The following is a 137,953-nucleotide window of genomic DNA, read 5'->3' on the forward strand; positions in this document are numbered from 1 at the left end:
TAGTTCCTGTGAGCAGGTCACTGTTTATTTTAAAGGGACAGTTCACCCGAAAATGAATCAGCTGTTAATTTACTCAGCCTCAGGCCATCCAAGATGTAGGTGACTTTTTTCTTTAGTAGAACAGTAAAGAAGATTTTTAGCTGAAATCGTGGTCCTAGGTGATTCATGCAATGCAAGACAGCAGCTGCTTGTTTTTAAGAGTTAAAAAAGCAAATAGAAGCAACACAAAATGAATACTTGTGGCTGTCTTATGAAGCGAAACGATCAGAAACTGAACATTATTTACATTATTACCTGTAATCCAGAGCCTCGGGCAAACGGTCTGGAGTGAAATCCGGTTCATGAACGAATCATTCTCTTGAACCGGTTATGCACCTAATGGTTAAACACCCAATAATGACGTGAAATGTGGATGTTTTACATGTCTAAAGCATATAAATTGAATAACTAGTCTTCAGCAGCTCAACTTCTTGCATAAACCATGAGATCGGTTCATGTATGCACATATCAGCTATATATCGAACTGTTTCTTCAGTTCAGTGGCTGTTGGAGGAACTGAAGCACTGAATTAGTTCATTCATCACAGGATCAAATGCACCACTATTTTGGCTCATTTTGCGAGTCAGAGTGACTGTTGGGTGTCTGAAAGTGAGTTGGATTGAGTAACTTGTAGATCTGAGCCGTGAACTGTTTCAGATGATTCAGTTTGATTCAGTGAAGTGGTTCATCTAGTTCGCAAAAAGAACCGGTTCAAAAGAATGATTCGTTCATGAATTGGACATGACTCCGGACCACTTGCCTGAGGCTATGGATGAAAGATAATAATGTTGTAAATAATGTTCAGTTTCTTGCACAGACCGATTGTTTCATTTCATAAGATCTCAATATATCAGCCACGGGTATTAATTTTGTTTTGCCTGTATTTGCTTTTATTGACTTGCGTTTTATGAATCACCAAGGAGCACAGTTTCAGCTAAAAATCTTCTTTACTGTTCTATTGGAGAAAAAAGTCACCTACATATTGGATGAACAGCTAATTTTCATTTTTGGGTGAACTATCCCTTTAAGATTTTTCCATTTCAATCTCCTGTTTTGCCTTTGACCAATTAAAAGAACTATAAATGCAAAAAGGTGATTAATATGTAGATAGACAGACAGACAGACAGACAGACAGACAGATAGACAGATAGACAGATAGACAGATAGACAGATAGATAGATAGACAGATAGACAGATAGATAGATAGATAGATAGATAGATAGATAGATAGATAGATAGATAGATGCCTCTCTCAGTCTGTGTAAATGAACAGGCCTCTGGAAGAGCTACAATTAAATATTTATCACCAATAGCTATATTTATCATAAATATTCATAAGATACAGCTGTTATTTTTCAGCGTGTGGAACATAACATTCAGCAATTATGCTGAGGTGGAGATGTAGGTGGGTATGAGATCTTTAGCGTGAATGTGTTCTCCATCTCCTTTAGTGTGGATGAGAGATGCTGCTGCTGTAATGTGAAGGTGACAGAGTGTACGCTTGATTCATCACTGATGGAGAGATACTGTTATTCCAAGGCTGGATAATAAAACACAGAATGCACAACCTGGAGATCGTTCTACTCTTTTCTACACACAGACACACACAACACTGGGTTCAAAGTGTAGTCACGTACACACATAAACAGTCTTTCTTAATGTTGCTAATTAGTCTCAATTGCACTTTTTAACACTCTGAATGCAAATATTCCCAATGCACCACACACTGAAGCTTCAAGTGAACACGCGATCAAAAATTCACCCTAATAACACCTACTTTTAACTTGCACTTTTAATAGCAAGTAGCAAATCATAATTCACAACTGTAAATTAAAATGTAAATTAGACAGAAAAGTGCACTCTCTTCTTCTTTCAGAATAAATCATTTCTGTGGGTAATGCTATCTGCAAAATATTTTAAATACATAATTTTACAGGATTTGTGTGTGTGTGTGTGTGTGTGATTAAATCCTGAAATTCATTTGTCAGATACATATGAATGAATATATATCTATATGCATGTTGACTTCCACTGTTTTATCTGCTGCTCATTTTCTCTCTCTGATTACAGACTCTCTCTCACAATTATTCAGATCATCTGAAGACTCTGACATTTACTTATTTACCACATCAACAGCACTTCACACTGATGAGATGATACACTATAGATGAATCACTTTCACCATCACATTCACCACAAGCTGAAGAACATCTCAGCTTTCCTCTTATATAAGGCGCTCTGGACATAAACACGGAACGTATGTGCATATAAACCCCATGAAGAGCTGGATCTGGTGGAGGATAATGGTGTGCGTTGGCACAGCTGTGTGTAACAGCCCCACCAGCGCTCCTCTCTTTTATCTCCTTCTGTAATGTGCACAGGTGCTGCTTAATTCAATTGGAAAACGTTGCCATGGTTTTACATTAATATGTTTCTATGTTGCCGGCGCATTGGTTGTCATGGAGATGATGGGACTTATTTAAGCTGAAACCTCAGCTTTGGTTGGAAGGAAAGGGAAAAAAAACACAAGAGAAAAGGAGAGAGAGAAGTCTGTGTTTTCATCTCATTAGATTTAGATTTGTTTTTTAACCCACAGTCAAAAAAAAAGGCTACAAAACGGATCCGTGCCACGCAAGTCTTATTGTGTTTCATTAGAGAAAGTGAAACAAGCTTTCAGTCTAATTAAATGACTTGCAGAGAGCAGCATATCCTTTCATAACCCGTGATTGCTCTCCTGAGCTCTCTGCAAAACCACACTGCGAGCTCTTTCTGCACCGTGTTGTGAGCGTTTATTGTGTTTTGGTGAGAGTTTTGGGCAGGTTTCTATTTGCGCGGTTCATCCGAGCACGCACTTTAATTGTCTCACAATGAAATAAGCAATAGCCGGTTAGAAGAACTCAATAACCTCAAGTGGATGCGAGTGAGGGTCTGTTAAAGGTAACATGAAACGGCATCGACATCAGTGAATCGATTTTATGTTGACTTCAAAGCAATATTTCACCCAAAAATTTAAATTGGCTGAAAATGTCCTCACATTCAGGTCATCCAAGACGTAGATCAGTTTATTTCTTAATCAGATTTGGAGAAATGTGTCTCTGCATCAGTGTCTCAGCAATGGATGCTCTGCAGTGAATGGGTGCCGTCAGAATGAGTCCAAACAGCTGATAAAAACATCACAATAATCCACACCACTCCAGTCCATCAGATAATATCTGGAGAAGACAAAAGCTGAAACAAATCCATCATTAAGACCTTTTTAAATAAAATCAGGGTCTATAATCGATAATAACACTTCCTCCAGTGAAAAGTGCATCCCCTGTTGTCTGTCACATCAAAATCCAGCCACATATTTATTTAGAGCTGTTTTGGCTTGTAAACGCTGCTTAATCTGTGCAGATTTCTCTCCTGATTCAGACCAGAACACTCTTTCACTGGAGGAAGTGCTATTAAGGATCATGGACAGCTTTTGTCTTCTCCAGATGTTAACTGATCGACTGGAGTGGTGTGGATTATTGTGATGTTTTTATCAGCTGTTTGGACTCTCATTCTGACGGCACCCATTCACTGCAGAGCATCCATTGCTGAGACACTGATGCAGAGACACATTTATACAAACCTGATGAAGAAACAAACTCATCTACATCTCGGATGGCCTGAGGGTGAGCACATTTTCAGCAAATGCTGCTTTTGGGGTGAACCTTTCAGAACTGTCAGGTGTATTTGCATTGCAAAAGTGTGGCTGTACAATCTTCTGTAATGCTCACCATTGAAAAGTGAGATTACTAAAGAAAACGTGAATGCTGCCTTTACACAGTTTGACTATTTGTGTAGATTTACTTGAATAAATGTCCATCAGTGAGTTAATTAAAAAGAAACAGATGGTGGGTTAAATTTTCTCATTTATTATTGAAATAGTTCACCCAAAAATGAGAATTAATTTACTCACCATCAAAGGACATGTTGCACCCAATTTGGCACCAGTCATATGAAAGGCCGGAGAGAACCGATCACGAAGGCCACTGGTCACAATATGCTTGCCTTGAATGCAAAAGAGCATCGTAAACACTGTTCTCCGTTTCACTGAAGAAAGAAAGTCATGAGCATGCGTCATCTCATATAGATGCTGGGTTTCAGCTGCTTCTGACAGATACAAAATGAACTTGATTTTCATTCTCCCAAATGTGATGAAATTGGAAAAGAGTTCAATATTAAACATAAAGTGGGATTATTGTATTGCACTCTGAAGCGTATGAAATAAGAATCAAATGAAGTTATCATTTTTCAGCTATTTATGAGTTGTATTAGAGTGTAAAGTAATCCTTCTGCTATAGTATCTCTGCATAATGATTATCAGGCATACAAAAGCAGAAAATCAACTCACAGACATCTTTCTTTAGAGGGAAGACAATCTCATCGGTGATGCTAGACAAACAGACAGATACAAATAGACAGATAGATACACAGACAGAAAGACAGATACAGAGAGATGATTGACAGACAGACATAGACAGATAGACACATACAGATACATACAGAGAAAGACAAATATAGACAGACAGACAGACAGACAGACACAGACACAGACCAACAAACACAGACAGACAGACAAACATAGACAGACAGACAGACAGACACATACAAATAGACAGATAGATACACAGACAGAAAGACAGATACAGAGAGATGAATGACAGACAGACATAGACAGACAGATAGACACATACAGACAGACAGACAGACAGACAGACACATACAGAGAAAGACAAATATAGACAGACAGATACATGCAGACACAGACAGACAGACAGACAAACATACATACAGACTAGACAGACAGACAGACAGACAGATACAGACAGATAGAGACAGACAGACAGACAGACAGATACAGAAAGATAGGCACAGACCGACAAACACAGACCGACAGACAGACTGAGACAGACAGAAAGACACAGACCGACAAACACAGACAGACAGACAGACAGAAAGATAGACACAGACCGACAAACACAGACCGACAGACAAACTGAGACAGACAGAAAGACACAGACCGACAAACACAGACAGACAGAAAGATAGACACAGACCGACAAACACAGACCGACAGACAAACTGAGAAAGACAGACAGATACAGACAGAGACAGACAGACAGACGGCCTTGAGGATCTCGTTATAGTGATGATTTGTTGTGAATGAACAAGTCTGAAAAACTACTGAACAAGTACTCGACCATGTGCCAGATCTGATTACTAATAAAAAATTAGCCCTGAGTGTTTATTTGAACTGGTTCACTTACAACAGTCACAAAATGCACCATGAATCTGTTTAATTCACGGTTTTAATAATAATTTCTCAAATTTTATTTAAAGTTGTAAATCAAAAATGCGTTGTGTTTCCTCCTAGCTAGATTTATTCTGTAAATATACCAGAATAAAAAAACAATAATAATGCAACTCAGTGTATATACAATCCATATACTGTAGATTGCAGTGTTTAATTAAACTGGTTTATTAATAACATTTAATTTACAAAATGTGCAATGAATCTGTTTTATTTACTGTTTATTGATCAATTTAATTTAAAGTTGTAAATGTTTTCTTGCTAATAAAAAAAGCTCAAATCTATCTATCTATCTATCTATCTATCTATCTATCTATCGTTAATAGTACATAATAATATTTATTACAGTATATATAGTTTTGATGCACTGTCAAATGACATATTACTATACTACTTTTCCCAGTATGTAATTAACTGAAGACGACACTAGCTGTAATAAACCATGGTGGGTCAGGAGACTAGGGAGCCAGGGCGGAAAACAGGAGACTTAGGGCGGAGCAGGGAGCTTGGACGGCCACGGCAGAGTCGCGGACTCGGGAGGCCATGGTGGATGAGCCATAGTGGCCCTGACCAACGTCCCGAGCATGGCCACTATAACTACTAGGACCACGGGTATATAGCCCCCCTCAAAATCTTTTTGGTGAAATTGGGAACCTTCATCCTCTGGAAGGAATCTGGTGGGCACTCAGGAAAAGCGGACGCTTGAGGGTGCTCTGGAAGCGCGGACTCTGGAGGAACTGGCCCTGGAGATGCGGGCACTGGAGGGACTGGCCCTGGAGAAGCGGGCACTGAAGGGACTGGCCCTGGAGAAGCGGGCACTGAAGGGCGCTGATGAGGAGTGGGCACAGGAGGGCGTTGTCGAGGAGCGGGCACAGGAGGGCGCTGACGAGGAGCAGGCTCTGGAATCCACGACATCCCCTCATATACCACCAATAAACCTAAAGGCACGTGAGCATCCGTCAGCGGGCTTACCATACTCTCTACCTTCAGGATTGCCATACTCTCTGCAGACGGGCTTGCCATACTCTCTGCAGGTGGGCTTGCTTTGGCCGCGAACGGCGGCTGGCTTGCATTGGCCTCGAACGGCGGTGTGCCTGTGGTGGCTGCGGACGGCGGTGGGCAAGAGGGAGCCGTGGACGGTGGCATGAATTTCCCCGCAGACGGCGGAATTAGGAGAGCCGCAGACATGACTTCGGAGCCGCGGACTGCGGCGGACATGACCTAGGAGCCCCAGATGGCGGCTGGCTTGGGGGAGACGGGCATGGGTGAATCATGAAGGTGGAGGGCTTGAATGTGGCGGGCTTGAGTGAGGAGCGGTTGATGGGCGGGAATCTGGAGCTGGCGCCTCCTCCATTTTGCCTACTTGAAATGATGATCCTGCAATCCATAAGGCGAAAACGCAGGTATTGAGCCAAAGACCAGCCTGGTTCTCCTGAGGGCATCATCATCCGGATCTCCTCGTCCAGCCCAACTCAGAAACCCTCCATTAGTGTGAGGTCACTGCAGATGGCTTGGTAACTGGTAGTTATAAATTCCTCCACATAATCCTCCACACATCTGCTGTTCTGAAAAATGAACACAATACCTCCTTCAGAGAGTTCATCCTCCTTCCTGGGACACACATTAATGGAAGCCCACTCCAGCCTCATGTTCGGTATTGGTCCGGTCTTCTGTAATGGAAGTGGCGTGACACAGATGGTAAACACAGAACACTAAGGAGGAACGCAGGAGGTTAGTCACACAGGTAAGTCATACAGAATGCTGAACTAAGTCAGAGAGTCCTCTTCGTAGGTTTGAGACCGGACCATGATGGTGACTGAGGAGTGTGCTTATGTACTAGCTGATGATGAGGTGATTGGATGCGTGACAGGTGCAGGTGATCAGAGCACAGGTGATAGTGATCGTAGTGTTTGGGTGGAGGTGGACCCTGGCCGTTCTGTGACAACTGTCTACATTTTTTAAATAATATACAGCACATGGTAAATGTACAGTATTCCATTCCAAACCATTGCTACTGTACAGTAATGTCACATTAACAGTTTGCTGCCAGAATGTGGCATTGCTGTGCATTCAGTTGTGACGTCCAGGATACGTGAAGAACACATCGATATACAGATAATGTGCACACATAAAGATTAAACGGCAGTAAATCTACAGCTTGAGATCTTGAAAAAGCTCACATCTACTTTACACACCGGCGTCTCATCATGCGCTCCATCATCTCCAGCATTACTGAGAGCAAGCCTTACATAAACCTGACGTGACAAGATGCTTACTTTCTCTCCACTGTGACAGTTAATTCTGTACGAGGAAAAATGTCAAAAATATTTAGCCACACTTGACTGGAGTTAATTACGGACCCCGCGGCAGCAGCGACCGACCACTAATGGCATCCACTTCCAGATAAAAATCCATTTACAAAAATGTTTTTAGCTAGCTATCTAATTTACTTAATATCAAATATTTATGCAGCCACAATTAGATTAACAATGTTTACATTCCTAAAAATACAGACCTGATGTGTGTCCATGTTTTAGCTTGATCCTAGAAATCCATCCGTTTGCCAAAATGCCACACTAAACACAACCATGGCATACAGTATGTAAACAATTCACAAAGAAACCATATAGAGGATCGTGTGTCATAAACATTTATGATTTAATTATGTTTTACATGGCTTATATTGCAAGTGTTTCTTCAAATGGAAATGGAATGGAATTTTGACCCTCTGGTGCTCTTCAGTTATTTCTGATAGATTTTTTTTCCTTACTTCTAAGTGAAGTGACCTACTGCCAAGTAGCATTGCATTTAACCCATCCAACGTGCACACACACAGCAGTGAACACACACATACCGTGAACACACACCCGGAGCAGTGGGCAGTCATTTATGCTGCGGCGCCCGGGGAACAGTTGGGGGTTCAGTGCCTTGCTCAAGGGCACCTCAGTCGTGGTATTGAGGGAGGAGAGAGTGTTGGTTATTCACTCCCCCCACCTACAATCCCTGCCGGCCTGAGACTCGAACCCACAACCTTTGGATTACGAGTCCGACTCTCTAACCATTAGGCCACGACTGCCCCACGAGGAAGATGGGGCAGTCTAAATGGGAAAATGGGGCAAATACTAGAAAATGGGGCAAATACTTCATTGGAATGGTATGAAACTTGGTAAAGACTTGCAATGTGAAACCACACACACACACACACACACACACAAATAGTGATTTCAAGTACTAAAATAATGACATCTAAAATTAATAAAAACTATAAAACAATGCTACTATGAATTCAAAAGATATTCACAAGCTCTTAAATCTGAGTAGAATGGCTTAAATTACTGTGAAAACAAAATAATAATATTAAGATCATGTGGGTAATGTGTCAAATTCAGTCATTTCTGACCAAAAATAAATGATTGACCTTTTGAGGGAAAAAAGGAAACCAGGGAAATCTTACTGAAAGCTCATTTTTTGCAATATCAACCTCAGATTTTAGACAGCCCTAAAGTAAAACATACAAAATATATATTTTATAGGAAATGTTTAAATTGTATTTTTGTGCATTTTTCATAAAAACAAACTTTTATAATTTTTTTTAGTTTCACTTTTTTTTTCTCACTTTATTTTTCTTTTTTGTCTTTATCAATAATTTGCCAAGTGTCTTCTTTAAAAAGAGACCAAACTTGAGTCTGTGCTCCAAAGCATTCAAGATTCACAACCAGTTGGACAGTTCATTTTCTAGTCTATGCTTATAAAGTAGTAATAAATGGATAATAAATATTCCATAACTATAACTTAGTACATGAAATCCCCCCAAAATACAAAATATTAAATAAAAATATATTAAAATATATTATATATATATTAAAAAATATAAAGAACTAAAACTAATGAAAATAATGAAAACTATATAGAGACATATTTTAAAAAATGAAATAAAAAAATCACTAAAATTAAAATATAAAAAAACTATATAATAATATAATATATAATATACAAGAATTTACAAAAGCACAGAACAAAATTACAAAAAAGTCTAAAACAACTAAAACTAAAATGAAAATGGAAAAAAAATAAAAAAGCAATATTTAAAATGAGTATTATTACTATTATTGTACTAATACTACGTTTTTACTGTTTTAATGAATATTTGTTTAATATATTTTATTATTATTACTTAATATTATATATTTATTGAATATTAATTAATTGAATATTTAATATTATTGTAGGTATACACAAACATACATAGCATGTGAGCAGCACCAGAGGGTTTAGAAAAATCTGAGAGAAAACTGAAATGTAAATGAAACATAAGTGAAGTGACCTGAGCTCTGAAAGAGCAATACGATTTTCCTCTGGGTTCTGAAAGAGGAAGTGATGTGACCACAATAATATAATGGCACGGGTCCAGTGAGGATCTCACGCTCGCTCTCTTTCTGATCGCTTCTCTCTCTTTTTCTCTCTGTTGATGTGCAGGTGGTTTGGGACGAAAATGTCACAGAATCAAGAAGCAACTGTCAAAAACACTTCAAAGTCTTCTGGTTAACTGAGAGCTATTTAAAGCAGCGACATTCAGCGAATGAGAACGACATCGAGATGGACAAGTGTGATTTTCAAGAACATTTGCAAAAACAAAGTTGTTCCAGTGAAGTCAAGAGCACATTAAATCTAATTCCTCAGAAAAACTGAAAAAAGGCAACTGAGCAACAGTATTCATGTGCATAGCGTAAATGTGTGCATTGCATAAGAATGGAAAGCATACATTTTATAGAAATGGAAATATATGTATATCCCGTACATTTAATTGCATGCATTTAATAAAAAATGTGTGAACTGATAAGTGGAATTACTATAGCACCACTTTAAATTAGGGTTATTATTGTTAACTAAAACTAAAACTACAACTACAATCATTTAAATAAAAAGTTGAATAAATAAATAATAAAAAAAACATATTTCATTTCATTTAGTTTAACTTGAAGTACAAAAATAAAATAAAATCTCAATTAAAATATAAAAATAAAATACAAAAACAAAACGTAATTCAAAAGTATATAACAAAACTCACAAAACTGTTAAAACATAATAGAAATGGCATTAATTACAGAGACAATAAACGTTAATATTAAGACTGGGTAAAGTGTGGAGAAAAACACGCAACAAAATTAATAAAACTTTAACTAAAATTAGAAATATAAAATCAATGTATTTAATATGATTAATAATATTATTTTTAAAACTAATAATACTTTAAAAAAATATTTAATATTATTGTTTACATTATTATTGAATATAAAAACTATTTATTTTTTAAATATTTAATATTAACCATTTATCTTATTGTTTTATTAAATATCAACTGATCTAATTAAATATTATTGGGTATATATAGCCCACACACATGAAAACTTAATATTTAATATTTATACTATGCTCTATATATATCTATCAATCTATATCCTATATCTCTAATATGTATGAACATATATACTGTATGTATGTATATATATATATATATATTGTGTGTGATATATATATTAATTTCTGTTCAGTATACATATTTATTTTGAGCCGTGTGGTTTGCTGGAGTCTATAGCGCTGCACAGAGATGAGTTTTGACAGCGTATTCCTGTGCATCTCTGGCTCTCCTCGCTCGCTCTCATTCTCTCTGTGAGCTATAAGCAATGGAGGCAATTTAGGCAGAACTCCTGTGTATTGATCAAAGCCTAGTGAAATAAATAAGCTGCCAGACTCGTGCCAATCACAGCTGACAGCGAATGAGGAGCTGGACCTGCTCGCCATCGCACAGCAATAAAGAAGAACAGAAAAACACGCTCTGCTGCTTTCAATCTCCAAGAAAACGTGTGGATACAGCGATGAGACTCATCCTTCACTGACCGCATCAAACATACGCAAGATCTGCTGATGCTGGAGTTAATTGATATGACATCTTAATCTAGATAGTCTAGTTATTGTAGTGCATTTCCAGAACAATATTTCACTAGTTGTGTTTTGTAGCTCAGGAGATTTACAGCTGTCAGATTCAACTTCGTCTCAGATGTTTCTCCTGAAGGTCCTAAGACAGAAATAAAGAGACAGATCAGTCAATAATTGACATACAGAACAAACTATAGAAACTGCTAAGACTCGCAACATTGATATCTTGGCAAATCTGAGTTTGAGACATTCTTCAGAAACATCTGTGAAGCAGGAGACTTTAGCAAACACCTAACACTGTAAAACAATGAACATTTGTATATAAAGATCAGATCAGATCAGGGTTATTATGCTTATCTTAAAGTAAAAAACAAACTAATAAAACATATTATATACCATAAAAATGCTGTTGCCTAAAATAAAATAAAACCAAATATAAAATCCTTTTTATTTCAGATAGTTGTCAAGGCAGCATTTCTTATTTACATTTAGTTTAAATTAACTAAAACTGAAATAAAGATGAATAAAAACTATATACACACACACACATTTTCTTTAAATGGCAAAAACAAAAATTACTAAAACTGTAAAATTAAAAAGAAAATAATTATTTAATATTATTATTTAATATCATTATCATTCTACTAATATGAATTTAATGTTATTTTATATTATTCAATATTAATTTAAAATATAATATATATATTATAATTTAATCTTATTTTTATTGCATATTGTTTTATATTTAATATTATTTTTATATTACTGAATATCAATTTTATTCATATTTAATATTATTATTTTATATTATTTTTTCATTAAATAGTAATTTAATATTATTATTTAATAATATTGTTTTATTGAATATAATTTTAAAAATATTGCCATTTAACATTATTGATCAAAACGATATAATTTAATATTATTGTTCTATTGCATAAAATTTTTTTTTTAAATATTGCTATTTAAAATATTGATAAAACCTATTCAAATACTAATACAATCTATAACAGTATCCCTATGATACAAAAAAAACCTGGATCAGACTAACAGTGCCGAGACACAATTGAGATATTAAAGAGATCTAATGATTTCAGTTCTTAACAGATTTTGTGATATTTCTTCACGTTTTTCCTCCTGTAACAAAATCTCACCCTAATGGCAATACAATGATCATCTAAGAATTCTTGGAGGACAAACTGATCAATTTCAAAAGCAACTGGTCACAGCTCTGTATTTGAGCTCAGGACATCTTCTGCCTCCTCTTCCTCTCTTTCTGCATTTGTTGTGGTTGGTGTTCATTCGTCACTGAGCGTTTCTCTCTATTGACGTGCCAGTTCCCTGTGTGAATGCTGTCATTCCCACGCGCCGCACCACAAAGACGCATGGGCATTAGTATTATGATGAAAACGCCGGGATTCCATCGCCCTCCACCCTTGACTAATTCTTTATTTGTATCAAAAAGAGGAGAAAAGAAAAAAACATGGCAAATTCCCCGGAGCAGTAACAAGCTTCACGTCTCATTTGACTATGCTAATTATCTTTTGCATGATTAATTGGACCAATTAGAATTAGTGGTGGAAGAAAACGATTCTTGGCAAGGTGCAAACTATTAATTAGTCATGAAAACATTATTAATGCAGGGCTTTAATCTGAGTGAATAAGACAGAATTACAGAAATAAGGCTGATTAAGACTTTTCTTTTGGATGCGATTAATCATTTGACAGCACTAATATATATATATATTTATTTATATATATGCATACACACACACACACACACACACATATAATATTATTTTATTTAACATTATTTGTAGTTTTTTAAATATATATTTTGAACATTAAAATATTTATTTTAATTGATTTAGTGTTATTATTAATTATTCAAATTATTGTACTGATATGCATTTATTTAATATAATTGTTTAATTTCATATTATGGTTGTATTTAATGTCACTTTGTTTAAAAGTAATATTTAATCCTGTTGTTTTGTTGAATATTAATTTAATATTTAACATTATTATATTGAATATTAACTTGTTTAACATACATTTTTACATTTATTATTTTTGAATATTATTATTTAATATCAATTATATAATATTATTGTTTTATTGAACATCAGTTGAACATCATTGCATTATTTTTACAGTTTTATAAATATAAATATTGAATATTAACAATTTATTTTAATTTATTTAACATTAATATTTACTATTATTCATATTATTGTACTGATATGCATTTATTTAACAATTCGTATGAATGTTTTATTTCATATTTAAAGTTTTATAAAAAATCTTTATAAAAAGATTGAATATTTTATTTCATATTTTGAGGTTTTATACCTATAAATATATTACAAATACTGAATATTAAAATATGTATTTTTAATAATAATAATTTAAGATTTTATGTCATTTAATATTATTTATAAAGTTTTATCATTATAAATATATATTATTAATATTAAATATTTTAAAAATGCTGCATTATCTCTGTGACTAATCAAATTTAAGTAAAAAATGATAATTGATCATGTGACTTTCTCCAGTGCTGCTGTGATTAAAGCAAAACAGACACAAACCAAACTCATACTTCCTCTATGTACAGTTTCGGCTCTATCTCAGCAGTTCATCAGACTTTTGAAGTGCTTCTGACGGTTGATTCTCGATTGTGAAAGAGTTTCAGTCTAACGTAAATCACAATTTAGACACAAAAATGATTGAGTCAGTGTTTGAAAACAGAGAGAAAGGCTTTGAGAAAAGCAGCGGTAGTGATTCTCAATGAATGCGCTGCCGTTAAATCCACTCCCACAGAGAGAAACTTAACACAATTAAACACAGTTAATGCAGCTCAGCTCGTCAGAAAGCAGCAGCGGTTCTGGACATTTCTGCTCAGTGAGAATCTGGATCCGGTTTGGTTTTAATCGGGTCTAAACGCTGTGATCTGCCGACATTTTGAGATGTCTTGTCGGTTTTTGCAGAGGCGTGTTTTTTCACTTCATGTCCGACGCCACACGGCAATCTGAAACTCTTAATAGTTTCATTTCTTTGCATTTGTGACCCAAAAAACTAACCTCCTACTGACCCCAAAATCTCATTTCTAGCGTTTGAAGCTATAACTCGACCGCTCTTTCCATTCAAGGCCACGTCAAGCGCTTTATCACAGAGAAAACATTATGAAACGATGGTCTGTGCTCCTCAGGAAGAACCAGTGTTTTAGATCCTGGATTTCCTCTCCTTGTTATTGCCATACAACTATAATGAAGTATAAAGACTCGTTTGAGAGCCGCGGTATTGTAACACATAAGTACATGTTTAATCATATGTGAGCTTTATAAATCAGTGTCAGGCCGTCGTGACAGGCAGTGATTGATCAACGCTGCATATTCATGATCTGTGATGATTTATGGGGCTTTTGTGTGATGCAATTAGCCAAAGAAATGAAACAAGCTACATGTGATGAGCTACAACCCAACAGAAACCTTCAAACCTGTTACAACTTCATTATTTAAATACTAACTCTGTTCTAAAACTTAGTGAGCCGCCTACCTAGGGGTTATCATTAATAGGGCCTTTGCAAAATTCAGATTTAAAGAATTGGCCTCCTTTCAATTTATGAGTGCATTTCAACTGAATTCGCCACACAGGAAGTTGAATTGGAATGACAGGAAGAGGAATTCACTGAACTGTATTTCAAAGAAATGCAAAACAAGTAATGCATTCTTGGAAATTAAGCATTCTTCCACTCTGATCCACAAAAGTTGATTTATTAATTATGATATCCATACATCTATACTATCTATATGTCTCTATGTCTATAAGGACATTGAACCTTCAAGGCTTTTTAGTAAAAGTTTATTAAAACTTTGCTTTTCTTATAGGAATTCCTATGTTAAGTACAATTTGTTTATTACGTTTATTGAATTTTAAATAAAATCAACACAGTAATGCATTTTACAAACTATAGTTTACAATAATAATAAAAATATTTAAAATAAATAAAGTGATAAAATAATGAAAAGTTTTATATAAAACAATAAATAAAAGTTTTAATTTGTTATAGGATATCCACTGAATTTTAATTAAGTTCAACACAATAATGCATTTTGCAAAAGTTAATGTAATAAATAAATATATTTTCGTTTTAATTTATTAGGAAACACAATTTTGCAAAAGTGAATGTATTAAATATAACAAAAAAAAAATAAGAATAAAATATATACATTAAATGTAATTTAAAAAACAAACAATCTATATATCTGAGTTGACAATGCTGCTGTTTTTGTTAATTCTATTCCATTTATTTATTTCCACCTGTACATACAATGTATTTAGTTTTTTGTTTATTAATGCATACGTATGCATATTTTTATTCTCATCTTATTTTTTACTATCTGTATGTTGTTGTCTCTGTGCACTGGAAGCTTGTGACACTAAAACAAATTCCTTATGCGCAGACATACTTGGCAATAAAGCTCTTTCTGACTTCTGACTTAACATTAGTTACAGGGATTTCTTTGAACTTCAATTCTGCATCCTTTGTGCCACTTCGATGCAAATATAATTCATATTCAGGAATTGGATTAGAATGTAAAAGTCCTTCTCAAGTTAGTTCAACGCTGCTGTTAACACAGATGGTTTGAATCTTGTATTTGAGAGACTTGTTTGATAAATGGCACATGATCTTGAAGACTTTCACATGTAAGCATTTATTTGAGTTTGTGTACACGTGTCGAGCAGAGCTGATTGCTGTCATGTTTACAGTGTGGCGGATTTTCAATCGCTCTGTTCCATTAAGAAAAGACTATTTGGAATTATACGGCCAAATTACGGCGAAAAACACGATTTCCAAACGATTCATTCAACCGAACCGACAGGCCTAATTCATCAAGTCAAGTGCATTTACATGCATCACATCTGAGGTCGAATTTGGTCGTTTCTCAGCTGACAACTTTCATTTTCACATCGATTTAGCAGAAGAAAATTCCAGTGCGACTGTTTGTCCAAAGCAATGCTTAAAAAGCTAAAAGAGAAGAGCCTTAAACGTCAAACACAGGCACGGAAACGCGAGCATCACCTCATCTGGCTTCCAATCTGTTTCCCTTCACATCCAATGTCTTTTATGAGAAATCTCTGAAACAGAAATGATCTGGGGGAGCAATAATGTCCAGCACTAATTTAATACCTTATTACCATAAGCCTAGTGCGATGCATGCATAATAAATTTGTTGTATCGCACAAGGCTCAGGCATACGCTTGGAACAGGATTGCAGGTCCTGAGACAGCAAGCCCCATTTGCATGATATGATGTGAGAGTTGAATGAATTGGAGGATTATGGGAAACACTGCCTCCCTGCCCAGGCTCATTGTACTGAAGAGAAGTATCACATACCCACAGATGGTTCGCAATTTGGAACAAACCAAAGAGAAAAGCATGGAAAAGAGAGGGAGAAAATGTGCATGCTTTAAAAAAAGAGGAAGGAGAGGGGAAAACATCAAAGACTGCATTTTTAATTTCATTTTCAAGCGCAGGGGCACTATCTACCGGATTTTCTTTTTAATTCAAGAGGAAATGTAGTTTTACTTAAAGCGCAGCTTCTTAAAGTAGACTCAACATCTTTAGCTACGTTAGTTCTGCCCGAGACGTTTAAGGAAAGGCTTATTTAGACGGATATGCCGTCAAAAAGTCCGATGGTATAAATATATAGAGAGGAATCGCTTTTTTCAAGCATTTTATCTTCCAGTTTATATGAATGCATAAGGAAATGTTTATATTTTACAGGGTTTCTGCAGGTTTTATGAAGGTTCATTTAAGACTTTTTTAGGGCCAAGTAAAGAAAATGTAAGGAATAAATCTATAAGGGAAAACAATACATCAATATAGTTTCTAAATGTCAATGTCTAAAAGTCTAAAAACTCACAAATCTGCTGAAGCTGGTTTCCTTAAACTTTTTAAGTTTGCTCAACTCAGTGCTGTAAAAAATCAAAAAGTTGAGCAAACTTACAAGGTATAAATTCTTGTTTTCTGAGAAACTGAACAAAGTTATGGTGGCTTGCGGTATGAAAATTTAATGACACCATTGGTTAATATTATTAATTTTTTTTTAATAAATATAAACTTTTTTAGGAAAACAAAACGTCCTACCCAAGTTAAAAAAAATAAAAAATAAATTAAAAAAAGTTGAGCAACCTTAAAATTTTAAGGCAACCAGCTTCAGCAGATTTTTGAGTTTTTTCAACTTGTTGTTTTACGTTTATGCAACAAAAAGTTGAGAAAACTTTTAAGGCCAGTTGCCTTAAAATTTTAAGGTTGCTCAACTTTTTTTTTTTTTTTTTTTTTTACTTGGGTAGGAAGTTTGGTTTTCCTAAAAAAAAAAAAAAAAAAAAAATAGACTTTATATTTATAAAAAAAATAATAATAATATTAACCAATGGTGTCATTAAGTTTTCATACCACATGCCACCATAATTTTGTTCAGTTTCTCAGAAAACAAGAATTTATAGCTTAACTCAAGTAAATGTATCTTGATGTAAGCAGGTTTAGATATTTTTCCTGGAAAATAAGACAAAAAATAACGAGGAACATATTTATTTTTGCAGTGCATGCAACATTTAATGCCATGACTTTCAGGCCTTCATTTAAGGCCTTCATTTGTGGAAGGGCATATTGAGAGTTTTTAAGACCCACAGAAACATTCAAAAATGTATAAATGTTCACGCAATTTAACAATGAAAACCTTTTCACAAAACTTGCACACATAAATATGAAGAAAGTGGCATAAAGTGCTGTTTTAGACGGAGTTTAGCAAAGCTATTGTTGTTTCTGTTGATGCTGCGGTGTTAACTGAGCTCTGAGTTCATAATGAAAGTTTCTATTTGTGAACCACACCTTGAGCAGGTCTTACAGACATTAAAAGCAGAGGTGATGATATTTCTTGCATCATTTAGTTCACACCTCAGTGCAGTTCGGGCCTAAAAAAGAAATCACATGCCTGTTTGGTTTTCACACCTGACATATTTTGACAAGCTCATCGTCTGCTAATTTCAGTTTCAGGTGTCAGGACTGTTGCATGACAAAAACAAGATGTTGGCATATTTTGATTTGATAAAGCTTAACATTTGTTTGTTGCATATTAAACATTAAAACAAACGTAAATAGAGTCATGCTGTACAGTGTCAGAAATCTACTTTTGTCCCTTTTTTAAATTTTGTACTACTTAGTGTCAAAACTTCAATTAATTAATTGAAAATGTACAAAACCAAGATGCTGGCATATTTTGATTTGTTAAAACTTTGTGTACAGAGCAAATAGACCTTGTTTTACAAGGTCAGAAATTACTTTTAGCCCCTTAGGATGCATTTGAATATATTTTATATCATACAATAAACAGGCAGTTTAGAAAAAAATAAAAATCAATTGATCGATTAGATATTAATCAAAACGTTTTTGACAATATACAATATGAAAACTATGAAAATTATCTATAAAATAATATAAACAAATGCAAAAGTAGCTTTAAATAATGCACAAGTTCAAAATACAATAGACTAAATTAAATACAAAATTCGGTCCCACTTTATATTAACGTACTTACATTTAAATTAATCATTTGGTACAATGCACTTATTGTGTACATACATCTTTTTACATTGTACTTATATTTTTAAAAAGACCTTTATGTAATTACAGAAATGAATTACATTTATAATTACACTGTTGACCCATCCCTTAAACCTCCCCATACCACCAAACCTGTCCCTAACCTACCCGTATCCCTCCTCAATAGCAGCAGACGTGTACAATATGATCACAATAAGCACATTGTACTTATTTTGTGATGTAAGTACATAGTAGAAACCGGTTCATTTGCTGATCTGTAAAATAACAGCACAACACTGATACAGCATTTATCATAATTTAATCATAAAACTAGATGTTAAAACCAGCAAAAGGTCACTGATCCCACGTGCCACGAATACACAAAACTTTCACAGCAAAAAAGAGAGCCTAGCACACAGTAAGTATCAAAATGAGGTTAAACGGCTGTCGAAAAACTGCTTTGTTAGCTCATTTGTGAAGTGAAACATGCTAATTGAACTCGACAGTTGTTTTAACCTTTCTCCAGAGTTGCCATACCTTCGACATGTCCAAGAGCACGTGAAGAATGGGGTTTTTCCACCGCGAGGGGTTATTAGCATGATGCTAGAGCTGATTTACTGTGAAGTACAGAAGTTAAGCTTGATAGATTTCAGCACAACTCAGGCGTTTCTTAAAGGTCATTATGGCTTTTGAACAACCACCAGTTGAGTTTCAGTCTGACACATAAATGCTAAATATGTCGTTGAAAAACCAAGACCACCTTTAGCTAGTCGCGTTTCCTTTTCAGAGTACCGACAAACGTTTGATTGCTTGTTATTTTTTGTGTTTCATAAGATCACCTGTGGTTTAATCCTTGCATTTGTAATACTTATAGCTGGTCTCATATCATATTGTGATATCTTTCTTTGAGGCCGAGTGGCTTCGGCTGAAAACTAACAAAAGAGGAAGCTGTTTTCTGATGCATTGCACAGTTATCACTCTCTATCATCATAATTACCATATGTATACAGTACAATTAAGCCTCTTTCAAGTTTTTCCCACAGTAATCATCCAAACATGTGGCTTCATTTTCTGCAGAAAATTCAAACATTTGCTCCATTATGCCGCATTGTTCCAGAGGACAAAAACAATGCATGCATTAGCATCGCAATTTGCCTCTTTATTAGGGCTCTATTTGGCCTCGCTCGTACCTTTTCATGAAAGAAGAAATGAAAGAAAGGAATGAAAATAATAAAGTCTAGAATTGCTCGACTGCCTTTCAAAGTGGCATTGACATGCATGCATACTATAAGAAACATAAACGCTCATGAAGTAAGTTTAAGTACCAAATATAGTATCTGCTCAGATTATATGCATTTTTTGGACACTAAAAGTAGACTTTTGTGTATTATGAACAAAAAGTGCATGGGGTTTCCCACACGGAAATGTCATATATGTACATATAATATATTTACATGTATAAAATATATTGTCATCTGAAGTAAAACACATAAAACCTGAACAAAAAGTGTGCAAATGTAAGAAAATGTAATATTTGTGCATTTCATAAATCTACATGAAAATATAGCCTACTGTCATCTGAAGTAAAAACATATGAAACCTGAACAAAAAGTCCATGGTGTTTCCCATATGCACAAATAAAAAATTTCCATATATGACATATATTGTCATCTGAAGTAAAAACATATATGAAACCTATAAGAAATTGAAACAAATTCATATATTAAGTCTATGCAAGTATGTAGGTGTTAACATAACATTTTTGGACATATCGTGTACGTGTATAAGCATCCTAAAACCTGTCAATACATGTTAATATTATATATTTAAATATAAAAGATGGACATTAGACATGCATTCAAATAAATAATAATACAAAAACATACAGATTTTTTATATACAGATTTTATTATGTTTTAATAAAGTTGCATATATAAATAAAATATATTGTTGACACGCATGGTTGCTACATTTATCATATTAAAAATCATAATACAGATTTTAGTAATATATAAATTTGACTATAGGGATAAACGTATATCTTCATCTACCGAATGTGCGGATTTAATATATATTGTCCCATTGGTAAGATATGGTAATATCACTCTTGTTATTGGGCAATTATGTCATATATTACATTTCCATATTGCATGCACATGGCTTGAGTTTCTCCTAAAACAATTGTTTTTTCTTGCTCATTTTTGCATCTTGAAAGCAAAACTGCTGTTATAATAACACAACATGTTCTGGACAAAAGTTAAATACTTATTGTTTGTGATTTGATCACTAAACCTTACTGTAAGCATACCAGTGACACTTGTAAATGATCTTACGTTAATTCCAGATTGAATGCATGTTGCAAAGATGCCGTGAAGTCAAAGCCCATACCATCACAATCCAGCTCCCGTCATTTCATGTCATATTTATCTAATTGTCTGTTTCAAGGCCAATCAAGTTCGCAGCACAGCAGCTAAATTTAGATGAGGATGACTCACATCTGAAATCATCTAAAGGTTACCTGATTCTGAAGAGCTGTAATTGCACTTGAAAGCCTATTAGCTGCTCAGAAAAAGGAAATTGTCATGTTGTTCCATGTGCCGTTATGCTCAGGCACAATGCACACCAGTGACACAAGCAGGCGTTCACACCAGACGCGAATGAAGCACTTTAGCCTGACTACTGATAAAGTTATGGGATCCGGCATAAAGGAACAGTTAGTTAGACTTCTAGTAACAGAAGGGATACTCATCATGGAATCAGTTAACTTAAACAGATGAACTAACTGGATAAATAAGGTACAGACTGGCTGATATTCAAAAATATTTAAATACTCAGGTTTTGATTCTGGTTGATGGCATAAAACAACAGCAAGATTCCTGGAATTAACACTTATTTGACATATTATTTAGTCACAATTCCTTAATCATTTACAATAAGGTTCAATTTATTATTATATCAAATGTATATATATGTTCTCTGAACGATCATAACATCCAGTTTTTTTAAATGCTGTAAAACCTTTTTTTGGGGGGGGGGGGGCATTCCATGCATTCCATTTGATAATTTAGCAAACGTTATGGAAACGTTACTTTTGAATGTTCTCTAAACATTCTAAAACAAGTTGCAACATTTAAAAAATGTTAGGTGATTGTCCAACTAAAATGTTTCAGAAAAAAGTTCCAAGAACAATACATAAATCATGTTTTTGTGCTAACGTTTAAAAAAGTTTTATTAACGTTACTGAAATAATGTTTATACACTGCGATTATTGTAAATAAATAAGAAAAACAATGTATACAAAACAGAAAATTGGGTAATAATTTACAATAAGGCTTAATTAACTTTAATCCTTGAACTGAATTATTGTTATTTTACTTACTTATTTGCTTATATTATATTATTATTATTATTACAGCATTTCTTAATCTAGGTTAACATTCATTTAAAAATACTATTGATTTTAATTCATGTGGTTCATAATGCATTAGCCTACCTGAAGTTATTTTATACAACTTTAACTTAACTATACAATAAAGTGCATTAATAAATCTATAAATTAACCTGGATTAATAAATGCTGTAAAAGTAATGTTCAAATGTTGGATAGGAAAGATTATAAAACTCAAAATGATCATATTTGTTGCAATTCCAACAAATAGGCTAAATAAGAAAAACAACAGGCTGCAGTTCAACAGATCATCAGCGTTTGCTCAGCTGAACATCATTCACTCTTCTCCAGCACCAGAACACAACACACAAGTCAAAAGTCAGCATTTGTATTTGGAAGTATATCTCCAAAAAGCCAGTTCCATCATATCAAACTTCCATTTTATGATGCGCAAATCCCATTCCCTACAACAGCAGCACCGCTCCTTATCGGAGACGCAGGAGATATCAGGAGCAATCGTGTTTTTCATCAGTCTCAGCCCGCGCTAGCTTTTATTGTCACAGAAAATGAGAAGCTCGCTGTGGCGCTGGGGGGGAGGAGGGAAGAAAAGTACGGCGATGCATAATGCAAAAGCTGCGCGTGTTTATACGTGCTGATGATTCGCTCAAAACGCTCTTTATCACCACACTCCTGCTACTAACATCACAGATCTGCTGTTTGTTTGTGTGAGAGCAGAAGAGAGCTATGCACTTAACAACACCTCAGATAAGCTTAGCAAAGCTAACGCGGGCATCAGTGTGACTAGTGCTCATGTACTGCACTAAACGATCAGACGCAGCATGCTCACCTGCTGGAGCAGTACAGGAACCTGAGTGACAGCTGGATATTTACAATGTCATATAGCATAGCAATGCCCTAGCAACCATCATGTGCAACCTAGCAACCTCTTAGAAACTTTGTTTAAATGCCCTAGCAACCTCCCACAGCACCCTAGCAACTAGAACACCTTAGAAACTTTATAGAAATGCCCTAGCAACCACCCACAGCACCCTAGCAACTAGAGCACCTTAGAAACTTTATAGGACTGCCCTAGCAACCACCCACAGCACCCTAGCAACTAGAACACCTTAGAAACTTTATAGAAATCCCCTAGCAACCACCAACAGCACCCTAGCAACTAGAACACTTTACAAACTTTATAGAAATACCCTAGCAACTGCCCACAGCACCCTAGCAATCACCTAACAACAAGAACATCTTAGAAACTTTGTTGAAATGCCCTAGCAACCTCCCACAGCACCCTAGCAACTAGAACACATTAGCAATTGTATAGAAATGCCCTAGCAACTGCCCACAGCAACCTAGCAACCTCCTAGCAACTAGAACACCTTTGAAACTTTGTATGAATGCCCTAGTAACCACCTACAGCACCCTAGCAACTTATAAACTTGGTAGAAATGCCCTAACAACCACCTACAGCACCCTAGCAACCTCCTAGCGACTAGAACATCTTGGAAACTTTGTTGAAATGTTCTAGCAACAACCCACAGCACCGTAGCAACTAGAAGACCTTAGAAACTTTGTAGAAAGGCCCTAGCAACCTCACACAGCACCCTAGCAACTAGAACACCTTAGAAACTTTGTAGAAATGCCCTAGTAATCACCTAACAACAAGAGCACCTTAGAAACTTTGTTGAAATGTTCTAGCAACCTCACACAGCACCCTAGCAACTAGAAGACCTTAGAAACTTTGTAGAAAGGCCCTAGCAACCTCACACATAGCATCCTAGCAACTAGAATACCTTGGAAACTTTGTAGAAAGGCCCTAGCAACAACCCACAGCACCCTAGCAACTACAACACCTTTGAAACTTTGTAGAAAGGCCCGAGCAACCTCACACAGCACCCTAGCAACTAGAACACTTTAGAAACTTTGTAGAAAAGCCCTAGCAACTGCCCACAGCATCAAAGTAGTCAAGCATCACATTTTTTTCACAAATGTAAAAATGTGCTTCCTGCACTGTAAAAAGTGATAAGTTGACTTAACTTATAAAAATTGAGAAAACCCCTTGCCTTAAAATTATCAAGTAAATAGTAATTAAAAATTGGTTCACTTAACTTATTTTTTTAAATTATTATTTACTTGATAATTTTAAGGCAACGGGTTTCCTCAATTTTTTTAAGTTAAGTCAACTTATCACTTTTTACAGTGTGTAAAGAGTCTGTACATCTGCATAGTTCATGAAAAACCTTCATGTTGTCGCTGAGCCATCAACTACAATGCCTTATGTAAAGGTTAGTTTCATTTATAAAGAACAGAGAGCTATGAGTGCTCGGACCGTCCATCAGCGCCATACGTGTGAAGGAAGAATTAGTTTTTCCACAACCACTATGACATTTACAAGAGACTCGAGAGAGAGATGGTCTATTTTAAAGAGAAAAAGTGGTAGAGACATTCAGAAAGTTGGTGTTTGGTGAGAAATGAGAGTGGGGGGGATCCCCAGGTGAGAGTGAGTGAGTAAGAGCGAGAGAGATAGAGAATATGATGGTGTGAGAGAGAAGCTGCGGTTTCATAATGCTGGCGATCTGCAGGTCGTGCACGACTATGTTAAAGGGGACTTATATCATACATTTTTATCGTATCACTTAAAGTCAGTGAATGTTTCCTGCACCAAAAACAGTCATAATTTAGTTTAGTCACTTTTCTACTTTTTTCCCTCAGCACCCTTAAGACTTACACGTAAACGCCCTGTTTTCTTTGCAGGTTTGCTGTCGGTTCGATATACTGCGGTTTCAAACTGCTCCATCCTTCAATAACAGCCTCTGTGTAAAGCACAAAAGCAATCTACATTCAATGTGCTGCTTAAATTGTTGTAGTGTATTCTGGTCAAAAAATTACTCTAATGGCATGCAAAATTGTTGGGTAAATCTGAAATAGTTAATACATGATGTAGAAAATTCTCACAATATATAAAATATATATTCAAAATATATCTCTGAATACAGAAATAATGCATGAGAAATAAGTGACACTGTGTGTACAGTTTGTGATCAGAACTTTTGTCTGTTCTCGGTTAATTCATTAACAATAATGCAAAACAGAACTTCCACCTAATTTTTAACATACAAAAACAGTCTTGATGTTGCAAACTAGTATTTGTTATCATATTGTTTTAATTTATTAGTGCAATCATAAACACATTGGCTTGTAGTGCAAATAATTTCATCATTTACAGCAAGTTTTTTAACCAATGATTGCTAATGAATCCGAAGTCTTGAAATACTTTACTTCTGCGTTGAAAAATAAGGTGGATGCTGTTCTTCTAGATATCTGGTTTTCTAAGTGTCTCAAACAAAACCTCCCCTAACATGGTAAACTTTGGCAAATCAATCAGTTGTTTCTCATTAAACATAAAATCAAGCCTCAATTTGTGACCTGGCTGACTAACAATGACTGACTTATGGAAATTTTCCATTTTTGTGTGGAATATGCATCAGATGAGCAGTAAACACACTTTGGGTGTCATAGTTAAATGCCCAATTTCTCTGGTGTTTGGAAATAATAGTATCTTATGCTTCAGCCATTTTTGCTGCATGCCGTCTAATACTTTGTGTTCATTGTGACGTTAAAATGTACATGCCGTGCACTCTTTGAATAATGAAATTGGTTGGTAAAAGCAGTCAGGGCCTGTATGACTTATTCAAAAGCACATTAGCAAGCAGCAAAACCAGCAAGTTAGTGACTTATGGAGGAAAGTGTTTACAAAGAACCCCTAATGAAGTCTTAATTATGTTTAATCACGTTGCCTACCTCATTGTTGTTTTGATATGGAATAGTGACTGAACAGAATATGCAAATGTTTAGCGAGCTAATGGTTGACATGCAGCTGCGAACGCAGTCGTTTCTTAACTCATTCCACATGATGACCTTTTAAGTGGAGCAAAAAGAGCGAAAGTGACAATACTGATGAATAATGGATGATTAAAAAGGCTTTCGAAAAGCTTAATGGTGGAATTAAATTTACTATAATAACAGATTTGCATGGGGCCCGTCATTCTGCTAATATTTAAAGTGGAAGTTTAAATATAGCTTTATGGCATGGCATTGAGAGATATGATAAAACACATTGTATGCATAATGCACAGATTTCTACATCCTGCTGTACTCGAGGAGAACGGCTTTTCATTGTATAATTCAAGGTCAGCTGCACCTCATGCACTGTACAGTTTATGCTTCGTATTCAGAAACATCAAAACCTAAACATGCAATTTGCACACAAGAATATGCATTTTAGTGATATACAACACTATCAAATTAAAAGCATTTGCAAAGTTATAAATAGATCTTTGATCCCCAAGTTTAACATTTACACTGGAAAACAAGACAAATGTAAGAAATAATTTTTTGCAATGTAAATATCTACATAGTTTTTACATCAAGATACATTTACTTAAGATGCAAAATGACTTCAGATAGGAAGTTGTTTTCTAAAACAAACAAACACATAAATAACGAAAAAATCAAAATAAATAAATATAAACATAAATAATAAATATAATACAAAAATATAATTAAATTTAAAATCTCAAACCAGTTTAAACAAGTTTATACTTAAAACAAGATTTTAAAAAGCTAACAATGGGATAATAAATATTAATTTTAGAAAATAAGTTGATTTGTCTGACCCCATTGGCAGATATTTGTTCTTGTTTTATCTTGTTCTTGTATCTTGATTTAAGATTGTTTAGATATTTTACTGAAGAAAATACAAAAATACTGAGTAAGAATATCCTTTTTGCAGTGTACAGTGTTCATATTAATAACTTTAATGTAACAGTGATGCATGGCTTAGAGAACACCACAATCTTAAACAGAAAAAGCAAGTAACTCTCCTTTCTGTCCTTCAGTGTTTTGTTGCATTTGTATTCCTTTGGCCGTGTCTCTAAACGAGTGTTATTGTATTATTCATCTTCCCCAGAGCTATGACTATCTCAGTCCTCGGTAAGAGTCGTACTCGCCGTCCTGCCGCTGCCAAGACAACAGCAACGGATTTAAAACAACACAGGCATTAATGAAGAACGAGTGGCGTTCTGCAGTTTTTTAAGAGCGATTGAAAAGCTTTCAGTGGCCTTGGATGTGGAGTGTCGGTGTGGGCCGCTGGAGTCGCTCCTCTGTCTGTACTCGAGTGTTTCTCTGCTCAGAGCTGATATGGAGTTGATTTAGGCGCCGGATATTTAACCTCTCTTGCCGATGGCTGTCATTATGAGTCAAAATGCTAAAAAAATATACTCCAGCCCTTAAAAGGTGAAGTTTTTTTAAAACAAAATCCTACAATACTTTCTCCCATCCTGACTTCAAGTCAATATGAAATGCTGCTTATATTGCATATTACTTAAAAATGCAAAATGTAAAACAAAATTAGAAAGAATTTCAAGAAAATGTGAACAACATATGTTTGGTTTTATTCAATTTGTTTCACTTTGAAACAAACCTCAATCCTGAATATTAATACATTGGACCACAAAACCAGTCATAAGGGTCAATTTTTCAAAATTGAGATTTATGCATCATCTGAAGCTGAATAAATAATCTTTCCATTGATGTATGGTTTGTTAGGATCGGACAATATTTGGCTGAGATACAACTATTTAAAAAAATCTGGAATCTGATGGTGCAGAAAAATCTAAATATTGAGAAAATCTCCTTTAAAGTTGTTCAAATGAAGTTCTTAGTAATGCATATTACTAATAAAAAATTAAGTTTTAATATATTTACAGTAGGAAATTTACAAAATATATTCATGGAACATGATCTTTACTTAATATCCTAATGATTTTTGGCAAGAAAGAAAAATCAATCATTTTGACCCATACAATGTATTTTTCTCTATTGCTACAAATATACCCCAGCGACTTAAGACTGGTTTTGTGCTCCAGGGTCACATATAGGCATGTAACTTGTTCTGCTGATGCAAAATATCCCAGAAACAACATAGCAACTTCTTGGTAAACACCTAAAATTAGAATCATGGTAGTGAATTTCTTCAGGAAATGTCAAATCTAGCCTAAGTCATTTTTGCCATTACATTTGATGGTGCTTCTGCCACAGAAATAACACACTTTACCTTTAATAAACAGGAATGAATCTCTCTTCCCTGCCGCCCTCTCCAGACCCATAAACAAAGTCAAACATTAATATCAAATATAAACATTCAGCAGTCTGCATTCAAAGTGAGTCTATATCAGTTTTTGTGTTTCTCGTACACGTTCCTCCCAACTAACAAGGAAAGTTCTCAGAACGTTGGCTAATTTTCTCTCAGAGTTATGCAAACGTTCATCCAGTAATGTTAATAGAATGTTTGTTCAACGTTATCTGATCTTTAGTGAGGTTCTCTGAACATAAGCATAGCAATGTTATTTATAAATCATTCACGGAACATTCATGTAACATTTTATAAATGTTTCAGAACATTTAGGCAACATTCAAAAATAACTTTTTCATAATGTTTGCAAAACGATAAAATGGAATTAACATTCTTATAACCAAGAAAAATGTTTTTTAGAGAAAAAACTAAAAGAACTGGACATTAGAGGAGCACAATTCTGGATAAATTGAGAATCACTTTTTTTTTTTTTGTCTCAAATAGAGATCACGATTCTCCCACGATTCTGAACTAAACTAAATAATGTGACAAAATATTATTGCTGCAGTCTATTTAAAAGTGTTACATTTTTACTATACATGTATTTAAAATATAATATATTTAGTATACCAATTGTTTATATTAAAATTATGAAAAAGTGGTTTCAATGAATGATTCATAAATAGTGTGAAGTGACATTCAGCCAAGTATGGTGACCCATACTCGGAATTCGTGCTCTGCATTTAACCCATCCAACGTGCACACACACACACACACACACACACACAGCAGTGAACACACACACACACACACACAAACACATACAGCAGTGAACACACACACCCGGAGCAGTGGGCAGCCATTTATGCTGCGGCGCCCGGGGAGCAGTTGGGGGTTCTTGCTCAAGGGCACCTCAGTCGTGGTATTGAGGGTGGAGAGAGCGCTGGATTTTCACTCCCCCCACCTACAATCCCTGCCGGCCCGAGACTCGAACCCGCAACCTTTGGATTACGAGTCCGACTCTCTAACCATTAGGCCACGACTTCCCCAAACTTCCCTTGTTTCATTCATGTTTCATTACTGGATGATTCAGAGTTTTGGAGCAAATCTCTTGAATGAATGATTCAATGACAAACACATTTTTAAAGAGATAGTTCGCCTTAAAATGAAAATTTGATGTTTATCTGCTTACCCCCAGGACATCCAAGATGCAGGGGACTTTGTTTCTTCAGTAGAACACAAATGAAGATTTTTATCTCAAACTGTTGCAGTCTGTCATATGTTTATGTTTTTTTTGTCTCTCAAAGCCGTGAGTCCCATTGACTGCCATTATATGACTGACAGACTGCAACGTTTGAGATAAAACTTTTCGTTTGTGTTCTACTGAAGAAACAAAGTCACCTACATCTTGGCTGTCCTGGGGGTAAGCAGATAAACATCAAATTTTCTCTTTAACCCTCACTTGTCGCCACCTCATGTAAAAAAATCTAAAGCAGCAGATTTTTGAGTTTTTCTCAACTTATTTTTGTAGGAGATTTTTGAGTTCTCAACTTTTTGTTGAATAAACTGAATACAGAAAGTTGAGAAAAGTCAGAAATCTGCTGAAGCTGGTTGCCTTAAACTTAAAATTTTTCTCAACTTTTCATTTTATACAGTGGCGAAACAATGCAATCGACACAAACGTTATTTGAAGAGCCAGTTACTTTCAAAAGATGACTTTCTCTGTTTTGATCTCTACCATAGACATAAATGTTTATATCCAAACTATAAATTTAATCAGGATTTCTGTGATAATATGAATCACTGTCAGACAGAAATAACATGAAAAGTCTGTCTGTGAAGCTGTTTCGTACCTAAACATGGTAAATGCTCTCTGCAGCGGCAGCGCGAACAAAGATATAAATGTTCTGCTAAGATTTTTTCAAAGATTTAATAGACGCGGGTGAATCATTGTCATTTAAAAATGGGATCGCATGGGTGTTTGAATCGAGATTTCAATCTTTTAACAATTAATAGTGCAGCTCTAATAGTGGAGACTCACAAACAGTTGCCGGTAGCCATTGACTTCCATAGTAGGAAAAAAAAACACTATAGAAGTCAATGGCTACCAGCAACTGTTTGGTTGTTGAGGGCAAGTAAATGATGACAGAATATAAATTTTTGGGTGAACTACCCCTTTAAGGGAACATTACCAAAACATTCTTACAACACATTGTTGTCAGCTGGGCTGAAGTTGAAAGAAAAAATACGCCAACCAACCTTACAATAAAAATCAGCCCTGTTGTATTTCACTGGAATATAGTTAAAGGATTTTCAATGACATTGGGATGTACCTACGAAACATTAACAGCCTTTATTCTTCATGCCAAACCAAGTGTTTTCCAGCTATCAGCAGCTATACTGTACAGAGCGCAGCAGCACTATTACAGTAAGAGACACTATAGCGTGATTTCACATGGAAATTATTTGCTTCTAAAGGCAGGAACACAAACACGGAGGTTGGATTTAAATAAGGGGTTCGGACCAACGATGAAAAGAAGAAACTCACTGTTAGATTGCAATCAAGGTTTTATGCTCAGCACTCATCACAGAAAAGAAGCACGGCCGTTCACTAACAAGTGTACTTCTCTGCACACTCAAACGCCTGTCTGTTCAAACTGAAAGGCTTAAATTTGCATATACTTCTCATCAGCAATTATTCTGGTATGCATAGCTTATTTGCAGAATAACAGAAAATAGCGTCAGCTAAATGAATAAATGTAAAATACTCTCTCTGCATTATACAGTTAATTAGCAAGCATTATTGTTCCACGTGATTTTATTTGTCTTTGTTTGTCTGTGTGTGAATATGAGCAGCACCTGCAGTTATAGGGGCGTTGCATAAATGCACAGGCCCAGGACAACATGTTTATGGGTGGATCTCACAGGGTGCAGGACAACATTCCCCTGAAAACAGCCCTGTCTACAGATGCATTCACATGATGCAAGTGTTTACAGTGTGAACCTGCTGCCATCTAGTGCACTACACTGCACACTACAGTCGTGTCTAATTTAAATATGCACACTGACTGTATATATCCCAAACAATATCACAGAGACACCAAACAAAGTAGGCTACACATTTTGTTTTTCCTATAAATGAATAGATATTTATACCGGACAGGACTGTAGTGTGCAGTATATATATATACATATATACACACACACACACACACATATATATATATATATATATATATATATATAAACCGAATAACTACAGCCTAGCCCAGCAACCAAACCAGCATACAACCCTTCTCTTCTTCCTTTTCTAACTAACCAAATTCAAGAGCAAACAGAGAAGCACCACAACAACAGACACAACCAAACCACACAGAGAAACACAACACCAGACAACAGACAGACATCAGTTTTAGACTCAGCACAACAGACAGATGTGCACTTTCTCCATGCAGTAAATACTCTCCTCCTGAATAATTGATCTTGACTGCCTGTTCGGGTTACTATAAGAAGTGCTGTGTGCGGTGCCAATGATTCTGACGTCTAAAGGGACCACTATACAGATCATGCTGACAACGAGGTTTGGAGAATATTTTTGACTATTATAACTGCTTTTAAAATCTCAGATGCTCTGTTTACATTGTTCTCCCTGATAAATGTCAAACAAAATACTATCGTTAGTTACATAAACTGTAGCTACAATAGACTTAGCCACAAAAATAATAATAATAATAATAATTCAGATTCTAAAAGCATAATTCACAATTTGTGTGATTTATTATAGTTTTACAGCAACAATTGCAGCTCGTAATAATTACATTTTATATTGACACAACTATAGTTGCCATGGTTACTGATTTAATTAAGTCATTCAATAAACAACTACTTTAAATAAATTATGCACTCATTAAACTGATTATCGTGTTGTATATCCTCCTGAGACCCCCAACCCCCCCAAAAAAAGCTTTGTGAATTTAGTATTTTTTCATGTCATAGCATCATAAAAAAATGGAAAATCAATATTTTTGAAACATTATATTTTATTAATGTTTTATTCTATGGACACTAAGACTAAGTTTTTCTAAAAATAAAATGGCATGAATAGACATCAAAAAGGCAAAAACAATGGGATTTTTTTTAAATCACCAATACATTTTTAGGTTTCAGGATTTCATTTTTTTTTTCTAAATTTTGGATGATTCTCAACTATGTTATAAAATATATAACAAAATGATTTGATATACCATTTTGTTTTATGCAATATGTCTGTACAAATTTCCATAATCTGGTTTTCCCATTAAACACAGTGTATCTATACTGTATCTAATTTGCATATTAATGAGTTGCTGTTGGGACAGCATGTTGAAAAAATAATTGTCATAATGGGAGTAATAATTGACCAGATTTTCATAAAAATATCTAATATTTCATAACAAAATAGATATATAATTTATATTCCTATTCAATTGTTATGTCTCCCAAAATGCATAATAAACATGCTTTTAGTCCCGGTGTCCTCCACAGTGGACATGTATGAAATGATGTCCTGTTTCATAACAGGAAGTCATATTTGAATTTGAAAACCCATAACATTTTCCTGAGATGTTGCTTTATGACAAACAATTAGAAAATTATTCAGATTTAAATGACAATTACAAAATATAATCATATTTCCATAATGATGTAAAATGTTTCACTAAATTCACTAGGAGAGGGTATGGTCATGGTCAGACTTCCAATCATTTAGTATCTCTGTAAAGCCCTGAATGTGCTCTGTACAGGACATCCAGACGTACAGCTGTGACATGTGAGGTCTCAGAGGAATTCACTCAAATAGAATGTCCACTACAGAGGCAAAAACTCCAGAGCTGGGTCTCAGGAGGATATTTACAGATTGGCTTTAAAATAACGATTGCTTTGAATCGAGAATGAAAAGTCATTATAATTAACATTCCGTTAATTTGGTTTGGTCTGCCAAAACATGCTCTGACTGAAAGCTAAAAGACAAATGGATGAATAGAAAAACACATTTGTGAAAAACACCAAAGGGCGCATTTGATCTTCTCTTACAAAAGAGGCCACTGTTTTCAACATATTCATATTAGAGCACATTAATGATCAGATTACGAATCGATTACAGCAAACAATCCTTCAGCTAAACATTTACCCTCCACAACTGTGCATCATTCAACACCTGCCCTAAATATATTTGCATGTCTTTCTCCTCCTCCGAAGTTTTGCGGCCCTGGAGGAGGAGCGATGCAGATTCATTTGAACAAATCGATTCGCTTGAATGCTTCGTTTTAAAGAACCGGTTCAATACAAACGATTCGCCGACTCACTCACAGAAAGATATTAAGATAAATATTCCAAATGAGATCCGAGAAGATTTGATTTTTAGTTGTTTTCGAATGTATAGTGGTATTTCACGAATAAAGTAAAACTGATATATTGTTGCTCTCTTGTTGTTTTGAGGGCTTCTCTGCCCTCAAGTCGCTTTGCATAAAAGCGTCTAAATGGTTAAATGGTTAAATTGTTTTTCTACCATGAAATGCCCAGATTTTGAACTTGTAGACATGTTATGCTAATTTAATCGAATTACTCATGTACTAGCATGTATGCCACAGCACAGAGTCGAGTGATTTACAAACGCTGGCGAATCTGTGAGATTGAATCATTTGGAGGAATCGGTTCAAACGAACGATTCGTTCACATCAGCCACTGCAGCCAGCCAAACCCCCGCCGCCTGTGCAGACGATGGAGGAGCGGATCTGATCTCATCGGATCTACCGACAAACATGCTGCTCGATCAAACCCGCTTTCCCCGCAAAATCACCAGAAACACCGACTGATTGATATGTGAACTGAATCAGGTAACGCGGTTTATTCATATGTCTGTGTTGCGTTTGTGTGTCCGGCTCGGACAACTGTCACATGGGCCGCGTTCTAAAACCTAGCGAGCTGCCTACGTAGACAGCACTGTGGGGCCTTATAATATCATATCCAAGTGTGCTGCTTGCTTACCCAAAGGAGACACGGAAACATGTTAGCTGCCTACAGAATCCATGCATCTTTGTCTGGAATCCAAGTGCGCTATCTAGTAAGCGAGCGTAAGTTAGTAGATTTTGAGACACCGCCACAGTCCCGCATTGCGGCCTGCTACAGTATATACAAAGCTCTTTAATACTAACTATTAGATTTAAAGGTTAATCTTTGAAGAAGGGATGATTGACAGCTGTCATTTGTTTATTTTGAAGCCTTCGTGAGACCGAAATCAGCGCCACAGCTGGGAAAACGTCAAAAACTACTGCAGATATAGTATGTTTCCTGGTTGATTTATACGCTGGGAAGGTAATCTTGTTTTTTTCTCGACTGTTTGAACGTTTAGCTATAAATTAGTGGTTTTAATTCCAGTCAGTCTGTGTTAGCTTAGCTTGCGAGTTGCTAATATACTGTAGCGTTTCGCCCTCTGGGATAAAATGAGTATAATTTGGATATAAATTGTCTAAGGGTGTAAAATGAATATGTAAATATGAATGTGAACGGTTGTGTTAGGATTTAAAGCTTCATTGACTCGTATTCGATCGGTTAGCACAGATGCTAACAAACACAGCGGCTACGGAAGTCCAATTGAAAACATCTAAACATGTTTAGCAAGATTTTACTATTATTTATCTATTGGTGGTCGTTCAGTAAGAGATTGCTTCTATAGTAACTATTGCTATGAAACAAAAAGTACCATGGTAATATTCTTTGATTTACCTTAGATTAACATGTAAATGCATGGTTATATGGTAATGCATCATGTTTTTTAGACATGAACCATGATATTCTTCAGTGTGTGTGTGTGTGTGTGTACTTATATATGTGTATGTATATAAGTACATTTGTGTGTGTGTGTGTGTGTGTAGTGTGTGTGCACTTATATATGTGTATGTATACAAGTAAATTAGTGTGTGTGTGTGTGTGTGTGTATTTGAGTCTTTATTCTGTGTAATAGATAAGCAGTGTTATTCCTGAGGGTTTGAGATCCATTTGGCGTGGCTCCATGTTTAAAGTTTGTGTTCTAATATTAGCAGAGCGCTCCAATTGTGTCTAGATTAGAAGAAGGACAAGACTCGTGGGGAGCATCTGCATAATATCAGAGTTGGGAGTTTTCTATACTTGGTTAGATTGGCCTTATCTGTTTAGTGAGATCAAACTAGCTGATAGTTCCTCATGTCAGATGAGCTCAGGATCAGGTGATCGACACAGAACACAAAACACCGTCCTGCATGGTCTTCTCATCACTTCTGTAAGTGACAGCAGACACTGATGTCTGATAAGAGGAAGCTTGTTATGAAACAGGACGCTTCATTTTATAGCACAGTAATGGCATGTAAAAAAAAAAAAATTATTATGTGTGTGTGATTATATTATACACACATACTTGTAAATTGTACATTTATTTATTTAGTATATAAATAGTTACATTTAAATTAAATATAAAAAATAAATTGTATATATATATATATATATATATATATATACATAAACAATTATACAATTTATATTTATTTAATTGGTATAAATTTAGATACATTTAGCTAAAATAAATATAAATAAAAAGTGTGTGCGTGCGTATAAATAAAATTAAATCCTGTGTGTGTACTATTCTTCCTAAAATATAATTAAAAATAAAACACTGCCAAGAGACTATTTAAGATTATTTTGTTTACCTAAATTATTCCTCATATCTGACTATCCCTGACTCAACCTTCAAAGCTGTGATTGTGCGTCTCTCCTCAGGCCGCAGTCAGATCCAGCAGAAGTCGCGGTCATGTACTCTGAGTGGCGGTCTTTACACCTGGTGGTCCAGAGCGATCAGGGCCACCTGAGCGTCTTACACACTTACCCAGCCGGCGTGGGTCGTGACGTGGCCAACGCTGTGGTGCGGCCCCTGGGAAACAGCCTCGGAGGAGCGCCGTCTGAGTGCCTCCTCAAGACTGACAAGGAGGTAAGAAGTGTGTGTGTGTGTGTGTGTCATAACATCTCTCACCTGTGAAGAGTCTTCAGTTCAAACCCGAGGCTGTGCAGGAATTCAAGGTTGACTTACAGGGTGGTATGTTTGAATTAATTCAGACGTCCGACCTGTTAACTGTTAACTTCTGCTGAGCTCAAGAGCAACATCCAGGCTTTTGGGTGGAAAATGTTTGGTTTCCTCAGAGCAGTTCATGTGCAGTTTGACTTCTATTTGACATGGTTTAACTTTAAATTCACTTATTACCAGACCTGCCAAAGACGGGTTCATTTGAGAACGCTTGCAGCCATAAATATTCCTTTTTGACAATGAAACTGTATTTTGCATTATTTTCATTTATGCATATATGTTATTTCATTTGAATTACTTCAGCTATTTTAAATTATTTTTATCGCTCTATATGAAATGTGCTATATAATAAATTTGCCCTGCCTAAAATTCTTATTTATTTGTTTTTGCATGTTAATGAGTTTTTGCATATTTATCTTGTCACTCACGGGATCATATACGCCATATAGACCAAATTATAATTTTGTTCTTCATATTTTATATATTTAGTGACTTAATGTGAGGAATATTCCATGAAATATGAAGGAAGATACATTTCAGATGATTACTCTTTGTGCAGGTCATAAATGATTTTGTTGGTAGATGGTTTATCTTCAATCCCTCATAATTTAGTTTTAGTAGATTACAATTTATGCGTATATTAATGTTAACATTGCTGGACAGACTTTTGCATTTTGTTCTAAAACACAAATTACATTCCATAAAATTTGAAGCCACTGTTCTTTAAAAGTTGCTATATAAGGACTAATTCATCAAGCACGTAACATCCTTGTAGAAATTGGGGTCTTTTTTAAGCAAAACAGCGACTATAAAATGTCTCTTTAATTAATGATAATCACTGCTTTTTTAATTTATAAATCCAAAACTGCTGTTCCAAAAACCCATTTGACTGATGTGAATTAGCCTCCGGATTGGCCTACAAATTGACTTTATGAGCTCCATTTGACGTAAACCGTATAATGTTACAGTTCCTAATAAAGTTAGATTTTATTAGGAAGTTAAAGAGCAGCGCTGTTGTTTCCTCAGTCAATTATTTGCATAATTTGGTTAGAAGCAAAACACGCTGCTCAAGTTACGTCTTGATCTAAAGTGAGAGACATGCTGTGATATTATTAGTGCAAACGTTTGAGTCTGTTTTAAGGCTTTAAGTTTGTTCTGTTGTTTGTTTGTGTATCTGGGTGGGTTTCAGTGCTTCTCAAAAACCTTCATTTCCTTGTGTGTGTGTGTGTGTGTGTGTGTGTGTCGCACTGACTTCCATTGCATTGTGCGTGTGGTTCCTGTAGGCTTCTGTGTACTGTGATAAGAGGAGAGGAAATCCTTTCAATTCCCTCTCGGCCTGATTTTTTTTTTCCTGACCTCTGATCCGTCTCATTGGCGACCAATGCTGTTTGGAATATAATCGCACAAAAATGCAGATCCATTGAATGCAGCGCTGTTCTGTTTCCTGCGGACAGAACCAGTGTGTTTCACTCACATGCGTGCATGAGGGAGTCATCAAACCTCCCTCTCAAGCTCAAGGACTGTTGATCCATCTCAAACCGGTTTAGGTAGTTATTTGTCCATCTAATGCTGTCCATGTCCTCAGGTGAAATGGACCATGGAGGTGCTGTGTTACGGCCTGACGCTCCCGCTGGATGGAGACACGGTTAAGTTGTGTGTGGATGTCTACACTGACTGGATAATGGCCCTGGTGTCTCCACGAGACTCCATACCCCAGCCCATCATCAAAGAGCCCAACCTCTACGTCCAAACCATCCTCAAACACTTGCACAACCTTTTCCTGCCCAGGTGTGTTCGGCCTATGTTTTTAATTACCCATGATGCACAGTGCACCAAACTATTCCATGACTGCATTGATGAACACTGCATACTGCACACTTTGTGTCATGGCCTAATGGTTAGAGAGTCGGACTCGTAATCCAAAGGTTGCGGGTTCGAGTCTCGGGCCGGCAGGGATTGTAGGTGGGGGGAGTGAATGTACAGCTCTCTCTTTTTTTTAAATTTATATATAGTGTACTATTAATGTATCAATACCTATTATATGTATTAGAAATCTTATTAAAATTATGAAACATTTAAGCTTTGTAATGATGATTTTTGAAGGAGAAAAGTATTTGTTTGTTTTGATAAAATGGCTCTTCTAGAACATTAACAATATTATTTTTGGATTTGCACATGTGATAAGCTTGTGTTCTGTTTAGTAAGTATAGCACTTCCTGTTTGTGATTTCTGATTTTGAATATTCATGCTTCTTCATTTCAGACCAGAGCACTTCAGCCTGGTTCACTTTAAATTGTGTCAGCAAGTGCTGTCTGCAGTGCAGAAGTTGGCCCGTGACTCGAACGGCATGGCCAGAGAGACATGGGAGGTGCTGCTCCTCTTCCTGCTGCGCATCAATGACACGCTACTGGCCCCGCCCACTGTGGGAGGTGCGTATGTCAGACGGGGACAAACACAGTGATGTTTCCCTCTAAAACAGCCAGGTTCTGCATTTAACTAGAACTTACATTGACTGGCAAACAAATGAGAGAAGGTGCACGCTTTGCATCTAAACAAACTGCATTTTGTGTGCAGTATGCAAATGAACCTGCTTTAATGTAATTGTGTTTCCTGTTTTAAGATAACGAGTGCAGAAATGTGTAAAAATGGCTTTGCTTATTTTTCTGCAATCAAGAATTCTGTTTTTTTGTTTTTTTATCAACCATGCATTATCAGATTAATATAAAGAAATCATATTTTTCACTTTTGTAGCATTTTATTTATTCAGTGAAGTGCAGGTGAAATGTCATGTTTTCAAGGTTTCTTACACCAAGAGCTGTCCTAGTTTGTTTTTCATGACTATTTTCAACCTTTACAATGCTAACTTATTAACCAATCATATTTTGACTTTGCAGCTTTACCATACATTAAGGAAGTATTTCAGCAAAAACAAGCGGCACATTTCTGCTTTTAAACTTTTTTTAGTCTAAAAGTGTCGTATGTTCCCACTGTTTTTGTTCTGAGTGACAAGTCAAAATAAATGTCCCTTATTCCGCTATTGCTGCTGATCATGCTGAACGTGTAAACGGCAGACTGTCTGACAGGTTTGGCTGGTTGTGTCTCCTGTAGGTGGAATAGCAGAGAAGCTGGCAGAGAAGTTGATCAGCGTGCTGTTTGAGGTTTGGTTCCTGGCCTGCACACGCTGCTTCCCCACGCCGCCCTACTGGAAGACGGCTCGAGAGATGCTGGCCAACTGGAGACATCACCCTCCGGTGGTGGAGCAGTGGAGTAAAGTCATCGCTGCTCTCACTTCCAGGTACTGTAGGCTAGAGCTGTCAAATTGGCAAATTTTGTACTAAAATATTATCTATATTCGCATTTAAAAGGCATAATTTCTGTTAGGGGGGAAAAAAGCTTTTGGCTTCTCTCCTGAGGCCACAAGAGGGCGCATCGAGCAAAATATTACCATAGTAATGCAAGTTTCTTCAAAGCAATAAAAAAAACAAGACTATCTTTGAAAAAAGTGCATAATGTTTATAACCCATATATTATTAATTACATTGCTTAAACAATTAGAAACGAAAAGCATCATGTAAATATGTATAGTTTAATACTAAGGACCGAAAACCAATCTAAAGAGTAGCCTACTTTTTCCATTTAAAAACATGAGATGCAGTGGGATGCAGTAAAGCCGCCATAAAGTCTCGAGACATGTTTTTTAAAAGTTGAACTTACATGAATTTGACATGCTTTCTAAACATGCGGCTCTCTTGTGCGAGACATGAGTGCAACGCTGATAGATGTCCATCTAGAAAATGCGATAAATATGAGTTCTGTGTGAACGGCTTGGTTTCAGTTTTGAGATAAACACTGCATTGGTGTTCTCTTTTTCTGCAATATTTTGAATGAGCAGCGCAATGGGTTCAACTGGATAGGCTAAAAAAAGCATTAAAATGCAACGACACTTGCATCGTCATCGCATCTTGTGTGCCACATATAAGGCTGCCTGACGCACATCTAAAAATGTGTATTTTTATTTTAAATTCGACGAATATTCGAAATTAAAAGAAAAATTGGACAGCCCTACTGTAGGCCTGCATAATAGCTGCAGCTTTATTTCTTTTCTTTCAATTATTGTTTATTTAACAGCGACAATACAGAATATAATTACTGCACAGTATTGAGCAGCAGATGTTTTTTTTGTCAAAGACAAAAATGATTTTCAGGCATCACTGCAGATAAATGTCGTTTTCATACGTTTATAATGTGTCCTGTTTAATTTTATTTAATCTGAGCAAAAAACAATGACTATCATACATTTTTACCAGGAATTACTGAGACGCCCACTAAAAAGCCGTTCAGTGTAACAATATTTCATATACCAAAAAATCCTGCCAGGCATATTTAGAACAAGAATCATTAGATGACTGTAAAAAAAACTGTACTTAAGGAGTTAAAAACTCATTTTAAATCTTCACCAGTCTTTCCCACTATCTTTCAAATCACTAGGTTTTACCCATTTGTCCAAAAAATAAATTGATTTAAAAAATTATAAAATTTATTATGATCACTTACGCTTTTATATATTTTAGTAAGCACAGGTCAGAATAAGCATGTTTTTTAATTTTTACCTGAATATATATGTTATACTGAATGACGATGAACATTTATTTTGAACATGTATTTTGACATTTATTTTCATAAAAGTTATTTGAAACAAAGTAGACACTGTACTTGGATTTAATATGCTTTCTATGTATATAAAATCCTGTTTGTCAATTTGATGCAGACACACAAATGGGACGTCTTGTTGTTAATGCTCTTGTCTAGGTAGTAAATTTATATGCTCAGTCAGAACCGTGGCAAAGATGCTTGTTTGTGACACACAATCATTGTGCTTTCAGAAATGCTGGTTCAAATCCTGTACATTAAAGGCTCAAAAGCTAAAAAAAAAAAAAATATATATAATTGCATGTATAACAATTTAATCATACCAATTGAGATTGCCCTATATGCACTCAAAATTTATTAAAAATGTCCCAAAACAGAAATTGTTTTAAAAGAACTGGTTTATTGTGCATTTAAATAATATGTACTTTTGCACATTCTTAAAGGAACAGTGCACCCAAAAATAAAAATTAAGAATAATTTATTCACCCTCATATCATTACAAACTCATGAGCCTTTGGTTAATGTTTGAAACCCAAATCAAGATATTTATAATGAAACCAAAAAGTTTAATGTCCCTCCTTTGAAAGTCCAAGTAACCAAAACTTAGAAGATCCAAAAAAAGGCATAGAGTTGTAAGTTTAATCACCAGAGAGACTGAAACCAGGGGGCCACAAGATGTTGCTATGTAGCCGTTAGTTCAGTTGAATTTACATTTGTTTATGCGTTTGGCCGGTTTGACAGCCTTTATTGAAAGTGACTTATATTGCAATAAGATATGCATTTAATCAGGTCATGCATTCTCTTGGAATTGATTGGCATGGCCTTGGCATTTCTAGCAGCATGCTGTACTGTTTGAGCTACAGGAATCTGTAAACAGACAGCTGTTGTTTTTTACTGATGTCGATGCTTTTGTTTGTTTGACCTTCATCTTATTTGTTTTGTTGTCCACACAGGCTGCTGCGGTTCATGTACGGCCCGTCCTTCCCTCTGTTTAAAGTGCCAGAGGAAGACGCCAGCCTCATCCCCGCTGAGATGGACAACGACTGTGTGTCTCAGACGTGGTATCGATTTGTACACATGCTCAGGTCTGCAGTGGAACTGACTTCATCTGCTTACTATCCAGGTCCGATCATGATTACTTACCTAAGTTGTCTGTTTATCTCTCTCTCCTTCAGTAATCCTGTGGACCTGAGCAATCCCGTCATAGTGAGTTCCACCCCAAAGTTTCAGGAGCAGTTGTTGGGGGGAAACGGCGTTCCTCACGAGGTCATTCAGCACCCCTGCCTCAAACAGCTGCCTCAGATCTTCTTCAGAGCGATGAGGGGCGTCAGCTGCCTCGTGGATGCTTTCCTCGGTAAGATCTGTGCGCCACATTACAAGGCACTCTTATGAATTGCATTGGTTTATTGGATGCTTACTGTAATATTCCATAAAGTAGCATATAAATACTATGGTAAATGAATGTGGTAATCGTTCAGTACCATAGGATGTGCAACAGAGCCTCTACATATACACGTTGTTTTTTTGCACTATATATTAATCTCATATGTAAATTATATTACTCAGCAAACACTTTCAAATAAACTTTTAACAGTCAATCCTGAATCCAGTTATTATCCAAAGTAAACTTGAAAAACCTTTTTAAATTGCTGTTTCTTAGCATTTAAACTAAGGGTGTGCGATATGACGATTTTTGATCATGGACTATTAAAATATCTCCACGATCTGCTTTTGAAGAAATATCATAGTATCGGGCTACAGCGCACATCCTATCAGCTGCAGTTCTGGCGCCTCCATCTTTATATACTATACAACGCCACATACATTCACATCAGTGTTAACTCCGCAGTAGAGTTACTCTCACGGGACAGTGGAATTATTCTCAATCACAAAAGTACATTATTTGCATGTGCTTTAAAGCCTTGCCGGTTAAACGCTTCATTCACGTGCTGTTCTGACGTGTGCTTTTTCTGAGCCCGTACACCTGAAGCGTGTGCACTAAAAAGCCTGTTAAACAGCGCCTGATTACTGAATTAAGTAATATTTTGCACTAATACTGTCAAAACACTGAAGGTTTACATATAGACTCAGTTGGTTATGTCTAAAATCAAATGAAAGTAAACATTTGAGAGAAAAACGGATGCGTGCCTGTATATTAGATGCATGCAGGTCTTAAAGGGACCGAATTAAACATGCAGCCGACTGTCATTAAAGGGATAGTTCACCCTAAAATTAAATTTCTGTCATTATTTACTCACTCACATGTCATCCAGTTAAATAACATTTATGTTCAGCAAAAGAAAGAAACTCATTTAGGTTTAAAACAACGGTAACACTTTAGAATAGGGAACATTTCTGAAAAAATGAATCGCCTGCTAATTTCAACACCACGCTACTAATAAATAATATTCTAGTAATATGCATGCTAATAAGCAACTAGTTAAGAGACCCTAAAATAAAATGTTACCAAAACAACTTTTGAGTGAGTAAATGATGGTATACAAATAAAACAAATATATTTTTGGGTGAATTATTCCTTTAACGTTAATAAAACACCAAAACACAAAGAGAAATATAACTCTCTACTCTTGACTGAAAAACTTCAGTACAGTTGCTTTAATAGGAATCAATCTATATAGTGTTTTATTCTTATTTGTTCATTCAGTTTCCTGAATGCTCTGCTAAATACACCTATTGTACCTAAAAATAAAGCACTGTTTGTAATTGTATCTTTCTTCTTATTTTTTAATAACAAAGATAAAATAATGACAAAGATTTTTATCTTCGCCCACTTATCCGCCTAAATATCCACCGTTCTTTTTTGTTTTGTTACCTGGAAAGGCTTTGTCTTTATAATAGGGAAATACATTTGGCTGTAATGCTCTGACAACTTACAAAATAGTCAAACCAACATGACAAAGAATCGTGATAAAATCATCATGATATTTTTACCATATCGCCCACCCCTAATTTCAACTTGTTAATTACCATGGAAATAGGAAGTTTAAGGAAGCTGGCACGATGTTAAAGCAGCAATCATCCAATAATTGCAGATGGTTTTTTTTGTTTGTGATGTGATTTTCCTGATCATTCTGTTTGAATCTCAGTCGCAGTAATGTATGAACATTGGCTTTGACTGTTTTTCCATTTCTAGGTGTTGCTGTTTGTAAGAAACTCGAGTGTCGTGAAACTCTGCCCTCTTCTGGTACTCGTATAACTGTGCTGTTCTCTTATTATTATCACTCTTAGCCCTTTTTTACACTGACATGGTGCTGGTAACTGCTCTGCAAGTGCATGATGTTGCTTGTGGTGATTTAGATCCATTTGATGAACTCCTACTCAACATATTCTATTTTCCCAGTCCGTCTGAAATTAGTTCATTTACAAATATCTCATGTGATTGCTATGAATTTTATTTGTTACATAATATGCTACTAATCAAAAGTTTGGAATAATTAACATAAATAAGAAGCAGCAAATTAACATATTAGAATGATTTCTGAAGAAATTGAGTAATTATGCTGAAAATTCAGCTGCGTATCACAGAAATGCATTACATTTTTACAGTAAATTCACATAGAAAACAGATATTTTAAATTGTAGTGATATTTCACAATTTGTACTTTTTTGATCAAACAAATGCAGCCTCTGTAAGCAAAAAAGTCTTCATCTTTCAAAAAAAAATCCTCTAATCGTTACATCAAAGCCAGTTTGTGATCATAAAGTAGCTGCATTCATTTACTTTGGTTGCTAAATATATATTCTCAAAACTAAGAGTAAGACTAAGGAGTAAGAGCAACAATTTCAATGTGATATGTTTGACTCGGTCGTTATTGTTGAGCATCAGCACCATTTCGATGGAAAAAGGGTATCAAGTCCATCTATAAACTATATTGTGGCTGTTACTTCATTCTGAAAGCACAGCACAGTCTGGTTTAATGGATTTTTGGTTTAATTATAAATTCAAGCATTTAGAATCAGAATTTAAACTGAATAAGCTTGATTTAATTAATTTGTTCATACAGAGAGTATGAGACATTTCTGTCCTCTGTTGAGTGCAGCAATTAGTTCTTGTTTTTAAGTGAATATTTAGTCAAAATTTGTCCTGAGAATGAATATAGCGAGCTAAATGTCTGGCCTGTGATCAGACTGTCACATCTCGGTTTAGTTAATTGTGATAGTTTTTAATCATAACTGCACATGCTCAGTGGTTTGTTCACAGTAGCCTGACATGTTGTGTCCATATCAATTTCTAACATTTCTTCAGCGGTCTTGTTTTATGTTTCCTCAGGGGTCACAGTGTCTAGGAGCAATATTCGAGACAGACTTCCCTCTATAGGTACACTAAACCTGTCCAAACCCAATCAGTTAGTGACTAACAGTGGGCTTAACTACCCACACACTGATTCTGGAGGTGTTTGGGTGCAACTCGCTCATCCTGATTAGGGACAGAAATGAAAATCATTTCCTAGTTGGAGTAAATTATGTTCATAATGTATGTTGTAATTCTTACTTTTTGAGGTTACTGTGTAATCCCATTTTTTTCCCCAGGTGTTGCTGTATCTCGGAACAATTTTCGAGACAGACTCCCGTCTTATGGTATTTGATAACGCGCCTCTGACTAATCAAGGGGGAGTTTGATGAGGATTGTAGATTTTGCGAGGTGTTTGGTTCATACACAAGCACTTTTAGATCAAAAATCCCTGTGTGTTGTGCAAATCAATTATCCATCGTTAATTACCTTGTTAATTGCCTTGTTTTTGCTCCCATGCAAGAGTAAATCTTTGCCCAGAATGAATGTGAGCATACTTATTGGTTGGCATCCAGTCTGCCTCTGTTCCAGCTGTCCTTTGTTTGGAAACAAAATCAAACTGGCTTTTAAATGGCACTTAGATTTAAAGACCTCATGAAATTAAAATGTGACATTTAGCTGCTGTTTGTAGCTTTGGGATCATTTAATTCTAGATTCTGCCACAAAACACACACATGCATGTAAAATTTTAAAATTAAATTAAAAATGTAATTTTAAAATAAAAATTTTAGTTGAATTTATAAAAAAAAAAAAAAAAAAAAAAAAAAAAAAAATATATATATATATATATATATATATATATATATATATATATATATATATATATATATATATATATATATATATATATATATATATATATATAATTTTTTTTTTTTTTTTTTTTTTTTTTTTTTTTATTATTATTATCCTCATGTGTAAGCGTCTTTGGATTTTTGAAAAGTGTCTCCTAAATGATTAATTGTAAAATTTAAAAATCTTTATTAAAAAAAAAAAAAAAAAAAAAATATATATATATATATATATATATATATATATATATCTATATATAGAACCAAAACTATCTATATATTACGACGACGGTGTTTTAGTTCCACGTTAAAAATAAAAATCTAAGATTACGAGATTAAAGTCGAAATACTACGAGAATAAAGTCGAAATATAATTTAAATCGTAGAAATTAAAATTATAATAAATTTTGAGAGTAGGCCTATAGATTCAAGATTCAAGAGTTTTATTCGTCACATACACAATTATACAGAGTATAACCAGCAGTGAAATGTAGGTCAGGTCCGCTCCAAGGACAGTGCAATTATAAAGAATACAAATATTAAGAGAAGAAAAGTAGAAAAAAATAAAATAAAATAAAAAGATAGATAAAAAATATAAATATAAATGTGCAGGTCAGTATGTTGTTGACTTAAATAGTACTAAGAGGAATGTGCAAAATAATGTGCAAAAAAGTTGTACAGGGTATATAATAGCAGCAATATGAGGTAGAGAAAAATTATGAATAGCTTATTGATATATGATATTTACATGGAGTCAAGTGATGTTATGACACAGAGTTAGAGTTTAGGAGCCTGATGGCCTGGGGGAAGAAGCTCCTCCTAAGTCTCTCAGTTTTTGCCATCAGGCTACGGAAGCGCTTACCAGATGGAAGCAAAGTGAATAGACGGTTACCAGGGTGATTTGAGTCCTTGATTATTTTGACAGCTCTATTTTTGCAGCGTTTGAGGTAGATGTCCTGCAGAGAGGGGAGAGCAGACCCTGAGATGCGCTCAGCTAAGCGCACAACTCTCTGTAGTGCTTTGCAGTCCTGATTGGAGCTGTTTCCATACCACACTATAGCCTATATTGCGCATGCAAACGGCCCGTCCGAGCGACTGCATCATCTTACTGGGATGAGGAAGAGTCAATTTTAAGGACTCAGCTTAATATCAAGAATATGATATTTATTAACAGACCAGGAACAACTTTTTATCTTAACATCAGCTCACATACTCAATCGACATTCCTTTGGGGGGGGCGCTGTAGCTCTCTTATATAACTTTTTTTTTTTTATTACACTACAAGTGGGATTATTAGCAGAAATCACACCATGTGTCATACTCGCGGGGACAATATGCTTGGAAATAATATTTCATGTTTTCCATTGCATTTGTTATTTGTAGTGCGCCAGCCACCCAATACCAATAAGATTTGTGCTTATAGGCTACTTTTTAATATAAAACAAAGTCTCAGCTTTCAAAATCAGTTTTATAGCGCTGTGTTATTAATAAAACTTATTATAGAAAATATTAATAATAATATAATATAAATTATTAATATAACACAGCGCAGCTCTCAAATTGTCACTCAAATTCTAAATGTGTTTTTCCTCTTTATTTCAAGTTTATAGCAAGATATAAAAGTGAAGGAACATCAGAAGGCATGAAAAAAACAGCCTAATTTATAATGAAAATAATGTCTCATTGTAATCGGAAAGATGATCGACTCACATACCGCTTAAACTGAGGCGAATACAGCGGTCTGTCACGCCACATTAAAGAGCGTGAAAAAACATAATATTGTTTGTATTTCGCTAGAAAACTGACAGATTTTGAAAGCTGAGATTTTGGAATATCTCCCAATCCGGGTCATTTGCATGTGCAAAAGGCTAGAATATCTCAAAATATTATAACTTTAATCTATATTCTCGAAACATTTCAACTTTATTCTCGAACCACATTTCAACTTTATTTTTAACATGGCACTGAAACAGGCATTTTATGTTTTTTATTTATTTTTTATATTCAATATATATCTCGAAACATTTCGACTTTATTCTCGAAACATATAATTGAGTTGAACCAAAATAACATTTTAACTTATTTTAGATCTTCAACTATTGTTCTGCTTACTGCACTGCTACATTTCACTTCATGTAGCACTGGAAGATAACATGCTATTAAAACATGTGGTTCACTTGCAAACATGAACGTAAGCAAGTAGACCGCTTGTCATCCTTTTCAAATATGTCCACTCAACATAATCATTACCCAAATTAACACGGAGACCTCAATACTTGGTGCACCATACACAATGACTGTGACAATCAGTGGATAGTGTTTGAGTATAGGGTCATTTTTGAATAGAAAATGAACTCCAGATGTCAGAAAACAGTAAGTTACTAAACCTAACAACAAAAGCAACCATAAAATAGTGTAAATACAAATCTAAAACTTATTCATGCCCCAGTGCATGATGGGAAAAACAGAACCATAACTTAAAGAATCCTTATAAACATAACAAACAATTCTAAGTAAAAAGTTCAAACTTTAATTTCTATAAGCTTAAATTGAGTATTATTATAGAATTTACTTCATTTTTTAATTATTGCCTGAACTAAATTAATGTAGAAATTACATTTGTTTTTATGTAGTATTTACTTCACCACAAAATCATTTTTCTCAGTGTAGGATGTTAAGAGGGTTTCCTTTGCCAGCCAATCAGTATGTTCACAGGTTTTAGGCAAATAACCAAATTTGAATGCAGGGGTTTCCAGCATGTACCGCCAATCAGCAGCTGAGCTGAGATGCTGTATGGAAATGCAGCACTGATACTGATGCCTTTGTCTCTAGTGGTTGCATTTCATTGCATCTCGGAAAAGTTTTGAAATGCTGTGAACCGGTGTCCCTCGCCTTATAAGCAAAACTCAGTCATGAACTCAAAATGAGTCTCAGTTTTTGTCTTGTATTTTATTATCATTCAACGGTACGGTGTCCTTGAGTGTTTTGAAAGGCACCTTTAAATAAAATGCTTTATTATTGTTGTGATAATTAATTAATTGTGAACTTAACACAATAATTTATAGTTATGGGAGAAAAGGATTAGAATTAGGATGCAACATTCTTTCTAACCTCTTCATTAATATCGTTTGCAAACGAAAAATCTAATTATATAAAATTATTGTCCATTCTAGTTAATTTTTTCTCAATCTGTAACTTCAAGACGAAATGAGTGAAATGAATGCTCGTAATGCGAGGGACATCTGTGTTTGAATTCAAGATTATTGTGTGGATTAAAGGAATAATTCACCCGATAATGAAAATCATTTACTCACCAACATGACGATTCAAACCCATGTGACGTTCCTTTTTCAGTGGAGCACAAAAGGAGATGTTTAGCAGAATGTTTACGCTGCTCTTTTACATGCTATAAAAGCAAACAGTGATGGTGTTCCACAGAAAGAAAGTCATACAGGTTTAGAACAACATGAGGGAGTGTAAATGATGATGAATTTTTATTTTTGGGTGAATAATCCCTTTAAAGTTGGTGAATCTTGCACTACTGACCCAATCAGTACTCGCCATGAAGCATCATGGATATACATGTTCATTTTATGCAACAATGGGTTCAGAATATGTGTTATACAGCCTGTATCAAGATTTGCTTTTTTCTTTATTGATTGTGTTTCACAGAGCTGAATTGTTTGGCCTTGCCGATGATGCTGAAATGGCAAAATCCAAGAAGCATCTGACGTTTGATTGTCTGATGTCGCAACATGAAAAGCCTCTTTCATTTTGTATTTTCTCATATTTTAGGGCTGAAATGGATCTGCTGAGATATTGTCCTGCAGTTAAATAAAAGTTAGCCATTTTTGGCAGGTCCAGATGCGATCTCTGATGTGTCGTTGGTTCTAATTCTTTGGTTTTCTTGCTTCTCCACCTGTTTGATTTGTCTCTCAGGTATTTCCCGCCCCCGGTCAGACAGTGCTCCGCCCACACCTGTCAATCGGCTCAGTATGCCGACGCCCCCAACGGTAACCAACACTACACCCCCTCACAACCGCAGGCACCGCCCCACCGCTGTTGCCAAGACAACCAGCAAAACCTCAACGGTACGACCATAAAATACAGAAGCTCTGCCTTAAAATTGGTGTGAAGTGTCTTTGTCCAAAGTGCCACAAGTGTCTATAAGGACATTTTGTGCATCTCAAAAACCATGGCTGCCATTGGCCATTGAATTTTGAGCACCTATTAGACAAGGTCAACGGAGGTCGATCAGAACGAAACTTGGTGGGCCTGTTTGACACGTGGCCCTAAAGGTATGTGAGAAATTTGAAAAAAATCGACCTCTGGGAGGCAATATAGCATTTTTCAAGGGTGTAAACGATTGTATATTTCACGGTTTTACACACATGCACACAATATTCATATCATATGATAGACCTCCTCATTCCAGACAACTTTGCCTCTAGAACCACTGCTGTCAAGCAAATCATTTGTTAAATGATTGAGAAGTTGTAAAAAACCACTGCAGTACAGTTCTCTGGACTCTAGTCAATAATTATCAAAAAAAAATAATGTTGAACTTTACCCTTTGGGTAGCTATAACATGGTCGTTTAGAAAAGGGGTGTGTCCAAATATATCCAAAAGCCTATAAATCCTAAACAAAAACTCAAAGCATGCAAAGTTTCACAGAGATCAGACCATAGGTGGCGCTATAACAGTTACAATGGCTTCAAAAACACTATATTTCTATGGTAAATGACCTCAAAATTGAAAAAAATGTTCATATATTCATGCATACATTAGATCTTCATGTTGTACGACCGATCTCCTCATTCTGAACAACTTTGCCTGTAGATCCACTGCTGTCGATCAAATTGCAATAGCTATTTAAACTTAAAATAGCTATATTTTCTGCTATTTATACTACTTATGGCAAATAGTGGAAATTATCCGCACCTGAGTATTGTAGTACATTATAAAACAGTGCACAATAACATCGTATTGAGTGTAAATGATCATTTTACTTCAAATTATTAAATGGATGCCATCTTATTGGGACAATAAAGCTCTTCCTACACCTACCTGATACTTATATTTTCAACTTTTGGGCAAAAGTCGGGATCGAACTCGGGTCGATCGCGTCAAATAGCATCCGCCTTACCATCTCTGCCACTGAAACTGATACAAAATGAGCGTCTTTTTTAGCGTTGACTAACCCAATCACGCGTTGGTCGGTGTAGTTAGTGTTAATAGCCTTTGCCAACAAGGCGGGCTATTTGCACTTAGTGTTATTTATTTGCGAACTCCTCCAATCCGAGCATAGGTGGTGCTATAACAGTCATAAATGTTCATAAAATCATCATATTTCTGTGGTAAATTACATTGGTTTTTTTCAATCATGGATTTAAGTGGTTACAGGCTTGCTAAATAATACGTAATGTCTTTTTTCATATGTGCTTAAATGCCTTAAAGCGCTCAAACCCCGATAGTCGCTGCTTGCAGCTGTATTTTTGTTTATTATCCTGTTTCACTCAGAAATGCTTCACATTATTCATTGTTGACTTCTAAAAACCCATGTAATTTACTCTCCACTCCACAGACTGGTCAGACCAAAGTGTCGCACCAGCCGTCATCCACATCCCCGCTCTCCAGCCCAAACCAGACGAGCTCCGAGCCGCGGCCGCTTCCGGCCCCGACCCGGCCGAAGGTCAACAGTGTGCTCAATTTGTTTGGCCAGTGGCTGTTTGACGCTGCGCTGGTTCACTGTAAACTCCACTCCGGCCTGAGCAGAGACAGCAGCATGACCGGTAAGACCGTGATAAGTGTTATAATCAGTACTACGGTCACCCTGTTTTCATTTGTTTTTCATTTCTCTACTTATTTTACTTGGTGAGGGTGTTTTATTTCCTTTTCTTTTATAAAATATTCCTACCTGCAAGATTGTACAACATTCAGGGTTCGTCTCCAGTGTTGTTACACTTGTGTAGAAATCTGAATTTTGAGATCTTGCCAATCTAGAGAGGTTTAATGTTATGTATTTTAATATTTGTACATGAACATCCTGACCTGATTTGCCACACATAGAGACATAGAGTTTAATAACAGCAAATTGTACTCATTTAGCTCAAACAGTGGAGCACAAACAACACCAAGGTCATGTTCAGTGAACACAATATTTTATACAATATTAAGTAAAAATTCACAAACATTTTTGAAAACTGAAAAACATGCACTCCCCATTGATCAATTTGTCAATGGTTTTTGAAATTGGTGCAAGCACCCCAAAAAGGAAAAATTGCTGAAAATGTGCTTACCTTCAGTTCATCCAAGATTAGGATGAGTTTGTTTCTTCATAAGATTTGGAGAAATGTGTCTCTGCATCAGTGTCTCAGCAATGGATGCTCTGCAGTGAATGGGTGCCGTCAGAATAAGAGTCCAAACAGCTGATAAAAACATCACAGTAATCAAAGCTTCAATGACTATTGTGAAAATTTGATACTGTCACATACCTAACGTACATACAGTTTAATAGGACTATAACTAATTACATAATTAGACTATTAAATAGTGTCTGAAGCAAAATTATTTCAAAACCTTGTGTACTTTCTGTATTCTGATAAATTAAATAATTGTGCTTGTAAATGTCTCTTTATATCCCCTTAAGCTAAAACACCTAATTTGAAAAATTTGCGCCCCTAAATGATTTAATTTAGGAGCACATGTGCTCCTTGGGAAAAAGGTAAGCGTCAAGCCCAAACAAATCCATCATTAAGACCTTTTTATCTTCAAACCGTTGCTTTCAGCTAAAATTGCATAATCCATAATAACGCTTCCTCCAGTGAAAAAGTGTTCTGGTCTGAATCAGGAGAGAAATCTGCACAGATCAAGCAGCGTTTATAAGCCACAACAGCTCTAAACAAATATGTGGCTGGATTTTAATGTGAGAGACAACAGGAGATGGACTTTATTATTACAGATTATAGACTAATGTTTTAGCCACAAGCAATGGTTTGAAGTTAAAAACGTGTAAATGATGGATTTGTTTCTTACAAACACGCAGCTTTGTCATGTTAAGATGTTATCTGATGGACTGGAGTGGTGTGGATTATTGTGATGTTTTTATCAGCTGTTTGGACTCTCATTCTGACGGCACCCATTCACTGCAGAGCATCCATTGATGAGACACTGATGCAATGTTTTCGGCAAATTTTCATTTTTTTGGTGAACTATTCCTTTAACAGGACATGATAGTTATCAGACAATATCAGTCAATTAATTAAAATTGGTCAATCAAATTTGTTTTACACTTGTATTTTAAGTGAAAGTAGATTTATGATGTCTAATATGGTTAGGTTAAGTTAGGTTAGTTTCCACTCATAGCACCTGGACAGTATTTATCTATCACACTGTTGAGAATGTGTCATCGATCTAGTCTTATTTTCTATGTAATGAATGGATTGAAATCATTCTGTGAAGTTGTTAATAGCATTGCATACATCTTTTCTTCACTTGCATTGTTTTTGTTCAGTTTTCAGTTTTGCATGATGGGTAACTGAAACTCTTTATAATGGTCTCCCTGTGTCTTTAAAAGCACAGAAGCAGAACGAAACGTCTGAATAGTTTACTGAACTCTACTACTGCTGTTCTTTGATTTGTTTCCATTTTATCTCTGTTATCTTGCAGCAACATTTTTCCAAATTCTTCTTTCTTATAAATCTTGTAAGTAGGAACACAAGCTTTACCAGTTGCAGTTATTTGGTTCATTTCAGTTTGTTTACTTCAATCATTTTGGTTTTCTTTCGTTGACACTGTCACTCGTCCATTGTTGCAGTACTTGTTTTCTTGGGGCAAGAGACTTGCGCATAAACTGCTTGAGTTAAAGGTCCGGGGAGTGTTTTGACTGCTGCCCAAATCTCATTGGCTCAACTGCAACAAATATTCAGGATCCTGAGGTGGGTCGATGTTTTCCGAGCATCACGTGACCCGAGAATGTTTGTTGCGCTTGATCCGTCTCCTTGATTCAACTTACCCGCCATCATTAAAACCAGTTCCTACCCATACCATCTCCTGAAGGACCTCTACTAACTGATCTTCTCCAAAGAAACACACCAACCAATCTTATGTTGAGTTTTTGCCCAGCGTTTATTTGGCAGCTTTTGTTTTTTCTGTTAGCGTTTGATTAATTTTTCATTGGTTTTGGTATGGATATTTCTGCATGTCGTGGTTGTTGGTGCAGTTTGTTTCAGCCATATTGTGCCTTATTGTCTTAATTTAGGATGCTGGACTATAGAAATTGGCCTTTAATCAACATTTGTCTGACATGAAATCCAACTGACATGCTCTGATAACAGGGAGACTGACCAGGAGATGCTGAACAGCGTGTTCTGTTCTCGCTCACAAACATTTGCGTGATCCGAACAAGATCGTTTCCTCCAAATAGATACAAACGTGCTGCTGAAGCAAAAGACCCATTAGATTAGCTCTCGCTTCCTACCGCAAATGAAATTATGCAGATATCCTGTCAAACACATGTAGGGATACATCTTCTGTAACGTGAATATTTATAACTACAAATGATGAATAATATGTAATAACGGTTAAACGCAGTGACTTTTTCACTTTCATAGGTTTCACTTAGTATTTAAATCAAGTGTATTAAGATGTAAAAATTATTTTTAAGCAGCAAATCAGCATATTCAAGGATCATGTGATACTGAAGACTTGAGTAATGATGCTGAAAATACAGTTTTGATCACAGAAATAAATTACATTTTATGATATATTCACATAGAAAACAGCTATTTTAAATTCTAATAATATTTCATAATTTTTACAGTTTTTTTTTAATAAAATAAATGCAATTTTGGTGCGCATAAGAGACTTAATTATTCCAAACGTTTGGGCAGTATTGTAAATATTTGAAAAATTAACATTTAATTATTAAAATGTCCAACATTTTTATTTCTCTGAAGGTCATATGCATTTAAAGTCTTTAATATGGCAGCTACATATTTTGCCTGTGTAAACAAACTTCATGCAATTTATCCAGTAATTATTGCTATTGACCATATTATTATTATTATTATTACAATATTTTTTAAAGCTAATTAACTTACTTATTTTGCATTATATTTGATAAATATTATTATTGCTATTATTATAATTACATTATTTTATAAAATAATCAGCTATAATATTTTGTTATATATTAAAAAATAAAACTAACATTGTATTGTCAATTCAAATATATTTATGTAGCAAATGTTTTAAAAGCAGTTTTACTGAAATTCCCAAGAATCTTACAGTCGCATTTAGCAGATTAGAGCAAATGATTGGGCATTTTTCACTCCTCTGCCGGTCTGAAGATCTCTTTGTCGGTAATCCCTGTCATGGCCTCCAGCGGTTCGCATGTAAAGCGTCACTGAGTGTTTGCGTTTGTGTCTCTCCTTCCCGTCTCTCTTTCTCTCTCTCTCAGCCCTGGCGACTCAAGCTGGAGTTGAACTGAGACGTAAAGGCTCTCAGATGTCCACGGACACCATGGTGTCCAACCCCATGTTCGACGCCAATGAGTTTCCCGATAATTACGAGTCGGGTCGAGCTGAAGCGTGTGGGACGCTGTGCAGGATCTTCTGCAGTAAGAAGACGGGAGAGGACATACTTCCAGTGTACCTGTCCAGGTAATCACCAGCTGTTCCCAACCAATCACCTCCTCAGTCATTACACTACTACTCAACAGGTAGAATATTTGTTTATGTTTTTATGAAAGAAGTCTCTTTTGCTCACCGAGGCTGGATTTATTTGAAAGAAATTAGTACTTTTATTCAGCAAGAACACAATAAATTGATCAAAAGTGACATTTATAATGTTATAAAATATTTCAGTAACACTTTACTAAAAGACTTTATATATAATGCATTATAAAAGTAGTTTTAATGCATTAAATATAGATTGTAATGCAGCTTATAAAGCATTGCAAAAACTGTAACCACCGTTATAATACATTCTAATAACTAGATATTCATTGTTACACCCTTAGAAAGTGTAATGCATTAAAGCACATGAAAAACAAACCTTCAAATATTATTATGCATTTTAACTTATTTATGAAAAAATATAATGCATCACAATGTACATTATGAATACCTTTATAATGCATTATACATAAAGAATTGAAGTGTTGTCAGTATTTCTGTTTCAAAAAAATGCTTTCTATTAAAGCATCCTGAAAAAAATATCAGTTTCCACAAAAATACGAAGCAGCACAACTGTTCAACATTGATAGTAGTAAGAACTATTAGTAATAATTGAGCACCATTAATAATTGATAATAACTGAGCAGTAAATCAGTATATTAGAATGATTTCCGATGGATCATGTGACACCGAAGACTGGAGTAATGATGCTGAAAATTCAGCTTTGATCATAGAAATAAATTACATTTAACATATAGTCACATAGAAAACTTTTTTTATTATTATTATAATAATATTTCACAATTTGTTCTGTATTTTTTACTAAATAAATGCAACCTCTGGAAGCATAAGTAATTATTCCAAACTTTTGAGCGCTAGTGTAACCAAACAAATGAACCTCTGTTCTGTATCTGATGGTTCTGTCAGGTTCTACATGGTCCTCATCCAGGGTCTTCAGATATCGGACTTCATTTGCAGGCCAGTTTTAGCCAGCATCATCCTCAACTCTTCGGCTCTGTTCTGCTCCGATCTCAAAGGGATCAATGTTGTGGTTCCTTACTTCATATCTGCACTGGAGACCATCCTACCGGATCGGTGAGCAATGCTTTCTGATTTCTGTGAAACATATCCAAAATATGTCTAAACACTCAATATTTAATGCATGTTTATTCTGCGTCGACAGAGAGTTGTCTAAGTTTAAGTCATATGTGAACCCCACTGAGCTGAGAAGAGCTTCCATCCATATCCTGCTGTCCATGCTTCCTCTTCCTCACCACTTCGGCAACGTCAAATCAGAGGTGAAAAGCTTCAGATCTGGGATTAGCATTTAGTCATTTTGTCCGTAACTTAATTTTCTGAGATAAAAATACAAATTCAATAGGCTGTGGTTTTCTAATTGCATTTGCAGGTTCTGTTGGAAGGGAAATTCAGCAATGATGACAACTCTCTTCATGACAAGGCGGTCACCTTCCTCTCCCTGAAGCTGCGATTGGTCAATATTTTGATTGGCGCCCTGCAGACAGAGACAGATTCGATCAATACACAGATGATACTAGGTACGGCTGCCTGTTCAGTTACTGAAATGGACATGTTACTGAAATATTGTAAAACATACAATAGGCTCTAAAACCTGATTGGATGAGCCTTGTTCAAACCCTTGATACCTGATATACACAAACTTGTGCCTGAACTCATATATAAATCTTCATCAGCCATCAGTTAAGCTAATTAACAGTTTTAATATTTTGTATTATATTCAAGAATTATTATTGTTGTTATTATTTATTATTAAATTATTAAATTATTTATACTAATATGCCATATTATTATTATTATTATTATTATTATGTTAGAATATAAAATAATAGTAATAATAATCATATTATGATTATTGTTGTTACTGTATTTTATAAAAGCTAATTAACTATATTAATATTTTATATTATTAGATTAGAAACATAAAAATAACAATTATAATAATCATTATTATTATTATTATTACTGCATTTTTATGAAAATAATTAACTATATTAATATTTAATTATGTTACTATAATAATAATAATAATAAAGAGAGTAATGATTATTCTTACATTGTTTTATAAAAGTTAATTATACCAATATTTTATATTATTATTTTATAATACAAAATAGTAATAATAATCATATTATTATTATTATTGCTGTTGTTGTTTTGTTGTTGTTAAAAGCTAATTAATCATATTAACCATATGTAATATTTAAAAATGTTTTATTGTTATTTTTATTAAATTATCTTAATAGAAGCAATAAGCCATAAAAACAGTATGTAGTGATTTGAGTTGTTGATTTTTGCACATTTAATAGTGATAAGTGTCAATAATAATTGCATGCGTGTCTGTTTTTACAGCGGCAATGCTGAATATCGTCCAGGATTCGGCTCTGTTGGAGTCTGTTGGTGCTCAAGCTGAAGTGGTATGATTTTCTATTTATTTATGAACTCAGAGAGTTCAGAGAGAGCTTGAAATAGATTTGAATTGTCAGCAAATTGATATGAAGATGAAGAGCAATCACAGTTCACCAATTAAAAATGCCATTGTGTCTTTGCTCTGTGTAGGGCAGCGTGGATGGAAGCCATTCTCTGGCTAAGAGCCACAGTCGCAATAACAGCGGCATCAGCAACACTAGCGCAGGCAGCTCCGAGGCTACGACTCCAGACAGCGAACGCCCCGCACAGGCCCTACTGAGGGACTACGGTAAGCCCAGAGGGACACTGTGCACAACTGACCAATGCATTAGTGCTGTTTGAACCTCTAACTTTTGTGAGTCGCTTTGCATAAAAGCATCTGCTAAATGCATAAATGTAAAAGCTCAATAAAATTATTCCAGTAATGCCAAGATTAATCAACAGAGTGACTCACAGATTCTATAAACCATATATTTACCATATCAATTTATTTTTGTGGAGCACAAGACATTTTGGAGAACATTCACGCTGCTCTTTCCGTTCAGTGAAAGCATACAACATCATAAAACCACCTTAAACGTATCATAAACTAGCCAATATATAAACAATGCCCATTTTTTGTCTAGACTTCTGGGCCTCTTCAGTCCGGAACTGACTGAAAAAATTAATATTTAGAATTTTTTTAATTTAAATTTTTTTGCATTTTGAATTTTTTTATTTAGCTTAATCTGTGACTTTTGTCGCATTAGAGATGTGAACACAAAAAATCACAGACATGATTCGGATATGTTAAAGGGTCAAAAAATAAAGTAACACTTAGTACCTTTGAAAAAACTTTGTAGATGGAAAAAAATGGCTCATAATTATTTTTTAAATATTGCAATGTATCATAAAATCTGCAAATTCTAATATATAATCAAAGTTTTATTGAGCAAAAATGCAGTACATTGATTTTTCTGAAAGAAAAAAAAAAGCTTGCATTTTAAGGTTTTGGACACTTTTGACCACAAAGGTACCAAGTGTCACCCAAAAATGAAGAGGCCCAGACGGGTGGTTGTGCTTTTCTTTTTTTAAAGCATTTATTAAGTGCATCCGAGGAATGTGATGTCATGCATGTTTGTAGAAATAGCATGGTGTTTGTCAAAAATGTTGATGGTGCATTTAATGTCAATTTTATTTATATAGCACCACAACCAAAGTTGACCGGTGTGCTATACAACAAGATAAAGGCACATTACAAAGCAGACTAAAAACAATAAAACAAAACAATAACATGACTAAAAATGCAGTGCAACGATGCTCCATCACTGGACATTTTAAAATGCCTGTCTGCAAGTGAATGTGAATGGATATTTCTTTAAAGTTTGGCTCACGTGGAATGTCTTTAACCAGTTTCTGTTCTGTATAATGAATGCTTCTGTTTAAATTCAAAGCATGATGTCAGATGAAGCCTAACGCGGCTTGTTATTATGATTTCTCTGGACTAGATCATCCGTGTCTGTGACTAGCGAGTGATAACATGTTCTTGTGCTCGTCTGCGTTCATGTGTATGGTTTACGGCTGCCGTCACATGACTGTCTCACGACTGCATCTGTGCCTGGCTTGCGTCTGGTGTGCGTGTGTGTGTTACTAACCCGGTGTCTGTGGCGTGCTGTGTGTTATATCCCAGCTCTCCACACAGACACGGCAGCCGGGCTGCTGATCCGCAGCATCCACCTGCTCACCCAGAGACTCAACTCTCAGTGGAGACTCGACATGAGCATCTCACTGGCCGCCCTCGAGCTGCTGGCCGGCCTCGCCAAGGTACACTGACAAAATCAGCTTCATGTTTACATTTTAAATACGTTTATAGCCAGTGGATCTACAATTGCAATAATTACCATTTTTATTGTTTTTGAAAGAAGTCTCTTCTGCTCACCAAGGCTGCATTTATTTAGTGAAAAATACAGTAAAAATTTTGAAAAATTTATTTCTGTGATCTGCAGCTGTATTTTCAGCATCATTACTCCAGTCTTCAGTGTCACATGATCCTTCAGAAATCATTCTAATATACTGATTTGCTGCTCAAGAGACATTTCTGATTATTATATGTTGAAAACCATTCTTCTGCTTCTCATTTTTTGGAAATTGTGATACACTGCCATTCAAAAGTTTGGGGTCAGTAAGACTTAAAATAAAAAAGAAATTAATACATTTATTTAGCAAGGATGCTTTAAATTGCCCAAAAGTGATAGTAAAGAAATGTATGATGTTACAAAAGATTTCTGTTTCAAATAAATGCTGTTCTTTTCAACTTTCTATTCATCTGTGAATCTTGAAAAATAAGATGCATCACAATTTCCACAAAAATATTGAGCAGCACAACTGTGTTCAACATTGATAATAATCAGAAATGTTTGTTGAGCAGTAAATCAGTATATTATTATGATTTCTGAAGATCGTGTGACACTGAAGACTGGAGTAATGATGCTGAAAATACAGCTGCAGATCACAGAAATAAATTACATTTTAACAAGTTCACATTGAAAACAGCTGATTTAAATTGTAATAATATTTCACAAATTTACTGCATTTGTTGATCAAATAAATGCAGCCTTGGTGAGCATGAGACTTCTTTCAAAAACATTGAAAAATCATAATTATACCACTTTTGGAGCACTTTTCCATCTTTTTGTTGTGTACAAACTGCATGTTTGTTTGTTTTGTCTGTCCAGGTGAAGGTGAGCGTGGAGTCGTCGGATCGTAAGCGTGCCGTCAGCTCCGTGTGCAGTTATATCGTGTATCAGTGCAGTCGTCCTGCTCCGCTTCACTCCAGAGATCTGCACTCCATGATCGTCGCTGCTTTCCACTGCTTGTGCGTCTGGCTCACAGAACACCCCGACATGCTCAATGAGAAGGTACGGCCCGTCTGACATCAGCTTCAGCTGTTTTAGAGTCTGTAAATGCTGAAACTTGAGCACCAACGATTGGAAATGAAGCCAAAGACAAAGCGTGCGATTTGTAATCAAGCAGCCGCTTTATGGTATTTAACTTCCCGTTTATGTCTGCTGCCAAATGTCATTTAGTTCAATGACAAATACATTTGCCTAAGGCTGCTTAAACATGCCAGATGTACTAATGAATATTGTGATGATTTCATACCACTTTTGATTTACCTATTAAACTTCCGAAATAGAGCAGCAGTGAGATTTTCATGCATCTAAGAAGTCTCTTCTGCTCAGCAAGGCTGCATTTATTTGATTCAAATTACAGTAAAAATTGTGAAATATTATTACAGTTTCAAACAGCTGTTTTCTTTGTGAATATGTGTTAAAGTGTAATTTATTTCTGTGATCTGCAGCTGTATTTTCAGCATCATTACTCCAGTCTTCAGTGTCACATGATCTTCAGAAATCATAATAATATACTGATTTACTGCTCAACAAACATTTCTGATTATTATCAATGTTGAAAACAGTTGTGCTGCACAATATTTTTGTGGAAACCGTGATACATTTTATTTTTCAGGATTCACAGATGAATAGAAAGTTGAAAAGAACAGCATTTATTTGAAATATAAATCTTTTGCAACATTGTAAATGTCTTTACTGGCACTTTTGAGCAATTTAATGCATCCTTGATGAATAAAAGTATTTTTTCTTAAAAATTTAACAGTAGCTTATTATCACTTATTAGTAGCATACTTTATATATATTGGTGCATATATTAAAAATAATAATAATTTGTGGAAAAAAAATGCCTTTAATGTTTTAACCAGATTTTTACTGTTTTTTTTAACAGTATAATATGTTTAAATGCATAAATATCAGAATATTTATCAAATTTTAATTGAAAGTCAGAAGAATTTTTTTTTTTTAGATTTTTTTGTTGTTTTGGCCACTATTCAGTTTTTTTAGTCTTTAAGATTTAATCTGTTTAATTTTATAATCACAGTCTTGTATCATATACGTTTATAATGTGTCTTTAAGGATTGTCTGATCGAGGTGTTGGAAATTGTCGAGTTGGGCATCTCGGGCAGTAAGTCCAAAACCAGCGAACTGGAAGTGAAGTGCAAAGGTGACAAAGAGCACAACCCGGCGTCTATGAGAGTCAAAGAAGCTGCAGAGGCCACGTTATCATGGTGAGCGTCCGTCATAAACCGCCACTCATTTCTCTCCTGTGATATTTAAAGGAGAAGTCCACTTACAGAATAAAAAATTCCTGATAATTTACTCACCCCCATGTCATCCAAGATATTCGTGTTTTTCTTTCTTCAGTCGCAAAGAAAATAAGTTTTTTGAGAGAACCATTCCAGGATTTTTCTCCATATAGTGGACTTCAACGGTGGTCAAAAATGCAGTTCCAGTGCAGCTTCAAAGAGCTCTACACGATCCCAGTTGAGGAATATATGCTAATGTTTCATGTTGATGTCAATATGAAACGGCTTAGGATTCGTAAAAAAAAACTTGATTCAATGATTCCGAGTCGACTCTTTCTTTTGAGAGATAATAACTTTATACACGGTGCACTTTCAGATTTAAAACTTTGCAGGATGTTTTCATTCACTTTTGCATGTTACACACTGCATGAAAGCTCATTTTCAAAAATCCATAAGGGGCACTTTATTCGCGATTAAACGCATCCAAAATAAAAGTTTTTGTTTACATAATATATGAATGTGAATATATTTGTTATGTGTATATATAAATACAAACATATACAGTATATTTAAAAAAAAAAGATTTACATGTATATACATTTATATATGCATATTCTTATATTATATATAAATATATTTAATATATAAACAAAACATTTTTCTTAAATATATGCATGCGTGTGTTTGTATTTATATATACATTATAAATATACACAGCACACCCATATATATTATGTAAACAAAAACTTTTACTTTGGATTTAATCGCGATTAATCATTTGTCAGCACTAATATATACACTTTTTAACCACAAATGCTCGGCTTGCTCTGCGATGCGCATACATGTTTTCACACATAACGTAATCCTGTTGGAAAGGTCACGCGCAGTTAGTTCTTCGTCTTTGTACTTCGTTTAAAAACTCCGTCTCATTTTCTCCTCCAACTTTAAAATCATCCGACTTCATTGTTGTACCTTTTTTGTGAAGGCCATTTGACTTTTTTTGCATGTTCGCTTTGTAAACACTGGGTGTGTACCTCCGCCTACGTCACACCATGATGAAATGGTGTATACATTTTTTTTAAGAAAATGGCAGATCGTTTCACTAGATAAAACCCTTATTCCTTGGCTGGGATCATGTAGAGCTCTTTGAACCTGCATTGAAACTACATTTTTGACCTTGAAATCATTGGCCACCATTCAAGTCCACTATATAGAGAAAATTCCTGGAATGTTTTCCTCAAAAAACTTAATTTCTTTGCGACTGAAGAAAGAAAGACATGAATATTTTGGATGATATGGGGGTGAGTAAATTATCAGGAAATTTTTATTCTGGAAGTGACCTTATCCTTTAAGCCTGCCTCTGATGCCTCTTGTGTCGCTGTGTTTCAGTATAATGCAGGTGTTGGGTGCGTTCCCGTCTCCCAGCGGCCCCGCATCGCCCTGCAGTCTGCTGAATGAAGACACGCTGATCAAATACTCCCGACTCACCTCCACATCCCACAGCAACTTCAGATACTTCGTCCTGGATAACTCCGTCATTCTCGCCATGCTGGAGCAGCCGCTGGGAAACGAGCAGAGTGAGAGCGATACGCTTCTCTTCTCATTCCTCCGGTACATGTCAACTCTGATTTCTGATTTCTTATTAATGTGTTTGTGTCAGCAGACCCCTGTCCGTCAGTCACCATGTTAATCAGAGGCATGTCTGGTCGACACGCGTGGACAATGCAGCTCTTCCATCAGCCTCGAGGAGCAAGAGCCAATCAGAAGGTAAGACGCCAGCTCAACCACCAATCAGAACGTAGATGTGCTTTCAGTAGCCAATCAGAAGCAATTAAAATGGCCTGTGAGCGAATGTGGCTTAGATTCAGTATTTGGGAATGATCTGCATCTTGACAATTCTGCTGATTTGCAAGAAAAGGCCTAATGTTACCTAATTTGATGATGCTGAGTTTAAAAATATTAATAAAAGCTTTTCATAAAAAATTAATAAAAAAAATAATTAGCAAAATAAAAATTAAGATGTATCAAAATAAAGCAGTCAGCTGTCAAAAGTTTTGATTTTAAAGACACAAGAAAGTATTTAAAATGCATAATTTAACCTATAATCTGCAAAGTAGTAGAGAAATGTTTAAATACTCAATTTAATGCCAAAAAACAACATAAATACAAGTTTAGAAGTAAGTAAGCTTTTTCATCAAATCTGTAATTTTCTGTGGCTGTTTGGATGTAAAACACTCACAGATGAAGCAGAAAAGATCAGGCTCATGTTTGCATTTTCTTCTGTCTCCAGCCGTAATTCTAACCTTGAATTCAGGATTAGGCATCAAATAATGTCATGCATTATTATATAAATCACTGTAATCTGGCTCAGGTGAAGACAGGAACCATGTATTTCTGGTGTTTTTCTGCTGATTAAGGAGTAATACTTCTTCACCTTGCAAATGATTATCAAAAGCAAAAATGCTATGAAATGCGCATATTTTGTGAGAAAGTATGACAGGCTCGAGCAAACAGGCACTTTTTAGAATCAGCACCCAAAATGAGTAAGAAACGGGTATTGGATTTCATTCAGCACATGTGATGAGCAGCGTTATGATTATACTTTGTCTCGTTATGTCCTACAGCAAGTGTTTGTTCCTGAAAGCCGACCGGCTCCCAAAAACGATGTAGGGATTCGGTTTAACGTCAAGCACAGGCCGTTCCCAGAGGAAGTGGATAAGATTCCGTTTGTGAAAGCTGACCTGAGCATCCCGGATCTCCATGACATTGTGGATAAGGAGGTAAAATAGCCTCAGGACATTGTGTTAGCTGTAGTATTACACACTTGACATTGCTATGTGGACAGTATCAAGCTTTCACTTCATGATAATTGCTGAAGCTTTTATTGAATTAAGTTACGAAAAAAATAAGTGCTGCTATCTTAATAACAATTTAGGAACTTTTAAGCATTTATATACATTAAAACAATAAAACTGCATACAATAAAAAATAGTTTGAAACAGATTAAAGTGCAAATAAACAATAATAATGAATCAGAACATTTTCAAACTCTACAAAGATACTTTTAATAGCATGTTTTAGTCCAGATTCAAATGTAAAAGACAATAAAGGTAAAATGTATCAAGTAAACAGATGTTCCAAACAGATTTAAGTGTAAAGTAACACAAATATATTTAACAATAATAATCAGAGCATTTTCAGTTCAGTCATGTTTTAGTCCAAATTGAAAAGTTAAAAATGTTAAGTATAAGCCAAGGTTATTATAGTTAAATGAAACCAAACCTAAAACCAAAACCATAAAAAAAAATTTAAATAAAATAAAATACATGGAAAAACTTTTTTCACTTTAGCTAGTTGCCAAGATAACATTTCACATTTTCATTTAGTTTACCTTGATGTACTAAAATAGCTAAAACTGAAATATAGAATCCTATTACAAAAAACACACAATAAAATTACTAAAACTCTTACTAATATCAAAATATAAACATAAAAAATTATTCTAAATATTAATAAAAAAAATTAATAGTATCTCAGCGACACTACAATAACACTGGTATAAACAAATGTTTGAAAATAAATATTTTATAAAAATTGCATTATAATAATGACAGAAATTTACTTTCTCATATTTGATGATGTTTGCAGCATTGATTCAGTATTTTCCTGTTTATTAATGTGAAGCTGCTTTGAAACAGTCAATATTATATAAGCACTATAGAAATCAAGGTGATTTGGCTTAAATATTAGTTCTTGGTACTAAAACAAATATCTGAATGTCTGTTTTAAACATTTAAATACTGTTTGACTTCCTTTATTCTCCATAATATGAGTTATGGAAAGAAGCGTTCAAAAGCTCTGTGCACCTCACGATTCATATGAATATGAAACATGTCACTGCTCAATATGTGAGTGTTTGTCAAAGTCACACTCACAGTGGTCTTGTATTTATCCTCGCTGTGTGTGTGTTTCAGTTGGAGCAGCAGCACGATAAGCTGCGAGCCGTGATGGGAAAGCAGATAGATTACGAGACGAAACTGGAGCACCACACAGAGGAGTTATGGAGGAACAAACCCTTCCCAGACCCGCTGACAGACTGTAAACCGCCGGCTCCCGCTCAAGAGTTCCAGACGGCCCGCCTCTTCCTCTCGCACTTCGGCTTCCTGTCACTAGAGGCGCTCAAGGTACGAGAACGGTTTGCTTTGAATGCCTCTGTTACAGATCGGCCACTTTTTTGAGGTTTTCAGCATTTCAGCTCTTCATTTTTGATCTGTTCTAGCAGTCAATTCTGATTACAATTACATAAAAAAATCAACCATTTTACTTAAGAATATTTTATTAAACCAAATGAAAGTAAAGTGCAACATAGAGTGCAAGAAGCAATAGTCCTCAAAGTCCAAATCACTGAAATAGTTCAGTATTATATAGGGGTGGCACGGTTCGCGGAAAAAAAACCGAACCGCACGGTTCTCCACACACGGTTCGGCACACGCTAGGACCGCGGTTCAACTGAATTCTGACAACGCATGTGGTTTGTTATAAATAACACGTAAAACAAATAGGGTTCGGCTAATGTATGTTTCTGTTAATGGATGCGCATTCTGGCTTCCCAGTACATTATAACAACAGCGATGAGAAAGAAAAAAAAAAATAAGTGGACAAATCATTCACTCTTGTTCAATGCGAGTGCGTATGCTGGAATATGAGCATTTATTCCGTCATCACCCGGGTGCTGATAGCGCGCGCACAGGTGAGACCTGAACAGCACACGTTGATATCGGTGTTTAGACTAAAGTCATGTAAGCTTTGCCAGCTCAAATATTTAAGAGCCAGAGGACGCGAGCTCGCGCGCGCAGTGAGAAGATTTGTGCGTGCGCTCATCAGAAGCGCACAAACCTGCGCCTCAGAACGCGCGCAAATATGAAGCTCTCTCTGAAGTATTGTGTTTTAATGCCCGTCAAAATGCCCGTCTTGGTAAGTATCCTATAGCAGACATAGCCGGCTGGGCGTACAGTATCAGTGCTTTCTCTTTAAGTGACAGTTAATATTAAATAAACAGCAACAACAAAGAAATCACTCACTGCTCTTGATTGAATCGCTTTTGTAACTTTAATAAAGAGTAATCTTTAATTTATACAGTCAAATATGCAATGCTGTTTTACCTTTGATTACTTTAATCGTACTTCAATTTCTGTACCTAAAAAAACCCCTGAAAATCACTGATATTTTATTTGTATCTTTACTCTATTGTATTTTTATTTGTGCTGTTGCTTGTAGTTAAAGGTCTGCTTTTATTTGTGTACACTCACAATGAAAACAAAACAGATTTTATATATATAACATGTAATAATATTTAGCATTTTCACATCAAAATAAAAGAAACTGAGCAAAGTAGATGTCTTTTTTTTCCCTGTTGTACCGAAATTGTATCGAACCGTGACCCCCGAACCGAGGTACGTACCGAACCGTGACATCTGTGTACCGTGCCACCCCTAGTATTATAGTGTAAGAATGACAACATATCCAAAAAACTGCATTTACCAGAAATATTTTTATTACCAGAATGTATTTAGGTGAAAAATGTCAATGTGCAGTATTTATGAAAAAAAGAGACATTTTTATTTTATTTTTTAAATATAAAATCAATTAATTGGAGATGCTTTTTATTATTAAAATTTAATGGAACAATTAAAATGGAATTCATAAAATAATGGAAACAGAATTTGGTACAGATAAAACTGTAAAACTCAATTAATTAGACAGGCTTTTTGATTTAATAAAATTTAATTTAACCATTAAAACAGAGTATAGAAAAATGAAAATGGAAAAAACTGAATTTGGAAATAAAACTGATTTCATAGGGCCCTAAAATTATACATTTTTTGTGGTAATAAAATAGATTTAAGTGAACAATAGCTTTTAAAATGACTTGAAATACATATATAATAGCAATGAAGCAATAATAATTAGTTGAAATAAAGCATCAAAAGCAAGAAAACATATGGTTTTATTGAACAAAACTGTTAAAATACATAATGTATTATAAACAATAGAGCTAATATAGATTACGCATCACAACAAAGGCCTGCAGCGGCGCCAGCGGCCTGATGATTATTATTACACATTACTGTTTAATATTGACCACGCACCATTTAATTCAAACATACACTTAATCTTTAATATCTGCACATTTCTTTAGGACAGAAATGCTACAGCCGCTGTAATTAAATCAATATGTGGACATCAAACCGTGTAACTCAGAGTGAGGGTTTGAGCTTTTATTGTGAAATCGTGATGTGTTCTCCTGTGTTTGAGTAGATTTGTAAATGATTTACCTTACAAATCTGAGGAAATGGTGCACGTTACGTTCCCAGATGAAGGTTATAATAAACCCAAACTCACGACATCATGCAGAGATGAGTATGAGACGCTCCACATGTAAATAATAACAGTTTCTGTGGAGCTGCTGTGAACGGAGCCGCTGTGAGACGCACAAGCTTAACCTGCACGCAAGCACATATACTCTATTAGAACTGCATCACATAAGATTATTGAATTAAATCATAGCGTTTGTGAATTCACAATTATGCTTAATTATTATGTTTAAATGGGTTTAATATATCATGCAGCCTTGGAAAATAGACTAATAATGTGTTTTATGGATTCTCATCTCAATTAAAAATCGACTAGTCGACTAAAATCAACGAATCGTGACAGCCCTAGTGTGGAGTGCATATTTTGCACAATAATATGTTAAATTAATTATAAAATATTATTATAAAAGTATATTTAAACAATATCATACTGAATTTGTGAGTTAAATATATTATATTATTATTTTACTGGCTATATTGTTTTTACTGGCTATTTTGTTTTAATTATATATTTTTTTATTTGTCCTCTCCTCTAGCTACACTTAAGCAGACTTTAGCCAGTGTTCTAGATTCACATTTTATATTTTAAGCATTAGTTTCAGTGTCTTCAATGTCATTCATACTGAATTCGTATTTCAAGAAGCTGGATTTTTCTCAGTAATAATGTTTTTTTTTCCGGAGTATCTGTATTAATGGCAGGAAAAACATTGACCTAAATCTAGCGTGTGTGTGTGTGTGTGTGTGTGTGTTGTGTGTGTGTGTGTGCTCTCTCAGGAGCCTGGAAACAGTCGACTGCCTCCTCACCTCATCGCTCTGGACTCGTCTGTGCCTGGCTTTGTTGACGACGTTGGCTACCTGGACCTGTTACCGTCCCGGCCGTGTGACACCGTGTTTATCTTCTACATGAGAGCTGGACAGAAGAGCAGCCAAGAGGTGAAACCTTGCTGCACTAGTTAATATAGCAGGAACGCAGCTGATGGCACAGGTGTGCATGAATGGCCTTTAATAATAATGAGCTTGTGTGTGCAGATCTTGAGGAACGTGGAGTCGTCTGCAAACGTACAGCCTCACTTCCTGGAGCTGCTGTTGTCTCTGGGATGGCCGGTGGAGGTCGGTCAGCATCCGGGATGGACAGGGAGTGTGTTCACCAGCTGGACCATCAACACATCCAACGGCGCTGAGACGCCAGGTACACACACACACACACTCACACACACACATGCATTTCCTATCTGAAAGAAGGATATATGATTAATTTTATACATTTTTTGTTAATTTAGTATTATTTATGTACTATTATGGTATTTATTCACATTTTGAATTTGCTTTTTTTAGTCATTTTGTTATATGCTTTTTAAATTTGTATTAATTTTTGTTTTTTATATATATACATATTTCTGTTTAACATTAATTCAGTTTTAATTTGAGTAATTTTAGTACTTCAACTTATGTATTTCCGTCACCAAGGCAGTATTTTTAATGAGGATATATGGTACACTTTTGTTTTGTTTATTTCAGTGTTAATTTAATATTATTCATAATACTATTATCATATTCATTAATATTTTGAATTCACTTTTATTTTTATATTTTAAATTTTTTTAAAGAAATTTTGTGCATTTTTATGTTTTCTTAAACTTTAATTCAGTTTTATTTTTAGTAACTTTACATTTACATTTATGCATTTAGCAGATGCTAAAGCGACTTACATTGCATTCAAGTTACAGTTTTTACATTTTATCAGCTCTTGCTTTCCCTGGGAATCGAACCCATGCCCTTGGCGTTGCTAGCGCCATGCTCTACTATTTGAGCTGCAGGAAAGCCTAGCTTTAGCTTCCATTTAGTCACAAAGGCAGCATTTCTAATTAGGTAGATACAGTACGCTTTTATTTTGTTTATTTATTATTTATATGATATACCATTGTTTATATTTATTAATAATTTATTATATTTTTTATAAATATTTGAATTTTATATTTTCAGTTTTAATTTTAAATGTGTTTTTGTTACACGTTTTTTTATTATTGTTTATTTTTATTTAGCTTTAATTTATTTTTATTTTAGTTTTAGTAAGCTTAGTACTTCAATTTAAACTTATTTAGTTAGTCACCAAGGATTTATAATTTAAATAGTTTTTTCTAATATTTATATTTTATCTCAGCTTTATTAGAATAAAAAAATTACATTTTAATAGTTTTAGTTATTAAAAAGTACCTGGTTTATTTTAGGTAGAGCACTTGTTTTACATGTTTTTGATCATGTCTTCTGTCTGTGTCTATCTGTGTCTGTGTGTGTCTGTCTGTCTGTCTGTCTGTCTGTCTGTCTGTCTGTGTGTGTGTGTGTGTGTGTGTGTCTGTCTGTGTGTGTGTCTGTCTGTCTGTCTGTCTGTCTGTCTGTCTGTCTGTCTGTCTGTCTGTCTGTCTCTGTGTCTGTCTGTGTGTCTGTGTCTCTCTCTGTGTGTGTGTGTGTGTGTGTGTCTGTCTGTCTGTCTGTCTGTCTGTCTGTGTCTGTCTGTCTGTCTGTCTGTCTGTCTGTCTGTCTGTCTGTCTGTCTGTCTGTCTGTCTGTGTGTGTGTGTGTGTGTGTGTGTGTGTGTCTGTCTGTGTCTGTCTGTCTGTCTGTCTGTCTGTCTGTCTGTCTGTCTGTCTCTGTGTCTGTCTGTGTGTCTGTGTCTCTCTCTGTGTGTGTGTGTGTGTGTCTGTCTGTCTGTCTGTCTGTCTGTCTGTCTGTGTCTGTCTGTGTGTGTGTGTGTGTGTGTCTGTCTGTGTGTCTGTCTGTCTGTCTGTCTGTCTGTCTGTCTGTCTGTCTGTCTGTCTGTCTGTCTGTGTCTGTCTCTGTGTCTGTCTGTGTGTCTGTGTCTCTCTCTGTGTGTGTGTGTGTGTGTCTGTCTGTCTGTCTGTCTGTCTGTCTCTGTGTCTGTCTCTGTGTCTGTGTGTCTGTGTCTCTCTCTGTGTGTGTGTGTGTGTGTCTGTCTGTGTGTCTGTGTCTGTCTGTGTGTGTACAGATGATTCAGTGACTCTGGGTGACACTGGCGGCGGTGTGTTTAACGGAGAGAAGCAGGTGCTATATTACGCAGACGCTCTGACAGAAATCGCCTTTGTGGTGCCGTCCCTCAGCGACTCGTCCGGTAAAACACTTTCTGTTCAGTTTCTGCATGCTGTATTAAAACACTTTCAGGTTTTATTAAATTTGTGGCTGAACAGAAACGTGAATTTGAGGCAGCAAGCGTCTTTTCTAACACACTGCAGAGGGCTGTTAATGGAGTATTGATTTCTCCATTAGTTGAACCCATTTAATGAATTTGTATTGATTTATTTAATATGACAAATGTTCATTTCACTCCTGCCGTAGCCGAGTCATCAGAGCACAGCTTCCCGACGGCAGACTCGGACTCTCAGATGGAGCTGTTACCCAGTTTACTGAAGCAGCCTAACCTCACGCTGGAGCTCTTCCCCAACCACTCCGACAACATGGGACCCGCACAACGAGTAACTCCCCTCGCTCTCAGATCACTGCAGTTCTGAGGCAGTTTAACCTGGCCAGTGTATTGGTCTGTCACTAATTACATCTGTCAGTCAAACGCATCTTTTCCCATTGCAACTATTTGCCTCAGTGTTGCACATTTGTCCTTGACTGCTATTCTCATGCATACATACACATACTGTATATACACACATAGAGAGAGAGCACAAGAGAGAGTATAGAGATATATACAGTTTGGAATTAAAAGATCTTAATTATATAAAAAAAAAAAAAGAAGTATCTTCTGCTCACCAAGGCTGCATTTATTTGATGTAAAATACAGTAAAAAAAAAAAGTTAAATATTATTGCAATTTTAAACAGCTGTTTTCTATGTGAATATCTGTTAAACTGTATTTATTTCTGTGATGCACAGCTGTATTTCCAGCATCATTACTCCAGTCTTCAGTGTCACATGATCTTCAGAAATCATTCTAATATACTGATTTGCTGCTCAAGAAACATTTCTGATTATTATCAATGTTGAAAACAATAATATTTCACAGTTTTTACTGTATATTTGATCAAACCAATTTGGTGAACAGAAGAGACTTATTCCAAGTATTTGACCGGTAGTGTATAATGTTTATTCCTTGCGCTCAGTCCCCTACAGTGAAAAGCAGGAAGTTGCCGCCCGGCAGGACGATACCGCCGTTAGGACCGGACACCAAAGTGTTGGTCGTGTGGGTTGAGCGGTACGATGACATAGGTAACATGTTTTCCACTTACAGAAAATTCCTTGATTTTTTTTTTTTTTACTGTTTCAAAGTAAATCCTACATTAAATTGTCCCTGTTTCTCTCAGAGAACTTTCCCGTGTCGGAGTTACTGGTGGAGACGAGCACCGGCGTGGAGACGGCCGTCAATAGCAGCACTTCCAGGTAACGCACAGTTTGAAAGACGGATTTCAGTCCCTGAATAGATCTCATTCACCGTCGCACTAGGGGAGTGCGATATTGACAAAAATATAATATCTCCATATTTTCTGGGATTTTATCGATAGCGATAATTAGACGATATTTTGCTGAGCGTGTTATTGTGCTGGTATCTTAAGGACTTCCGTGGACAGCAGACTCCTAAAGTTTTTTATATTCTTCATATTCTGTGTGGTGGTCAGTTCACACTGATTAGAAATTTATATTTTCTAATAAGTTTAAATTTATTTTTACATTTGAATGGGCGTTTTTACCTTTATAAAGCAATTTTTTCGAAATCTTTTAAGTCAAATTCTTACATTTAATCAGTGAATTAGAATGATAATACATTTGGGCTGTTACCAAGCAAATTAAATCAGTATCAACAAAATTAATCTTTTCAATGCAGAGGAAACAGAAGCTGCATCTGAAGTGGCATTTAGATGCATATACACACTGTTTAATGCAAGACATGATTGCCTTTTTACCTGCATTTACAAATGCATAAATAATGTTTTGATATTAAACATAAAAGGATAAGAGATAAAAGAGATAATTTAAATGTGAAATTCAAGCCAGCAGCAGGTGGCAGCAAGTCACTGTTAATAAGTGAGTCATTGTGATTGAACCGAATCATTTAAACAGTTGATTCGTTCAGGACCAAAACACCGTCATGTCGCTCAGAGACGCAAAACTTTGCTGTGGCTGTGTTTGGAGTTATTTTTGTTGTTGAATTAGCGCAATATGGTGTCTAAAATGTAAATCTCTTAATTAACTTTGTTTATTGAGCTGTTGTAAAAAATCAATACCACATTTGTAATCATGGTAAAAAATGGGACTCTTTGTGTGAAATTGAATAACTAGGCTATATGAAGTGGTATAAATATATAAATTTTCTGTCCCCCATGTCTTGAATTTGTGATTATTCTAAATGTATTTTAATAGACTGAATCATGCAGTGAAAGAATGCACTCTAAAAGCGCACTCACACTAGTTTAATATATCGTTAAAACAACAATTATGACATAATCGCAGATGATATATATCGCACACCCCTACGTCACACATGTTCTTTCTCAGGTCCAGCTCCTCAGAGAAGGACGTTCCCATAATATTCATCCATCCGCTGAAAACCGGCCTGTTTCGGATCAAACTGCACGGTGCTATGGGCAAATTCAACATGGTCATTCCTCTGATGGACAACATGGTGGTCAGCAGGAGATCACTGGGTATGTGTGTGTGTGTGTGTGTCCTGTGGTTATAAATGAAGTCTGCAGTGATGAATTTGTCATTCTCTCACCCTCTCCAGGATTCCTGGTGCGACAGACTGTAATAAACGCGTGTCGGAGGAAACGTCTCGAAAGTGACTCTTACAGCCCGCCACATGTGCGGCGGAAACAGAAAATCGCAGAAATCGTGAACCGTTACCGTAACAAACAGCTAGAGCCCGAGTTTTACACCTCGCTCTTCCTGGAGGTCGGTGAGGCCAGCCTCAACCCGTAAACAAACACACAGACCAAGGTGGATTTCATCTGCACTCGAGTCAGTAGTTGTGGATAAATAATGTTTTTTTTTTATGTTGATTTGGCCAAATACTTGCTCAACTTGCCCACCTGACAGGATGATTATCAGTCTGTATCTGAAAAAGGGGTCTTTATGTCTCCTATGAATCTCACAAAAGCCTGTCAAGGTTACATTTCACCCCACTATCTCTCTCTCTCTCTCTATATATATATATATATGTTTTGTGTAAAGAAAATAAAGCCTGTTTTTATTTTATTATTGATGACATTATTTTCATGGCATTTCAGCACATTTCCTCCCCAAATTGTCAATGCGTGCATTTTTCTTTATAACAAATAATTACAAAATTAAAAAATAATAATAATTTATAAAGAATAATTTTCATTATCCTCAAATGTGATTTTCATTACTGTAATACCATAAAAATACTGTAGTGCATTTTTTATTTAAATTGTCATAATTAATAGTCAATACAACAAGTACCACCATGATGTATAAATACTTAAAAATGTAATAAATACATGATTATTTTTTGCACTGCATTTATGAGAATGTCAGTTAATATCAATCTTAAACTCTTTAAAACAGGCTTTATTTTCTTCATGCAAAGCAAGTTTTATTTCTTGATTTTTGGAGTGAAATATGACTGATTGACTGGTTTGGTGAGACTCACCCTGTTACTGTACTTCACAATGAATGACATTTTACTTCATGTTTATTTTCTGAAGGAACGTCCTCGCGTGAAGCAATTTCCTCTAAAGCACTATGAAAATGAACACTAAGCTCCAGCAGCCAATGATCTGATGCCAGTCGCTTCTTCCTCTTCCTCTTCAGGTCATGTGTATCACTCTTCATCACGTAGTTCAGTCCGCTCACCTCCGCGCTGCTGCTTCTTTCTTTCTGAACGTTGTTTGCGTCTGCAGATGATGAGGAATAACAGAGATATGTTCGTTCACGTCCAATGTTTGCATTCTAATGGTTTAAGCAGCTAATAGCAGAAGAACGTAGGGATTTTCAGCACACAGATCCTCACCATGATGCTACTTCGACTCATATTGCATTTCGGTCGAAAGACATAAGGGCTTATCATTTATTTCTGTTCTTTAATTGAGTGTTTCGGACACTTTCTCATTGGCCATCACATCATCAGATCAAACTGAATTCACCTTTTTGACTCTGTATAGAAAGCACTACAGGAATATTCCTGTTTCCATCATCATTCAGGATGTGGTCATTTATTTCAGTTTTGCATTATAAAATGCCTTTGAATGCAGACGTCACCCAAACACAGAGCCAGTTTTGACGTCCGGTTATTGCGAATAATAATTCTGGAAGAGATTCACACGTCACGTCCCAGTTTTGTGGTCAGAAGCTCCCTGTTAACGCTGCGTTTCTTTTGTAAGAACAAACTAAAGGCCGGTTGCTCCGAGGCGTCTCTTTTTCCGTGTGTAAATATTGACGGCATGGACTTTGTATAAAGTTTGACTTTCTATGTAAATATACGCGGGTGTGAAGTTCTGCTCACTCATCTTATACTATTGATTAGGGACGGCACAACAGATGAACGCTGGTTTGTATTTATGCCATCATATATGTGTCCAAACGAAACATTGGATATCGAATGTAACACATGTAATGAAATAAAGGTTTTAATGAAATTCTTATCAGAGAACGGCTGTGAATGCTTTGCTGTGAGCGTGTTATAATTAGTTTTTTCTCCTGGACAAAAGTTGCAGCTCTCATTAATCATACTGTTATCTTATGCAGCTCTTTATGGAGATAAAACGCAATTATTACCCAACTTTCATCTTACACGCCGGTTTACATGAATAGGAAACAAAATGAAGTTAAACTTTTGTTCTTATTCAACAAAAGGTCAGTGAATGAAGCAGCGTAACATGCAGAAAATACTCATCCTCTTCAGTAGATTCAAATACTGTACATGTTTCATTGTACATGATATATTTAATTTCATATGAGGTTTGTACTTATTAATAGGAATTATTGCATTTAACTCTGATTTATGGAGGGGTATTTGGTAATAATTTGTGTAACACTTGAGATTATTTACTTTTCATGCCATTATTCAGACATTTGATGTGTTTGAAATTAGCTCATTTTATGCTGGTAATTCTATGTTAGATCATAGTTCATCCAAAAAAACTGTTATGGACCACAAAACCAGTCATAAGTGTAATTTTTTTGTTGTATGGTTTGTTAGGATAGGACAATATTTGGCTGAGATACAACTATTTGAAAATCTGGAATCTGAGGGAGCAAAAAAATCTAAATATTGAGAAAATCTCCTTTAAAGTTGTTCAAATGAAGTTCTTAGCAATGCATATTACTAATCAAAAATTAAGTTTTGATATATTTACAGTAGGAAATGTGCAAAATATCTTCATGGAACATGATCTTTACTATCCTAATGATTTTTAGCATAAAAGAAACCCATGCAATGTATTGTTGGCTATTGCTCCAAATATACCCCAGCGATTTAAGACTGGTTTTGTGCTCCAGGGTCATATATATATATATATATATTTTAGAGAGAGAGAGTTATATTTTTATTTATTTATTTTAAGTAAAAAGTATGAGGGCATTAATTTGTGCCTAATGTACTGAGCATGCACTGCATGTTAATGTGTTGTAGATGAAGTAACTCCAAGCTCTGTAGATTTATTGGAGGTTTTCCGCACTAGACACAGTCAGTACAGTGTTAATGAAAGTGTAGTGAAGTATTAAAGCATACAGAGCTGCTGTTCACTAAAAAGGGGTCACTGGTGCCGCAGTCGGGTGTGTGATCCATCATCTCCATTCACTGTGTGCTGCAGAAATACTGAGAGACTTGACTCTCAAACTGCGTCGAGACTCACCACTGATATTAATAACAGAATGCAAAGTGTCACTGTCATGCAAGATAACTTCTTACAAATATTTTTAATGTGTCCCATCTTGACCACTTTCTAATGGGTTTTATCAAATGAATAGTGAATTCAACCTGAACTTTGTAATTAATTTAGATGTCAGTTATCAATTGCATATCATTTAAACTAGAGATCATGTTTTTACTACGCAGGTGGTTGTTGGTGCTGCCCCCAAAATGTTTTGTAAGAAAATGCAGAATTAGTCTTTGTTCTGCACTGTGCTATTTTCTGCATATAAAATACTGAATTGATCTTTCTGACGTCACATTTATTGATTTATTTATTCATTTATTTATTTGACATTCTAAAAATCTTTTGACCACTTTCAGCTGTAATTCAACCTGAGGTGTTTATCAGCGTTTCAGTACATTTAGAGTTATATTTACTCCTAATCAAAATATATTTCAGTTCAAAAAACTTTTTTCGAAAAATTTACATTTAAAATATTGTATGAAATCAAGCAATTGATATATGAACAAACCCTGCTGTAAAACCCTTTCATAATATAAAAAGTGTAAAAATGTAAGGTTTTTTTTTGCAAAAGCTGCTGAAATGCAGGAGGGAAAAAAAATCCTTTAAAGGCATGTGTTATAACTGAAATCTACAGACACAAAAGGATGAGGTATAATGAAAGAAACATTTAAATGTTTTCTTTCCACTAGTCTGAAATACAGCATGTTATGGAAGCAAACTATCTCAAAATTCACCAGTGCATGAAAACACAATGAATTTGCCTGAAGTGTAATGCTTTAATAAATGTGTGCAAATGTTTTCAGCTGCAGCATTCAAACTCAAATGTCTTAAAGATTAGTTGCATGAAGCATTTCTGTTTTGGAGGCGACAGCAAGACAGACAGAATGGACTCTGCAATCCAGCCGGAGCTCCAGCAGAGCCTGAAGGAGAACTAATGTAGTGATGGGTACTCGCGTCACCAATGACTTTAGGATTTTTGGATCACGTGTCACTTAAGGTGTAGTTATGAGTGCATCACATAAGAAATATTGGTGGGATCTCTAACTTGTAGAAACTGTTTCTGCATCATCCACACAAGGAAGACACAAGTGTAATAAAAGAGATTTTATTAACAAAAGATAGACAAGAGTAATCAACTACTAAATAAATAACTAATGAAATAAAGTGCATGTGATTCAGTTGGGTGTTGCTATGTCAGAGTTGCATTACAACTGTTGCTACTCTGAAACAAATAAGGTGATGAACCTAATTATGCATCAAACAAATATGTGAAAGATTATTTGTCATCAAGTGTAATCAGCTATATAACTAGAAAAATCATATACTGACCAAAGGGTCCTAAGATCTGGAGCACACCGGCAGAAAGTGCCTTGAAGTGAAGGTTTGCTCCCTTCTTTCATCTCTTTCTTACCTTTTTATAATCTGAAGAACCTTCTTTCCCCACAAAGAACCTTTTGCGAAACCGAAAGATTTTCCCGATGTTAAAGGTTCTTTATTGAACCATTTAGACAAAAAAGGTTCTTTTATGGCATCGTGAAGCACCTTTATTTTTAAGTGTGTACATCTGGCAATGTTATGAACACAAGTGGGAAAAAATGAACTGTAATGCATGCATGCATTTGTCCATTAGCAGCGGAGCTCGTGTAAGATACTCGATGTAAGATTATTTCTTCTTATTTGTAGTTTTCATCAGTTTTGTGGCTTGAAGACCTAGTTGTGAATGGATTTGGATGGATCGGTGTGATCTCTCTTTGCTGCATCTGGAGATTCTAAGGAACTTTTATGATGGTCACAGGCCAACCCTTAGGAATCAGTCTGTTGGTGGGTGAAGGGCAGAAACTGCATTTTGACCAATGAGACGTCCTGTCCTTCCTGGGCTTTGTGCCAAAGCTCTTCTTGCCCTCTAAGAGGTGTCTGGCTGTTGTCCTGGCATCTTTATCTGATGGCATTGGACAGTTTGCTTATGTTAGTCCACCAAGATCTAATCAAAATGCAGGAAATCTTTGTCCACTATTGTGGTCAGAGAATGTTCTGTCCACTTCAGCGGTGTTGCAGTGTGAGGACGAATGGGAAGGTAGTGTTCTTTCTTAATCAATGAGGAATAATGAGAAATATCAGTGCAGAGCTGCAGGAGTGCAGAGTCTACAGCTTTGTGATTATAACACAGTCGTTCTAGATTGCTTGAGTTGATATTTTGGCTAAAAGAGGAATAAACAGCATGCAGAAGAATCTCAAACTCACTAGCAGCCGTGATTAAACGCACTGTTATAGATTGGGTTTTTGTTTATTTTAAAAAGCAAATTAAAATTGTATACATTTATTTTGAATTAAGACAAGACACCCCAGGTGAATAGGGTAAAAAAAATATTGATATCACCATATTTTCCCAGCTTATTTACTTCATTAAGAATTGCAATTGTTTTTCATTTTCAAAAATGATGTTTAAATATGCAAACATGTCATTAATTAAATATGCGCTCATTTGCATACATTTCAGGATGATTGTTGACCTTTTAAAGTTGAAGGTTCTCTTTTTATCATTTCATAAATCAGAAAATACTGTCAACAGACAGAAGAAAAATGCACTTCACCATGCTTTAGGGGAAAATACTGTTCTATGAATCCGTGTGAATGATATTGTCACGGTGCACACACGAGGGAGGAACCAGGAACACGCAGACGAGGATGTAAACTCAAATAACACTTTACTGACATCAAGGCAGGGCAAGACAAGGCAAGGCAGGGAAAGACACAGACATCCAACACTGGGGATAACGAGTAGACCAGACAAAGTTTAACTGAACAGACAGGACTAATATACACAGGTAAATCATGATAACGAGACGAACACGGCTAGACAAGAATTAACTAATGATTACGCTTAACAAGGACAGGAAACAAACCAAATATGGGCACAAGAGGCAGGAACACATGACACACACACACGACAGTTCCCTGACAGATATGTGAACAAACCCCTCTGTAAAAACCCTTCAAAATATAGCTAGAAATAAATCTGTTAAGTTTGGTGTAAGTGAAGCTGAAGAGGAGAAAATACATCTTCATCGACACAATCAGACACAAATAGATAAAGTGCAATTAAAAAAATAACAATTAAATGTATATTTTGGATGAAATTGATGGTTTCTATGTCATCAAACATGAAACTGAATCCTGACTGACTGAGGCTCTCTCTCTCACACACACACACACACACACACACACACACTTACTGTGAGCCGACCCACAAAGCATCTGGACATACTTAAAAATGTATTTTAAATAATGCTGGAGCTTTTCTTCATATTTTAGTTAATATTTGTTTATATTTAGTGGACATATAACGTCTGTTCCCCCAGCTTTCTTCACTTAAAAAAATATTTTACAATACAGTATAACAAATAAATATAGTTTACCTTAATATATATAAAATAATGACTCATGCATTCATGCATTTGGCAGATGCTTTCAAACAAACTGACACTGCACATGGTATCAGTTCATTTCTGTGTTTGTGTCCCATGTAAGCGTGCCGTATCTGATGCTGTGAGCTCTGTTCTGGACAGCAGAAGGTTTCGTGGCCCCGTGAGGTTCTGGCTCTCGTCCGGTCGAGGGTTCCTGTGGTCCAGTGCCAAACGTCCGTCTTACCCGGTTTGAAGCCTCTTGATTCCTTATGCTGCACTTTCTATCTACAGACACTTTCTATGGAAGCATGTTTCTGCCACGGAATTAAAATTTGAAAAGGTAATACAACTTTTTATATCACAATTCTGACTTTTTTTCTCACAATTGCAAGTTTAAATCTCACAATTCTGTTGTTTTTGTTTCTGTCACAGAATTAAAAAAGGTAACTTTTTATCTGGGTTTTATCTCATTTATTGCCAGACTCTCCTATTGCATGTTGTCTATTGAGATCATATATAATTATGACACTATATGGAATTTTTGTGCTCGTAAAAAATTAATTTGACACTGCAGGACTAGTTATAGACCTACCTTTAGTTCATCCAATGATCATTCTATCGTTGTTTATTTACTAGTAAATGATGATAAACCTTCATATTTGGGTGAACTATCAACCAAAAGGTGTATAAAATGGTGAAAAGCTTTTGGCTTAACAAACAAGGTTAGTATAGTACGAGGTTTTGAAGGTTAAAATGACAATGGAATATGAAAGACAAACCCATAAAAGCAAAAAGTCTCTTCTTCTGAGCAACAGAACCGTTGGCATTTCTCTCATCAAGCAGCACACGAACACTAAAGCTAATCCTCAGGAACAGGCCATCTGGCTCTGCTGAAGATGAAGCCATTGAAGCTCAATGAATGCGTGTTTTATGAAAAACGCACAGACTGATCCTTCAAGCTTTACCAGAGGAGACAGGTGTCTGATTCACATTAACCTGCTCTCAACAGACTAAAGCTCTCAAAAGTTCACCGGTCAGATCATTACAACATCCAGAACCTGCTTCCAAAACCTTTCTGACCCAGAGATATTTCCAGAACTTCTGCTGTAAAGATTTGCTGTATACTGTAATATATTAAAGTTGACTATAGTTTACTATATAAACTACTTGTTTAGTATATATAGAACTTCAAATATATGTGTGTGTGTACTTGTTTATGCTACATTGCAGAAACCAAATGTCCCCACAAGGATAGTAAAACCTGAAATTTTTGACATTGCAGGGAGGGGCCTGTGGTCCCCACGGGGGAAAAAATTATTAAAAATAGTAAATAATGTTTATCTGAAAGAGTAACATTGCAAACAGGTTTTCTGCAAGGGGTAGGGTTAGGGTTAGGAGATAAAAAAAACATTGTTTGGTCAGTATAAAAGTAATAGAAGTCTATGGAAAATCCCCACAATTCACAGAAACCAACGTGTGTGTGTGTGTGTGTGTGTGTGTGTGTGTGTGTACTATATACTGTATGTCTGTAACAGCTTTTCAGTAATGTAAAATAATATAATGTAAATTCCCTTTAAAAGTCAGGCTTTAAGAAACTAAAAGTCAACACTGAAATAATGCTTGTCCTCTCAAAATATAATAACTGAAATGCTTTTTAGTTCTCAACAAAACCGTTTTTGTATATGTACAGTAAGTGTGTTTTATCTTACATGACCATCAGCAGTGTTTGCAGAATCTGTGATGTTTTATGATTAATAATGTATTTTTTCTGACGTCATCATCATCATCTGTACTGTAAGGAGGAGGATGATGATGATGATGATGATGAACACACACAACCTGAATGCACTCATTGTTAGCTGAGATGTTGTCATGGCAACACAACCCAGAAGAGATGGAAAGCAGCGCTGTGTTTGTTCTTCATCTCCTCCGTCCTGACAAACACGCTCAGATATTGATGAATTATGGAAGCCATTCTTCTCATAATGAACCTTTTCTGGACTGTTTGTCTTAAAGGTCCCCTAGTGCTCGTCAGAAAACAGATGTTTGTGGTCAATCTCATGTAGTATTTTTAAGCTTTCTCTCATGGGAAGTGAATGTGCTACTGGGCCATAGATTCCCACAGAGAACTCAGACCGTGATCAATAATACATCCATCCATCAATACTGTCATATTCTCCTGTGTGAGACGTCAGCTCACCTCCAACCATCACTATTCAACAAACAGCTTTCTTCTAGATGTGTCTACAATGCAGAGGAGAACAATGTGATTTTGATGTGCATCAGATTGCAGGCAAAATTACATGATTTTTCATGCATGAATTGGATCTTCCAAGGTCAGGTCATGAGGGACTCATATGCAACTATTACAGAAAGTTCAAACACTCAAACGCTCACTGAGGCTCCAGAAGGAAAACCCATGCATTAAGAGCCGGGGCGTGAAAACTTTTTGAATTTGAAGATCAAGGTAAATTTAACTTAATTTTTCTTTGTCTTAAAGTATCTTCTGTAGCTTCTGAAGGGCAGTACTAAATGAAAAATATGATATTTAGGCAAAACAAGAAAAATATACACATCTTCATTCTGTTCAAAAGTTTTCACGCCCCGGCTCTTAATGCATATCTTAATGTATTTTCCTTCTGGAGCATCAGTGAGCGTTTGAACCTTCTGTAATAGATGCATATGAGTCCCTCAGTTGTCCTCAGTGTGAAAAGATGGATCTCAAAATCATACAGTCATTGTTGGAAAGGGTTCAAATACACAAAAATGCTGGAAAACCAAAGAATTTGTGGGACCTGAAGGATTTTTCTGAAGAACAGCAGGCAGTTTAACTGTTCAGGACAAGCAAGGGACTCATGAACAACTATCACTAAACAAAACAACAGCTGTGGGTCATTCAGCTAACAACACAGTAATAAGAATCAAGTCTCTGTTACTTTTGAACGGGGTCATTTTTATAAATTCAACTATTATTTTCTCTTGTGGACTATATGTAAACATCTTTTATGTGAAATATCTTATTCAGGTCAGTACTAAATAAACAATAGCATGCATTTTTGTATGATCCCTCTTATTTTGGTAAAATGATTAACATTTTGCAGAGTCTGAAAGGTGTATGTAAAGTTTTGACTTCAACTGTATATATATTCCATTGTCTTGCTCTCTATATGTAGTCAAAATTATTTTACACCAATGAAGTAATGTTTTAAGCCTGATCAGTTGCTACTATTTACTTTTTTAAAAAAGTATTGCATTATGCTTGCATTGTACATTATTTTTGTCAATTAAGCAATATTATGTTTTCCATTCTCAGAGAAATTAGTAACAGTTATAGAGCTCCATTTGGCTAAAGGAAAACATTGATTTGTAGGTCTATGTAAATTTGCGAGTTCAGCATCGTTTTATCCCCTGCTGTACTGTTATTCTCCTGTATAATTCAGCAGACCTCACTGTCATCCTCAGATGCTGAAGGACGTCTGTGAGACTCGGTGCTGGTTTGTTCTGAGGTTGTCGAGGACTGAGATGAATGACTGGAGAGAAGCTGCAGTGAATATGCTGTTAAATATAGAAGGCCGTGAGAGAATGACGCATCTGCCTTTAGATCGTCTGCACTCACTGTTTTTGAGGAAGTCCTGCATTACTGTGGTTCACAGTTATGGTTAGTGATATGATAAAATAAATAACAGCATTAACCGTCAAGTCTATGTGAAGTCATGCACTGGCTGTTAAAATAAAGCACGTGGGTCTCTAATCCTTATATTATGATCCAGGTCAGGTAAATTACAAATACTGCTTAAAATGATGATTTTTCTTGAAATTCTGTGACTATTTCTCATTTAGGGTCATGAACATGCTCTGAGGTGTTGTGCGACATGCATATAAAAATTTTATTACAAATTTGATGTTAGCAGGTCAATTTAACCCGCAAATTTCATGATTAAAGGCAAGTACGGATCCAAAAAAAACAAAAAAAAAAACATTTTATGTCAGTTTCTCAACTACCATAATGCATTTGACAGACACTTTTATTTGAAGAAATATACACTTAATTTAAGGTATCAATTTTTATTGGCTCGTGCAATTCAATTTTGCTGGGAATTGAACCCATGCTCTACTGTTTGAGATTCAGCAAAGCACACAAAAATTTAAAATTAAAAATGAATTAATAAAAAGTGTACATTTAAAATTTATATAAATATAGTATATTTTATTCAATATGCATTATATGCATGTGTGTGTGTGTGAGAGAGAGAAATATTATTGTTAAAGGTTACAATGTTTTTGTTTGATTTTCATTGTGCAATTTTTTGAGTCAGTTTGACCCAGAATTTCTTGATTTTATTCAGAGTTTTAGCATAATGGTTCATATGCTTGAGTGGCTCTGAAAGCGCCATGAGATGATTTCTGAACGTGCTGTTCCTGAGTGCTGGTCTTTGGCAGGTCTGATGTGAGCTGAATGATCTGAGATTGCTCTTGATTTGATTAACAGGGTCTGGAGCGACTCTCGTGTGTCTCGGGAGATGCTGCTGTTGTCTGGAATCAAACACACGGAGCTTCAGTATGAAGAGCACGCAGAGCTTCATTCAGCAGCCCAGGAGGCAAATGGAGCCGCATTAGGGTGATCTGTTTTCTTGACGTCTCACATACACACACAACAGCCCAGAATCAGCTCATGTTGATGTAGACTTGCAGAATTGACAATACAGCTGACTTGAACTTGAACTTGAACTTGAACTTGAACTTGAAATACTGGGTTTTATGTATTTGACGGAGACATGGTCAGATTTCACCGTATAATCCAACTCTCTTCATACGTTTTCCTTATCATAACTCTTCTACAAATGAAAGATCATCTGATGCACTATGTATTTTGTAGAGTGTAGAGTGTAGAGTGTGACATTTTGGGGGTTACATTCCCAAAGCTTTCTGAAATCTTCAACATTATAATATAAAATCTGCATTTGACTTTTATTCTCAAAACAATATAAAAAAAAAAAGAGCATCGAGCATCCTGGGAATATGTACTGCATGATAGGGAATTATTTCCTAATATAAGCATTTTTGCCTTTCCAACAGTACAATTCTGTTGTATTTTGTTTTAATTTGACACAAAAATAACTCATCCATTTGAAAAAAAAAAAAAAAAATGTAAACGAAGATGCTGTGCTGGTTTTGATAAGTTGGTCTCCCAACTTGCCCAGCTGAAAACAGCCCAAAACCACTTCAAAACCAGCTAACAGATCAAGCTGTGAGGGCTTAGGCTGGTTTCAGCTGTTTTTCAGCAGATTTTTGCATTTTAAGAAAAAATCCAGAACAGGTGCTGAAAAAGTTCTCAGTTAAATTTACTGACATTTCCTAAAATACAACACAGTGAAATGCCTAATTCAAATGCCAGTGAAAATCAATAAGGGTCAGTATTAACACAGTACATTATGGGACATTTTTATGGGAGATTTCTCAGTACAAACCAAACAATTTAAATGTGCAAATTAAATATTTTTTATTTTTTTATTTTTTCCAGTGGTTTGATCTGGTTTGACAAGCAGGTCTTCCAGCCTGTCCAAACCCCAAACCCTCTAAAACCAGCTCACAGATCAGGCCTAACAATTTAAATGTGCAATAAATTGCCAAACATGTACTTTAAAAAAAAAAACTTAGTTATTCTTAAAGTTTTTTTTACTGAATAAATCTGGTTTTAGAGTGTTTTAAGATCAAGTAGGGGAGACCAGCTAATAAAACCACCATAAACAATAACAGAGTGTCAGGATTGTGGACTGTTGTGTGTGTTTTGCTCCCCATGTGTTCTGTGACCCAGTTTCTCCCTCATGTTGATTGTTTAATTTGATCCCAGGTGTGTCTCCTTAGCCAGCACCAAGCCGAGTGACTGAGCGAAAGATCGTCGCGGAAGTTGAGCCCAACACGTCACATCAGGTGCGAGAGCTGGCGACAGTGCCCACCATGATGGAGCCAGCCGTGGACTGTGTGAGCGCAGAGTGGAGCTCCGCCACCCCAGAACCGTGGCTGTATAAACAATAACAGAGTGTCAGGATTGTGGACTGTTTTGCTCCCCATGTGTTCTGTGACCCAGTTTCTCCCTCGTGTTGATTTTGTTTAATTTGATCCCAGGTGTGTCACCTTAGTTCCCTCGTTATCCTATCTTTAAAAGCCCCAGTCCTTTCAGTCAGTGTCTGTTGGTCCTTGAATGTCTTCCCTGCCTGTGCTCCTCATAACCTAGTTGGATATTAAAGACTCTAATTATGAATTCTCTGTTTCCTCGTTCCTTGCTCCAAGTTCCCTAAGAGAGTGTGACACAGAGAGGGCATTTATCCAAATCAAGCATCAATTATGGCTATAAGGTCAGTGTACAATGCTTGCCTTTGAAACCCCCGAACAGTCCATGCAATATAAGTGCAAATTTAAAAAATAAAAGCATTGCCTATCTGCTGTAAAATAATAAATGCTAAATGAATTAATAAAAGGTTTTGGAACCAAGCAGGGGTGACTAAAACCAGCTAATTAAACAATTACATGCAATTATTGAAAGGGCATTCATTTATCTATAAATCTGGATTCAGAACAAAACCAAAAATCGATAATGGCTATAAGGTCGTGTATATGCTTGCTTTTGAAACCCAAACAAGTCATGCAATAAAAATGCAAATTAAAAAAAAAAAAAAAAAAAAAAAGTTGCTTACCTCCTGGGGGAAAAATAAAATCTTTTAGTTCAGCCTAATCCGGTCATGCTAGTCCAAAGGCTGTTTTTAGAGGGGTTTGAGATAAAGCAGGGGCGACCAGCTAATTACACGTCATAGGCAATTACAGATAGGTAATTTATCTATTAACAAAAATCGATATGATATAAAATGCTCGCCATGGAAACCCAAACAGGACTAATTACATTCGCAACACCAAAACTAGTTCTCCGGGCAGAGGCAAACTTGTGTAGAGAGTGAGTGAGAGGGAGGGAGGGTGTGTGTGTGTGTGAGAGCGAGAGAGAGAGAGTGTGTGAGTGAGGTAGGCTGCAGATCGTTCCTCGGTATTGGCTTCTCGTTCCTCAGCGCCGCGCAGTGATGCTCGCACCTGGCGAAGGGCGGAAGAACCGCAGCATCAGCACCAGCGGATCTCCATGACGACAGCAGCATCTCCAGCATGGTGCAGAAATCCCGCAACGGCGGCGTGTATCCCGCGCCGCAGGCCGAGAAGAAGCTGAAGGTGGGCTTCGTGGGGTTGGAGGCTGGCGCCACGGAATCGAGCCGAGACGGCGCGCTGTTGATCGCGGGCGCGGAGGCGACGAAGCGCGGCAGCATTTTGAGCAAACAGCGCTCCAGCATCTCCGGGAAGAGGCCGCCGAAACGCAACGCGTTCTACCGACGCCTGCAGAATTTCCTCTACAATGTTCTGGAGAGACCTCGAGGATGGGCGTTCATCTACCACGCTTACGTGTGAGTATCCGCTGGCCATCAAAACAAAGAGCTTCTGGAGGCTCACTGCCTGGCATCATCTCGCTTTTGTTCGCGCACTTGATGAGATGTTTACAGAGTGGCGATAGACGAAGGGCTGCTTTCTGTTTCGCATTTGTATCAATCGAACAAAGAGATCCTTGGTGTTTCTTTAATATGAATAGTTCAGATTAGAGCCAGACCTGCCCAAAGAACCCTTTCATTAACATCGTCTCGTGTTCCTTAAGCCCTTCACGTTTACAGCGTGGCAGGATTGTTCTAGTGATAGAACATGATGTGACTTTTCCTCTGTTTATTCTGTTACTCTTAAAATGCTTTGTTTAAATGAAGATCTGCCCAGGAACGTTTCTTATACTGCAGCGAATCGCTCCGTTAGGGACTTGTTCCTTATGGTAAAGGGTTGTAGCATGACAGTGAACTGTTATCTGCTGCATTTCTGTTGTGCATGTCATGCATTTTACAGAAGTTATCATAATAGAAGATGGTGCAATTCCTTCCGATTGCTAGTCATGTCATTCTAAGAAGATTAAAGCAATAGTACACTCTTAAAATTAAAGGTGCCTCATGATGCCATAGAAGAACCATAGAAGAACATCTGAAGAACCTTTCTGTTTCACAAAAGGTTCTTTGTGGCGAAAGATGGAAAAGCGCTTCATGTTTAACAAATTGAGTGGCAGGATTGACGTAACAGCAGATGATGTGGCCATTCTTTTGCTAGTTTATTATATCACTCTAAAAAAAAATTTATATTAATAGTTGGATTCAGAATCTTTTTTTCTTTTTTTGTCATATTACAGGTGTTTTAGCAATGGTGCATTTTTTAGCAACTTTCTGGTTGCTTATTACATCATGCAAAGAAGATTCTTTAATAATTTTTAACAGTATTAATAGTTCATTTTAGACCAGATCTGCCCAAAGAACCCTTTCATGATCATTGTCTTCTGTTTCTTGTGGAAAAGTGTTTCATGTTTATCCTGTTTACAATTGATCTAGTGTAGAAGATAATGTGACGTTTCTTCAGATAGTTTAATATATCACTCTGAATAAGCCTTGTTTATATGAATAGCCACCCAAAGTAATTGCAATGAATCATTCTGTTTGGGACTGTATGTTTTGGGATGGTACACAACAATGAACTGTTATCTGATGCATTTCATGCATTTGACAGAAGTTATTTCCTAGAAGATGGTGCCGTTCCTTCTGGTTGCTTATTATGTCATTCTAAGAAGATTAAAGCTTTTTTAATGGTATTAATTGTTCAGTTTAGAGCCAGATCTGCCCAGAGACCCCTTTCACGATCATTGTGTTGAGGCTTAATGTTCTTTTGGCTTCTATTCCTTGTGGAAAAGCATTTACATGTTTGTCATCCTTATAGAGTGGCAGGATTGATCTGCTGTATTAATAGAAGATGATGTGTAATTTCTTCTGCTAGATTATTGTATGACTCTTAAAGGGTTGTCAAAAGCTTTATTTATGTGAATAGTTGGCATTAAGACTCATATATGTGTAAATAACCTTTTTGTACTGAAATGAATTATTGTGTTTGTGGCTGAATGTCCTTTAGGCTCTTGTTCTTCTGGATGAACACTTGTTGTGCATTTCATGCATTTGACTGATTTGTACTTGTTTTAGCGATAGAAGATGGTGCATTTTTCTTCTAGTTGCTCATTATATCTATCTGAGAAGATTCTTTAAACTTTTAATGGTATTAATATTTCAGTTTAGTATCCAGGTGAAATGAATCTTCACAACCAAAGTGAAGCTGTCGTCTTCCGTGCTTCTGTTTTGCATCTAACGCAGTTACGGATGTTTAACGGGAGATTGTTTTATCAACAGAACATGATTCTGTGTGAACTCGTAATCCAAAGGTTGCGGGTTCGATTCTCGGGCCGGCAGGGATTGTAGGTGGGGGGAGTGAATGTCCAGCGCTCTCTCCACCCTCAATACCACGACTGAGGTGCCCTTGAGCAAGGCACCGAACCCCCAACTGCTCCCCGGGCGCCGCAGCATAAATGCTGCCCACTGCTCCGGGTGTGTGTTCACTGCTGTGTGTGTGTGTGTTCACTGCTGTGTGTGTGTGTGTGTGTGTGTGTGTGTTCACTGCTGTGTGTGTGTGTGTGTGTGTGTGTGTGTTCACTGCTGTGTGTGTGTTCACGGTGTGTGTGTGTGCACGTTGGATGGGTTAAATGCAGAGCACGAATTCCGAGTATGGGTCACCAAACTTGGCTGTATGTCACTTCACTTTTTGGTATTTCATTATATTACTCTGAAAGCTTGTTTAGTTATTATTTACCCAGACAATATTTTCAGGCTCAGATTTCATGCTCACAATGTGTTGGGATTGAAGGTTCTTGTTACAAGCTGAAGAAATCCAATCGAATGTCATTTAGAGGCGCATTTCAAGCTTGTAAGAGATTTAGTTTCACATTCCCTTGTTTTTGCTTATCCAGAGCTCACGTCAACCTGCGTTGTTTCTCATTCTCTCCACATCCAGATCTGGATCTTTTGTAACTCGCACTGTATTATTAACCCGTGATCAACATCGGGAACAATCAGAGCGAAACACTGAAGGCAGAATGAAAAACAAATGTCTGCAATCACCGAAACATGCTGTAAAAACAGTGTTTAATCAAGAACTGAAACAGAAAATTCAGCATATGGTCAGTTTGCATGCATTAAATTACCATTACAATCATATACTGTGGCATTACTTTGTGAATCTGAGTCAGGTACACTCTTAAAAATAAAGGTGCTTGAAAGGTTCTTCACAGCGATGCCATAGAAGAACCATTTTTGGTTCCACAACGAATCATTCAGTCAAAGAACCATCTCTTAAGAACCTTCTTTAGCCACAAAGAAGCTTTTGTGAAACAGAAAGGTTCTTCAGATGTTAAAGGTTCTTTATGAAACCATTTAGCCAAAAAAGGTTCTTCTATGGCATTTATTTTTAAGAGTGTATGTACCATTATCAAAGTTTAATGATGTATTTACAGCATGTTTGGTGATATCAGCTGCAGATGTAGCTGTGCTCACCAGCGACCCTGTTTTGAAGCGTACAGCGATACCAGTGTGTGTATCTTCACAGCATTACCCTCCGACCGCGTCTAATCTCACTCAATTAAGTGTTATTCAGCGGCTCATTGAAGGCAATGGGGAAGTCGTGGCCTAATGGTTAGAGAGTCGGACTCGTAATCCAAAGGTTGTGGGTTTGAGTCTCGGGCCGGCAGGGATTGTAGGTGGGGGGAGTGAATGTACAGCACTCTCTCCACCCTCAATACCACGACTGAGGTGCCCTTGAGCAAGCCACCAAACCCCCAACTGCTCCCCGGGCGCCGCAGCATAAATGCTGCCCACTGCTCCGGGTGTGTGTTCACGGTGTGTGTGTGTTCACTGCTGTGTGTGTGTGTGTGTGTTCACTGCTGTGTGTGTGTGTGTTCACTGCTGTGTGTGTGTGTTCACTGCTGTGTGTGTGTGTGTGTGTGTGTGTGTGTGCACGTTGGATGGGTTAAATGCAGAGCACGAATTCCGAGCATGGGTCACCATACTTGGCAGTATGTCACTTCACTTCACTTCACTTCACTTCACTTCAATGTGAGGCGCTGGTTTCAGCACTGCGGCATGTGAACAGCTCCCGTGAATCTCACACCAGTCCTGAGACACAGATGCATGAGCAGGAACAGCATTTTCACTCACTTCACATATAAAACTCTGATACTAGGTCATTAGATACAAAAAGAATGGAAAGAAAGATCACTTATAGTTAAAGAATGATGCACAATAATCAAACAATCTTGCTATATTATTACCACAAATTGGATTCAGTCTTTTTATCAACTAGTTTTCTTTCAATTAGCACGTTTTTTATTCCAGTTTGGAATAGATTGATCGTAGGCCTCATCGATCTGATCTCATGCACCTCAGTTTTTGAGTGATTATTTACAGAAATTATACACAAATAATGCTTTTTTCACTGAGGCGTAACTCGCCAGTGTTTATAACAATACTCATCCGTTTGGTGAATTTTGGAAATTTATGTTTTTTTTTTTTGTTGTTGTTTTTTTATGTTAACATTTTTGTGATTTTTGAACATCTCAACCAGCCCAAAACAGCAACATTGACTCTTAATTGTGTTCTTAATTCTCTTGATTAATGGTGAAATGATTAATAAATGAATAGTACATATTAAACTTATATTAATTTTATTTTCTTATTATTCAGGACTGTAATATAATCACAGTATTTAGTTACCTGACGTCATATTACCTTTTTGCCATCTGTTTTTATTATCTTTGTCTTCACAGCTGAAAATTATAAATTTTTCCCCCATTTCTCCATATATGCAGCTTTTTTTCCTTCCTATCTGATGTAGCCTACTTGTTTCTCTTTATCTGGTTTAATTTTATCATAATTATATTTAATTAAACAATGCACTCATTAGTCAATGTTATCATGAATCCTGAGCATCTGGATTATATCTGGTCAAATTAGCAGCTGTGTGGGTGTAGATACAGGATTAGTTTCTCCATGCTTCCTCCAAAGCTTTCTTTCCATGCCATAGTCGTCTTAGTCTCACTAAAATCTATTCAGCTGCTTTGGGACATTATGTGTAAGAAGGCTGTACTTAATGCGATATTTTAAGCTAGAAACACATTGTATGTGTTGATTTGGTAGTCTGTAGTCAATAATAAGGTATTTTAGAAACTATTTTAGCTGCAGATGTGTCTGAACTGCAGTGTCATGAAGGAGTATGAAACATATTGGCAGAAAACTGTGGAGTAACAAGCTCAAGTCAGCAAAAACTGCTAATCGTAGTAGACAGTTTGGAAACCAGAGAGGATGAGTTAAATAAATAAATGACTCAAAACTGTGCTGACACGATGTTTTAGAGGTGCTGATGTTCACCAAATAACAAACACAAACATGTGCAATTGAAGCTGTTACATACTAGAAAAAATAAATAAATAAAATTGAAATTTCTGGTAAAAAATAAATAAATAGTAGCCGTGGTTGCCAGAAGTTTAAGATGAAAAATATGATAGCTACATTTTAAGTGTTGCAGGTTGAACATAAATTTACAATAAAAAATGTATATTGCATTAACTGACAGTAAAAAAAAATGTATATTGCATTAACTGAAATAGTTAATATAAATTATTATAATGCGCTTTGTACCTTTTATAAGTGACTTATTTAAGCTACCTTAAAAACACAGATGATAAAGAGAAAACCACTTGATGAATTAAAGTTCATTACAAGTAGCTTTCCCACATGCTTAATTAAATACTAATATAGAAGGTGCATATAACACCATTAAATAATGCAGTAAAATTAAAACATAAAATGTAACATAAACCTAATGTACATAACTGATGAGATAAAAATAAGAAGAAACTGTAATTCCAGTGAAAAACAATCAATTGTATGAAGTCACGAAGTGGATTATGTCAATTTTATAGTTTTTCACCTTATAAATATTTTATTGTAAAATTCCCATTAGATTTATTACAGTTTTTCACTGTATGGAAACTTTAACCAGTTATTAGGTTTTTACTGCAGTGTTTTTATAATATTTTTAACATTAAAATTACAGTCATTTTATACAGTGTATAGTTTTCCAGTTCTTCCAGTTTTAGCCTTCACTAACATTTGTGAAAAAAATATGAAATTTTATGCAGTTTTCATTTACTCACCAAAAGGAGATAAAGCTATATTATGAGAGTGAGTGTTTGTTGAGAGTAAGCTCTGTGTTGCTGACGTGATGAATTTGGTCATCGTCTCGCTGTGAGAACAGACATATATGACACACACGTCTCTCATGTGACAACATTGTGCTGTAAAACTCATGTCTTCTGTGGCCTTTTGGTCGCTGCTGTCTTTCTGCAACCAGCGTCAGCACTTTTCTGATTAATACCCATCAGGGCCAGGTAAACTGTGTGTTTTTGTGTGTGTGTGTGTGTGTGTGAGGTCTCAGCTCAGGTGTGAATCATGCACCACCATTTAAGTTTGCTGTGAAAAAAGCAGCATGGTTTTAGGCCGACAGAGACGCATCCGGGCAATCGGCCCTGCACCAGATGAACACAGTAAAGCGTCTGATTCATGAGGCGCTCCGGCCAGTTTATATGGAGCTGTTAGTGTGCCACAACATTACAGTGATGAAGAAGAAGCACCTCATAAACATGCACTTTCTGATGAGCTGAAGCACTGATTTATAGTAACCAAAGAATCAGTTCAAGCTTTTAGTCCAGGTCTTCTGATGTTAATAGATTTGTGTGATGAACAGACCCAAATGTAATCATTATTCATTGATAATCAACTATGAGCTTTTTTGTTTCACTCTTTCCATTTTCTTTGCATCAGAACAGCTTTTTTTTTCTTTTTTTTTTCTTTTCTTTTTTTGCAGTTTAGGTGTCATAACCTTGTGCGTTTGTTCATTTGTAGAAAAGCTTGAAATTCGCCAAAATGATTTGGAATAATTAAGATTTTTTTTTAATCTTTAAATCTAAGTTTTTTAAAGAAGTCTCTTCTGATCCCCAAAGCTGCATTTATATATAAATATACATCATCATTATATAATATTCAGCATCATTACTTCAGTCTTCAGTGTCACATGATCTTCAGAAATCATTCTAATATGCTGCTCAGGAAACATTTCTGATTATTATCAATGTTGAAAACAGTTGTGCTATCCAATCGTTTTGTGGAAACCATGATACATTTTATTTTTCAGAATTCTTTGATGAATAGAAAGTTCAAAAGAACAGCATTTATTTGAAATAGAAATCATTTGTAACATTATCAGTGTCTTTACTTTTGAGCAATTTAATGCATTCTTGATGAATAAACGTATTGATTTTTTTTTTACAAAAATCTCCAAACCCCATATTTGTATTAGTGTAACTGTTTTCAACATTGATAATAATCAGAAATGTTTCTTGAGCAGTAAATCAGTATATTATAATGATTTCTGAAGGATCATGTGACACTGAAGACTGCAGTAATGATGCTGAAAATACAGCTGCAGATCACAGAAATACATTACAGTTTAACATATATTCACAAAGAAAACAGCTGTTTTAAACTTGAATAATATTTCACAATTTTTGATGTATTTTGATCAAATAAATGCAGATCTGCTGAGCAGAAGAGACTTATTTCAAAAAACAAATTTAATCATTTCAAAATCCGTCTGGTAGTGTAACATTTAGAGGGGAACTCATCTCTTTGTAGTAAAAGGAAAATGTCAGTCTGGCCGCAGGTTGTGGGACATTTAAAGTGATTTAGAGGACTGTGTCTTCATGCAGAACTCAGTGTTACTCCGTCTGTCAGTCAGGGAAGTAAAGCTCAGTTTTGTGGGTCAAAGAACAATCGTCCTGTAAGAGGAAAAAACATCCCATAACTGCATTAATGAAGGCCTTTCGCTTTCTGCAGAGTAAAAGGATGCTGTTTCAGTTTTGTGGGTTGAATTGCACCATCTGAAAGCTGCTATTTCAGTCACACAACAGCCTGAGATGAAGTCAATATGAAAAGATGTGTGCATTTTGCAACCCATTTTCCCTTTGTAAAATTACATATTTTTGACTAAAGCTGGATATTCACTGAGATGAAAGTGTATTTTATCCATCAGGAACTGACTGGACTGGTAAAATTGATGTTTTTTGTCAGAATGAGTCAGATCTTGATTGTTCTTGAGCAAACACTGATCTTTGGTTTTGTTTTGTAGCTTTGAGGTGTTTGACAAGCTGTAAGCAATGCATTTCATCATGAGTGTGTGTGTGTGTGTGTGACTGTGGTAAAACAGTAGTTGTGTATTGGTTCTCTCTCTCTCTTTCTGTTGGGTGTGTCCCATCCTGAACACTCGTCCTCTTCACTGGTGTGTCCATCTCTCTCTCTCTCTGTGAAAGAAAGAGTTTTGACAGATCGGTCAACCGAGAAACCCTCAGGACCTTCAGCCTCCAGATACAGTTTTATAGTCTTACTGAACACACACACACACACACACACACACACACTCACACACACACTCCATCTGATGATCACTAAAAAAGAAATACTCACTCTCATGTCCAAATCCATCTTCCGTGGAACACAGAAGTAGATGGTTTCATGCAATTAAAAAGCATGGTGAAAAACAAATATTACAAAATATCTTAAAAGTTGTCCATATGACTTGATAACATCAGGCTTGCATGCTAAAATGCATTTGTTCTTCAAAACTGATCCTTTTGTGCTCAGTAAATGTTGGTTTGTAGGTGTACTGTCACTTTAAGACAGCGGCATGCAGATGAGTGTGTCACATGCTTCTCTAACCACCTTCACACTTCAGAAAGGACTGTTGTAATGAGTGCTGTCATGTGCTATTAGAGTGTTCTCAATCACTGTCTCACACACACACACTGGTTCATTTCCAGAGAGCCGTGTGTGTGTGTGTGTGTGTGTGTGTGTGTGTGAGGGTCACGAGTAGGTGGAAATGCACCTGTGACGCCAGCGATTGCTCATAGTGCTCGTGTTCTTGTTAAAAGCGTTTAGATCTTGCTGCTGATACCACACTATAATGCTGTCTGTTTATTATGCAGGTAGAACAGAAGAGGTCACATCATCATTTTTAGCATGTTACTTACAATGTAATTTGAAGTTTCTTGCATCAGAAATAGACATAATTTAGTTTTATATCAGTTTTCCACCCTCTCTCTGTTCATATCAGACTGAAATGATCCAGTTTTTTAACATTGTAAGCTGGAAACATGACAATGTTGGTAAAATTTTTTCCATCTTTTACAATCAATGTTGAAAATATCTGATTCATATTGTTATGGGCACTGTGATGCACTGCCATTCAAAAGTGTGGGGTAAGATTAAAAAAAAGGAAATTAATATGTTTATTCATCAAAGATACATTAAATTGATCAAAAGTGACAGTAAAAACATTCAAAATTTAACAAAATATTTCTCTTTCCAATAAATGCTTTTCTTAAAATGTATCACAATTCCCAAAAAATATGAAGCAGCTCAACAGTTTTCAACATTGATAATAATCAGAAATGTTTGTTGAGCAGTAAATCAGTATATTAGAATGATTTCTGAAGATCATGTGACACTGAAGACTGGAGTAATGATGCTGAAAATACAGCTGCGCATCACAGAAAATTATATTTTAACAGATATTCGTATAGAAAACAGCTGTTTTAAATTTTTTAATTTTGTACTGTATTTTTGATCAAATAAAGTGAGGATCTTTCCTACATGTTTGATATCAGTAAGTTGTTTTTGAGGAGTTTAGTGTTGGTTTTCAGTTCTGAAAGCTGCAGTATGCTTTCATAGTGCAGTGAACTCATCTATTTCACCAGTGCAAGGCAAATTAGATTTTGCATTATACGAGTTTTTAACTCATTAAGTTTTAACTCCTAAGAAGTCCAAAGTGCTGATCTGTGAGTGAATATTGCTGCTGGTCTTCCCCGGTCTTCTGTTTGAAGTCGTCACATCACATGTTCATGATGAGTAAAGCACTGAAGGAAACACGTCGAGTTTGAGCAGCAAGAGTCTTTAAATCACATTATTACTCTTGTTTCTCTTGTTTCTGAGATCTTGATGGATCTGCTCCACTCAGCTGTGTTTCAGCGTCTTCAGTAAACCGTTGAGGTTTATATTTGAGGATTTGATTATATTCACAGGTCTTCAGAGGGTTGTGAGGAGCGGTAGCGTCTCGTTATGAGCAGCACGTCATTAGTCTCATAGCAGCTGTAATTACTGTAATCAGGTGAGCAGAAGCTCCGGGAGCATCAGGCCTGCGACTCCAGAATCAAACAGTAAATTAGAAAAGAAACATTAACGAAGGAGGTTTAATGAGCGTGCTAATGTACATGTGTGTGCGTGCGTGCGTGCGCGTGAGTGTGTGTGTGTGTGTGTGCATGTGTATGTGTGTGTGCGTGTGTGTGTGGTAGCATTTCTGAGTTCAGAGCAACTGAAATGCTTCAAATTACAAATCAGTTCCTGAATTTGAATTGATGTAGCAAATGGGATATAGAACTGTAATATGAATTTGAATTAAATGAACAGTGTGTGTCACTAATATTGTTTGGAGTGTAATGTGATTTTCTCTGAGTCTGAGCTTGTGTTGTGGTGTGGTAATTGACCGCTGTAGTCATTGGGGTGTGTCTGAAACTGACCTTAATGTCTGTGAAGCTCTTGACTGTAATATCCTCATGAATGCTTTCTCTTACTGATTTCATTATTTCAAGCTTTCATTGTTTCATTCTCATTAATCTATCCATCCATCATTCTATCATTGCATGTGCCATATAAACATTTAAAGCTTTGTAAAGCTTTTTAGACTGATGAACTTTGCTTTTCTAGTTAAATTGTTTTGATTTCCTTTGTATTTAATTCCACTTCCTTATATTCAAATTTAAATTCTGCATCATGTTTCAAATTCAGGGACTGGTTTGACATTTAAACCGGTTCAGATAGACTGAAGTCAGAAATGCTGGATTCTTTTTTTGGAAATTATTAAAGATTACTAAGACTTAAGTTTAAAAATCTCCCATTACATTTGCATGATGTGTTGTGATAAGTCATGCATTTTTTTTGCACTGAAAGCAATGTGTGTGTCTTCTTAAGTTTTCTTAAAGACTACTTTGATGCCTTGTTTTCCAGTTAAAATCTAAATTTCAATAATTTTTCAATAAATTTACTTGAGATGCAACAATCCATGAGATATTAAGTCTTTTCAGATGATGCATCTTTAATATGTATGTTTTGTTTTACTTCACTGCAGTGTTATTTTAGTATCATCAAGATTTTTATTCATATTTTCAACTAGTTTGTTTTTCAAAAGTCCAGTGTTGCTGTCACATCATATGTTGTGTTTTGGATGATGATATACAAGTCTTTACTGTCTTAACCAGGTAAATCAGAACGATCATGTAAACCAAATCTCATGTGTATTCGCTAGACTGGCTCTAACCAGCATAAACCACTCATGGAAATCCATGTTTTGTGTGAATGCACACATTAAACTCACTGAACGTCAAGATCCTGAACCTGAAGACCTGTTTTTCCCACTGGAGATCTGCTTGTGTCCCGTATGGGGAAAGATTCCCGTCCCTCATGTTCTCAGCAGGAGGAGAGAGACGGCTCTTCTCCGTATCGACGTGGGTGTTATGTTCGGGGTCGATAATCTATAATTAGAGCTGTAGTCTTGTCATCTAATCCACTGGACAGAGGCTGTTTGCCGGGCCGGAGAGACATGACTTCTGGACGGACTGGACTCAGTAACACCAGCCGTACGACAGCAGAACCGCTTTGAAATCAAATGTTTGATAGATGCAGGACGTTACAGACATATGGTGTGTGTGAAGACAGAAGAGTGAAGGAGGGATTCGTGATAGAGGAGAGGTTTCTATTTAATCACTATCTGTGCATCTGAAAATTTCTCTAAACAATCTGTGAAAACTCAACACACAAAATTATGCTGATCATGCATTTGACAGAAAAATCATGGTAACACCTTGTTAGTTCAAGTGAATTCATTGTTAGTTAATTTGAAAATTTACTAATGCATTTTTAAAAATCTAATTTATAGTTAATGCACTTTGAATTTACCATGAACAATTGCATTTTTGTTAACATTGCTAATTATATTAACTAATGCATTAATGTTAACAAATGAGACCTTCTAAAGTGTTACCAAAATTGTAGAAAAATCGCTAAGATTATAGAGCAAATGGAGATTTCTGAGAAAATGACCCCAAAGATCTTTCAGTTCTCTCCCGCGGAGTAACAATGAAGCAAAAAGCCATGACAGAAAGGCCTTGTTTTACATTGATTTTATCAGGTTTAATGTGTGCTGTCAGGCATGACATGAAGCTGGGTTATTAATAACTAGAAAATGTGTGATGTGGATGTTGTAGGCATTGCTATGTGTTGCTAAGATGATCTGGGTGGTTGCTAGGTCACTGCAAGGTAGTTCTGTGTGACTATAAGCAGTGTTGGGGGTAACGCATTACAAGTAACGCGAGTTACGCAATAATATTACTTTTTTCAATAACTAGTAAAGCAACGCATTACTTTTTAATTTACAAGAAAATATCTTTTCAAAAAAGTAAAGCCAGTTACTTTTTTCCCATTTATTGACTGACAGTGTGCTGTGTGAACATGTTACTGTAGTTCTAGACTAAATGTGAACGTGCATTAATTCATCCCACTAATGATTTAGTATTCATCAAAATGAATTAAAACAGTGAAATGCAATCTCAGAATATGATGCAAAACTGCAATAATTAAATATGTTAAACAACACAAATGTATCTAATCCTATTTTATTAACCGATGTCTTTGCTGCTGACCTTTGATGATCCAGTTCAACCATACTAATAAGCAAAAATGACTTTAGATAAACTAACATTTGTGCTTCATTGTTTTTTATTGCTGAAGAGTGTTAAACTTTCTTCTCCTGCGTTCTACGTTCAACAATACATTGTATGGCTCAAAATTATCCATTTTTCTTTTATGCCAAAAATCATTAGGATATTAAGATGATGTTCCATGAAGATATTTTGTAAATTTCCTACCGTAAATAAATCAAAACTTAATTTTTGATTAGTAATATGCATTGCTAAGAACTTCATTTGAAAGGCGATTTTCTCAATATTTAGATTTTTTTGCACCCTCAGATTCAATTATTTAGTTAATGCACATCTAACACCTACAGTAGTCGTCTTGGACAAACACCTTTGATATGATCCCTACACTGAAAAGTTTGCCTGGCAACAAAGACAGAGAAAAGAGATTTAATTCCCACACAAACACTCCGATTGGCCGTTCCGATGAATGTCCCAAAACCCTGTCTCTCGTCTTTTTCTCTATTGTGTTCCTCTGTATCTGCTTGCTTTTGCTTGTTCTTTTCATCTAATCACCAGCTAATTAATCCTCGTTAAACACAGAATAGTCCAAGCTCATGTTCCCCCTTGATATTCATTAGGAGAAAGTGCTGACAAAGATGTTTGTGAGAGTGAAAATAGAGGTAAAGAGGCAGAAAACCCCTCTGAAGTCGATGCGCTGTAGCTTTGCACACATGGCCAGCAGAGCGTTATAGTGCGTCCACGCGTACGTTAAGTCCAATTACACTTTACATGCCCGCTGGGAAGGATTACTGCGCCGTGTCCGTCCACAGACTCTTCACTCACTGAAATTATGTTGCTGTGAAAACAGAGAAATGAAGACGCAAGAGTATCATTTATCAGTGCAGTGACATCACTATCAATCACTGTTACTAAACCAGTGTGAATATTAGTTTTTACCTTTCCATGAACCTCTAACACGACCTCGCAGAGAAAATTAGATTCTTCTATTATCATGATGTTAAAGTAAAGTGAAGAAAAATGAGCCTGCACTAGAGAAAGATTTTCTGACCTAAATACTTATAATGCATGAAAATAATACATGCAAGTCAAATGAATCCTTTTGCTACAATATTTCTTTTTCCTTTTTTATTATATGTAATATAATTGTTTTATTATGTGTAATAAATATGTGTGTATATTTATTTAAATTATGTAAAACCTTAGAATACATACTGAGGGACATGGAATTGAAATATATAAATATTGTTTTATAATAAATATGAATATAATATTATGTATATACATATGTGTATATAATCTTTATATTATATTATTACATTACAGTATATTTGAACTAGTGCGGTCAAACAATTAATCGCATCCTAAATAAAAGGTTTTGTTTATATAATGTATGTGCATGTACTGTGTGTATTTATGTTTATATTCATATAATTTATATTATATATAAATATATTTAATTTATAAACATAACATATTTTTCTTAAATACTGTATATGCATGTGTGTGTGTATTTATATATACATAATATGCAGCCCTAATATGAACATATATATTATTCATTAAATTTGTATTATATATGTAATATAATGTGTTTAATATATTTAAATCATATTATTATTATTGTACATTTAGTATATTTTTTTTCGTAAAAAAACTCTCCTTTTCACCTGTGCATATATGAAATGTTTTTTGTTTTCTAATGAAATTGCAGTCTAATTTTGTCGTGTAGCTTGTGATGTAACTGCTTTCTCTAAAGGTTAGCAGTCAGTTTAGATTAGCTGTTATTTTTCTGTAGAGTAGTAGATAGCTGTGTTTTTTGACGCTGCATTAGATGATAATATAAAAACACATCACTCTGTAGAATTCACTGCCTGGGTCGGTGTGTTATGAGAATTGTATTGTTTGTGTCAATAAATAGTGTAATGTGGTCACGCGGAGGGCTAGCGTGTGTTTGCTCCAGCCTGATATCCTGCTATTCATATGTCTGCGGCTGAGCGCCGTTAGCAGCCAGCTCAGCACTTCCTGCAGGATCCTTATTGAGTTTGTCGAGGAACCGCAGCAGAGCTCACGCTGACTGAGAGATGGTGAGAAAAACTGTGTCAGCAATGCAATAACCCACTTTAATGTGGCATTTGAAGGCCAGATTACACCGATACACTTGCTTTTGGTCTCTATTTGCTGGATTGAAGACCTTAAAAGGTGCAACCTGATCAGCTTTAGATAAAGCAGTTCATTATCCCTTACCAAAAAGTAGTATACTTCAAGTTTATTTTATTAAGTATAAGTAAAGTTCAAATATATATTTTACTTTATGTAGTAAATATACAAATATCAGTGTACTGGCAGTATACTTGTAAGTGTACTATTTCAATACTCCTTGGGACTAAATTGGCCCACTTTCTAGTATATAAAAGTTACTTTTAAGTATACTTTAAGTATAACAGTAGTAAACTTTGAGTACACAAGTAGTTTACATCAAAGTTTTTAGCAACTACACTAAAAGTGAACTTATAGGTTTACTAATTAAATACTTGTAGTAGCATTTTTAGTACACTTTGAAGTATAATCTCAGTAAACTACTAGTTTAGTAGTTTTATATTGAAAGTATACTCATCATTTTTAAGTGAACTTTACATCATACTTTAAGTATACTACTATGTCCCTATTTAGGTATTAATTTGTATATATTTTCTTAAATGAATATCTGAACATACGAAACATCCAAAGAAAGAAAACAGAAACATTTTATTCTAGCTTCATGCATTATTTTTTAAACACTTGAATGTGGATAAGTTTCATGAATAAAAAATAAAGAAATAAACTAAATAAAAAGAAATAACCCCCTACCATATAACAATGAAAACACGGATTCTAGGAGCACAAGTATAGCTCCAATATTTTTCAGATTTTTTTCTATGTCAAGTATACTTAAATGTCATTTTAAGTATATTTCTGAGAAGTTCTATAAAGCACATAAAAAGTAGACTATACTTTCCTGTTTTTAGTTTAAAAGAAGTATACTAATAGCACACTTGAATAAACTTCTTTTTCGCAAGGGATGCCAATCAAATCAGGTCTATTTACTGTATTAATGCATGCATTTGGTTTTATTTTGCACATATCACATGCAAATGCAATGCACATCAGGTAAACGGGTTTTTCGCTTGTCATTTCAGTTTTTTGCTGGTTTTCTCCTGTCTGGTTCTGTCCGTGTTCTCCACCATCAAAGAATATGAGAAGAGCTCAGAAGATGCCCTGTACATCCTGGTATGTAATATCACAGAGGTATTGATTTAATATGTGTGCATTGATCTCATGCTAACATGACGTCTGTGTGTTTGTAGGAAATTGTAACCATAGTGGTTTTTGGAGTGGAATACATCGTAAGGATCTGGTCTGCAGGATGTTGCTGTCGATACAGAGGATGGAGGGGAAGATTAAAATTCGCCCGGAAACCTTTTTGTGTTATCGGTGAGGATTTCTGAATGCCTGCCAAGCTACACAGCAAAATGATTTATTACTGAAGATTACTGGAGTGCTGGAGTACTGGAGAAAATGCTATTTTAGTCTTTATACTTCAAAATTTCATGCACTTGCTGTTTCTTTTTATAATTTATTAAATTTACTATCAATTTCTGAGTGAAAATAGTAATTTTTTTATGCATTCTTTTTAATCATCAAGGATGCATTAAATTTCTCAAAAGTTACATTAAAGGCATGTGTAATGTTACAAAAGATTTCTATTTCAAATGAATACTGTTCTTTTTAACTTTCTATTCATAAAAGAATCCAGCAGCACAACTGTTGTCAACATTAATAATAACCAGAAATGTTAGCATATTAGAATGATTTCTGAAGATCATGTGACACTGAAGACTGGAGTAATGATGCTGAAAATTCAACTTTGACTCAGAAATAAATTAAATTTGACAATATGTTCACATAGAAAACAGCTATTTTAAATTGTAATAATATTTCACAATTTTTTACTATACCTCTTTTATTGTACCTCTATCTACACAGAGATAAAACGCACGCCTGTATGCATGAAGCCACTTTCTAAATGCATGTCAATTTGCATATTTTCTGTCACATTAATATATTATATGCTAGTATATTTAGTTTGGTCAGTTGCTGTTGTATTCCTCAGACATCATGGTGCTGATCGCCTCGATCTCGGTTCTGGCCGCTGGAACGCAGGGGAATGTGTTCGCCACCTCTGCCATCAGGAGTCTCCGGTTCCTCCAGATTCTCCGGATGATCCGCATGGATCGGCGCGGGGGAACCTGGAAGCTCTTGGGATCTGTGGTCTACGCTCACAGCAAGGTAACCGAAGATGATAAACACTCCTGAAACTGTTCAGTAACCAGTAACACTTCCAATATGCTCCTGTAAATCTCATCCCACATTCTGGCATTCACAATATTCACTGTGGGACTTTCATAAGAGATAAAGGTCTATTGGCTCGAGATAAAGCAATTCATTACGCTCATCAAGTCAACTCTATTTACTTAATTAATACATGCATCTGGTCTTATTTTGCATGCATCATTAGACGTAAATGCAGTTCATGGTAACATCAGTATCAGTCAAAATGAAATCAGTGTTAACTTTCTTAACTCAAGTTTATAATCTTATTGTGAATGGTTCATCAATGCACGTTGTTCCAATGGAATGCTAATTTTGAGTGTTACATTTGAATAGAAGTGTTACTTTTAAATTGGAATGTTACATTTGAATGCTACTTTTTGAATGGAAAGTCAACATGAAATCAATATTATCTTTCTTAATTCATGTTCCTAGTCTTATTGTGAAAGATTGATCAATGCATGCTGTTCCAAATTAATCTAAATTCAAAATGTAGCAAAGCATCACTTTCTTTTTCAGCTTCAATATCCTGTCTCATGCAAAAAAATATGTCAGATTATGGACATTTTTCAGTTGCAAATGTACATATTTTGAAGTCTTTTGGTGCCCTCAAACAATGCAGCTGAAGCATGAATCAACAATATACAAACTCAATTTCCAAACGGCAAAGTCCCATTTCAGTTGCCCTTAAGAAATATTGTGCACAGACCAAATATGATTTTGAGAGGTTTATTGTTGTTCTAGCTATTGAAGATTGAAACCACAGGATTCGTTCGGTCATGTGTCTTTTGTCAAGCCCAACATTTCCTGCTCGTGGTTGAAGTGGGTTTGAGAGGTCAGATGCTCTCATGGAACAGATCTAATGGCGTCGTTTTGGCTCGCCGTGGCTGTGTTGAGGAGAAGAGGAAAAGGCCAAAGTGGGGGCGATGCTTAATGAGACATCCTGATGAAGTGTCAGCTGGAGGTTTGCGATCGATAAGCCTTGGCAAGGCATAAACTCGTACTGTAAAGATGGAGAACTGACAGAAACAAGACAGACAGAATATTACATTTAATGCAAATTGCGTTGTAATCATTGGCTGTGCTTTGAATATTTAGTAAAAACGGGCAGTTAAAAGAACCTTTGGCTAATCTTCCAATTTCACATTTCTGAATGTTCCCTGAATGTTTACACAGCATCCAGTTTTTTTTTTTTTGCTTTTAAATTGGAGTTTAAATTTTGTGTTACTTTAAATGGGAATGTTACTTTTGAATGTTATCTGAACGTCCGAAACAAGTAAGTAGTAATGTTTCAAATATGCAATTAAAATGTTTTTGTGGTAATGTTTTGAGAACGTTATTAAAGATCAGGCTGGCCGGCTTCATAAACATAGTCAATATGTTAAGACTGACTCTGAGGAACTAGTCTGAGGAACTCGCATTTGTTCAAGTTGTTTGAGTTTTTCAGATTCAAACGAATCTGCGTTTCTATGTAACGGACTATAAAAAGTTACGTCCAGTCTTAAAGAAAAAAACTTGTGACTTGCTTGCAAGTGTCTAAGCATTTTAAGGAACCAGCCAAAGATAACTTTGAACAAACATCTGTTGACGTTATTGTAAAAGCATTTGTTCATAACTTCTGGCAGAATGTTCTGAGAACATTCCCTGTTCGCTGGGGCAATGACGAGGATGATGCTTCACCTAATAGAGCTCAATGCATTTGGGAACTGTAATGCAACTCAGTGTATTAAAAGTCCATAAAACACAAACATTTCTAGAAATAGTTTGCTTGCATCTCATGTACTGATGCTCCTCAGCGGTCGTTGCAGACAGAATCTATTTTAAGCTTCATTTTGCGTGATTCCTCAGCAGTTTTGTGCTCTGTGAAAACATACGGGGAACATCGTCTGTTGTCCTGGTGATGAAAACATATTTTCTCTAACAAACGGCTGCATTAAAGAAATTACATGTTCACAGCAAACATGCTGAAATATTACTGAGTTTTAAGGGAGTTGCAGTGTGATGTGAGGAAAGGAAAGCCTCTGTGAAATCATGCTGAGTATATTAATCGAAAGAGGAAAACAGGTTATTTATGTTGTGTTGTGAGAAAAATTAAGACTTGATGATATGAAATTCTCAAACAAATAAACTTATGCCACATTTACAACAAAATGAAGTTTGGGGTCATTGAGGGTTTTTTGAAAGGATACACTAAATTGATCAAAAGTGACAGTAAAGACATTTATAATGTAACAAAATATTTCTGTTTCAAATAAATGCTGTTCTTTTGAACTTTCTATTCATTAAAGAATTAAATTAAATGCATCATGGTTTCCACTAAAATATTGTGCAGCACAACTGTTTCAACATTGATGATAATCAGAAATGTTTCTTGAGCAGCAAATCAGCATATAATTATGATTTCTGAAGATCATGTGACACTGAAGACTGGAGTAATGATGCTGAAAATACAGCTTTGATCACAGAAATAAATTACAGTTTAACAGATATTCACAAAGAAAGCTGTTTTACACTGTAATAATATTTCAGAATATTACTGTTTTTGACTTTTTTTTTAATGCAGCATTGGTGACTTTGTTCAAAAATCATGCCAACTCCTCACTGTTTGCTAATTTCTCTCATTCACAGACTAAAATTAGTTTTTGTTATTATGACATCAACTCTTTCAGATGTTCCTGCTGCTAAACAAAGTGAACCACGCTCCTTCCTCTCTAGATGGTCAGTTCCTGGCCAGATTAATCAGCAGAGTGGATCAGACTGCAGTCAAGAGTCTTGTCATTCATTCATTCAGGTTCCATCATGAGTTTAGTCTCAGGCGACGTCTCTCTCTCTCAAGGGCAAGAAAGTGGGGGATGCGCTGACGGTGCAGTTTTCAGTCTAAAATGAGTCGCAGTGGCATAACGTTCCAGCGTCTGTGTTTGAGCGGTGTCCCATTTCTTAGCATCCACAGGAAGGTGCATTTGCAAGAGCGAAGAAACACAGATGCTGACAGAGCAAGAACTCTGAAGTTATTTATCTCTGGCTTGTTTTAGGAGTTTGCTAGTGATGGGATGTTCACTGAATGGGATTGTGGCAGCGGGGATTCATATCAGCGTTATGATTGCTACTAACTAAACTAAATCTATTTTTGTTAATTTAAGATAAAAATATAATTATTAGATGAGGAATTTATTTGAATTTTCGTTTAGTTTAAGTTCAAGCACTAAAATTGCTAACTGTAAACAAAATAAATAAAAGCTAAAACTGAACTAAAACTGACATAAAAATAAATTAAACCTAAATAGTAATATAAAAAACAAAAAGTAATAAAAAAAAGACACGAGCACATAACAATTTTTAAAAATGTAATTACAATTAGTAAAAACTGAAAGAATAAACATAAAAGCGAATCTAAAGTATTAATAAAACTATAATAGTTAATAAAACTGGTTCTGGTTCACAGGAGATACTATTATAATTTTTATTAATATTTTGAATTATTTTATATTTACTCTTTTCATTTTGATTTGAGTTAAGGTGTTGGTAATTTTTATTTTATTTTTTTAAGTATGTCGATATAGTTTTCATTTTTTTTTTTTTTTTGAGTAAATCAGGATTATCTAAATGGAAATAAAAAAATGTTGCCTTTGCAACTAGCTGAAAAAAAAAAAAAATCACGTTTATTTTATTTCATTTCAGTTAAAGTTTATTTTATTTCAAGTAAAAAAAAAAAATTATAAAAAAATTGTTTTATGGATTTAGTGACTATAATAATCCTGCATCATACCGGTGTTATTTAAGTGTAGCTTTTATTCATTTTATTTCAGTTTTATATGTAGTTAAATTAAAAAATTTAAGTTTTTATGATTTTAGTTTTAATTAGCTATTATAACCCACAAAAGTGCATCACACTTAATATTAAAATAATCAGAAGTGGCATTTGCAAAACCAGTAGTTTAGCATAATTAATATTATGCAGCTACACTATATGCCACTTTAGTGCATCATCATCATCATTCATGGGTTGTTGACTTATAAACTTGCAACAAACATCAGAGAAGACACTTATTGATATTTATTGATGGTGTGTTTAACAGGAACTGATCACCGCCTGGTACATTGGCTTCCTGTGTCTGATCCTGGCCTCGTTCCTGGTGTATCTCGCTGAGAAGGAGGACAACGAGATGTTTGAGACCTACGCCGATGCGCTCTGGTGGGGTCTGGTAAGCCCTTCGTATTAACAAACGTGCTTGAAGTAATGTGGCGTGTCCACAATCTCTCAGAATGCGATCTGAGATCGATATGATTTCATGAGCAGATTGCATTCGAAGATGTGTTTCATTCACTACTTCATTCAACCACATTTCTGGACTGATGAACACCATTTGTTTTCTTGCACTGGACGTTCTGTAAGTGTTCTGGTGTAGAAGCGCTTCTGCATCGCTGGGTTTCATATTTAAGCTTTATTACAGAGTTAATCAGCACTCAGGGTAGATTCTGGATCAGAGTCAGAGGCTCCTCTCTGGCGTGATTCCTCTGGGAATAAACTCAAGGACATCAGATAGAGCTGAAGTTTGCACACAGGACTAGAAGACAAGCGCGTCTGTGAGGAGTATTAATTATGCAGTGATGTTTATCGCTCGTTAAGTTTGATGAGATGATATTTCAGAAAGATCACAGAGGAATCATGTGTGGACTGAGTTCGTGCTTTTGCATAATTTAGAGACAGTTTTAATATTTATTTTTCTGATTTGATTCTTGTGTGAGCAGTTGTATGTAAATCATCATCTGCCCTTTTATAAAAGGATTTCTATTATGTGTTACTTTATTTTGACTGACTGATTAATTGATCAAGCCCTTTGAATGTTAATAAAAGGGTAAATCGTTATAAATAAACATTAGAGTTAATCAGTTAATCTATTCTATTAGTTTCATTAAGATATTTTTTACATTGGGACATTATTTTTGTTATATTTTAATTTCATATTTACTAACACATTGTCAAGTATTTATGTATGAATACATGATGAGAATCTAATGGGAATCATCATGCATGTATATGTATTCTTAAATAATACTCAATTAGTTTTTAGTCCTAATCTTAAAACCAACTGGTCTGAAAATATGCATTTTGTTTTTATTAGACTTAGATTACATTAGATTCAACTTTATTGTCATAGTGCAGAGTACAAATACAGGGCCAATGAAATGCAGTTAGCATCTAACTAATATATATATTTGTTGTTGTTGTTTTTTTTTTTGGTGTGAAATGTGACCCATTTAAAATAATTGTATTGAGGCACCTCAGACAGCAGCCAATAACTGAATTACTGAGCAGGATCTGACCTGATTTCACGGCTAACTGAAAACTGACAGTGGTTTCCCTCAATGTCCCACAGATCACTCTGACCACCATCGGCTACGGCGATAAATATCCCATAACCTGGAACGGACGTCTCCTCGCGGCGACCTTCACCCTGATCGGCGTGTCTTTCTTCGCTCTGCCTGCGGTGAGTTTCCGGGGATTCGAGAGGAAATGAACAGATAGATTCGAGCAGGCTTTTAATTGAGTGGAGAGAGCAGACGCTGAATTAGATCACTGCAGTTTATTACAATCCCACTGGATGCTTAATGTGCTTTTCTTCATGGCAGTTGTGCTTTAATGTAAATGCATCTATGAATTTGATTTATTGGAACCGTAGTTTAAAATTATTATTATAAAGGCGTTCATGTATATTATAATGCATTATATGTTTTCATAAATACTTTTAACCAAATTCAAAATTCATCTATACATCTTCAATTGTTACATCTATAATTTATGGAAGTCTGTTTCTGCAACAGAATTAGTTTTTTTTTTTAAAGGTGATTGCGACGTTTTCTCATAATTCTGATATTTGCAAGATATAAACTCAAAATTATTGCTTTTTTTCCTGCAATTAAATCTCACAATTCAAAATAAAATAAGTAAAATTAAAAAAAAATTAAAAAGTAATTGCAAGTTTTTATTTTGCCATTCTAAATAAAATACAAATTAAATATATTATTTTATTTAATAATAATAAATAAATAAATTTTAAAAATAATATAAAATTAAAACGGTAATAAGTATTTTTATTTTACAATTCAGACACTCAGTTCTGAGAAAAAAAAATGTATTAGGCAAAAATGAGCTTTCATAGAAATTTGTAATTTATAATGAATTTTAATGAAATAAATGTTCTAAAAGTGTAACAGTTAATAGATAAGTATTATAAATGTGATTGCAGTTATTCATGAGATCTTACAGTGGATGGGTGCATTACAAAGAATAAGCAATGCATTAAAAATACTTTTATAATGAATAATATATATAAATGTAAAGTGTTACAAAAATTATCTAGGGTTGTATATCCTCCCAAGTCCGAAAAGATCATGCAATGAAACTAAGATGAAAAACTCTGAAATCCTTAGATATTTTGACAGCAGAAACTCAAATATTCAAGTAATAACAACAAATATTGAGAGAGAAGGTGGAATGATTAGACTGTTTCTTGATCAACTTTATAACTAGAGCTCAGGGAAAGAAAGAACCCAATAAAAGAGCAGTTTATCAGAAGATATGACCCCTTTAATGTCGTGACACGCCATTATAGTGCAGAATAAGAGACGACACGGCTCAGTTTCTGGAAGAACTAGGTCCAATCATCATTAACAAAGTTTCTTTTCACACTCCGCAGGGGATTCTGGGTTCTGGGTTTGCCTTGAAAGTTCAGGAACAGCATCGGCAGAAACATTTCGAGAAGCGCAGAAATCCAGCTGCCGGCCTAATTCAGGTACAACACGCCTCACCTCAATGTCCCAGATACACAGTGTCATCGACACCGGTTAAAACACTGAATCTGTTGAACAAGTGAGAAACGGAGAGCTCTGAAACGGTCTGATAGCCTCAAATAATCAAATGTATCACGGTTTCCACAACAATATTGAGCAGCACAACTGTGTTCAACATTGATAATAATCAGAAATATTTATTGAGCAGTAAATCAGTATATTAGAATGATTTCTGAAGATCATGTGACACTGAAGACTGGAGAAATTATGCTGAAAATTCAGCTTTGATCACAGAAATAAATTACAGTTTAACACATATTCACATAGAAAACAGTTATCTTAAATTGTAATAATATTTCACAATTTTACAGTTTTGATTGTATTTTTGATCAAATAAATACTACCTTGGAGAGCAAAAAACATAAAATCTTCCAAAAACATAAAAATCTATCTGATCTCATACTGAGCCTGTCTTTGGTGATTTTTTTAAAAGTAATATCAGCAAACCTCCCTAAACAAACCAAACTATCAGTCTGTGTTATTAAATGTACAGCTCACGTGTCATTATTTCCTCACCCTCATGCTTTTTCAAACTTGCATGAATTTAGATTTTTAGGTGAATTATCTAATGCATGTTATATTTTAATATGACTGTTTAATGTCATCTCTCAGGCTGCCTGGAGGTTTTACGCCACAAACCTGAATCGCACGGATCTCTTTTCGACGTGGGACTATTACGAGAGGACCGTATCCGTGCCCATGTACAGGTATATGTACTTCTACACACATACCCCTCTCTCTCTATCCCAGCATCCTCTGGGTGTCAGATGAGATCTCCTCAGACGTCTCTGCATCGATCGGCTCACTGACCTTTGAGGCTGTTTTTGTGCAGGTTGTGAAGGTCAACAGTGCTGGCCACACACTCCCTCCCTTCATACCTATGGCATGCTTTATGCATCACACTTTGATTTCAAATGTCGAATCAGCAGGGGATGCATGTGATGTTGCATGTCATATGTAATGTGTTGCATCAGCTGCTTTTGAGTTATAAGAGAGAGTATATGAACATCAAAGCTTTAGAATCACGTGTTTATGATGTGCTTCGTGCAATAAAACACACCACCACTGTTATTGATGAACGTGTAGCATCTATTGCACTGAATGCATTGGAGTTTAAGAAACAAAGACTGTTCAATTAAAATATTTTTTTGAAAAAAAAAATACTTTTATTCATCATGGATGCATTAAATTGACCAAAAGTGACATTTATAATGTTATAATTTTTTTTTTAAGTAAATGCTGTCCTTTTGAACTTTCTATTCATCAAAGAATCCATGGTTTCCATAAAAATATTCATCAGCACAGCTGTTTTTAAAATGTTTCTTGAGCAGCAAATCAGTATATTAGAATGATTTCTGAAGGATCATGTGACACTGAAGACTGGAGTAATGATGCTGAAAATTAATATTTATAATGATATAATATTTCACAATTTTTACTGTTTTTATTAAATTAATTCCGCCAAAAATTCAGAGCAAAAAATCTTTCAAAAACATAAAAGTCTTTCTGATCTCATACTCTACTGAGCCAAAAACTTATGTGCAAATCAATCTCTTATTTGTTTTTGTTTGTTAAGTCAGGCATTTCTATTATATTAGTGCTCATATTTCATGTTAGAACAAACAGTGTTATTTGTTAGTGATTTGAATAAACCTCCCAGAGTATTTGGTGCATCATAAACTTCAAGTTTACTTCTCTGTAATCATCTTATATATTTTCTTTCTGTCTTTTTCTGTCTGTTTAAAAAGTCATTATATCGTGCAAGAGATTGTTAGTTGTGTCTAATCTATATGTATAAATAAATACACACATATATATGCAAATTCCTGTCTTTTTCCTGTACATTCTCTCTCTCTGTCCCTCTCACAGTCAGCGGTGTATTTATTAATAGTAGCTTGTTAGTTTTTTGTTGATTTTTCTGTCCAAAGAAGCTTCCAGATTTGCATAAGCATTGCGCAGCATTTCCTCTTCACACATCATCCGTGTGCCAACAGTCTCTGTGTGTTTTTCCAGACTCATCCCTCCTCTGAACCAGCTCGATCTGCTGAGAAACCTCAAGAGCAAATCCGGCCTCTCCTTTAGGTGATAGAAAATGGCGACTTTAATTTCTGATTCTCTCAGATGAATAGTTTACGTGTTAATGAATTGCATTGTGCCATTTCAAGCTAAGTTAATACATTTTTATATTTATTAGATAGTGTTTAGTTTGTGAAAGGACTTCTATCATTGCATTAAAAAAGTATGATTTTGTTTTCTAACACAGGAAGGAAGCTCAACCAGAACCCTCTCCGAGGTTAGTAAAATTATGTGCGCTGTACATAGAAATTATCTAATATTTCTCAGGTACCACAGATGTTAAATGTGAGTTGTAATGCTCTCTTTTGCATGCATCATGTCCGTTTGGGTGTCATCAGTGCCGCCAGCGCAGGATGTGTTTCATGGACGTTGTTTGTGTGCAAATATTTTGCCAGTCCATGCGTGTCCACATCAATGGACACGGTGTGTGTGTGTGTGTGTGTGCACATATATTAGTTTGACCTTGTTTGTGTGCAGACAGATGTGTGGCGTTTAATAAGTCAAATGCACATGAATACATCCGCCCACGTTTCAACAAAACACTGAAACACATGTTGTGAAGACAGGAAACACTTTATTATAACCTTCATTGACTTATATTTAGGCTTAAATATTGTTTTGATTGTAATGACTGACTCTTGAATTAATTAAAATTTAATGTGCACTCAAGGTGGTTATGCATTGCAAATTTACTCATATTTATGCATGTTTCAAGACATTTCTCAGATATATTTAGGGTTTTGTGAAATAAACATGGAATTACTTTCATAGCCCTGCAATCATAATAAATGAATCAACATCCTTGATATGTGTCAACCAATCAGAATGTGTAAAATGGTTACATGAATATTACCAAATCAGATAAAACTCCTGGGTGAATGTCAACTTATAGTGGAGTTTTCTAACTTTTCAGATAATTTTCAGTAGTTTTTGAGTGTGCTTGACACAAGTACTTTTTCCTAACATCATAACTAAAGCATCTGCAAACCCTCAGTCTCTAACTTCAACACTCTTCCACCCTTTACAGTCAGAAAGTGAGCCTGAAAGAGCGTGTGTTCTCCAGCCCGAGAAACTCCGCAAACAAAGGGAAGAACTCTCCTCAGGGCCAGCAGGCCCTGCGACGCTCTCCCAGCGCCGATATCAGCATTGAGGACAGTCCCTCCAAAGTACCCAAGAGCCTCAGCTTCTATGACCGCAGTCGAGCCAGACAGGCCTTCCGCTTCAAAGGTGCCGCATCCCGCCAGAACTCAGAAGGTGAGGGAAAGCAACCCGTTCCTGTGCGCTTATCCGGTGTTGCCTTCTGTATCTGTCCGCTTTGGTCGTGGTTTGGTAGTTGTAGGATGTTACATTTGTTACAGAAAGTTTCATTCACAGAATGCTACAGAATAGTAGTTGAAGAATGTTGCATTTGTTATAGAATGTTACATTGACAGAATGATACAGAGTGGTAGCTGTAGAATGTTACATTTGTTACAGTTGTTACAGAATGTTTCATTCACAGAATGCTACAGAATAGTAGTTGAAGAATGTTGCATTTGTTACAGAATGTTACAATGACATAATGTTACAGAGTGGTAGCTGTAGAATGTTACATTGTTACAGTTGTTACAGAATGTTTCATTCACAGAATGCTACAGAATAGTAGTTGTAGAATGTTGCATTTGTTACAGAATGTTACATAGACAGAATGTTACAGAATGGTAGTTGTAGAGTGTTACATTTGTTACTGAATGGTACCGAATGTTACATAGAATGTTACAGAATGGTAGTTGTAGAATGTTACATTTGTTACAGAATGTTACATAGACAGAATGTTACAGAATGGTAGTTGTAGAGTGTTGCATTTGTTACTGAATGGTACAGAATGTTACATAGAATGTTACAGAATGGTAGTTGTAGAATGTTACATTTGTTAAAGTTGTTACAGAATGTTTCATTCACAGAATGCTACAGAATAGTAGTTGTAAAGTGTTACATTTGTTACAGAACATTACAGAATGTTACTCATCACAGTTAAAAGCTGTAGATTCAAATGCAACAAGTAACAATCATGAAGTGCAAGACCGTCATTATAGTTTGTATATTTGAAGTTACAGTAGATACAATGTGAAAACTAGTGCCTGGTTGAGGAATTATACACCGGTTTTGTGTTTGAGATTGTTTTAAACTGGTTAGACATGTCCACGTTCACTTGAATAAGTCGCATTGAGATTTGTAGAAGAAGGCATGAAGACAGAAACTAGATTAATTTTATATAATCCAGATTCAGAATCAAGTTGCACACATCAGGATTTTTATTCTGTCTTTCTGTTGTGCCATTGCATGTTATTTTTGCGGTGTTGTATTGTGGTCGCTGTAATTATTTCTGTCTGCGTAATTTGTGCATATCAAATTTATCTTAGTATAATCGAGTCACGTGTTGCTTTTGCTGCTAGTTTTTTTTTTGTGGAGAAACTGAAAGTTCTTGAGTTGAAGATTATGAGCTAATTATTTTATTAGCTAAAATGTGCTATTAATTTATGTAAGCTATTTAAGATAAGTTAGTTTTATGATTGGTATGAATGCAGTATATGATTTCATGGCATATATTATGGCATAAATATATATTATTTTATATACCAATCATAACATTTGGCCGGAATCGTTAGGCTGTGTGTTGGAATATTGAAATATAATTTATTAAAAAGTCTGTGCTTTGGTTACACTTTCCACAAAGTGCAAATTCACTGCTTATTTTAAAGCAAGTGGTTCTTAGAATCCTTGACCTTTCATTTAATAATGAACGTTTCAGATGACTAAATATAAAGGCAGTCAGCTATGAAACTTAATCAAACTATTTGACAGAATCAAGTGGACGGCAGCTTGTGGAAAGTTGACCTTTTGTAATCCATGTGTGTTTTTATGATTTTCCCCTCGTTTTTTCTGATGAATGTGGATCCTGATGCTGTCCTTTCCATTTCTATGTTGGATGCTGATGCTAAAGTGCTCATTGAGATGCAAGAGGAAGATTTGAGACACAGGAACTCTCCAGGTCAGGCAATCCAGATGGGTTGGGCTTCCATTCAACCACTTAAAACCAAAGCACCGTATTCAGTCAAACTAACCAGCTTCAGTCTGCAAATACATGCTTCGGGTTTGGTTTGAGCTATGATTAACATTTTACTTATCTTACATGCTTTCTACAAATACATTAATTGAGCAATATCACTATATGGACAAAATTATTGGGACACCCCCATATTTGACTACTTCAGTAATTTCCATGAGAACAAATCTTAATGTTTAAGCATATAATGATATTCTAGGGAATTGTGTGCTTCTAATTTTATATCAACAGTTTGGACAGGACCCATTTCTATTCAAACATGACAATGGCTCTGTGTGTAAGGCAAGGCTTAAAAAGAAATGATTGATTGAGTCAGTGTGGAAGAACTTGACTGGTCAGCAGAAACCATCAGTGTGACTTTAAATGCAGACCTTGAGCCAAAAACTCATCACCAAACACAAATGTCTTTATAAATATATGGGTACAGTCATTTTAAACACTTCCAAAACTGTTGCAACAGAGATGGAAATATAATTTTTAAATACATTAATTATGATTCCATCTTTGTAGCCACAGTTTTGGAAGAGCCTTTTTCTGTTCTAAAGAAGGGGGTGTCCCAATACTTTTGTCCATATAGTGTATGTGCAAGTCATTGGTGTTTGGTGATGAGCTTTCGGCTCAAGGTCTGCATATAAAGTCACACATTTCATTTTGAACATTGCCTTATACAAGCTGTTGCTATAAAATTAGAAGCACACAATTCCCTATAACATCATTTATATGCTTTAACATTAAGATTTGTATTAAAGTAGTCAAACCAGTTCATTAGAAGAGGGTGTCCCATTATTTTGTCCATATAGTGTATCACACACAATCATACTGTTGCTCTGAATATTAACGTGATTTCATTAGTCCAGTTTAATTCCTTATGTGTTTTAATTGGGTTTCATTCAAAGTAAAGCTCAAGGGTCTCTTGACTAAAGCTCTCACTTATACAGCATGCTAAATGTATTTATTAAATTATTTTGCCCATTTAAAGCTACAGTATGTAAGATTTTCTGTTCTTGAATGACTGCATATCTCTCAAGACTACTGGGATGAATTTAAAGAGAGACTCAATTGAGCATTTTTATGGCACAGCATGAGTAGTATTATTGTTGAAATGCTTTTCATTAGTTGTGAAGGTCAGATATATCTCTATTTAAGGATTCAGCTGTCTTTGGGACAAATCCGCTAAAAAAGGCCACCAGCAGTCAGCTCAAATTCATCAGTCAATTATGTCAAATGTCACGTGATCATTTGATCATCATGAAATTTAGACATATGTGCATACATGTCTTTAAGAGGCAGTGTACCAAATTTAGTGTATCTCAGCCACTAGGTGGTGCTGTAATAAGCAAATGTTTCTAACTCAAGAACCATACGGGGTCACAATACAGTTTTGATTGGAGAAATTTACACCATTTTAAATTTCCTTAAAAACAAACTTTTCAAATTTAAAATTGGTCTTTCATTCTGTTTAACATAAAATTTTCTTACAAAAAAACTTAATCGGATCATTTTAAAATATCTGATTGTTTGGCAGACTTCAGTCAATACAGTTTTCAGGTGTATTATTGGTCCATATAGACTAGTAATCCTGTATCATGTGAACACAATATGCAAACTTAACCAATTTTGGTACACAAAGACACCAGAACAATTTTAGGAGATGCTCCAAATTTCATGAAATTGCGCCTAGAAATGCTACAACTGGGAAGCTTCGTATCTCCACCACCCCTTTTGATTGAGGAAGCTGATTAAAATTTGGTTCATTTCCCCTTCGATGCAGAGTACATCACAGCAGTCTGAGAATATGCCAGTCTGTAAAGTCTGTCCACTATTCTTTCTGTTTGATTTTAAACAATGAAAAATATATGTTAAAAATCTGATGTGTCCTTCTGTTAAAATGCTTGCATGTTTAAGATATCTTTGAAAACCTTTAGCAGGATGAGCTGTTTTTTAAAGTTGTTTTATTATGCTCTAAAATTAAATAGTTTTTAGTTAGTACTTTTATTGTTACATTTTACTGTACATGTGAACCTTTCTTTAAAAAAAAAAAAAAAAAGCTAATTAGTCAGTGTTATCAGTCTAATAATGCTACTAAAGTCCCATAGCCTGTGAAATATATGCAATGTCCTAAAACATGCATATATTCATAATTATTGATTTCTGGCTACAAATTTGCCATTTTAGCTACAGTAACAGATTTAAAAACAACAAAAACTGAAGTCAAATGACATTAAAATCCAATCAAATCCCTGGTATATTCCAGAACGCAACATTTCATATTGCACTTATGTTTTTTACTCTGATGTGCATGAGATATTTTGTGGTGCAACTAAACCTTCTATATTTCATGTTGTGTATTTTTAAAGATTTTTTTCATGTTCTTTTATGAGTCATGAGTTTCTTTAATAGGAACAGTATATTAATGATTTTCCCCTTCTTTTCTCATTTTAGTTTTGTTTTTAGAAACATCCAGCAATTTCAGCTAGTAATGCTGTACTTCTGTTTAGTTATGATGCTGTAAAGTTCATGAAATATCTTGCTGTCATCTATAAATTGCTATCAAGATATCAGATGATTAGCATATTATAAAGGCAATGGAAAGTCAGAGATAACCTTGTGATTGCTAGAATTTCCACCTGATGTCTTGTTAGTGTGCAGAAGTCAATTTGCACCTTCATTTGAATGTCATTTCATTGTATTTAAAAACTGACACTCTTTGAGTATTTGTGTCTGAACATTTCACTTCGTGCAAGAAAGAGTGTGTGTCATTTCTCTGAAGGTGAATCGTGAAGCTTTGGATAACTGCACAACAAAATCTGGCTTTAGAACTAAATCTGGTTCACCTACAGAGAATTTACAAGTTTCAGAAAATTCTGAATATATTTTATTTTTCATTATTATGACCATTGTTCCTTGAAGCTACAGATTTTAAGCAAATCTGTTTTGTTGTTTTTGTAACTTTATTACCATCTCTCCTCCCCAAACTATCGCAGCAATTGAAGGGTTAATCAGTAAGAGATTGTCAAACAGGAGCTCGTTTTTTACCAACATTAGAGCTAGTGCTAGTGGATGGCTGCAAACTTTGCTCTTTTACCTGCATGTGAGGAGAACTAGTTAGTCCTGAGAAGGAAAAGTTAATGCAATGAAGACCACAGAGCTGTGGAACAACTAGTCAATCTCATTTAACTTGTCAGACTGTCATTATTAACTCGAGGGTCTGGAGCCGGATGGTTGTTTTAAGGCTCTGTGGTTTATTTGGCATAATAAGCACAGGTAGATTTATTTGTACGCACCTGTCCTGTGCCAGATGGCCTGTGCTAACTAACGGGAACACGGGAGAAAGAAACTGTGACCCAAAATGACAGATGCAATCAGCGTTTTGCATGAATATAAGAAAATGGGCTGGTTAGTGTTATTTAAAGGGACAGTTCACCCTAAAAATGTAAATTAGCTGTTACAAAATTAGATTTACTCACCCTCAGGCCATCCAAGATGTAGGTGCCTTTATTCTTCAGTAGAACAATAAAGAAGATTTTTAGCTGAAATCATGCTCCATGGTGATTCATTGACGTGCATTTTATTTATTTTTTTTATCAAGGAGCATAAAATTAGTCCCCGTGGCTCCTGATGATATATTGAGATCTTGTGAAGCGCAATGATCGGTCTGTGCAAAAAACTGAACATTATTTACAACATTACCTGTCATAGGCACTGAAAAACACGGGATAGTCTCTTTTCATTTTAACCTATAGGAAATGGATTGCAGCTTTTACGACTTTATTCTCATTTTTGTGTTTTTGCCATTGACTTGCATTTTAGGAATCACCAAGGGCCACAGCTTCAGATAAAAAGACTTTCTTACTGCTCTACTGAAGAAAAAAAGCCACCTATATCTTAGACAGCCTGACGATGAGTAATTTAACGGCAATTTTTCAGTTTTGGTTGAACTATCGCCATTACTATCCACTAGTGTTAATGACTCTAAATCAGTGGTTCTCAACCGATGAGAGTCGTGAGTTATGACCCAAAAGTTAGTTACAGATCTGTTTTGATAAAGAAAATACGACCTGTATAATATTAAATGCTGGTTACAGGTTTGGCATTCAATTGAGAACCGCTGCTTTAAGATTGAAGGTAGTTTAGACGAGTCCAGCACTGAGGTATCACTGGTTGAGTACAAGTTTAACCAATTACCAATGCTCTAGAAAATCATTTAAAACAGTCAATTAAATTGATAAAGCATTTCAATATGGTCATTAACATATTTGACAGTTGCCTCAGTGCTTTATTAACTCATTCACTCATAGTCAAACACTTCATGTCAGTATTTCTACAGTCAGTCTGCTGAAAGAATTATTCATTTAATTGTATGGCAAAGTTCACTGCTGTTTGCTTTTACAGCAGCCTCAAAAAACAGGTTTGGACTTAAGCTACACCTAAATGTGTCTGAATGTCACTGCATTAGGCACAAAATATCAAATCTGCACAATTTTGCAAGTTGTTTTTTTTTTCTTCATAACTTGATGCTTGATGTAGCTGTAGTTCATTAAATTAATTATGTTTCACTAACGTTTAACAAACACAAATACTTATTTTTCAAAGTACATTATTGGAGAGTGTTTTATCAGAAAATATATTTTTTTTAATTAATTGAATTATGCAATTTATATGCAATTTTTTCAAAAGATATGCAATTTTTTTAAATTTATTTGTAATCAGTTTTCTATCAATTTCAGTGTCTGTATTATTCATTTATTTATCATTTTAAACCAGCTAGCATTAGTGAAATTTGTAAGCAATTTTTCTATTTTATTTTTTTGTGTGTCCTTATGTATTTATTTACAGTTTTTAAATGATTTTAAACCAATTTATTTAACATGTTCAATTTAAATAGCTCTTGATCTAATTCAGTTTAACTGTTTAAGTGTCCAGATGTGTTTTGGGGTCACTGTATGGCTTTGTTATTCTTTGGGCCACAGTTGTCTTGGATTCCCTGTGATGCCCGTCTCGTAGCTTTATAAAGATAGCATTGCACTGACCAGTCTGATGTGGGATTGAGCTAGTTAACGGCTGCAGCGCTGCTAAGTTTAGGTTTTTGGAGGGTTTAGGGTGTTTGTGCACTAACTCCAGAGTCCTGCTGTCCGTGTTGTGTTTTTTAGAAGCCAGCCTTCCTGGAGAAGACATTGTTGATGACAATAAGAGCTGCCATTGTGAGTTTGTCCCTCAGGATTTAACGCCGGGACTAAAAGTTACCATCAGGGCCATGTGGTAAGCAAAGATGAGACAGGCAGCATCCATCAGACGAGTAATATTATTGATAAAACTACAGCAGTCTGCATCACATAATATTACCTCATAAACTCAGTCTTTCCTGAATGTAAGTTACCAAACGTGTTACATTCAGTCTTTTGAATCCTTCGTTACATGCACACTTTCATTGCTCAGATCATGCCAGCGACTCTTATGCATGAGATATTTTGAATATTGAAGGTCAGTATCAAGCCTGAAAAAATAGATCAGTGTCTGGGACTCAGTTATGAAGTAAATCTCACAGAAACATGTTCAGGTCATGTTTTACTGCAAGATTAAAAGTAAAAATAAAACTTGATTATATTTTTGGGTGAAATATGAGCTGGACATGTTCTCGAAAGCTTCTTTGAGATGCATCCTTTATTTGTGTGTACAGTGTTAAGTGTGATAATGTGTGTGATTGCTTGTCCCTGCAGCATCATGAGGTTCATGGTGTCCAAGCGAAAGTTTAAAGAGAGTCTGCGGCCGTACGACGTGATGGACGTGATAGAGCAGTATTCGGCCGGACATCTGGACATGCTGGCACGCATTAAAAATCTGCAGTCCAGGCAAGAGCAGATACAGCTGCTTCTCTTTCTCTGTTCTCCTCACACCGTCGGACATGACAGTGACGCTTGACTCATACATACTAGACAGTGTTGTGTTGTGTTTTGCATGGCTCAGTTTCCTAAACGTCTCTCACTGGTTTGGTGTTCATATCCGTCAGAATCAGAGCTATCCTCACATGTATGTATATGATACCCAAAAACCGCCTCGAACGCTGTCTTCAGTGGCTTTTGTGTTTAAATGCCTCCACTGAGAAACATTATCTACATTTTCATTTATTAAGATACATTATCATGATATTTTAGCAGTTCAGAGCAGCATATGTGGGTCAATAATGATGTGGGACTTAAATCTATTAATTTATTAATAACTTTATTGTCAGGTCATATTCTGAAAACCTTAATGTAGGATTTAAATGTGAAATTTTGAAGTAGGAAGACTAAAATTGTATTTTCTTGTAAAACCTACTCCAATAATCTTTGTTTTATTTACAACTTTGAATTACTTTTGATTTTTTTCAGTGGTAATACCATCATAACTGTCAGAAATATCAGACCATTTTTATGAAATTTTGTTTTCGAATCATAAAACCCTAAGAAAATGATTCAGAAATGTACGGTATTTGTAACAATATTTTGATTTATTTTTTAGCCTTAAAATAAATTTGAAAATATGTTTAAGATTTATACACACAATATAAATCTTAAATATATGAAATCTTTAATATATGAAAGATTTTATGTTTTTATTTTTATTATTTATTATGTAAATTTTTACATGCCATAAAATTAAATCTTTCATGCTTAAATATTTTATCTAATAAAACATTTTCATTGCATCTTGACTGCACAAATATAAACATTTTTATATTTTACAAGGTAAAAATATTTGTACAAATATGAATTTCTGAATCATGAATATCAAATTTTCTCTGATAAAGAACATCACATTTTGATCTAATAAAATAAAAAAAATGTGTGTATAAATCTTAAACATATTTTCAAATTTATTTTAAGGCTAAAAAATAAATCAAATTAAATCAAAATATTGTTACAAATACCGTACATTTCTGAATCATGAATATCACATTTTCTTAGGGTTTTATGATTCGAAAACAAAATTTCATAAAAATGGTCAATGGAAATTCATATTTGTACAAATATTTTTACCTTGTAAAATATAAAAATGTTTATATTTGTGCACTCAAGATGCAATGAAAATGTTTTATTAGATAAAATATTTAAGCATGAAAATTTTTATTTTATTGCATGCAAAAATTTACATAATAAATAATAAAAATAAAAACATAAAATCTTTCATATTCATATCTGACATTAAAACATTTAAAACAGCAAAAAAAGTCATTCGATTAATTAGATCAACTGATTGAATATGAAATATTTTATTATTTATTAATGTATATGAATAAATACATTTTAAATTATAATATTTTATTAATCTTTTTAAGTCATTAATTGAAAGTTTGGTTGAAAATAATATTAAAGCTTCTCAATGCCATATGAAACCAACATATTGTTCAGAAATATATATATTTTATATAATAAAAACTTAATATTATAATACTTAAAGCTGAAATATTTTGTTATTTTATTCTATAGTTTATTATTATTTATTAATATTTTTCTTTGTATTTTTGGAGTTACTAAATTAATATTTGGTTGAAAAATAGTATTAAAGTTTTGCAGTGCCATATAAAACCAAAATGATCATCGTGGACCCATGACACTTTAAAAAACTGTACTTTTAAGTGTACATAACCTGCTGCCTACATACTAATCCAGCACAGTCACATCCGTCTTGTTTTAGGCCAGTCCTCCTGTGTGAATAAATGAATGTGGTTATGATTTCCACTCAACAATAAACGTGGATCACACAACTATAATACATTATCCATTCACCACACTCACTTATTTTATTTTTATTTTCTCATTTCTAATTTGCACATACTTGACCTGTACATACATAGTTGTCTATATTATATATTGTGTTTCTGCTACTTTGTACATTGTCTATTTGGTCATTTGTATATTATTCTTTTATAATCTGTGTCCTGTTACTGTCTTTCTGTTGCACTGTGGAGCTTCTGTCACTACAACAAATTCCTCGTATGTGTAAACATACCTGGCCAATAAATCTCAGTCTGAATCAGAATCAGAATCGTTCTGATTCTGATTCTGATTTGACATGTAAATACATTCCTGCTTATAAATAAGCACACATGTTGAAAACATTACTGGCATACTTTCATCCCATGTTGATCGCTGACAGCAAGTGCGAGAGCTTTTTACGGTAATGTCTGGAATATATTTGGAGGGTTTGTTGTTGTTGGTTTGGGTTTGCGCTGCTTGTGTCACGTCATTCTGCATTCTGCTGTCCTCTACTCTATTTGCTTTGCCAGGTTAGATATGATATTGGGTCCTCCGGGCCCCAGCACCCCTCGTCTAAAGAAGTGTACAACCAAAGGAACCAAAGAGTCGCCCCAGTTGTCTTCTAGGTTAGGACATCTCCCGGGCCTGCGTTAGATCTCTCTCGCTCCAGAGACCAACCAAGAAACCTGCTTCTGTTTCAGACTACATGGCTAGTAGAAACTGAGCTATACCTAAACAAACTAGTCTATTATTGCAGCAAGCCTGAACGCTCCGGGGGCTTCTGATAATCAGCTCCTAATTCACTTCATGACCTTTGTTTGCTGTGACCGAAGGCTTTTGTAGAGACGTTTAGTCGAGGGGAACCAAATACCACATTTCGGTGAGTTACTAGTCATGTAGCTGAACTAAAACTGGTTAAGCTAGTTTGCCTGCACCGCTGTGTGGAGATGAAGCGTTGCGGCAGCAAGAAGCAGCAAATGGAGATGCACATGTCTGAATGGTCTTTAATTTCATTTAGCATCGCTGTTTTTGTGTATGCATGTCGGCATGTTGTTTTATTCAGGCATGTCACATGATGCACAGTATTTTTTCTTCATGCTTGATTGATTCCCACCGATCTCTTTTTTTAAAGCAGCCAAACAACACATCCGATGCCGTATTTAGACGGAGTGTCTCAGATCAGACGCACCCCTGCTAGTGTAGTCCATCAGCTTTGGATAATGTGTCAGATGTGCAGCTCATACTGTAATATGCAACTAAAGATGTGATTTCACTTCGACACATTGTTCAAAAGTGGCAAATATCAACAGAAAACGTCCGTCTGGAGGGCCTGACACTTTCTGTCCAATCATCTCTGTCTGTCTGCGTGTGGACACGCCCCCTCATTATCATATCCCTCCCTCTGCATGCATTCATTGATTTCCCACACTGCTTTGTGCTTTAAGATAGAATACATGGTGTATTATTTCTTAAAGTTGAGAATTTATACATCTTTCATATGAATGTTATTATTCTAACAGCTCAGATATATAACAATGTGATAAATGAACATGTAAGGGAAATATATATTTGATGCATCAAAATATATCAAATAAATCTTATTGTAAGTATAAAATGATATTAATATTAATTATATATATATTTATATATATTCATGTTATAAATATATATAATATTTTTAAATCTACAATTTAAAAGAAAATCTAGTGTATTTAACAATTTGTGAATATGAAAAAATTTATTTCTGTGTTTCTGTGTTTAATGGATCACTGGTTGACATATTTTCTCCTAAAACAGATTTATTTTTTTATAGTTTGACTCTGAGTTATGAAGTTTTTATTCTAGATGTTTCATGTGTTTAATTAGAGTCGATCAGATTGTTGGTCGAGGTCCTTCAATAACAGACAAGGATCGTCCTAAAGGAACCACGGATGCAGAGCTGCCAGAAGATCCCAGCATGATGGGACGGCTTGGGAAAGTGGAGAAACAGGTCAGTCACACCTGCTCACTGATTGATTGATTGATATATACATATTATTATTGTTCAATTTTGCTACTGATAGAAATACATTTGAAGTGATTCTTTATATGACTTTTTGAATTCACTCGTGAGAGAATTAATTTTAAAAGCATGATATAAAACATTAAGAGGTTGTTTAAAAAACAAAATAAGAAAACTAAACACAATAACATATGTTTAAACTTGTTTCTGAACACCCATGTTTCTTTTTAATGTTAAATATAATTTCCTTTTTTAAATGTTAAGTATGTTTATGTATCAAATTATTTTTTAATCATAATTATAATGTGTATTTTATGTATTAAATAGTTTTAAAAATAACCAAAATGTGTATTTTATGTATTAAATTATTTTATCATAACTTGAAGGTTTAATTTATGTATTAAATACATATTTAATCATAATGAATAAGTTAATGTATTGAATTAACTTTTAATCATTACAAAAATGTTATTTTATGTATTAAAATTGCTTCCTTTTTTAACATTATTTGGACACTCTTTGAGAGATTTGCTATTATATTTATTATATTAATTATCATGAAGTAAATCTAATTTATGAGCTACATAGGCCTACCAAAAAAAAAAAAAGAAAAGAAAAAAAGGTCGATTGGACAAATAAATGCAGATGCTCCTGTGAATATTCAGCAATATTTTGGTTAATTTTCAAAGAACAAGTTTGTTTAGGCATCTTTGACTAGTGCAGTATCATGGCGATGAGCTCACTTTAATGTGATTCACCCATAATAACCAAAGGCCAGATTTACTAAACAGGGCAAATTAGTGCAAGAGTGCAATGGGTGTGAACATTTCTGCAGGTGATTTACTAACAATACGCAAATTAAAGAACACAGACACAACATCTCATTTACATATCGACCAACGCAATGTACCAAGCGCAGCACAAATTATCATAGTCACAAATAAAGAATAAAGAAGCCACAGTATGTTGGAAAGAACCAGTGGCCAAAAAGATGAAGGGCTGCAAAAAGTTTTGATAGACCTGGACTCCTAGTTGAGGGTTTCAAGTCGTCTTTTATTTCCTGAAGCAAATTAAAAATAACATGGCTTGGCAAATGATATGTTCGTAAAATGTGTTCTTCTGGCATTCCAAATAAATTAATACATGTGGAAAAAATCCTCTTCCTTTTACCAGCGCAAAAATAGTTTAAGACATGCTTTTTTGGGGTGTCAAATAATGGTGCAAATACAAGTAATTTGATGATGTTAGTAAATCGCGTTGCATGATTCATTTGAATACTCTCCTGCCATAAATTTTGCGTTTGAAAGGAAAAACTCCTATAAATGCATATTCAGTAAGGTCAGGCGCTAAAATAACTGTTTTCAAGCTGTTCTGAGATTCTGAGAGATTCGGGGTGAGCAGAGCTCATTAGCATTTAAAGGGACATGCACCGAAACGGGTCGCTGTCAACAGAGCTGTTTTTGACAGGGTAAAAAGGGTGTTGTTTTACACTACCATTGAGAAATTTTAACCAAATTATGTTAGACTTTTCACTAATACCTTAAAGAATCATATCAACTTCTGAAAAATGGGCATCCGATGACCCATTTAATGCCACAAGCTGTTAGTAAAACTGGTGTTTCTAAGGAAAAACAAAAAATCAGATCTTCCTTCTTTTTTAGGTGATGTCAATGGAGAGAAAGCTGGATTTCCTGGTCAACATCTACATCCAGCGCATGGGCATCCCGCAGTCCGAGACGGATGCTTACTTCGCCTCTAAGGAGCCAGACCCGGCACCGCCGTACCACAGTCCGGTGGAGCACATGGAGAAGAGCGGCTCCATCACCAAAATCATCCGCTCCAGCAGCTCAGCGGGCCAGAAGAACTTCGACCTGCCGCCATCGACATGCATCAACCACCACTGCCCACCCTCCACATCTTGGCACCTTCACAGCCGCCCCGAACCCGCTCAGAGAACGTCACCCATGGGTGACCCCTCGCTAGTGCGCATCCCACCACCTCCGGCCCACGAGCGCTCATCCGCAGGCCACAACGGAGGCTCTCGCGGGGCGGGACAGCATCGTGCATCACGGGGCGAAGATGGACGCCCGCTGGCTCTTTCCCAGCAGCAGGCCGGAGCCGAGAGCGACACATCTATATCCATCCCCTCGGTGGACCACGAGGAACTGGAGCGCTCCTTCAGTGGCTTCAGCATCTCGCAGTCCAAAGAGAACCTGGATTTCCTCAACAATGCCTACTTCAGCGGCGTGTCGCGCTGCAGTAAAGTCAGGCCGTACATCGCAGAAGGTGAGTCGGACACGGACTCCGATCTCTGCGCCCCGTCGCCTCATTCTGCCACCGGAGACGACGCTTACGCAGACAGAGGATGGTCCGGCCCGAAGTAAACCTCACGAATCTGTGATTCGACCGTTGGCAAACGCGCACCGGACTGCATTTGCGTGTTTAAAAAGCAGCGTTTCGCTTCGGCTCCACTGGCGGAAGATGCAGTGGAAACGGCAAGATGCAGCGAAGATGCAATGCAGTGTCTTCTGCGAGCTGAGCACTTGCTTATCCATCAGGTCATGTCTGGAGAAGGACAGATTTTAACGTGAGAGACGATGGAAGAGTCTTTAGCATTTCATTTGTGACCCTGGACCACAAAACCAGTCATAAGGGTCAATTTTTTTAATTTATAGATTTATACATCACCTGAACGCCGACTAAATGAGCTTTCATTGATGTATGGTTTGTTATGATAGGACTATATTTGGCTGAGATACAACTATTTGAAAATCTGGAATCTGAGGGTGCAAAACAATCTAAATATTGAGAAAATCTCCTTTAAAGTTGTTCAAATGAAGTTCTTAGCAATGCATATTACTAATCAAAAATGAAGTTTTGATATATTTACGGTAGGAAATTTACTAAATATCTTCATGGAACATGATCTTTACTTAATATCCTAATGATTTTTGGCATAAAAGAGAAATGTATAATTGTGACCCATACAATGTATTGTTGGCTATTGCTACAAATATACCTGTGTTACTCATGACTGCTTTTGTGCTCCAGGGACACATATGTGGTGCGTTTGCGTCTTTAAGAATGTCTCATTGATTTCGCATCGTCAGCTGGTTAAAGGGATCCTTCACTCAAAACTCTCGCAAACATCCTGCCGTTATTTACTCACCCTCATGTCGCACCAAATGGTATGACTCGCTTTCTTCTGTGCAACACAAAAGAAGAAGTGTTTTCCAAACAAGGACAGATTTTGCATCTGTCAAGCTCCAAAAGGACCAAAACGACACAAAAGCACCATAAAAATGTCAAGAAGGTACATTTACGCATTTGGCAGATGCTTTTATCCAAAGCAACAATGCATTCAAGTAGGGCTGCATGATAATGGTTAAACAGTTATTCTCAATTATTTTGCTCAAATAATACAGTCATGGTTAGTAATAATTTCATTTTATTTATTTACTTTTTACATTTCATCAAAATCACTGTACTCTGACATAAGCCCAAACCAAGAGAATATCAACTTCCATAATTCCCATACAGCAAAAATAATTAAATTAAAGTAAAATGTTGAAATATATTTCAAAATATACCAATAATCGTCATTATGATTATTCATTGTGCAGCCCTACATTCAATACATGTTGTATAGTTTCTTGCTTTCTCTGGGATTCAAACCCAAAACCTTAGCATTGCTACAGGAAGCCTAGTTTATAAAAAAGGTAACTTTTTAAGTTAACTTAGTACCATATTGCAAGTCTTCTGAAATTATAAAATCAGTTGTTATTTAATGATAAATGACATGAGGGCGAGTAAATAATGAGAGAATTGAGATTTATGTGATTTATCCCTTTAAATCATGTCTCTGTAGTACCATGTCGTCCATGTTCACTTGTGAATGTACTTTACGACAGCTTGTGAATCTTAAAACATCTCTAAACCAGGTCACTTAATGTTGATCACAATATTCCCTTAATTAATTACCATGGTTAGGAAATTCACTTCAAGTACATATGAAATATAAAATATCACTTTCTCTCAAGTTCACAGTTTTTTATTACTCCCTGAATTAATAATTTGCATGTCAATAAATTAGGAATATTTAGTAAATTGTATATTTAAAGTTAATTTCATACTGCAAATTAACAGCTTCTTGAAATAATGATAAAAAGCCTATTTTCTGCCTTTTCTTAAAGATGCTAAACCCTCCAAAGCAATTTCTAAAACTATTTGTGTAACAAAAAAAAGTATCCGTTTAATAATATAATATGTCTGCTTCACAATCATTCAGCATACATAAAAAAAATCATCTCATTTTCTAAAATCATGAGGGCCAGGTGTAGTATAAAGTTGAACAGTTTGTTAGTTAATTGAATCTCGCTCATGAAACAGGGAAAAGTACTCTTTTGAATGCACTAATTTACTGAGAGCACATGAGAAATGCACCGTGTCGTTTTGCCTTGTTCTGATGTATTTGATGTTCTGTTGCCTTCTGTAGTTTGTTTTATTGGTTGAAACCAAACTGAACAGAAATGTCTGTATCGAGACCGGACAGATGACCGGATTTAACATATTTTTCCTGTATCAACCGTATGTGTTCTACAGCACTTCACACATGCAGACTGCACATCTCCAAAGAGGATAGTTTGTTTACATCATTCGTCTTCCATCTCAGTCGCCACAGTCTTTCTCTAATGCTCCCTTTAATGCTGGTCATCTGCTTCTTGTGCTGGACACATGATGGACACCGGGGCTAGTTGTCACACGGTGATTTATTTTTTTATTTTTTGGTGGACTGGTTTATTTACAGACAAAATTCTAAAAGTCTTGATTACAAAACGCTGTAGCTCAGGAAAAATATAATTTACATTCATGCATTTGGAAATTGCTTTTATCCGAGGAGAATTACATTGCATGCAAGGTTTGCATTTTATCAGGTCATGCATTTGCTGAGAAATCAAACTTTTGAAAACAATTGGTGTAGAATTTAACACTTTTCACTCCGAAGTTGCTAGTAAATTTCACAAATAATGACAAGGAATTGGCAAGTAGCATTGAATTAAATGTGACATTTGGAAGTATAGTATTTTCTTGTAAAACATACTCCAATAACAGCACTTGAAAACTCATTTTTACAGTGTATATGGGGCATGTTGTCACGCTACTACAAAAGGAACCTCCTGCAGATAGTGATGTTAAAAACACATTTGTTTGAATTATGTAATACTATCTAAATAAAACACAGCAACAAACCAACAAACACAAAAAAACATTGGTGTAGGCTATTTTCAAATCATTTTTAAATTTTTTTTTGCCATGTGACAACTAGCCCTGGTCACACCGAGTTGAATGCAAAAGGCTTAAAATTCAGCAAAAGCAGCAGAATTAATTCCTGGATTTATATAACATACAATAATTACATAATGTACAGTCAGAATACTGTGGTAAATGACCACTGAACATCATTTACCCCAACAGACACACATAGATGTAAGTCATTGGTTCAGTTGGGTCATGTGGCCGTTCTGAAGCTGAAAATCACTTACAAAAAAGTACTACGTCAATACCCTGGTATTCTTTGAAGTACCTTGGCGTTCCATGTAAATACCATGACTATGGTATTCTCTACCGTCACTGTACTACGGTAACACCACAGTACTTGTTTGTAAGAGACAGTTGAGTTCTGCACATTCAGTCCCAGTGAAGTGATTTGAGCTGAATATCATCACAGCTGCCTTGCTTGATTTCAATTTGTTTTCCAAAGAATCTACTGTGTTTTGCTAAATTGCTTTTGGTATCTTTTATAACGCTGTCGGTTTTGTTCCAGTTGTGTGTAAATGTTTACTTGAGGTCAGTTTGGTTCTGAAATGCTTGTGAATGTATTTCTAAATGATGTCGTTTTGTTTTCACTGTACAGACTCACAACTTTTACATACTTTGTAGATCTACACAACCAGCTTCTGTGACGCGAGAATCTGTCAGACAGGTTTGAGATATCTGAAAGGACGAGTAAACAAGTAAATCTTTGCATTAGATGCATTTGTTAAATGCACATGTGGTATTAGTGATTCTGCACCACTAGGATGTTTAATTAGTTTAACCAGCAGGACTTACGCGGTCAGTTAGCATCACCAGAATGACCAGCACTTACCAGCATACACTTGGCTGGGAAAAGTCATGGTCTTTTTAACACAAAAGTTGCTAGTCTTGCTTTTACTCCCAAAATGTAATCAAGATGACCAAAAGTTTTGCTTTTTGAATGTTAAACGCTTGTTTGAGGAAATAATCTTAGCTTGGCACTTCTCAGAAACCAGGTTGACCGCATTATTTGTCATCTATGGAAGCTCGTTTCTGCCATGAAATAATAAACAAGAAAGGTAATTGTGACTTTTTATTTAATAATTCTGACCTGTCTTTTTACTCGCAATTCTGATTTTATATCTCATCATTTTTGGTTTAATATTTCGTTTATTTTAGTTTATTTTATATCTCATAATTCTGAGTTTTATATCTTATAATTCTGAGTTTTTCTCATAATTCTGAGTTTATATCTCGCAATTCTGATCGAGTTTATATCTCATAATTCTAAGTTTATATCTCATAATTCTGAGTTTGTCTCGCAATTCTGATCGAATTTATATCTCATAATTCTAAGTTTATATCTCATAATTCTGAGTTTATATCTCGCAATTCTGATCGAGTTTATATCTCATAATTCTAAGTTTATATCTCATAATTCTGAGTTTGTCTCGCAATTCTGATCGAGTTTATATCTCATAATTCTAAGTTTATATCTCATAATTCTGAGTTTATATCTCATAATTATGAGTTTGTCTCATAATCCTGAGTTTATATCTCATAATTCTGAGTTTATATCTTGCAATTCTGAGTTTATATCTTGCAATTCTGAGTTTATATCTTGCAATTCTGAGTTTATATCTCATAATTCTGAGTTTGTCTCATAATCCTGAGTTTATATCTCATAATTCTAAATTTATATCTCATAATTCTGAGTTTGTCTCATAATCCTGAGTTTATATCTCATAATTCTAAGTTTATATCTCATAATTCTGAGTTTGTCTCGCAATTCTGATCGAGTTTATATCTCATAATTCTAAGTTTATATCTCATAATTCTGAGTTTATATCTCATAATTATGAGTTTGTCTCATAATCCTGAGTTTATATCTCATAATTCTGAGTTTATATCTTGCAATTCTGAGTTTATATCTTGCAATTCTGAGTTTATATCTTGCAATTCTGAGTTTATATCTCATAATTCTAAGTTTATATCTCATAATTCTGAGTTTGTCTCATAATCCTGAGTTTATATCTCATAATTCTAAATTTATATCTCATAATTCTGAGTTTGTCTCATAATCCTGAGTTTATATCTCATAATCCTGAGTTTATATCTCATAATCCTGAGTTTATATCTCATAATCCTGAGTTTATATCTCATAATTCTGAGTTTATATCTTGCAATTCTGAGTTTATATCTCATAATTCTGAGTTTATATCTTGCAATTCTGAGTTTATATCTCATAATTCTAAGTTTATATCTCATAATTCTAAATTTATATCTCATAATCCTGAGTTTATATCTCATAATTCTGAGTTTGTCTCGCAATTCTGATTGAGTTTATATCTCATAATTATGAGTTTGTCTCATAATCCTGAGTTTATATCTCATAATTCTGAGTTTATATCTCGCAATTCTGAGTTTATATCTCATAATTCTAAGTTTATCTCATAATTCTGAGTTTATATCTCATAATTCTGAGTTTGTCTCACAATTCTGATCGAGTTTATATCTCATAATTCTAAGTTTATATCTCATAATTATGAGTTTATATCTCGCAATTCTGAGTTGAGTTTATATCTCATAATTGAGTTTATATCTCGCAATTCTGAGTTGAGTTTATATCTCATAATTCTGAGTTTATATCTCGCAATTCTGAGTTGAGTTTATATCTCATAATTCTAAATTTATGTCTCATAATTATGAGTTTGTCTCGCAATTCTGATCAAGTTTATATCTCATAATTCTGAGATGAATTTATATCTCATAATTCTTTGTTGCTCATAATTGTGAGTTTATATCCCACAATTTGGACTTTTCTTCTCAGAATTGTGATATTAAAAAGTCACATTTACCTTTTTATTTGTTATTTCCGTGGGGGAAATGGTCTTCTCTAGAAGAGTGCATAAATCCCAGCAGAAGCAAAGTTCACGATACTACACGGCCCGCGCATGTCACACATCCTGCAAGCCTTAAGTTTCTTGTCTATGTGTGGTAAGTGACACTTATGTGATTCACATTGACAGAAATGTTTTTTTTTTTACAGCTAACACACACATAATGGCTTTAGCTAATGTCATTTTATCATCATCGCTATGTTTACTCGACAGTCTCGGATCAAATCCATGATTGTTGCTTTTCACAAATGATGAGCACTGTTGTCTTTTATTTTTCTTCACAAGAAAAGTGAATGCTTGCCGGCATGTTTTGAACTGCTGAATGCCATATCTATATAGCTTTTGATTATTATGTAGCATAGTCGTGTAGTCACTCAGATCCATGAGCTCATGGGCAAATGTACAATAAACTTTGTATATCAGAAAGATGCTGCAGTCTTTCATGTTTATCTAATGATGTTTTACATCACTAATGAAGGGCTTCAAACTGTTCAAATTAGTTTTTTTTTTTCACAATACACAGTCCCCTCCATAAGTATTAGAACAGTAAAGACAAAATTGTTCTGTTGACTGTGGAGTCAAGACATTTGCAAATATGATTAAAAGATGAAAATGAGACAAAACTACAGAATGTCACATTTTATTATTAGCCGTTTCAACACATATATGTTTTACCAAATAAAAAGAACAGCACTTTTAGAGTTCATCCCACTCATTGATGTGAGCATAAGTATTGGGACAGTTGAACGTAAGGCAGATATAAAAGATTAAAAGCTATTATTTAGTTGCAGATCCCTTGCACACAATCACAGCAGTGAGTCTGTGACCCATAGACATCACCAGACTCTTGCTCTCATCCTTTCAAATACTTTTCCCAGCCTTTAATGCAGACAATTCCAATTGTTGCTTGTTTTGGGGAGTTTCTGCCTTTACTCTCCTCTTCAGCTGGAGAAATTCATGTTCAATCAGATTTAAATCTGGAGATTGACTTGGGCAATCTAAGACTTTCCATTTCTTTGCTCTTATAAATTCCTTGACTGAACTGGCAGGGTGTTTTGGGTCATTGTCCTGATGCAATATGAAGCACTTCATTTGAATTTGCTGATTGTCGAAGTCTAAATTGACTCCTCAGATGGTGGTGGTGGTGTTTTTTTGTTTGTTGTTTTTTTCTGACCTGAATATGTTTTTGTGGGGTTATTATTGCATTAATATAAGTGAAAGCGGAAGCTTGTCGTGTATGTAATGGAATCGGTCCATTAGCAGCCTCTTGAAGTGTGAATATGCACATAAATCTTGCACACACATAAATATATGTATGAAGAACATGAGTGTGAAATAAAACATCACATTTAGCATGACCTGCAATGTGACGATCAGATGTGGGCAGGGCATCGTGCTATGTAAAGTGTGATGGATGCTGAGTGTGACACTGATGAAGACTGAATGCAGATGAACTGATGTGCTCTGTGTGAATGCAGCCGGATGTTGCCGGAAGGGTCCAAAGGTCCCAGATGCATTGAAAGGATGCTGAGTGACTAAGAGAAAGACAGTCCTTTTTCTCCAGGGAATGTTGTTTAATGTGTGTTTTTAAGAGGTTTTCTTCCAGTCATTTCTTTTAAAGGAATTAGGTAATTCTGTCATAGAAATGTGTTTTTTCTGAAATGCATGCGGAATTAAAGCAGATGAACCGATGCATCTGAGCTCTTCAGTAAAAGTGTGGAGACACACTTTCATTCTTTGTGACGTGGTTTGGATGGATTTATGAGCGTCGAGGGACAGAACGAGCTGAAAAGAAAGTGCTTTTGGAGTGCAGAGTGAGAAATTGGTCAAGATCCTCTGAGAGACACTGTCCAACAAGCAGCAGGAACAGAGACACTTAATCATGCCTCGCTGTCGTCATCTTTTGGTCCTTCTGCTGTTTTATCCTCCTCAAGGTAAAGCACTGCATCTTCAGAGAGTACACATCACTAATGCAACAAGGAATACATTCATGTTGAAAAATGTTTTTAATGCATTTTATTTAAAAAAAATAATAATAATAATCTGGGTCATATTGCTTCCCAAAATCCAGAAGAAAAAAAAATGAAATTATGTATTTATATATTCTATATGAAGGAAAAATAAGTAGAAAATGTATAATGTTCTGGTAGAAAATTACCAGCGACTTTTCCATTAAGTTTCAGACATTTCCATCAACAATTTAACATAAAACAATGAGATGTATAATTGAAAATACAGATAAAACTCCTATGAAAAGTCAATACAGACTTTTTAATGGAGTTTCTATTCATTTCTAAAGAAAATGAAGCCTAATTTAAGTTTTTAAGAAAAAGAAACATGTCATGAAATGTAATGAAAATGCCACAATGCAAAAAGAAAAATTAATTATATTTAATTTGTTTAAAGCATTATTTTGTATTTTTGATAATATTTGTTAAGAATGATCAAATTGATTTATATTTGCATTATTATACAATAAAAAGACTTTTCATAGAGCGCAGAATTCAAAGTGAGAATGGTTATTATAATGAATTAAAATCATAAACATTGTTTATGGGATATAAAGTAAACTGAAACAGAATAAAATATAAACAAAAAAAACTTATT

At 35.4% G+C, this 137,953-nt stretch overlaps 2 protein-coding genes across 9 annotated transcripts; both read left to right on the forward strand.

Annotated features, from left to right (window-relative positions):
* Positions 1-34,166: 34,166 nt before the first annotated feature.
* Positions 34,167-76,554, forward strand: LOC306845334 (ral GTPase-activating protein subunit beta-like). 4 transcript variants are annotated; one of them, XM_079378060.1, is made up of 31 exons: positions 34,196-34,328; positions 36,244-36,451; positions 38,130-38,332; positions 38,807-38,973; positions 39,653-39,839; positions 42,148-42,279; positions 42,370-42,548; positions 50,237-50,388; positions 51,883-52,090; positions 55,759-55,960; positions 56,903-57,070; positions 57,159-57,273; positions 57,384-57,531; positions 58,364-58,428; positions 58,571-58,709; positions 60,090-60,223; positions 61,135-61,317; positions 62,389-62,540; positions 63,948-64,135; positions 64,222-64,325; positions 65,183-65,338; positions 66,533-66,742; positions 69,707-69,865; positions 69,962-70,121; positions 71,936-72,058; positions 72,283-72,419; positions 73,055-73,160; positions 73,256-73,331; positions 74,445-74,593; positions 74,674-74,906; positions 75,617-76,554. In XM_079378060.1, exons 2-30 carry the CDS (start codon positions 36,275-36,277, stop codon positions 74,865-74,867), a joined length of 4,473 nt encoding a protein of 1,490 aa, XP_079234186.1. In that variant the 5' UTR covers positions 34,196-34,328; positions 36,244-36,274; the 3' UTR covers positions 74,868-74,906; positions 75,617-76,554. The 4 variants fall into 4 exon arrangements, with proteins under 4 accessions (XP_079234187.1, XP_079234186.1, XP_079234188.1 ...); XM_079378062.1 differs by having other exon boundaries at positions 60,102-60,223; XM_079378061.1 differs by lacking the exon at positions 75,617-76,554 and having other exon boundaries at positions 34,167-34,328; positions 60,102-60,223; positions 74,674-75,231.
* Positions 76,555-88,341: 11,787 nt separating this feature from the next.
* On the forward strand, positions 88,342-129,535 carry LOC306844817 (potassium voltage-gated channel subfamily KQT member 2-like; the record flags this gene model as incomplete). 5 transcript variants are annotated; one of them, XM_079377200.1, is made up of 17 exons in its annotated part: positions 88,342-88,634; positions 104,188-104,278; positions 104,356-104,482; positions 105,162-105,337; positions 109,456-109,581; positions 110,758-110,868; positions 112,078-112,173; positions 112,844-112,938; positions 114,245-114,313; positions 114,495-114,524; positions 115,335-115,561; positions 117,291-117,338; positions 120,398-120,415; positions 122,564-122,672; positions 123,131-123,262; positions 127,016-127,139; positions 128,813-129,535. In XM_079377200.1, 17 exons carry the CDS (start codon positions 88,342-88,344, stop codon positions 129,533-129,535), a joined length of 2,595 nt encoding a protein of 864 aa, XP_079233326.1. The 5 variants fall into 5 exon arrangements, with proteins under 5 accessions (XP_079233326.1, XP_079233328.1, XP_079233327.1 ...); XM_079377202.1 differs by lacking the exon at positions 120,398-120,415; XM_079377201.1 differs by lacking the exons at positions 117,291-117,338; positions 120,398-120,415 and having other exon boundaries at positions 114,191-114,313.
* Positions 129,536-137,953: the final 8,418 nt, after the last annotated feature.

The sequence above is a fragment of the Barbus barbus genome (genome assembly GCF_936440315.1).
Source record: "Barbus barbus genome assembly, chromosome: 25".
Classification (NCBI taxonomy): domain Eukaryota; kingdom Metazoa; phylum Chordata; class Actinopteri; order Cypriniformes; family Cyprinidae; genus Barbus; species Barbus barbus.

What these genes read in the sequence shown, in the direction of transcription:
- LOC306845334 (XM_079378060.1), top strand. Translation starts at nt 36,275, where the DNA reads ATGTACTCTGAGTGGCGGTCTTTACACCTGGTGGTCCAGAGCGATCAG. An exon ending in CTTCCAGTGTACCTGTCCAG is followed by an intron (nt 55,961 to 56,902) that starts GTAATCACCAGC and finishes TGGTTCTGTCAG; the next exon opens with GTTCTACATGGTCCTCATCC. An exon ending in CAACGGCGCTGAGACGCCAG is followed by an intron (nt 70,122 to 71,935) that starts GTACACACACAC and finishes GTGTGTGTACAG; the next exon opens with ATGATTCAGTGACTCTGGGT.